The sequence below is a fragment of the Pezoporus occidentalis genome, unplaced genomic scaffold (genome assembly GCF_034315485.1).
Source record: "Pezoporus occidentalis ecotype Australia unplaced genomic scaffold, CSIRO_AGI_Poc_V1 ctg47, whole genome shotgun sequence".
NCBI classification, from domain to species: domain Eukaryota; kingdom Metazoa; phylum Chordata; class Aves; order Psittaciformes; family Psittacidae; genus Pezoporus; species Pezoporus occidentalis.
Window position 1 is genome coordinate 704080 of NW_026915802.1, and position 144179 is coordinate 848258.

The window sequence follows — 144179 nt, forward strand, 5'->3', positions numbered from 1 at the left end:
TTTTACATCTGGCCTGGTCCGGACAGGTCCAAGGGCTACTGCATGAACTATCTCGCGTTTAATTTGCTCAAAGGCTTGTTGTTGCTCAGGGCCCCATTTAAAATCATTCTTCTTCCGGGTCACATGATAGAGAGGGCTTACAATCGAACTGTAATTTGGGATGTGCATTCTCCAGAACCCCACTGCACCCAAGAAAGCTTGCGTTTCTTTCTTATTAGTTGGTGGAGACATTGCTGTTATCTTGTTGATCACATCTGTGGGGATCTGTCTACGTCCATCTCGCCATTTTATTCCCAAAAATTGAATCACCTGTGCAGGTCCCTTGACCTTACTCCATTTTATGGCAAAACCGGCTTTCAGCAGGATTTGGATTATTTTCCTCCCTTTCTCAAAGACTTCTTCCGCTGTATTGCCCCACACAATAATGTCATCAATTTATTGCAGGTGTCCTGGAGCTTGCCCCTGTTCCAGTGCAGTCTGGATCAGTCCATGGCAAATGGTAGGGCTGTGTTTCCACCCCTGGGGCAGTCGGTTCCAAGTGAACTGGACACCCCTCCAAGTAAAAGCAAACTGTGGTCTGCACTCTGCTGCCAAAGGAATTGAGAAAAATGCATTGGCAATATCAGTCGTGGCATACCACTTGGCTGCCTTTGACTCTAGTTCATACTGAAGTTCTAGCATGTCCGGTACGGCAGCACTCAATGGTGGTGTGACTTCATTCAGGCCATGAGAGTCTACTGTTAGTCTCCATTCTCCATTAGACTTTCGCACTGGCCATATGGGGCTATTAAAGGGCGAGCGGGTCAGGCTGATCACCCCCTGACTCTCCAGTCTATGGATCAGCTGATGGATGGGAATCAGGGAGTCTCGGTTGGTGCGATATTGCCGCCGGTGCACTGTTGTGGTCGCAATTGGCACTTGTTGTTCTTCGACGTTCAGCAACCCCACAGCAGAAGGACCTTCTGAGAGACCAGGCAAGGTGGACAGCTGCTCAATTTCCTCAGTCTCCAAAGCAGCAATACCAAAAGCCCACCGGTACCCTTTTGGGTCTTTGAAGTACCCTCTCTTGAGGTAGTCTATGCCGAGAATGCATGGAGCCTCTGGACCAGTCACAATAGGGTGCTTTTGCCATTCCCTCCCAGTCAGGCTGATTTCAGCCTCCAGCACAGTCAACTCTTGGGATCCTCCTGTTACTCCAGAAATATAGATGGGTTCCACCCCTTGACAGCTTGATGGCATCAGGGTACACTGTGCACCGGTATCTACTAGAGCCTTATACTTCTGTGGGACTGATGTGCCAGGCCATCTGATCCACACAGTCCAGTAAATCCGACTGTTCCCTACCTCCACCTGGCTGGAGGCAGGGCCCCTCTAATGGTCATCACAGCGTTGGACACTTAAGTCATGGTAAAAGGAATTATTCTTCCTTATCACAGGAGCTGGAATAAAATCAGCTCTTCCATTCCATCTGGGAAACTGCTCACCAGAGACTGAAGCCGTAGCTCTCATGGGACGATTGGTCTTGGCCCTTGCTCCCCTCTTCAGTTCACTCACCCGTTCCTCCAAAGCTGAAGTAGGTTTTCCATCCCACTTTGTCATGTCTTCTCCATGATCCCGCAGGTAAAACCATAGGGTAGCCCATGGCGTATACCTCCTGTATCTCCTCTCTCGAACAATAGGACGCCTTTTGTTAATAGCTGAGATGTGTGTTGGTACACGTGAGGAGCTGGATAAATCAGTTAGATCGTCCCTCAATTGTCTGAGGTCCTGAAACAGTTTTTCCACAGCTGAGATGATGGAAGGGGTGAGATTGTCTTCTAACTCTCGGAGTTTATGAACCATTTCATCCACTGTTAGTGGTACTATGTCATTCCAGGTCACTGTTGCCAATGAATGGGCATATGATGATGGTGCATTCCGTGTAAGTGTTCGCCACATGGGTTGTGTACATTCAACTTCATCTGGATTGGGTGTATGGGTGTATCCCTGTTATTTGGCTTGATGTGATAGATCATCTCTACGATGGCTGATTTCCCTCAGAGACTGGATGCCTTTGTCTGTAGTAGTCCACTTGGCCAAATGACTCATAACATCGTCCTTGTACGGAAACCTTTCTTTCACAGCTGCCAAGAGCCGCCTCCAAAGACTGAGGGACTTTTTCTCTCTTGCAATTGCTTTGTCAATTCCCCCTTCTCTAGCAAGTGATCCCAGCTGCTTGGCTTCTGTACCTTCTAGTTCGTGACCATCGGCCCCATTGTCCCAGCATCGGAGTAACCAGGTGATGATGTGCTGCCCTGGCTGACGGGTAAAATCTTTTCGCATATTCCACAGCTCGGTTGAGGTCCGAGGTCGAGAAGTTACCTCTTCTTCTTCTTCTTCATCATGTGATGATGACTCCTGATCAGATTCTGGACCGGGTGGTGAATTCATTGGTTCTTCATCTTGCTTCACCCTTCTTGCCTCTTTTTTGCTTTTTCTCTTGCGTACAGGGGCAACCGATATTGGTACGAATTGGTCCTCTGGTTTGGTTGCAGTGATTATCACTGTGGTTTGAGTAGCAACTGTACTTGTCGCTAGGGGTGGTGCAGCTGCTGTGCTTGGAGCTGGGGTAACCGCGCTGTCTGTTGCTGTCGAAGTTTGAGCAGCTGCTGCACTTGCCACTGGGGTAGCTGCGCTGTTCATTGCAGCCAAAGTTCGAGTAGCGACTGTACTTGTCGCTGGGGGTGGTGAAGCTGCTGTGCTTGGAGCTGGAGTAGCTGTACTGACTGTTGCTTTGCCCTCAGATCTGCCTTAGCATGCTTTCCAGGACAATCTGCTCCATGATCCTGCAAGGTACAGAGGTGAGACTGACTGGTCTGTAGTTCCCTGGGTCTTCCATTTTCCCCTTCTTGAAAATGGGGGTTATAATTCCCTTTTGCCAGCCTCCAAGAATTTCACCTGACTTTTCAAATCTGATAGACAGTAGCTTAGTAACTTCATTTGCCAGCTCCTCCAGGACCTGCAGATGGATTTCATCAGGTCCCATGGACTTGTGCACGTTCAGGTTCCTAAGATTATCTTAAACCTGATCCTCTCCTACGGTGGGGCTAAGGCCCCTACATCTGCCTTCTAAGACTTGAGCAGCATGGCTACAGCGAAGATTGAAGCAAAAAAGTCATGGCATATCCCAGTAGCTGTAGGTACGAAGTTTTTAACATTTTCTTTGCTGTACTCCCCTACATGCAGTTCCAGTCCACAACACTCCCCCACCTCCAGAGGGACCTGACAGCACTGAGCTATGTCCCTTTCATAGTATGGACTTCTCTGCAAAACTTCCATCCTAACAAGCTTACCTTATAGCTTCATAAAAAAGGTATGTAACAATGACAAGCCTGTCCTTTTCTCACAGTAAGAGTGCATTGAGTTTTAAAGGAAAAATCTGTCATTTTGTAGCATTCCTACACATGCTGACTTCCTCTGAGCATACGAGACTTCTCCTGTTTCCTTCCTTCTCTATTCAGACCCCACAGCTGTGACAGATACGTTACTAACACATATAGCACATGTGCCACACATCTTTTTATCTTCCCCTCTCCATTTCTGCACCCCTGAAGAGCTGAAAGGCAACAAAGCTGGCTAGAGTCACCAGGATGTATCCAAGGCCCAATCAAAGACTCATGAGACCTGACAGATTTACACAGCTACTGCTCCTCCTAGGTATTGTCACCTCTTTCCAGAATTTTCCATAGCTACATATGCATTTATATACTATAACATCCCAAAAGCCTTCTGGAGCACAGAATTTGCCATGTTAGTTTAATTACTGGCTCAGCTGCAGTGGTCGCTAGTCTAAACTTGATCCAACAACTTACCCAAGTTCATACTATAATATATGGGCAGGGGAACTTCAGACCTCCCAGGAAGCCAGATAACGGAGAGATTGATCTATTTTCATTGAAGCCCACTCCTTTCTCAAGTCAGAGGAAATATCTGTTTTCATTCTCTCTGAATCCTGCCAGGGGAGTGGGAAGGCACATTTTTCATTACTGAGATCTAAAAAATATGACCAATCTAGCTCATTTCTTGGCATACCAAATTTAACCTGTCAGAGTGCTGTATAACACAAGAAGCCAAGCACTGCCCTAGAGCAATAGATTTTTATCTAGTTCCTACTTCAATACGAACTGGATGGCTGGAATATATCCATAAACATTCCATAGCATGATTAGTTACACTTGCGCATTAGCCTAGAAAACAAGTCCTCAGACATTACAACAGGAAAGAATTTATTAAAACCACCCATTTCCTCCACACAGGTGGAACCTGCTCTGTACATTTAGACAGAATCCATTCAACAAGATTGCCTGAACTAGCAGAGATCTTGGCTGGGTGATGGAAGTCCAGTCCAGGACAAGAATCCCTCCCAGTAGTAGTGAACAGTGTCAGTTCTTCTAACCCCAAGAGCAATAAATACGAAAGGCTGTCAACATAAGAAAACAGTTGATCTTCACCAAGATCAGTTTCTTTTCAAATAATTTTTCCTCATAAACTAAGCTATTCAGGAGATGACCACCCTGCAATACCAAAAAAAAAAAAAACAAACCAACCAACCATATGATCCTAACATAATTCTGGTTATGGGAAAGGTATAGCCATGCAAAAATATTCCTAAAACAAACAAACAAAAAAAAAACAAAACCCCCCAAAAAAACAAAACACAAAACAATTGAATGGAAAACAGAAACAAAAAGACATTAGAATGTGTTGAGAGTAACCAGACTTGCATCAAACATCAAACCCACTCTTCGGCATCAAGACAGTTACTGCTTCCCAGAGGCTGACAGCATACAGTAGAAATTGCACTAATCAGAAATGATCCCTTAATTTCAAGTTTTATAAATTTTAAGTGAATCCCAGGCCACCTATTAGGAGCTGCTTCACTTTCCATTGTCCTGCAGGGGAAAAAAAAAAAAAGAAATAAATTCGAATGGCCCTTACTAACCACTAGATGTCACTCCTCACATGGTGTTCTCACGTTGTTGCGCCCTCTAACATTTTTACCCGGGGGAAAAAATCAATAATCACTCTATGGAGAAATAGACAAATGACCAAATATGTCACAAAGCTCTCACAAACACAGCCGCTTTGTAAGCCTGAAATAAACAAAAACAACTAGGTTTCAAATACGCACAGGTTAAGGTGTTTCAAAACTGAGGCTTAGATTCAACACCACTTCCAGTTGGAAGTGGTGAAAATACAGTCACCGTAGTTATAGGCACAGACTTAATTTCCAATCTAAACGCTAACAAAGTGAATAACCTGGGTGGAGAGCAACACCTCTCAAGCCTCTGCAGAGTCCATTACACTGCCAGAGTGGGAGCCTAAAGGCTAGTGGAAGCTGCAGTATATGCTTTCTACGATACCCCCTTGGAACAAATTCTCTCCTCTGTATGAATAGATGGCACTGTGTGGCATCAAGCACATTGAATAGGATACCTACAAAACAATGTGAACAATGTGTTCAGATTAGTGAACACAAAACTGTCATTACAAGGATATTAGCAGGTTTCAGCAAACCAGGGGAATAGTGAAGAACTGCACTGTACAATTTGTTAAGGATAGGGCTGGATTTGTTGTAATTTGGCTCTTCAGAATACTTCCTGTGCATTTTTTTCTGATCCTTGTTTGTGCCAGCTTTCCTCTAAGCAAGGAGACATATACAGGAAGGAAGCAAAGAGGAAAGTCCAGGACATTGGTGAAATAAAAGCAGAGCTGTATTCTAGAACACTTTCATATTGGGAAGTGCATTTTCTTTTTTGAAAGGCCTATATGTTTTATTTCTGGGAAATAGACTGGAGAAAGAAACCAACAATAAAGATCCCACTTATAAATCACTTTAATCAGATAATTCTGTGACTCTGCATCAACCTGGTTAAATTTAGCTCTTCAAAATTCAGTATCTTTTAAGAAACAGGAAGTGTATGAACACTCTTGAACTTAAAGCAAAGTGCAAATTAGGACACTACCGCAGCCCCTCTGGTACTTTTCTTATGCAATGTATAACTCGAGTTTGCAGAGACTTGGTCTGGAGAAGGAAATGCTGCCAATTCCTACAACACTTCTCAAAAAGTTTTGTTCTCTCCTCCACCTCTTCCACTTCTCAGTCAGAGAATTGCTCCCCTCTCATAAGAAATTTTTGGAGTTTTCAGCCATTCTCTACGTTTAGTGTTAATTTTGCTGATAAGGGAAAAGGTGGGATTTTGCCATCAGGAACACACAGCAGCGGCACCTCACACTTCCCATGCTTTCAAAGATGGGATAGAAGGCTAGTGACGTTGTACAAACAAGGAAATGCTTCAACACTGCAGAAAGTACACAAAAATGACACCACCTTCAAAATAAAAACACCTTCATGCTGTTATCAGTTAATAAGCTGGGCACAACAGGACTATGAATTTATTTGCATTCCCAACAGTGAAAAACAAACTAAGCACTTCCTTAGCATAACTAATCCCATTCTAATCAATTATCTCCAGTCCCCAAAACTCATCTTGCTGTGGGAATTAACCCACTTTCCAAAAAATATTGAAGTCTTTCCAGATGCACAGAATTTTTATTCACACATGGTTTATGCTGCCTAGAAACAAAATTAAAGAAGGCTGACTTGCTGCTTAGGAGGAAACTCACATTAAGCACCTGCTCTGCCAGCGTGATCTTGTCAAAGTCATTCAGGACAAGTTTATATCTCACAGCAGAGAAAGATGCCGAGCTTTTTAAGAAGCAGGCTACCAAGCCAGGAACCCCATGTGGCACCGCACTACTATACACATATGAAGCAGTCAGTGCTGGTACATTCAGATAGCATTGCATGCAGGTGGTTCCAATCCAGTTACCCGGATCACTCTACTGAACATACTGCGGTAAGTCAGTGATCATACAGCCTGACCAGGTGCCTTCACCTACAGTAAAAGCACATACTTAAGTTCTCTACCTCGTTTCTTCATTTGCAGAATGGGAAGAATAGCACTTTCACGTGTTGCAGGAATGCTGCAAGCACACAAAGAAGAAATTGGGGAAGCACAGATAAAACAGAGTATCACAGAGGAGGGAATGCAGCACAGATCTGCAAAAGGCACACTGCACTTTAAAGCTTCTTTAATGAAAAACTTTAGCCCAGGCTTCCAAAAATTAAATAAATAAATAAATAAACATTACCACCAAATGACAAAGTTAAAACTGGAAACATTATGGACCAAGCTGTGAACAGAAAATTGCTCAGGACCAATTTGACTGAGAAAAAAAACAATAAAATTTCTTGAGGAACTACTTTTGTACTTAAGAAATGCCAGTTTATTGAAATTCCATGAAGAAAAATAAATTTCTGCTAAGAAAGGTTACTCAGGTTCAAGGAGGTTTTTCTGACCAAACCAAAAGGGAGAGGTACAAATTCCTGAACTTACTGACCATCTGCAGAGGAATGATAAGTCAGACAAGTTCAAATTGCATGAGTGACAAGCCTTGGCACAGGCAACTGAACCTAAGGCTCCACATTAAGTTCCCGACCTGGCTAGTCTGGGAGTAGTGTTTTTAGTATGTATAACTGAGTGCTCACTCTGACCCATATAAGACATAGCCCTGAGTCAGCACACTTGTTTGGATGCTAGAAATGTACATTTAAGTTTCTATTTCACACAAAGCACTGCTGGGATTTGAAATCAGTTCTTCTAAAAACCCTAAATAAATACACTGTGTGTTGGTGTATTCATTATCCTGGTTCCACTTAAATCATTCAGAAGCATCTGCTTTACCAGTGTACAACAGGAAAAGGTTTTATGGGATAGAAGCCTATTACCTCTCCACCTCTAGGAAAAATACAGACAGACAGAAAGGAAATTAAGAATTTTATGATAAAAGAACCTTCCAACTTTATCCATAAGCACACTGGAGAAGTTAAGGAACTCTAAAATCAGGTACTTATTTTCAATTTGTTTTCCACATTTAGTTTGCTAGCGTAGCTTCAAGTTTTAACTCAGTTATGTCTGTTTCGCACTCACATAGAAGAAAGCTCTGTTAACTCATTTGTGACTCGTAAAAATGGAGTTTTCCACTCTTCAGATAACAAAGACCCTTGACCTTCCCAGCTAAGTCGAATGCTTTATGCCTGTTAGCTGTCAACTACCTTTCACTGAAGTTTGATGTGAAACCATATCAGTCTATAGTCCTTCTCCGAAGGAGCTAGCTGAAGTTCAGAAACCATTTCTACTTACAGTCCTTTCACTTGTCACACAGGTATCATGATGCTTTTTCTGTTCTTTATTTGGATGAATAAATCTTCAAATGTTTGTTCTGCACACAACCCAAAACTCAAGCTTTTGGTCTCACACCCTGCCTGCAAGCTGGGGTGGCACAGAGCATGCACAAGATGATGGGCTATTTGCTTCCTTTCACAACCCTGAAGCTCCACCCCATGCCCTCTAAAAGTCCCTTTCATCAAGCAGAGTTGTTAAGAAAAAATTAGAAACTCCAAATAAAACAGTCAAATTGTACAGTTCTGATCACCTTCTATAGTCCTCTCCATATTCCAGCAAGCGTTAACCTTTGAGCCTTCTTGAGTCCCAGTTTGTGAATCTCCACGTCAGGTGATGCATGACTAATTTATCGTCCATGTGACAGAACACAGAAGCCATGCCACAGAACACAGAAGCCATGCCACAATGCGCTGGGCTATGTGACCACTCAACAGAGCAATGATAGAGGAAGATAAATGCAGGAGCTTCACAAATGTTTACTGACATTTAATTATTTGATTGGATTTAAGTCTCCTCTCTCTCAGTTCTGATCTACACAGCAAAAGTAATCAGCATGACTGCATATGGACACCGAAAATGTGTGGAGTCAATACACCAGTCTTTGATGAAGTCATTTCTAGCTGCCCACAGAATAGGGCTACTCTGGTGCTGCTATGACAATCAATCTCCCAGAAAGGCTAAAGGTTACACTGGCTTTGTGATCAAATAACAGAAGCTTTGCTGTTACCTTCAGAGACAGTCCTGATTAGAACCAAGGCAAGATCAGAAACAGGGACAAAGGTAGAATTCATGCTCTAGGCAGAGATCTACTACAGCATATGCATAGTCCTCAGCAGTATACTGATCTCATCAGGGTTTTCTGCACAACAGAGAATTTCATCGCACATATTTGTATGAACAGGCTAAAGGCAGTACACTTGCGAGCTGGAGAAAACTAAACTCAAACAAAGGAATCAGCACACAAACAAAAAAACACCACTTAAAACATGAGCTTCAACCCTCTAACTGAAAGCAGCTTTAAAAACAAAAAACAAAAAACTTTAAAGAGGTACTTCACATAATACTCCAATAATACAATATATCTTGTAAAAAAGGATGATCAGGGGACTGGAGCACCTCCCGTATGAAGATAGGCTGGGAAAGTGGGGCTCTTCAGCCTGGAGAAGAGAAGGCTGCATGGAAACCTCATAGCAGCCTTCCAGTATCTGCAGGGGGGCTATAGGGATGCTGGGGAGGGACTCGTCATTAGGGACTGTAGTGACAGGACAAGGGGTAACGGGTTAAAACTTAAACAGGGGAAGTTTAGATTGGATATAAGGAGGAAATTCTTTAATGTTAGGGTGGTGAGGCACTGGAATGGGTTGCCCAGGGAGGTTGTGAATGCTCCATCCCTGGCAGTGCTCAAGACCAGGTTGGACGAAGCCCTGGGTGACATGGTTTAGTGGGAGGTGTCCCTGCCCATGGCAGGGGAGTTGGAACTAGATGATCTTAAGGTCCTTTCCAACCCTAACTATTCTATGATTCTATGATTCTATTACAACGAAACTTCCATTAACCCACTCCGCCCTGATGTTCCACCCTCATACACACTATTTCATTTAACTACAGTAACTGCAATCCATGAGGCTGTTTGTAGGAGCAATGGTCATTCATGGAAGCTTACTTTACCACCAAGAGAACCCTTCAAATCAGCAAAAACTCTCCCCACTTTCAGCGATCAATACATTTGGTCACTGATTTTCAAACCATAAGGGATTTCAACAGGTCATATACATTCTTCTCCCTCCTCTCAAAAGCAGGATCAACTCTAAATCACAGAATCATAGTATCATTTAGGTTGGAGAAGACCCTTAAGATTATCAAGTCCAAATGTAATAATTCCTGACTGATGGCTGATGAACAATGCTTGAAGCTTTTGAATGATATGGACTCCATATTTTCCTGAGACTATTTCTTCCAGTCTTTCATTGTCTTTATGGAAAGTTTTTTCTAATATAATTTAATCTCTCTCATTGTATTTTAAACACGTATTACTTCTTTTCCTATATACCCTAGAGAGTAAGACGCCTTTTTTCAGGGACCTTTTATATAAAGACTGTACCCTCTCAGGCTTCTCTTCCGCTAGACTTAAATTCAGCCCTCCCCCCAACCCCCACCATTCCATGCAAAAAAATGAGGTTCATGTAAACATGTTCATAAAACATAAGTGCTGTAAATCTAAATTAGAACCACATCTCACGTAACTATTTTGCATAGAGAATTTGTGACTAAAACGCTATACAGGTTTACTCCCCAAGCCTTCACTGAGCACAGCAGCTCTGCTAACCTGTCAAGTCAAGGCCATCCTGGACTCCACCACCACATCCCTCCCAGCCCATTCCTCTCTGCAATAGGACTTAGCTAGACAGTGCAGGGCCCAGAGAGAGTCAGGAGCTGTAAATTTCACTTTCTGCCCTTCATCTCCTCACTCTTTTTGTAACTGCTACCAGTAGCATCAAGCTGGATGAAAATACAAGAATGTGCAGGAAGTTTCCTAGAGATTTCCTAAAGGTGCAATGCAATCTGTAATACACAGGAATACAGCTCTCAGAAGAAGAGCCCTCCCAATGTACACACCAGCTACCCAGTGTGATACAGAGGCACTGGGTGACTCAGCTGCAAAGTTCTGAAAATCAGTTTAGACAAACTACAGGGACCTTTGAAAGAAGCATTCCAAACACTCATAGAATTAAACAGAATTAGTATGTAAAAAAACACTGAAGGAAATTCAATGGGTTTTGATAATAGCTTTAGAGCTAAATAAACTCTGAGAAATAAATTCAGAAAGGTGCCGATTTGTCACGTGAACCTTTTTGCTGAGCTATTTCAGGAATACAGAAAAGGGAACTCACTCCAAAACAGTTACAAAAAAGGAAATTAGCAGCACAGAAAAGCATAGACTACAGAGTTACGCCAAGATGGATACACATAACACAATCCCTGCTCATGCTCTAAGCAACATTCAGTGTTACACAGAATCATAGAATCATTTACATTGGAAAAGACCTTTAAGATCATCAAAATCTTAAATGAAGGGTTCCACTGAGAAAATGTATGATAGTGAAACTACTGAAATAGTGGCCTAAAATTGCTGTCAATAATTAGAAATCTCCAGTAAGTGTTTTAATTGCTCCAATGCAAGTTTACAAAGACATTGCCTAAAGAACAGTCAGGTGCTTTTGAAAATAATTAAAAAAAAAAAAAAAGCATAACAACAAATGCTGGGCAGAAGTTTAAAATATATGAATTAAAATGTTAAAGACATTACAAAACAGAAAGTCAACACTATCACTCACTCACTATGTTTACAGAAACAAACTTTGGATCCCTTCCAATAGCGGGAAACTCCCAATTCACCCAGAAGAGCAGAGGAGGTAATTTATTTTTCAAGTGCTATCTACACCACTTGAATACTTTTATTAGATCTTTTCTCTCTTATGAAACAACTTCTTCATTCAAAGAAGTTCTGACCTGATTACAATCCTTTATCAATGTTATTTTTTTCACAAAGAAAGTGTTAACTACCGTTCTTAGGTGTGATTCAGACAGCATCTGCAGTGCCTTCCTCTACAGAGCAACTAAATAAAGGATTTATACTGTTATTAATTAAAAAAAATGAATAGTTTTCTGGTTTGACATCATCTTAGCCGCAATAATCTGCTGCCAGAAATCAGAGGCAGACACAGCCTACGCCACAGGTAACAGCATCTGCAGACAAGGAAACAAACACCAGTTGCACAGCAAAGTGTCTGTCCTCTGCTGTCTCCTCAGTTACACTCAGTCCCCACTGCAGGGACTGCCTTATTTGGCATGGCTGTGCTGTTATTTCCCAGCTAAACAAAGCACAGTGACATATTACTACCTTAAAACACTGACCCCCTGTTGCTGCCAAATGATTTGAAGTGATGGCCAGAAGGGAGGAACACTGCCTAATGATTAACTAATATAAAATGAATCAATAAAACCCCTGACAAGCCTTATAGCACCTGGGTTGGAGCAATCCCAGGCACAGCTACAGGTTGGGCAGAGAAGAGATTCAGAGCAGCCCTGCGGAGAAGGACTTGGGGCTGTTGGTCGATGAGAAAATAAACATGAGCCAGCTTCAGAGTGTGCTCGCAGCCCAGAAAGCCAACCGTATCCTGGGCTGCATCAAAAGGAGAGTGACCAGCAGGTCGAAGGAGGTGATCCTGCCCCTCTACTCTGCTCTCATGAGACCTCACTTGGAGTATTATGTACAGTTCTGGTGTCCTCAACATAAAAAGGACATGGAACTGCTGGAACAAGTCCAGAGGAGGGCCACGAGGATGATCAGGGGACTGGAGCACCTCCCGTATGAAGACAAGCTGAGAAAGTTGGGGCTGTTCAGCCTGGAGAAGGCTGCATGGAGACCTCATAGCAGCCTTCCAGTATCTGAAGGGGGCCTATAGGGATGCTGGGGATGGACTCTTCATTAGGGACTGTAGTGACAGGACAAGGAGTAAAAAAAAAAAAACTTAAACAGGGGAAGTTTAGATTGGATATAAGGAAGAAGTTCTTTAAGTAAGTAAGAGTGGTGAGGCACTGGAATGGGTTGCCCAGGGAAGTTGTGAATGCTCCATCCCTGGCAGTGTTCAAGGTCAGGTTGGACAGAGCCTTGGGTGACATGGTTTAGTGGGAGGTGTCCCTGCCCATGGCAGGGAGTTGGAACTAGATGATGTTGAGGTCCTCTCCAACACTAACGATTCTATGATTCGAGGTATGATGATGTTTACCAGATACATTTCCTCCAACCAAGATTTGAGAATACACTTTAAGGTGTTAACAATACAGTGTTTGTGTTTCACTTCTACTAGAACATATTTTCATTTTTAGGAAAGAACAATTCTTAATGTGCCAAAGATGCCAACTAATCTTTACAAAAATCTCTGTCTGCAAGTCAAGCCTACTAGCATTTCCCTCTTACAGATAGAAAAGCTGAGGTACAGAAGGCAATGCAAACTACCAGCTATAAATTAGTGCTGGAGCTCAAAATCAAGCCCAGCATCGTTGCTTCTATGGACAGCTGTGCCTAGTTTCACCCAGGGGAGGCAATACAGCTCTAAATGAAGTATTTAAAGCCTTTGTACCCTGTCCTTTCCCCAGTACTGCTACTACCACTCAACCAAAAGCAGAGAATATCTCCCAGTATCTGCCTGTGCACTGCCAGTGCATGACTGGCACACCTCCAGTCCCGTTTCTCTAGAGGAACTGGGGACCACTGGGGAAGAAGGGATCAAGGACATGGGATGGTATGAACTATTCTTACAAAATGTATCTACTCGGGCTGCAGTGATTCCTGATACAAGCTTTGCTGCCTCTTTAGAGTCAACTTCTACCCATCTCCACTTGCTCAGAGGTAAAAGGCAAAGACAACCACAAAAGCACTAAAACCCGTTACTGGAATAATATATCAGCACTGGCTAAGGTCCCAATCCAAGAGAAAAAACTTATTCAGTAAAGTAATTTATAAGTATTACAAAAGTCAGTGTTGGCTGCATGAAGTGATGCCAGTGTTCTGTTTGGAAGGCAGAAGAGGGATACTCATTTAGCTTAATTTTCCTGAAATGAAATCAACTTTTCAGCAATTTGGGCAATGTTGAGTTCAACAGGAATGCTGTCTTCAACTATTTTGCCCTCAGAAATGACTTCATGTGAAAATCTGCCCACAGAGCATTACAGAAGAGACATTTCTCTGTGAAATTTTCTGCCAGACTCTGTAAAGGTTATCCCCAGTTATCAGGATGCATCAAATCCCATGGGAACCAGACACAGGATGTATTTCCCTCATTCCCTACAGTGATACTAAACAACAGCCCTTTGGAGTGCTAAATGCAAGCATTTCGAGATGCTCTCCAGAAGGTTCCTCAACAGCTGACCTGTTACTGCTTTGTATGCATTACTTTTACTTAAGTTATGGAACACTCCTCTTACACCAGAACTTTCAAAATGGATTCTTATTACAGGGTGGTGAGAAAACACAATCAGCAGACCTATCCACAGTAAGACATAGCCTGGTTCTTACAGAGGAGGACACAACTGCTGTGCCAGGAGCACAGTGAACAGGCTTCCACATGTCCTGCATTGTAGGGAGAACATCCCATCACAGCTGCACACTTCACAGTACCACAGGAGGGCTGCAATAGACAACCAGACCACAGTCTTTCACTTGCGGTGCACCTCCAGACTTGATATAAAGGTGCATTTTGTCTCTTCCCAGGCAAAAGAGCCTTGCTGGGCCCTCTCATGAAGGAGACCCACCCCAAGATCAGCAATGTGGCTCCCACTTGGGGAAAGACCATCCTCCGTGATTACTTTGCGGCACTCGGTAAATTAAAACAGGAACATCCCGAACACCGCCTCTGTCACTCACTGCTTTCTACCTGGCAACTTTATGGTAGTTCTTCTGCTCCTCAAAGAAGACTCTACACAGAAACCTGCCCCCGCTCCCAGCGGTGCTTTTACCTCCCAGGGCCCCCCAGCCCGGCCCTGCCCACCTCAAGCCGCAGCACAGACCACGGCCGGCAAACACCGCGCCCGTACACGCACTAACGGCTCCACGTACAGCCCCGCGCGGCCCCTCACGCCGACCGTTAAACGGCTGCGCCGTGGCCCCACCCCCATGCTCCCCAAAACAGCCCGCTCCCGCCTTCCCGCCCCGCCTCCCCTTATTGCCCGCGGGCCGCAGCACCCCTAGGCGCCCGCCCCGGCTCCCTGCCACCAGCAAGCCGGATCTGGGCACCGCGGTAGGCTCTCGCCGCGACCCGGGGTCTCCGAGACCCTACGCTGCCCGGCCCAGGGCGGAGCAGAGAGGCGGGGAGCGGTGCCTCGCCTGGCCCGGCCCATCGCGGCACCGCCCCGCGCGGGGGCTTTGTTACCCCGCATGCAGCATCCTCCGCGGCGGCTGCTATCCCCGCCCGGCCCCCCGCCCCGCGGAGCGCTCGGGAGGCGGCGCGGTGGGGACACCCCGGCGGCAGGCCCGCCCCGCGCGGTGCCCGCCGTCACTGCCGCGGGCGGTTGGGCCGCCGGCGCCTCCCCCGCCGCGGCGGCCTGATGCGGCACCCGGCGCCGCCCCGCCTGGCTTGCGCTCCCGTTTTCCCCGAAAGCCCTCCGCCTTGATATCCCCGGGGGCGCGGCAGGGGCGGTGACGCCCTGTGCCCGGTTGCCGGTCATGCGGGGCGCGGCCCCCAGCTGCCCGGCAGCGGGCGGGGGGCGTTGAGACCGGGCGGCAGCGATGCCGGGGGTTGGAGGGGCCGCGGCCGCCGCTAGGCACCCCCAGTCCGGCGAGGCGGCGGCAGCGCCGCGGGACGAGGAGCAGCAGGAGGAGGAGGGCGAGGAGGATCTCCGCGACGGCGGCGTCCCCTTCTTCGTCAACCGCGGCGGGCTGCCCGTGGACGAGCCCACCTGGGAGCGGATGTGGCGGCATGTGGGCAGGATCCACCCCGAGGGGGAGCGGGTGGCGCAGAGGATCCGGGGAGCTGCCGACCTGCCCAAGGTGAGATACCCCGTCCCCACCGAGCTAAGGCGGCATCCAGCTGGGAGGAGCCGGTCGCCTCCCCCTCTCTGAGGCCGGGCCCCCGAGCTCGGGAGCGATCCCTCGGGAAAAGGGCCTCGGGGTGTGCTTGCTGGAAGCAAAGCCTCGCTGTAACTGGGAGTGATGGAGGGTGCTGCGGGGCTCTGCCCTTCCGTGGCGGCCAGCAGTAGCCTCTTCTGAGGTCTCGCTGGAAAACAGATTTCAGGTGGCTCATGTGGTGGATTGTGCTTAAGAGGAAGACTGGGTAAATGATGAAAGGATGAGAGAATTAAATTTAGAAAAGTCCGAATACTTGTGGTGGGAGGGTGAGGGAGATAGGCAGAGGTGAGTCTTTAAACATGAAGAAATTAGATTTGGGTACGGTCTCCCACACTGAAAGCCATTCTTGCACAGAACGGTGTGTCAGAAAAGAGACTCTTGACGCCAGAGAGTTTAAAGGGGTGTTAGTAAACGCTAGCAGAGCTTGTTGCTGGTGTGTAGTCAGATGTGATTTTGAGCGTGTTATTGGCCTTGCAGGAGAACTCTGTGAAAAGAGGGACTGGTGATCATTTCACTTAACCTTGTTCCCTACTGAAAGAGTAGCATGTGAATTCTTGTGATTGTTGCTATCTATCTCTGTTGCACCTCAGCTGGAGAAAAATCTCCCCCTTTCCTTGGTATCCTGTGAACAAAAGACACTGCAAACATTCGGTTTGTCACTCCAGTGGTGGGTTAGGAGAGTATTCCCATCACACTATCAGAGGAAACTCAGATGTAAAACCGTAATTTTTTTATGCTCAGACTGTTTTAGTAAGGACTTTACCTCCCTGGGAAGGTAACTGAAAGTATACAAGAACATGCTTTTATATAGTGCACAGGCACTCTGCACTGCTTTCCAGCAGTAACTGGAGAAACATGTGATGCAACATCCTTTGTGGAGTGAAGAGTTATAGGCACCTGTGGCAGCAACCAGAATGAATCCTGAGTCCTGATTACAATCCCTGTTCTAACCCTACTGGACTTTTCCTTCCTTTTTAGATTTCCTTCCTCTTGACTTTGTCCTGAGCCTGTGTGAAGGCTGAAAACGTTTCAAATCAGTCAGAACGCACACTACTCAATTTCCTGACCAAATGGGCTGATTTGATGAGGAGAGGCAAAGGAAATGGCAGAAAAAGGTTCACAAACAAAAGCCCAGTACATGAGGAGAGGGAAATACAGTGTTCAGTCTCTGGTTTTGGTCTTAATGTTCTTCCACTGTTCTCACTTTGTAGTCTTGATGCCAAAGGGTTACAGTCAAGGGACATAGGTGGTATAAGCTCTTGCAATAACAGGTGAAATTGGGCTATCCGTTTATTTGGCATCCGCTAGCACCCTGGAACCCAGATATATAAACTACTCACTGCTCTGCAATTTGGGGTCCCATTCACATGCTTATTGGGCACACAGCTGAGAGGATGCTGGGATGCAGGAAGCAGCAAGGATGGATGGGCTTTGTTTCCCTAGCTCCTCTTCCCCTCTAGGGATGTGTTTTTATCTTTGAGGACTGCTTATATCACCACCTGCCTCCATCAAGTTTCTTTGAATGGCTGATGCAACAGATGAGAATTAGGGCAATGGGTGTACTCTGCAGGATTAGCAGGATTAGCTCCTTTGAAAAGGCAGGTATGCTCCATGTGCTGGAGGGTGAACAGGCCTTTTTTAGGTGTTGAAAACTGGACAGGGGTTCACCAACTGTGATATTTTTGGCTTTAAACGGTAGCCAGCATTGGGTTTGGGGGGAAATAACTTTCAAAAACAGTTGGCATTAATAAACTTAATACCATAAAATGACAACTGCAGGAGGCTGTGATCAGACTTCAGATGTTCACAGAGCAGCTGCAGGGGCCGTATCTTTCACTGGGGGGTGAGAGCTCAGAGATCTCTTCTGGTTTCTGTTTCCTTCCAGTAGATTTGGGGTGAGTGGGCATCGAGTGAGCCATGCCATGGTGGCAGGACATTGTTGATTGGCCATGCACACTGGGCTTAAGAGCCACCCTCCTGCAGGCTGTTCCTTTTCTAGCAACAGGATGGGGTATTGCTTTGCTTGGAGCTACTGGGACCATCAGATGGGTCCACAGTGAAAATACAAACTGATGTGTGCTTGCCTCATTAAGAAATTATGGATTTTAAATGAGGTGGTTATGAGGACAAAGACAGGAGGAGTTGCATCTAATGGATTCATGCTTGAAGAGGGGAGTAAAATCCAGTTTATTTAGTCAGGCTAACAATTGGGATTTGTATTGCTCTTATGTTGCTTGCAAAAGGATGATTAGGGAGGTGCTTGGATACATGTACACACCATAAAATAAAGTGTTGCTACACTAGGCTAGCCAAAAGATCACCTTTGTCATACAGATAAGGGTGGAGCTTTTTCTGTGCCTTGCTCCCATCTGCCTTGCCACATATATAGCATGGCCCTCTGTTGTTCTCAGGATCCCCTTTCTTAAAACGCAGTCCCAGTCCCACGCATATAGCCAGCCTCCTGGGGTGCATAAATCTAGGAGCGGCATGATGCAAGCCCTCCATACAAGTGATGAGGGACCACAGGGGCATGTTCAGTCAGTTTGCTAAGCCTGGCAGAGGTATGCACTCTGGGAAATCTGGGCTCTCTTCCTAGCTGTCCCTCCAGCTTCCTGAATAACTAAAAGGGAAACAAAATAGATCTGACTTCTTATCTTTTCTTCTACAAATAAATTCCTCTCTGCTTTCTGGAGGATTGTGAAGACTGCCTAGTATTTGTAGCCCTTCTGAAATGTGGATACTGCATAAGGACAAAATGTTAGGGTCTTCCATCCTGTCAGTGTGGGGATGGAGACCTTATTTCTCTCCTCCTGTTTCTATTGCCCCATTAAAATGCTATAGACCTGATGCAAAAGAAACTGTAGCCCAGTCTGGGCTGCAGGCCCAGATCCCAGAGAGAGGGAGCACACTGTACTTTCATCAATTTAATTACTTGAGGTGCAGGAGGCTCTTCTGCATTAACTAGTCCCCTGCTGAACTGGTTGCCATTCCACTGTCCAGTGTGGCACTGCCCTTTGAGGAAAAGGGGATATGGGGGTCTGCACAACTAGTAAAGGGAGAAGTATCTATCCAGTCATTAATCTGTGCCATCAATGTGCACTTAACCTGCCAGTCTCCACTCAGAAAGCATGGAAGTGTCTGTGCTGAAGAAATGGAGCCAAGTTAAATAGTGAGCCTCTCCTGCTTGTTACCTCTTTCATTGTTTCTGCTTGGAAATTATTTCCTGTGACTCTGTGTCAGCTCACAGCATCCAAACTGACTCAGCTCTTGTGGTTCCAGAGATGCCTCCATCCGTGATCTGCCCTCTGGAGCCTTCCCTGCTCCTGCTGTGGCTGAAGAAACCCAGTTTCACATCTGCTCCTGCCGTTCATGTGTTGTTTCCTGCAAGTGAGCCAGGAAGTGCCACTGCTTGCTCCAAGCAGGGTATATCAATGAGGCACTGGAGATGGTAACTGGCAGACCTCCAAGAGGTACTATGAAAATGGGTACCAGTGGCCAAATGATGCTACTTAGATTTAAAAAAAAAAAAAAAATTTAAAAAAAAAAAGAGAGACTGATGAAAAAACATGGAGAGAAAATGGGTGGAGATTGAGTTTAGTTCAGCATTTACTTGATGGTGGTGTTTGGAGCTAGGCTTAAAAACGCAGATTATGGTTTTCAGAGGCAGCAACAGCCCATCTCTCCAGGTTAAGAAGTCTCTGGCCTCTGTACTGTGCAGGCAAAAGCAGAGCGCAACCATGTGGCAAACCAGGAGAGGGAAGTGATCTGACTGAAAACTACCCATGCTTGCTAGCTCAGCTTTCAGCTGGTTGAGGTCTGGACCTGGTTCACCAGTCACCTATGCCAACCCAGAGCAGAAGGAGGTATGGAAATGAGTGGCCACAGAAATACAGGTGGAGGGTGAGAAGTGGCTACAAAGCCATGGTCAGCAGAGGCAGTTACAGCGAAGCAGAAAGCCCAAGGGAAGATCTGGTTCTGACTAGCTCTTTCCTAGTTGGGGATAGCCCATCTTTAGGGGGAAATCTGAAGAGGAACTGAAATGCTGAAAACCAAACTGCTGTGAAAACCTGCAGTCTGGTATCAGGGAGGTATGTCCAAGGCATAAGCTAACCTTCAGAGACAAAATGCTAGGCTGTTTCTCCAAGTCTGTCAATCAACACCAAATCTGTGTCTTCTCCATTGTATTTGTCCTGTGGACAGGACACTTCTCTTCCCCTAGACACATTTTCTCAGCTGCTGACAAGGCTGCAGTTGTCCCTGTGGAGCAAATGGTGAGGAAAATCTGACTGGACCCATAAGGCTGAGGCCTCAGAATGGCACAGCAGTCCAAATCGTGAGCTTTTGGAAGTCATTCTCTGACCACATAATTCAAAACAACAGACACTGCAGGGGGGATTCATGATGCTGTCAAGCCTGTGTCCTAGTCAGTGCCAACTCACCGGCAGTGAGGGACCTTTATATCCTTGCTTACAAGACTGCTCTATGATCCAGTGGCTTTGGGAAAACTCATTCTCCATTTTTACCTCCCTCTCTCATCTTACTTTTGTTTTGTGCCTTCCAGTTTGCATATTTGAATGAGGCCAAGCTCCTTCGGGTGATAACTTCCCTGTCTTGCATCTTGCCTTGTCAGTTAATTTTATCTCATTCTTCCAATGTAATGTTGCCTAAATGCAGGACTCTTTCATACAGTTTCTCTTGCAGCTCTGTGGTGGTGCTTCATTCTGAATCCCTTTCCAGTTGTCAATGTGGAAACAGTGGAATGTTCTGGTGCAATCACTTCGGACAGCAAAAAGAGGCTGGTTTCAGAGAACACACTCCCTGTAGTTATCTGCCACTGAGTTCAGCAAGAAGCTGGAGAGGTTAGGAAGCAGTGATTTACATTTTGCTCCCCATTTCAGATTCCCATACCAAGTGTGCCTACGTTCCAGCCATCCACCCCCATCCCTGAGCGCCTGGAAGCTGTACAGCGCTACATCAGGGAGCTTCAGTATCCTTTACTGTTATGTTAGTCACTGGTGTGATAACCCAGAAAGAGGGAGCAGAAGAGCTTGTTCTGATGTAGTTGGAGGAGAACTGAAACTTGCTCCCTGAAAACAGGAAGCTGGGCTTGGGATGGTGGTTTGTTTAACTGCTTTGGGTCTGCCCAAGTTATTTTCTAATCCTGTTCACTCCATGTGACAAACAGGCATGTTGTCAAGGGCCTTTTCCTACTCCCCATGCTTCTAGGTCAGTGGCCATTTTATTAGAAACACTCACACCTGCAACCCTGACAGCCAAGTCTTAGACTACAAACTGCGTCACCTCACTGGTAAGGTATAGGTGAGCTGTGGTGTTAAGAATAACTGCTTCTCAGGTCATCCCACTTGAACACTCTTCACTGTAGCTGTTTAAAAGTTAGACAGCTGCCCTGCTTTTGTGCATCTGTGGTATTCTGCCCCTTCATATGCAAAGCTGCTGGTGTCACTGTGTCCTGGGAATAAGATTTATCCATCCCTATTGTGCTGGACAGCAGGTATGTGTGATGCACGCACAGTCTAATCTCACTGATGAGATACAGAGCTAGCTCTGGCTTCAGCCCTAAAAAAAATAGTAAGGAGGCAGACCTTTTGACACCTCTCACCCATCTAAGGTGATTGTGTGCTGGATTGGGTCCTTGTCAGTCTTAGAATAAGGTAGACCAGAGCAGGCAGAGATCTATCTAACTATGTTCTGTCCTGGTAACTGGAAGGCTGAGCAGAGCATTTGCTGTCAGCACTGAACTTTGGGAAATGGAGTGGAAATGTGTGTGGGCAAGAGAAAGAGAAGAATTGACAAGAAGGAAATACAGTGGAAGTTAGGAAGGACTATAAATGGGAGAAATGCATGAGAGGGAGATGGGGTCTTTCTTGTGTTGCTCTTATATTTGTGGGATCATGACTTTGCTGTGAGAATAGTAAGTAACATGAAAGTTCTTCAGACAGGTTTTCTTCAAACTCTGTTTTCCAAGCTGTCAAGCCTTTAACTTCTTGCCTCCAGGTACAATCACACTGGGACACAATTCTTTGAGATTAAGAAGAGCAGACCTCTGACTGGGTGAGTGCTGGCAGTCCCTACAGCATTTAATCCTTGCTTTACAATATTGGGGCCCACTGCTTTTCCTTCCATTCCCTGATCAAGGTCAGGGTGGCTCTTAGGGCTTTCAGTACTGCAGCTCCATCCTGCTTTAGGTGACTGTATTGTCTGTTGCCTGGGGCATGGCTGGGCAGAACTGTGTCTGGCCTTTCTCAGGGACAAGAGTAGATTTTATTGTCGTGAGTCAGTAAATCAAATAACGTAAATGTATTTCCAGGTGTGCAGATTCTGCTTGTTTCTAACTATATGAACTATACATATAGAAGATATAACTATATAAACTTCTGATGGATTCTGAAATTAGGTCCTGCCCTAAACAAGCTTCATAAAAGCCAAGTATCTTTACAGGTCTAATTTCATAGCTCCTGTGAGTGCCTTTGCAGAATCTACTCTTACTAAGCTTTGATGTCTCATACTTTGAAGGAGAAGGGGGATTCTCCTGACAGCAAATTTTGGGAAGAGCTGCGCTCTGTAAGTTAAGGAGATAAGCACCTGATGTTAATTGACTCTCCTGCCCCGCATACTGAAAGCCTCCCAAGACTGGCTTCTTACCACTGGTCTCGTCCACAGACTTACATGACCCTAGATGTCCCGTGTTTTAACCAGTGCAATGGCTCCTCCACAGTATTTGTTGAATGGAGAGTAGAGTTGATGCCAGGGAATAGGGCTTTACTGTCCTTGAACCTTGTGAGGCAAACACTGCTGGCCTTTGGTCCTTTGAGGCTTTTGCTTGTGGCCACACAGGTGTCCATCCAGAACTCACTGAGCCAAGTGCTGTGGTCTCACTCAAACAGAGGTAGGCCAAGTAGGCAGCTTTGCTGTAACTTGTCAAGTTCCTTGTGAGCAGCAACAGCATGTGGTAGAGACCTGGTTTGGATTTAGTACCTTCTTAAAGAAGATACTTTCTTCTGTTCCCTGTCCTCAGTGGGCCTTCTCTGCTGGAAACCTACTTCACATATATTGTGCAAAAGGGCTAAACTAGCCACATTTGCATAGCACAAGCCCTCTGACTGTCCTTGTCTTTCCCCTGTTCCACTTTGCAGGCTGATGGACCTGGCCAAAGAAATGACCAAAGAGGCCCTGCCAATAAAATGCCTGGAAGCTGTGATCCTGGGAATGTATCCTTTCCTCGTGGAATTGTGCTTGTCTGTCCATCTTTGTGTTTTCTCCTCTGTTCCCTTATGCTTTCAGGCTGCTGACAATATTGCTGCCAAGCCCCACATCCCTCTGTTTTCCCTACCCAGTTCTCCCAGAAAACCACCAAAAAAATCCAAATCCAAGCAATTCTCTGAAATACCAGAACTAGTTCTTCGAAGTTGCTCTTCCTTCACCAAGAAGGCTGATGTTGCTCTGGACAATTCTGTATGTGAGAAAAAGATAAAGGAAGAAACATCTAAAGAGGGGCAAAAATACTAGCTAAAGTTAGGTCAGGAAGTCCTTTGTGGACTAACATTGTTCCCTTAATGCAATGTTGCCTGCATGTGTTCTACATTTAAAAAGTTAGCAATCCTCCACAACTTCTAATTATGATGTATGTCACTTTCCTATTATGTCGAACACTGCCTGCCAGCTTAGGCAATACCTTTATTAATTCTAGACATGTCATCTCTAAGTACACATCTTTCCTCGCTATCTTCCAGGCTTAGTCTATGTCACTCAGGCTGTAAGTTCTCGATGCACATTGACAGAGCCACCTGGAACGGCACAGGTGGCAAGCAAATGGTTCAGAAGGGTAGTCTGATGAGTATTTTGTCCTTAAGGTCCTTGGTTTGTGTGTGAAATAGCAGCTAGTGAAACAGATTAAAACAATCTGAGGAATAATGCTGTAATAACAATGCTGTAGCATTATTATTACAGTTTGGGAGCTATGGAATACATACGCTTGAGGTGTTAGCACTTTAACTTCTGCTTCACAAATATGCCTTGAAATTAACTTCCCTTTGTTGAAGGTTTTGTTGAGGAGGCCAAGTCTGATTTCCCCGTGACCCAGATGAAAGTGGGGCAGCTTGCAATAGGTTGGACCTTTGACCTGGAGAACAAATCTTGCCTATCCGATGCCTGAATCAGTGGCAAGTCTGCTGAGCAGGCTGGGAGGATCTGGAGGAGGAAGGAAGTATCTTGTCAAGAAAATGGTATCACTAGTTGTTTCCTCAATAGCAGCTGCTGTCAGTTACCTCACCAACAACATGACCACGCTGGACCGTTTCCCCATTAGCTTCAAAACCCACTTCTCAGGGAACTACTTCCGACACATTGTGCTGGGGGTGAACTTCGGAGGCCGCTACGGGGCACTGGGCATCAGCCGACGTGAGGAGCTCATGTACAAAGCACCTGTCTTCCGCACACTGAGTGAACTCATCTTTGACTTTGAGGAGGCATATCGCCGCTGCTGGCACACTCTCAAAAAGGTGAAACTGGGCCACTGTGTGTCCCATGACCCACACAGTGTGGAGCAGATTGAGTGGAAGCATTCCATCTTGGATCTAGACAAGCTAACCCGGGAAGACTTCCGCAAAGAGCTTGAGAGACATGCCCGTGATATGAGGCTGAAGGTAAGCAGCAAGGGTGGAGAAGCAGTTTGCTGCTGCATCTGCTGTCTTGCCTAGCTGATGGTGTACTGCAGGAATGAAGTAGTAACCATGACACTCTCCTAATGGTGCTCGAGGGTGAATTGGAGGCTGAGGACTCCGGTATACAGGCTGGTTCCCTAATGGATGATCATGCAGTACTGCAGTTGTAATTAGCTTGGACTGTATACAGTACTTGAAGACATAGCTGTCGCTATTAGTAATTTTTTTCTGGCTTTTGCATTTTTTTATGTGCTTGCCTTGCCTTTTTGTCTTTAATTCCCATATAATTAATCACTGTTAGGCTTTGTGTTTTCTGGTTACTACTCATATTGGTTGTCTGCTCACGTTGCTCTTACTTTAATTTTTCTGGCAGATTGGCAAAGGAACTGGGCCACCATCTCCCACCAAGGACAGAAAGAAAGATGTCTCCTCCCCACAAAGAGGTCAGGCTAGCCCCCATAGGCGCAACAGCCGTGGGGACCGTCGGTGAGTGCAGCTGCTGGGTAGGAAACCCATATAGAGCATCTCCATTTTAGTCACAGACCTACACATTGCTGTCAGGTTTTGGATCCTTCTAATGTCTTACTGGGGTTCTTCATAACAGGCGCTACTTATCTGACCTGCAATAGCATTCTTCCCTAGTCTGTGCCTTTATGAGTTTATCATTGACTGGGGAGTGGGGAAACAGCTAGGGTTTTTTTGTTTGTTTGTTTTGGCAGGGAGGAGGAAGGCAGCTGAAACAGACAGTGATCTTGATAGCAGTTATTTAACCTTATGCAGGGGTCTGAGCTCTGGCATTTCATAGACCTGTGCCCTAAGGAAAGAGATTCCAATAATTACACTGCTGTCAGTGAGACTGCTTTCCTGAAACTGATATGGGGCACCAGACTGGGCTTCCTCCTCTTCCTAACCTGAATTATCTTCTGTGGAGATCACTGGGAGAGTTACTGGAGGTTGTAGAATAATCCTGCCCTCAGTAGTGTAGGATAAGTCTGAAGCTTTCCTGTACCTTTTCATGTGCTGCCATGTCTATGTGCAGCACCTCCTGAACGGAAAAAAGTTTCAGAATAGCACTTACCCTCTCTGCTTACAGGCCATCTGGTGAGAAGAAGCCTGCTGATTCCAAAGCCATGCCAGACCTCAATGGGTACCAGATCCGGGTGTGAAAAGAGCTGTGCCTAGCTCCAGAGATTTCTTGCTGGCCAGAACTGAGACCTGGATATACCGGCAGTGATTCTGACAAAGGAGACAAGGGAGTGGGAGCAGAACAGAGTGCCGATCTTCCCACCTACTTCCTAGTGGGCCAGTCCCAGAGCTGGATCCCATGGGTCCCAGAGGATTCACCTGCCTGTTTCTGGGAGAGGTGTCCATCTTAATTCACTGAAACAAGTATTTTTACAAAAAAGGGGAAAAAAAAAAAAAAAGATGTGAATGTTGGTGGGAGTTTGCTGCAGGAAGACATGGAGTGAGTGGGGTCAGCAGATTCACTATCAATTTATTTCTGTTGACAGCAAGTAAGTGAAGCATTTTGTTGACAGCACTTCTTCCCTGTCTGCACAGAAGCCTTCAACCCATGCAAGACCTGCACAGCTGAGGCTGGATGTGATGCTGGAATGGGATGGCCGCCATCACATTCTGCATCTTGTGCAGAAACTCCTTGTTTTGCCATTATGAACACTTTGTTTAACATTGCTCTTGTAAGAGAGGGCTGAATTTGCTCAGTCTCATTTATTGATCATACAAAGACTTTTCATCTGCAGAAACCACATCCTGTGTGTTTAGTCCTGCCTATTTCAAAGTATTTCATTGTCTCTAAGGGAGTAAACAGTGGGATGATGATTTTCTTTACCCACTGTGATGCTGGTGAACTGTTGCTCTAAGTCTTTTTGTTGTTGAGTGGGTCATCAGCAATGATGATATGCCTACACCATTGCCATATGAAAACAGGCACAGAGACCTCATCTGACCAGGCAGGGGCTGGTGGGAAGCCTGAACTTTGAGACCGCCCTTCATGAGCCTTCTCTCTCTAGTGACTGCTACTGTGAAAGCTTGCAGAAGGCGCTTCAGTCACTGAGGTACAAGTTTTAAGAGTAAATAGTTAAAGAAGGGTTTAATGATGTGAACAGGTTTTACAAGCATTTTTCTTTTCCACAAGATCCTTGCTCCTTCCTCACTGTAGTGTTAGTGCTGGAGTTACAGACGCATTCTTGCTGATTGGAAGCCCTGCTCGAGGAGATTGCAGCTGCCTTCCTAACGGTTCAGCCCAGAGCCTCCTAGGAAAGTAGTTCCCCTCCCTAAGCCCAGAGCTTTGCTTCTGTTCTGGTTCTTTGGATAGCTGCAGTATTTAACAGCACCACCTAGGCCAGCATTCCCCAAAGGGCTTGGGCCTTTCTGCCTGCTTTCAGCTTTGACTTTTCCTACACTCCTTTCCAATAGAGTGTTGTACTACTGATTAAGCAGTGTATTGCTTGTCAGAAATCTGGAGTGTTGTCAGATATTGCTTTGAGGCCTAGAAACAGTGAAGTTGCCACAGATCAGAACAGCATAGCCTTGAAGTGATCTGGATGTGTGGATCTAGGGGAAGTAAAAACTGAGCTTGGAAGTGCGAGTATCCTCAAGAGAAGCTGAGTTTTGTTTTACGACAGCACTGACAAGGAGATAAACTTTCAGAAATACTACATGTTTAATTTAGTTAGAACTGGGTTTATTCTTTCATGTGAAGTTGTTAGAAACATGATGGAACTTAGCTCTACCGGGGTTTTTTTGTTGCAGTATTGCTGTGCTACACATTCGTATAAGCAGTGCTATTTTGGTGGCAGAGAATGGGTTCTTATCCCCAAACAAATCAGCTCTTCTGTCACATTAAAGCAGTGTTAATCCCTGAAGCACCACCCACAAGTGATTTAACTCAGGCCTCACAAGTTCCTAATTGTACATCCTTAACTGTGACGTAACGTGTAAGGTGCTATATCCATACCAGTGCAGTCTGTCCTTCCAAGCTCTCTTTGTAGCCTGTACTATTTGCTATGCTGTACAACCAGGAGGACGATCCACAGGGAGGTGGCAGAACTTGCTGATGACCCAAGACAAGATTAGTCCAGAAGCGGATGCCAATTTCCACAGTGCAGTGCAACACCTGTCCTCTCCCTTGCACTTCAGCTACGTGCAACAATCTGAAATTACACAACAGCAGTAGCAAGCCAAGCACCCACCTGATTGTGTCCTCTAGTCAATTTTGTATGGCTGTAAATTAACACATTTAGTGTCTGGATGCTAATGATGATGTTAGCTGTAAAGGTACCACTGTTACCTGTAAATATTATACATTACTTGAAAGCCACAAACTGCCTTTGCATAGTTTGCTATGCAGTGGACTGAAAGTTCAGGTGCCACTGTGAATCATATGATAAATACTTGCAGCAGTCATCAAGAGAGACTGACTGTCAGGTTTTATTAAAGTGGATTAAATCCAAGAAAAAGACATTATAAAACACATTTAGATAAAACTAGGATGCATCCTCACCATGACTTTGGTTGTTTGGTTGGTCAGTTAATTCAGGGTTAACTGTGAGCTCTTGAAAGTAATTAGTGGCTTCATACAGAGCACGTTCAATAGCTGGACAGAACTGAGCCTTTTTAGATGGAAAGGAGGGGAAATATGTTGAGGGGAAGAAGACCTCAAAATAGATGGGGCAAGTGAGAGGTCAGCTGCAAGCTAATGATGCATTCTCGAGAGCAGGGCAAAAGGGGTGCTCAGCAGTGTTATATCACCAGGGCAGAATGGCTTAAAACAAAATGTTTTGTTTGACCTGGTAATTAAGTGCTTTCCTGCAGGATGTAACTGAGGCCAATAGCTTAGAAAATCAAAGGAAGTGGATGTTTAAAGAATGAATGACAGGTGGAGTTCAAGGTCTCCTAATCCTCAGATGTAGCCAGAGGAGAATATACTCTTTCAAGATTTAGTTGCACAATTATGTACGTTAGGAGGCATTTAATTCTTCATTTGTATCTAATGTTGATGACTTCTCAAGATGGATGCAGTAGACATACGCTCTCTACTAGGATTGTTATTTCAAGCCTTCTACTATGTTTCTCTGAGTGGTAGAATTCCTGCCCCTTACTGTTTCTGTATCTCCAGTTTAGCAGATGGTGCTTAAAAAAATGGAGAACGACCAAACCATTCTCCCCTTCTTGCTCTTGCTACTCCCATCTTTGTAACAAGATGCATCACTTCAATAGAAAGCTTAGCTTTCTTGCTAACAACACGAGAGCATCTCCCTGTGACAGAAAGGATTAGTGCAATACAGTTTTATGCAGTAAGAAACCTAAGGGTATAATGAAAAATTAACTTCTGCACTTCCACTTCTTTCCTCCCTTATCCACCTGCTCTGGCTTCTGGTCTGTCTGCCTTTAACCATAAGGAAAAAGAGGCTGGAGATGAGTCTTTTTCACTTTTGCAGTCTTTAGAGATACAGAGAAGGAATGAAAACAAGGAACTAGACTGTAATTCAGGTCCTGCAGAACAAAAAAAAAGGATCTTGAGGAGTTCTCCTATTTAATGTTAAATATGATCGCACGTGTAGCTCTGGGGCATAGATTTCACTGAGCAGTAAGTAGGTCTCATTTGATGTCTGTTCTACAGTACAGGTCCTTCTGAACTCTGTGGAAAGCAACTGCATCCATATACTAGGAATGGACAGACACTGCCTATGTCATATGCCAAGTTGGGGTGAGCTTTGAAAGACTTGGAACAAATGCTGACCTACTACTAGCAAAACTATTTTTAATATAATGCAAACCTTGAAAGAAGAGTTTTTCTTTGTACTTTTATGTAGACAAGTCCCTTTACTCTTGGCCAACTGCAGTTTTTTAATGGACGAATGGGTTAGTGAGCGAAACTTTCTGCTACAGTGTCACTCTGATATAAACTTCATATACTAAAGAGTAGGGTTGAGTGTCCATCAGACTGCGACACTAGCCTTTTTTTTTTTTTTTAACTGTGATATGATAAACTAAATGAGTCTTTAGGAACTTAGGTATGTTAGTAAGTGTTTAGTGGAAGTGGAGTGCTTTTTTTTTCAGGTGACTGTTTTACTTGTATGGCACTGTATAGGTCAGTATAGTATCCTTGGATCTACCAGAATAAATGACTCCAAAACTGTGGTTGAAACATAGTTTCTATTCATGCAGTAGCTGTACCACTGTTACCAGATCTGTTTAACATGAAGAATTTTTGTTTTAGTATTTCAGGTGAAAGCCTTAATCAGATGCCTGCCCTTTAAGGTAGGCTCACATGTGGTGTTGTATAGATTGAAACATGACTGTCCTTAAAATTGCAGAGTTTAAGAAACCACAATGAACAGAAGAATGCTCCTGTTGCCAAAAGTCTGGATTAGATGGGCTTGACCTTGCACCAGAGGCTTGGGTGGTTGCTTTAGCCACTTCTCCTTCTAAGTGAAGTTCTTGACATGGTCCTGATGATCAGGCACTAGATAGAAGCAGAAGGTGCCCTGTGTCCTATGCGTACTGTGTGTGCAAGTCTAGCTGAAGTAACTCCATACATTCCAGTGGTCTCGCACTGTCATCATGTCAACATTAAGACCCACATTATGAATTTATAACTTAAATGTATCACAACCATTCTCCTTCAGTGATGCCCTGGCCCTGTCTGCTCAGGAGCAACTCAACTTTGGCCCAGAAGGCTACGGAATCCCCAATAATCTCTGCCAAGCAGAGTTTCCCTTCAGGTCAGGGTTGAGATGGTGCTAGTGGGACCAGAGTGGTCCACTTCCGTGCACATCAGTATTCTCCTCTAGCACTGATAGGGTGCTCCAAAAACATTTACATCTTTATCATTGGTACAGCTCAGAACTAAGAAATGGCAGGTTTCTTTCTTTAAGAACAATATCCTGTGTGTCTTTTTGTAATTAATCAGTGAGGTTCTGTGTTCCTACGTAGCCAACACAGAACTTGTACTTAGATTTAGTTCTTACTGCACTTCCCATAGCCCTCATGTTGATACTTCTACCTGCTTCCTTTGACACTTAGAAAATAAAATTCCCTCTGTACTGCTCTCAGCTTGTGCAGGGAAAACAATATGTCTGTACTGTCTTTATTTCTAATTTAAACTTTCCTGTTATAAGTCAGCTGAGAAGTCAAAGGCAAGCCTTGAGTGATGGTATCAGACAGATTATGTATAGATGCCCTGTACTTGCAACACTATGGACATGGAAGAACCCTCATTCTGTTATCTGAACAGGTATGTCTGTACACACAGAGGCAGCTGCCAGAGTGTTAAGAAGTATGTATGTGGCTGTGTACCAAAGGCTAAAACTCATCTTTTCCTTTTCAACTACCATCAGTCAGGTTGGACAGAAAATAAAAGCCAGTGGATGCAGCAATAGGAACTTCAGTGTTGAAATAATGCTGTAAGGATTAACACAAGCCTCTGCTTGCACGGCTGTACTCTTCAATATATGATTAGTTTCCCTCCCTGGCCTGAAAAGCAATTCTGCTTCAGGTCTCTAGTTTAGTGACCTTCCAGACTAATGACCCCACCAGGACTTCTCAAGACAAATGCTGGGTTAATAAAGGACAGTCAGCTGCAAGATTCAGTGCATTCCGGGCAAGGGGGATCCAACTTTATTCAGGCTATCATCTTTCAGCCCTTCTCTCTAGGGAAATGAGTAACAGCTGGGACCAGGGCCAGGATGTAGGCAAGCCTACAGCATGTAGGGGAAAGGAATAAAGATCCCCTACTCTGTTACTCCAAAAATAATGGCACATGCAATAGTCCCTCTTAGCTAAGTTAATTATATGAACAAATTCTGCCTTGAGGGGAATTAATTGCACAGCACCTCCTGGGTGGTGTGAAGACACAAAAGAAGAGAGGTGCCCTTTCATAAGCCGACATGGCCTGTGCTCAGAGCCAGGAGTTGACAGTAAGACTTCTGCAGCACTCAAAGGCTTCTTGCTCCCTTATTAAATACTTAATAACATTAGCAAAAAAGGACTAAAATGCTGTGACTTCTATAAACCTCTACTTCGGATGCTTGCCTGAAAATACCTTCTACCCCATGTCTTACAGATTTTGCTAAAAATCAGGTAACTCCTAAATCCCCTATAGATGTACAGATCACAGTGACTGCTAGACAGTGGTGTGAGAACAGCAAAACAATGACTTGCCCACAGCTCAGATTAAAAATAACACTTTCTGCTCCCTCTTAGATCAGGCTTTTTCCCTGCTACTGAGAGCCTGCAGTTCTAGGTTTTTAAGTCAGTCAGAGATTGCGCTACTTGGACCTTAGTGAGAAACCTTTATTGTGGAAAGGATACACAATTCAGTGAAGCAGTAAGAAAAAGAAAACAACCCAGCCAGCTACTACACTGAGAAGCCCACAGCTGCAAAACTTCACTCTCTCACACACCTAAAAGCATATAAAAATCCATTTACAAGAGAGCGAGACTGAGCCTTAAGAGCAGCATTCACGCAGGGACTGTAGAAGGCAAAGGCATATGATATGCTATGAAATGCAGACCATTACAGAATTCAGTTAATTCAGTTAAGCTGGCTTTCCTGGATTACATTTTTATTTTGGCAAAGAGTGACTGCCATCCTATCTCCAACCTCACTCTGTGGGAGGGAGGGAGGGAGGGAGGGAGGGAGGGAGGGAGGGGAGGGATAAGCTTTAGAATAACTACTGCACCCATCTACCTCCAGGTCAGGAGGACTCCTGAAAGTGGCCAATAAGTGAATAAACTTAAGATTGCTATAGAAAGCTTTCCACCCATCCTGAAAAGACTAAAAAACTAAATGACATTGCTAAAACTTGAAGTCTTTTTTTGTGTATAGAAGGAAAGACTGGATGGAATAAATACATCTTTTGTTGTTGCACATACCAGTGTCTAGTCCTTCTCCCATTTGCCACCTCAGCACCTTGAAAGCTGCTGTTTGTCTAACCAAAGTTAGGAAAAAAATTCCAGCTCTACTATACAGCATTCCTATCCCCTTAGAGCACAAGAATGTGCAGTCTGGATCTCAAATAAAAGGAAAAAGAGCTTCAACACTGATATTCAAGAATGAATGATATTTTCAGTGGAAGTTGGAGGATAACTTGCTTTGACAGAAGCTAAAGTTGTAAAACTGACGAAAGGAAAGAGCTTGAGGCATGCCAAATGTTAAATCAGACATCCTAGTTATCATAGCAGGTGAGTTCTTTACAGAAACTCAGATTTTTGAATACTTCATACTTTGAAACACAATGCAGTATATTCAGTTGCAGTGATTATGCAGCTTGTGCACTTCAGTGTGATGGTGCTATGGAAAGCACTATAAGCTGGGCAGCTGCAGTCTGGTAAGGCCCAGGTCTTAGCCAGCAAGTCTATTAACTTGCACAACAGGAAGCCTACTTGTAAGGCAATGGTATCCCACTAAGGCTTGCACACCCTTCTTTCAGGTAAGCACAAAAGTCTTTATCTACATTTGGATGAACTATGGATACAGCCCACAAACCCCCAACAGTGCTTTCAATACATGTTCATTAGTGAGTTGGCAACAGGAGGAGAAATTGCACTGCAGCAACAGCCTGATTTGCAAACTGTTTGCAAACACCACTTAAATATTATGAGGAGCAGGACACGTGCTTTAATCTGCTCTTAAAAGGGATTCTTTCTGAGATACTCAACTTAGAGCCGCCAGGAGACTTCTCAGTGAAAAGAAACTAATGTCAAGTATATTTCAGAGTTCTGTGCTTCACAAAGCAGGTGGTATACATGGCACTACCGAAACTGAAACTTTGTTTCGTGCAACAAGTTATTCTCATCCTAAGTGTTGGTTCAGAGCTCCCACCCCTCCCACTTAATGCTTCAGGGCTGAGGGAAACCACTATCTTACGATTTGACAGTGTTTAAATGTTAAACTTATAATAAGACTGATCTGTAAATAATCCCACTCATAGCTTTTAATTGAAGAAATATGGCTGCAGAAAAAAATAAACATCAGTAACTCGGCAAGATAACCGGGTACCGCAGTCATGGGAGAACAGCTGCTGGAGAGATACCTTGTAAGGAAAAGGATGGATAAGGAAGACCTTGAGGAGCAGTCAAGTTTAATTTAAGAAAAGGGCAGACACTAGAGCAATTATATTGTTTACCACTCCTCCCACCCCATGCAATTGGGAAAACTGATTATAAAGTGCAACATCCTGAAGTGATAAACTTAAAACTCTGAGAAAGTGAAGGAAGTCCAACTTCTATCTAAGTAGCATAACTAAATACAGCCTAGCAGTGCAGTGCAACCTAAGCTGTTATCTAGCAAAGATACTTTGTCAAATAAGTGTTTGCCTCCACAGCTGCATACCTGCAGCTTAGGAAACTGGTAACAGGGCATGTATACACACTGCTATACACTCTGGCATCCCTTCCGCTAAGTGCCAATCTCCCTGAGGTCTACATCACTACTACCTCTATGACACCTTCTCTTTCTGAGTATAGCAGGTATTCCTATCACAATCCCTATCATTTACAGATCCCTCTGTAATTCATCAGAAAGCTGTGCTAATGCCAACTAGTCGCACATTTAAGTCAGGAAACAGTATTAAGAGCTACATCTGAAATCTTAGTTATGTGTCCCACCACGAGTTACTCATTACCGCAGCCTCTTATTGTATCAGTGTGTGCTACTCTTAAAGCATTGCAGAACACTTTTTTCCCCTACAACTATATACTAGTTGCTGTTTTAGGGGTAGTGATCTTGCCACTCACCCCACCTCCCAACTTCTCCTATAGCTCCCCCACAGCTAGAGGCATTCACAGGCCTCCAGATCCATCTGATGTTAACTCCAGATTGCTCTAGAATACATTTTTCTTTCCTTTCCTGAAACAGGCCAACCCTGTAGGGGTCCATACCAGAGCTTCACAGACTGTGGTCAAAACCACCACAGTGATAAACTCTTGTGTGTCTGTATGCAGTCACTAGCAATGGTCCTGCATTTCTGTAATAGTTACACCTATGAATGCTCAAGGAAGCATTTGGGAGCTGCAGGGCTCTCCAGGAGCTTTCTAACCTTCAGAAAGAAGTCAGAGGACTTGCAGGCATTGTCCTGGGGTTTCTCAGCACATGACTCCATATCCAGTGTTCAGCAACTTAACCATTTCAAGTTGAGATCATACTATTTCATGTATCAAAAGTGAAAGCATTAGCTTGACCTCTGGAACACTAGATTTTCCAACAAAATACAGCTGGAACCTTAAAACCTCCCTGAGAGGGGAGGTTCCTTCATGCAAGTTACCAAAACAAAAGTCAAGTCTTTGGTTTAAATAAAATGGAAGAAGCACTTACGATGTTGAAGCACAGCTGCTATCATGTCCAGTTACATCACAGAACTGGCAGGGTGCTCTGGCCAGTGCAGTGACAACCAATTCATCTGATGGTGTACTCCTTATGGGTCTCAACAGGTGGGAGGCAGGAGGGCTGCTTTCACAAAACCCTTAATCAATTCACCATCAGGCCTAGCCAGCAATTACAGCTGAAGCAGATAGTCAAAATTGTAAGTGCCAATACTATGTGTAACAGTGGTTTTTGGTTTGCTTTTGGTTGGTTGGTTGGTTGGTTTTAAACCTTTAGGGTCTTCCAAGTTTCCTATTACAATGCTAACAGCTGCTGGGAGTTATCTGCAATCAGGCTTCTCTCTGGCAACCTCTTTTCAAGCCTGGCAGAAAATTAAGATCTCAGTTCACTGATTATCCTTTCCTCCCCTTCCTTTACAAATGCAATCAATTACAAATCAGAATAACAGCACTTGCAGAAATTAGTGCAGCTGTCAGATAAATAGAGCCATAGAAATACACAGCTCTGCATATCACCCCATGTACAAAACACCAGTGCCACACCAGAACCTTTACCTGTGAAATTAAGGGCAAACAAATCTTATTCACCCCCAGATTGTTGTTCACTAATACAGACTATGGGCTGGCAAAAGCTATCCACAAATCACCAAGCAAATCACCAACATCTGTCAGGAGCAAGAAGGGAATATGCAGTCCTCACACAGTCACATATGGGCACAGAACACGATCCCACACATACACACCTTGTTTCTGTGCAGTTTGCAGAACTGAGCTGCAAAAGGTGGGCAGTACTTGCTTTCTTTGGGAGGAGGGGAAGGGTTGCTGAGTGCAAACTATTTTGCAAGACAAGCCTGATGCCAAATAAACCAACTCTGGGGTTTGGGAATGTGCTGGGAGACAACAGTTAGGCCCACTTCTTCTCTCTCTTCAACCTTCATTACCACTGTCTTGTGCAGTGAATTTGTTCTCTTTCCCATCACAGCCAGCAAAGCTTTGTTAAGCAAGTCCTCAGAGGGTTCAGCTACCATAAACACAAGGTGCTACGGTTAGTTCATGTTTTTTTCTTAGATAAGATTTATTTTTCAATAAAGAAAGTGACATTTAAAATATAACCCAAATAAAGCCCAGGAAGAGAGAACAATATTTCAAGTCTCCTCGTACCTTCCCACAAAAACCTGAAGTGGGATCAGATTTCCCTGCCTCATTTGTGAACAACTGATACTGGTTTTGGCAATATTGCTCTCACATCTTATGGAAGAATTCAGCAGAAAGTGTCAGACTGATCTAGGGAATCTGCTCTAGGAACAGCTAAAGTTCGATTGGGTTTGTATTTGCCAAGCCACTGCTAGCAAAAGTACACTGGAATCCAAGTGACTGACAATCTAGCTCCAAGTTACACAGCCTTTCCCTTCATACTTCATAAGCTATCACTGAGAAACTAAACATTGTTTTGGCGCGACAGAATATTGGTGTATACATCCCCAGATCCTTGGTACCAATTAACTAACCAGATGTAGGCAGCGTTGTCCCTCTTGTTCCCAGCTCCTTGAAGATCTCACACGGGGTCAAATAAACATAGGAGTTATGGTGGTTCCAGCAGCACTAAGACATCTGCTAAACAAAGCAGTGTAACAAGGATCCCTTTAAGAGATGGCAGTGCCTGAATACAACTGGAAGACCACTGGGAACACAGCTCAAGTTTGAAGAGACACACAAAATACCAATGCAAAAAGCACTCAAACTATCCCATTCCTGTTTTTTTCTGAGGAAGTAAGGGAAGAAAGGAACTTTTAGGGCATGATCAGGAACACAGTTTTCTTGCAAGCAGGTTGTGCAATCCAGAGCCTCAATTGCTATATTCAAAACAGCTTCTCTTTAGGGAAAGTAACCAACACTAACCCTCTCTAAGGCTGGCGATCTCCAAGCCAAAGCTAGCCAGCAGGCAAAGATGATCAGATGAACAAAAAGGATTTGGTAAGCCATTCGCCATCAGCAGGACATCTTCAGAGAGAAGGGAGAGGCGGCCAAGCAGCTTCAGGGCTCCATCCTGGTACAGCCTGCGACCTGACAGAGAAAAAGGAAAGAAATATCAGCCAGAGACTGATTCTGTAGATTAACTCTACACACTTACAGAGGGACATCTGTAAATGCTTTCCTATTCTTTCCCTAATGAACAAAGACAGCCTGCACAAACACTGCATGCACCTTTGTGCCTAGATATGAAAGCAGTGAGCATCCTGTACTGCTGTTGTTCAATGTTTCATATACTTGTAGGCACAGGAATCGATCAAACTCAACTCACCAGGCAGCTGCTTATATGAAAAGTTCCTTTCATGGTACTAAGTTGTAGCTATAGGTTCATATTCTCCCCTAAGCACAAATTAATCTCTCCATTCCTAACCTCTTCCCCAAAGTTCCTTCTGACGTGATCCAAACCAGCTCAGAGACAGTTCCTGGATGCATTTACATGCAGTCTTTCATCACCATATCTCCTGTTTCAGGTTGCAGAGAGGTGGTGCCATTGTAATGTATCCAGTCACCACCTTCTAAGGCTAGTATGTGGTCTCAGACAAGCCATAAGTCCAAGCCTTGAACTTAGGACCCAGTACTGGAACACAAATGCTTATACAAAAGAACAGAATCCATTCTGTTCTAGCTTCCTCAAAAGCCTACATGAACATAAGCTAAGCAGCTTCAGGTTTCCACAGCAAAGATAAACAGTGTCTTCTTATGATACCTGAGCAAATGCTTTCACTCTGTGCATCACTTCAGTCAAAGTCACACCCTGTAGATGTACCCCAGCTTAGCAAAATGCACTGCCAAACACTGAGCTGCATTCTGGCATGTCTCGCAGCCCTCTCCCAACATCACAGGGATAAGCCCTGCTCTGCCACACTCACCCCCCCTGTTCCTATTCTCCACAGGCTCTGCTGAATAGAAGATATAATCAACAGTGGTTCCAAGTCCCATGGGCATCGTTGTGACCTCCGGGCGTCCCCTCTGTGGCAGGAAGTGGCTGTAGACAGAGGTCAGGTTGAGGCCATGCTGGATAATACCTGAAGACCTGCACATGAAAAGCCACCATTTATCAAGGAAAGAAAGAAAATGCTATAGGGTTCAGTACTGCAGCCACAGCTGAGATTGGTGTTCCCTTGCTGATGCAACTGTCCAAACTATTTCTACGTTGTGAATGTATAAAAGGCAGTCTTTCCGAATTATTCACTCCACTTACACCAAAGACAAAGCTGACTATGAACTTCCTTTGTCTCCAATACCCAGTCCTGTCTATGCTCTTCATTCTCGACCTCACCAACACAATGCTGACAGAACAGCGCCCAGCTGCTGGGACAACCCTGAGTGGATCTGGCTCTTCCAGACAGCCCTCCTTACTCTCTTCCACCCCCACATTTATTTCAGTCTTTACTTCAGCCAGACTTTCGGCTCTCAGGAAAACGAGACCAGGCTTGAAGAGTGAGGCCATTGAAGATGCACTTAATTACCTTGGGACAAATGGCTGAGGATCAGGGTCTTTCAGCATGGCAGTAGACTTGCACCAGTGTGGAGGGCGGTCTGCAAAGGAGCAAAGAGAGTCCAGCCAGACCTACACAGATTCTGGAACAGGCTGCTCATCCCAAGTCAGAAAAGCTTCTCCTGACATCAAATGAATCTTTTTGCCCAAGAAGAGCAGATAGCTTCCAGCCACAGGCACCTTGAAGAAAAATATTCAAAGGAAACCCCAGCTCTAAGACTAACAGGAACATCCTAGAGCAGATCAGTACAAACCACAGAGAAGTCATACTCTGTCCTGCCAAGAATATGTCCTTGAAGCATTTATTATTGAAGCTTAGGGTACCTTAACCTTTGCTCTCTAAGACAGTTCATTTCCCTTAGCCTACAGCTTACTCAAAGGGCAGAACAGAAATGGAGACAGCAGAACTAGATCTCACTTTGTAACAAACAGCCTCTAAAAGAGGCTGAATCTTAATGCATCTTAAGGAATATAGTCAGTGTGTATGAGGGTGGTAAGACTGTACTCCTCTGAACTTTCATAGTATCCATTAGTAATCACACAGCCACAGAAGGCACCCTTCTGCTTTCCTCTGTTCTCACCAGGCATTACCTCCACCCCATGTTTTTATCAAAATTAAGCTAGGAGAGACACAAGCTGGAAAGTCTCCCATTAGTACCTGGTTTAGCATCTGTCACACCTTCCAAAAGGACCAGATGTGCTGGTCGTTCACAGGCAAGATCGCAATAATGAAACTGGAGCAGGAAGTCCCGGCTGTACTTACGTCTGCCTGCAGAGAAAAATACAATTTAAAGAAGAAAATGACTGCAGCAAAGTCACATCTACAGGGGACACCTCTACACTCTTTATACCTCTTAAGCCTCTTTAGTTTGAGAGAGGTTTTTCTGACCAAGCACTCTGATACCATGAGAATGAGAATCACTTAACAACCTAAATGTAGAACAGAACAGATGCATAAACATAGAACAGAGCATAGTCATTGCTATCCCTTTAGCTAATGCAACAGTCTTAGCACCTTGGTGAAACAAATTAAGATACCCCCTCTGAGATACCACAAGTTCAAGGGACTTTCAAGCAGATGAGTTACTGTACAACTCAAGGAAATGTCTGCCAAAAATGAAAAAACAATTCCAGAGCTCAGGCTCAATAAAAGTTCTACATTCAAGATTCCAATAAAAGCTATTTAGTGTGGGCTCTTCCTTTTCTTTTAACCCTAAGGATAGTAGAGAATAGCCATGATTGTAAATGGGCCCTTTGGAATGATTTCCTAATAGTGGTGTGCAAATACTGCACAGAACCACTCCAACAAACACCTGCAGCTGAACATGGTTTGCAACTGCACAAAAGTGTAAGTCTGGGAATATGAAAGACATACACAGAGCAATGGTTACTGGTAGGAGAACATTCAGCTCTCGACTAGAGAAAGAAAATGGCAGAAACAGGGCTACAGAAACAGACCCCAGAAAAATTAAATTTAATTCATATACCAAGGAAATTGACAGGAGAATCTTTGCTCAGTGCCTCATGCAACATATGCCTAAGCTACTGAGACAGCAAGGCCCACAAACTGTCCATCCTCAGCAAACTTATGTACTCAGTGCACACCGGAGCTCACCTTGTTTCTTTGGCTGGCACAGGGTGACATACTGGCAGTTGTCTGTTACACCCAAGGAGCTCGGCCACAGTGGGGCCAGCATTTTCCGTGAGTACAACTGTTGGGAAAAGTCTTCCTGACCAGAAACCTGCATGGAAGCCAGAAACAGTCAGCAACACAGAGCAGAACTTTTGTGTGTTATAGACAACGTAAGTATATACACCTGCCAAGAGCAACGGGAGAATGCCTCATAGAAAGGCATGAACTAAGCTGTTCACAATATGGTGCAGATGTAATAAACCCTTCAGAAAGTCTTGGTGGATTTGTACTCCCCTAAACTTTCATGTACAGTCATGCAGGCATATTCTCCCATACCAAGGGAGAATCAGGACCTGAAATGGTCTATTATCCCCAGTCTGCCTCAAGAGAAGCCAAAAGTGGTGGAAACAATGCACATACATTTGTCCTCTTCTTTCCACAGCAGTGCTGGAGGAATTGGAGAAGACTTCTGAATAACTGAGTTCATTATTCAGACTATTTCCTCATGAGAGGAAGAATGCAGCCATGCATTCTTTACATTTACATGCATTTCTCTACAGCAGCATGCAATAACAAGCTACCCAACCCCAGTTCTGGCTGCCATCTACCTTCCAGGCTGGCATCCCATGGTAGGAAAGTTCCCCATTCCGGATGAACTTGTAGAGTGGAGAATCAGGTACAGAGTTCAGGTCTCCACACAAGATGACAGGATAGTAGCTTCCTTCAGTAGTTTTTGCAATCTTGTCAATCTCTGCTAGGAGCAAGGCCATTTGGGCCAGTTTGATATCTCCCCGCCGGGGATTGAACAACACATGAGTGTTAGCCACACACAAAGGACTGACTGCCTTCAGATCTAGGCCCTCTGGGAGCAGAGGCTGCAGCAGCAACACCAAGCCCACATTATCCCGATTGAGGACATCCAGGCCAGGCCGGAAGTATTCTACGGGGCTGAAGCTGATCAGCTGGAACCTGCTGTGCTTATAGCACACTGCACAGCCATCTGTCTTCTTCCCAGTTCTCCGCTTATAAAAGCATGTGAAGCCTGAAAAGAAACCATCACCTGTTAAAAAGTTTATCCAGTCACTACCTCAAGCTCCCCCCATTAGCTAGGGAGTTCAGCAAGTGTGCGTAGCAGAAGAGATTCCTACTGCATTTGGGTTCAGCATTACACCCAATTCTATCCCAGTAATCAGAGTTTATCATTGAGGATATCGCCTCTTTCCTTGTCCTTCTGGAAGTCTGTCAGCTTTGTTACTCTGTCAACTCTGAGAAAGATCAATTACAAAAGAAAGGGTAAAGGTCTAGGCAGACAGCTCAGTAAAGCCAGAATACCCGACAAATAGAAAGAGCTCTCTCAAGACCAAGTGGTTGAAGACATTAGGCAGGAAGCACTCCTTGGCCAGTTCCATGAGCTGGAGGTACAGACACACAAAAGCAGGACATACCCATCCTCTTGAATGTTGGTTCTAGCTGCTCCCAGTAATGGTTCTCTTGTACTTCTTGGAGACACAGAACCTAGAAGGAAGGCAGAGACCTCACTCACTCCACCAGTATTTGCTAGTTATCTTGTTCTGGGGAAGGAAGAAAGCGGAAAAGTGCACTCACATACCAACCCTACAACCAGAAAGGTGATCGCTGTAACTCTGTCCTGTACTTTCCAGATAGAGAGCAATAATTTTCTGGGTCACATTAGCTTATCATTCAGTTTTCCAGTGACGAGGCAGAAGATCTTCATTATACAAAGAGGACTCAAGGAACAGAGAAAGACATGAAGTCCCTTCTATGCAGGCTTCCCCTCTTGTGCTGCCTTATAAACCTGGTCCTTTCCTCCTGCAACACACATTATCTCTTCCTCTACTTCTGCTTTTTAAAGAAGTTAGGCCCTAATATCAAGTACAACTAGCTTCTACAGTAACACAATCAAAGCAGAATAAACATTAAAAAAAATGGATGCACAAGGCCTCTCAAAGAGTCTCAGAGGAACGGAGTAATCAGTGTTCAGTTATCAAGCAGGCTGTATTTTCCAAGGACTTTCACCCCATTCTTTTAATTTTTTAATGCTGTTAGACCACACAAAAAATTCAAAATCTGGTGACACTGATGTAGAAAAGGCTCAGTCATACTCACATCAGGATCCCAGTGCTGGATTTCCTGCAAAAGGTTTGGAAGGCGGTAGTTCCAGTTCAGGATGTCTGGATGACAGTGTTGATAGAGATCAAGGCTCTGCTCCACCAGGTCCTGGGCAAGGATGTTGTAAGACATAACTCGAAATTCAAAGAGAGGAGTGTTTTTTGAGACCTGCTCTAGCTCACACGGCTTGATAGAAAGATCTTCCCAGTCTCTCCATAAAACCTCTGTATGCAAGAGACAAAAAGCCAAGTTACAGCCATGCTGGGTACCCTACTGATACCTTTGTTACCCCGGGACCCAGAAAATAGCCATTCTTTTCCTCTAAACTAGGGTCCTCTAGCCTCTGTGCAAATCCTCACCCACTCTGTTTTTCAGGTGCTCTTTTAGGATGCCTTTGGATGGCTGTCAATGGGGGAAGCATAACAGAAGACCAGAGTCAAGCATACTGAAGCACTCAACCAGGTTTTGGGTGCTTTTTATATTACAAAACCAGCATTTTGGAACAGTTCCTAGAAAATTAACATATATTGATGTTCAGACCAGATGGTCTTATAGCACTGAGACTACTAGCTGTGACCAGCCCTCCCTCAGCAAAAACTCACTTTGCAGCTTTCACTAGCAGATCCTGTCAATTCTGCATGGACAGATACAATCAGTGTCTTACTGACAGCAAGCCCAGACACAATACCCTGACCGCATTCACTACAAACCTAAATCCCAACCCAAACATTAGATTCAGAGCTGTTACTACTGACCATGGTAGGGTACCTCTGTCGGGAGAGAAGAAAATTGTACCATATCCTGAATGGGCCAGGCATGGGGCTCCGCTGGCACGGTCTCTTCATCACACACTAAACTCCAAGCCAGCACAGCTGGGTCTTCATTCTGCAGTTCTACACTGACAGTGGCACAGCCAGCTGTCTGGTGATCCCTCTGTGGCACCACGGCTGCTGAAGGGGCATTGTCTGTTACAGCCACTGTTTCCTCCGTTGGTAATACTGCCAGTTCAGTCACTGCATGGTCTTGTGGTTCCAAAGAGGCCAAGGCATGTAGCTTTGTGAGATGCTCACCAGCACACTGGGTGACTTCTGGAGCTGAATTCAGATCACTGAGGCTAGTCATCAATAGTTCTGAACCTTCTAACCAGTCACTAGTGAGCGTAACTGATACTTTTGCCACTGATGGAGCGCTCTCACTGGCTGCCAAATTCCCTGCTCCTTCTTCCAGCCACTGCTGAAGAAGGGCTTCTTGCTCTTCTGGGACCAACCTTCCTCTGCTCGCAGTAAAGACCTCTTCTATCTGGGTGGACGTGCTCTTCGCCAGAAGCACATTCTTTCGACAGGTAAAGAAAGCATCTGCCATTTGAAAACAAACAAAACCATCATAAGACAGATGGAAATCCTTTCTCACTTTTGTCTTTTTCCTATGCATTTGCAGTAACTCTGTACAATTCAGCCATTCAGTACAGTAACCCAAACAACTTCTCCGAAGAAAAATGGCTACTGTCTGAATAACTTGTGCCGCCGCCTCCTCCTGAACCAGAATTGGACTGCATCTTGTTTGGCCACTAGTTATGCTAGTCAAAGTCACTGAAACTCTACAGGATGCCAATGGCTTTACCAATTCTATGGAATTATTAGGGTTCTGAAGCATCTCTCTTATGAGAGCGATTGCAGGAGCTGGACCTGCTCAGTCTAGAGAAGACTGAGAGGGGATCTCATAAATGCATATAAATATCTACAAGGCACGTGCCAGCAGGATAGTGCCAGACTCTTTTCAGTGGTGCCCAGCAACAGGATGAGGAGCAATGGCCATAAACTAAGATACGTAAAGTTTCACCTCAACATGAAGAACTTCTTTAGATTGAGAGTGCAGAGCACTGGAACAGGCTGCCCAGGAGGGTTGGTTGTGGAATCTACCCTTCTGGAGGAATTCAAAACCCACCTGGACATGCTCCTGTGTAACCTGCTCTAGGTGGCCCTGCCTTGGCAGGGGGGTCGAACTGGGCGATCTCCAGAGGTCCCTTCCAACCCCAGCGATTCTGGGATTCTGTGAATGCAGTTCTAACTTAGGCAGTGCCACAGATAGTCACCCAAGCTAAAAGGCCATGCGGAAACACTATCAGCTCTCAGCAACACATGCAAAGCACAGTCTGTAGAAGTTAGCTGACTGATAGGGTGCATGGGCCAAGAAGCCAAGCTCTTGTAGATCACCACTTGGAACAAGTTTCTTTCCACAGATTGAGTAACAAAATTGCACTCAGCTAAGAACAAACATATCAGAAGAACGTGTTGTGGAACAAAAACTGTAATAAAGAGATGAAAAATAAAGACACAGAGGACCCAGCAAGTGTGGTTAAAAGGCTTATTAGAAAGAATATATGCACTGAAGTAGCCCTGGTAAGAATTACAGATCACCCGATGACTGACATCTGTGGTAAAAAATTAAAGTAACTCCTGTTGTTAATGTAACATTTGAATGTACTAATATTGTGGGGTAAAGTAGAAGACGACAGGGACTCTCTTCACTTGCATATATACAACAGCTGACAGCATTAATGTTTTGCTACAAATTCTACAGAGACACTACTTCTCATTTGCAATTTCTCTTGTCTACAAATTACATTTTCTCTACCATATCCCTGTGACAAGTCAGTGAGCCAGAGCAGTGACATGCAGGTGTCAGCAACATCCATGTTTTATTCTCTCTTTCGTGCCAAAGCTTTTGGCGTCAGAAATGGAGCTTTAAGAACGAAACTCCTCCTATTTTGTAATTAAGTTCATGAACGTCCAAGCACCAAGGCAGTATTTTCACACATCATTAGCCAGTTACAAACGCCTGTGACTACAGGAGAGTAGATGAATTTGAGAGAAGTCAGCTGGCTGCTCACAATGATCAGCGTGCCACTGTCTGCTACAGGCCTGTGGACAGGTTCAAGCAGAGTCACCAGAGCCTGGAAAGTACCAGCAGAACCTAGGAAGCTAAGCGAAATACTGATGCACACAAAGCAAGAGTCCATGCATGAGTCAACAGCAGGTCCTTGGGGAGTCACAGACCGCAGAGCAGATCAGCTCCGAGGATCAACCCAGACCTGCAGCGCAGGTCCGGCTCAGGAGGCCCAAGCCTCCCCGCAGACCGCAGTGTGCCACTGCAGCACAACAGCTGGCTGCTGCTCCCTCCAACACCCAGCCCCCTGCGCTGCCCGGGGGTGAGCTGCTTCAGGCCCACACCAGCCCGCCCCTCCCGCTGCTCACGGCGAGGCCCTCGGGGAGCTGCGGGGCAGCAGGGACGCACCTGGCTCCCAGCCGCCGAGGCCCCTCCGGCCGCTCTGCCCTGAGGCCGGGTCTTGGGGAAACGAGGGGCGCCCGCACCCCGTCCCTCCGGGCCCCCGCCGCCGGCTCCCCTGGGCCCAACCGCCGCCCGCCCGGTGCCGGGTTACCTCGGAGGGCCCGGAGGAGCCGCGCCGCCGGCAGCAGCACATAGCAGAGAACAGTGCCGATCATACCGCCCGGCTCGTCACGTCACGGCACGGCACGGCACTGCACTGCACGGAACAGAACGGCACGGCCTCCACCGCCCCAGGCACGGCCCCAGCGAGGCAACGCACGCACCGGCTCCGCCTCAGCAGCCACCTCACGGCGCGTCCGCGGCCTCGGCCTGAGCCTAGTAGCCGCGCAAGGCACTCACCGCGCCGTGCCGGCACCGCGCTGAGCCAGGCCGCCGCGGTACACCGCGCCGCAGGGGCTGAAGACCGACCCAGGCCTAGCCCACCGGCTAGGTCGCACCCGGCCGCCCGCCTCAGGGAGGCCGCGGCCAGTGGGTGGGGCAGCCCCGGCCGGGGTGGGGTGGGGCCGGGCCGGGCCGGGCCGGGCCAGGCCCGCTGTGTGCCCAGGGAGCAGCCGGGGCCGGTCTCCGCAGACGGCCACTCCGTGCGGCGGGATCCTGCAGCCCCCAGGCCAGGAGCCGTGACCCTGGGCAGGATGACAGCGGCTTTCTAGCCCTGCCGCCCCGAAACTTCTGTTTTCAAACGAAAGTTTTCATCCCCAGATATCCAGAAATACAAACGGAAAGGAAAATTTCTGCTAGGTTTGGGTTTCGGTTTGGGGTTTTTATCCCTGGAAAGACATAGAGCAAATAAAATCCCATTTGCTCCAGATGAGTTAATAATTACAGCGGCTTTGCAAACACTGTTGGTGGTAGTCAATGGAGACAAACACCATGGGGTGGGTGAAATGCTGGTGCAGGACTGTGCTCTCTTTTCAGTAGGCTGCTCGCAGGTGATTCAGAGAAAAAGGTCACCACAGCTCTGCAAAATGACTCCCTCTCAGCTGGCAGTGAGCACATCACGGCCTTTGCAAGTTGAGACCTGTCACATTTTGAAACCAGACAGTTTCATGTGAAAGGAGAAGTCCTGGCTGAAGTCTGTATTCATGATGTGTACAACATCTACAGGCAAACAGATAGAACTGAGCACCTCTATGGCTTTTTACACCAAATACACACTTTTAATGTGATCTTGGTAGCCTTCTTCCAAAGTCTTTTCAAGATGGGCACTTGCAATGAAGTCAAGACTCATGTCATCTCTGCCTTTCGCTGATGAGTGCTGCCAAACTGCTCCCTTGATGGTGACCAGCTGGTGTCTCATGGATTATATTTAGATGCAACTGGTTCCAGACTTACTCAACGTGTTTATCAATGACCTGGATGAAGGGATACGAAGCTGGAAGGAGTGGCTGATATACCTGAAGGCTGTGCTGCCATTCACCGGGACCTTGGTACACTGAAGAATCGGGCAGAGAGAATTTCATGAGGTTCCACAAGGGCAAGTGTAGGGTATTGCACCTGGGGAGGAATAACTGGAGTATTGCATCCAGCTCTGCAGTCCTCGGAACAGGAAAGAGAGGTGTCCAGAGCAGGACCTTAAAAATGACCAGGGGGATGTAACAACTCTCTGAAAGGCTGAGGGAGTTGGCATTCAGCATGGAGAAGACTCCAGGGAGACCTTATTACAGCATTCCAATACTTAAAAGGGGCTTCTAAGAAAGATGGGAATAGATTTTTTAGCCGGGCCTGTTGTGATAGGACGAGGAGTGATGATTTTAAATTAAAAGAGGGGGGATTCAGGCTGGATGTGAGGAAGAAACTCTTTACAATGAGTGTGGTAAAATACTGGAACAAGTTGCACAGAGAGGTGGTAGATACCCCATCCCTGGAGACATTCAAGGCCAAGCTGGATGTAGTACTGGGTAACCTGATCCAGTTGAAGATGTCCTTGCTTACTGCAGGGAGGTTGAACTAGATAAGCTTTGATGGTCTTGTCCATCTCAAACTATTCTGTGATTCTGTGATAACCCCAAGTACCAGTACAGATTGGAAGCAATGGCCATAAACTAAACCACAAGAAGTTTCACCTCAACATGAGGAAGAACTTCTTTAGATTGAGGGTGCAGAGCACTGGAACAGGCTGCCCAGGAGGGTCCTGGAGTCTCCCCCTCTGAACACATTCAAAACCCACCTGGACACGTTGCTGTGTAACCTGCTCTAGGTGAGCCTGCCTTGGCAGCGGGTTGGACTGGGTGATCTCCAGAGTTCCCTTCCAACCCTGGCGATTCTGGGATTCTGTGGAACACTTTTCCAAGGGACAACCTGCCTCTTACCCTGTTTGTGTCCATGGCTAGGATCTGAGCTGATGCTGCAAGTACACAAAAAATTATCCCACCAGTCTCCTTTTCAAATCCCCAATTATAAAACACCATGGACCACAGACATGGTGATTTGTTTTAAATACCACAGATGTCTTTGGCAAAGCACAGAATTGGACTGTGGTTTCGCACCTCCTGCTGCAGTAAGCAAACTTCTGGTTTCTAGTCAGAAAATGGAGGGTGTTCTCCAGAGGAAGGATCTGCAATATTAAGGGCTGATGACCGCGGCATTTAAAACAAGGCTGTTCTTTACAAGGAAAGCCCTCAGAAAATATCTTCAGGCCCAACCCATATCAGGATAATCAGACTGAAATTGGAGAAAAATGTTAGCCACTGCCACAAACAAGTATCAGGACAGCCACAGTTGTTTGGCCTGCACTAGGAAAAATATTTACAAACTTTGGCAATGAAATCAAAGCTGACAATGGTCATCTGCTTCAGGGTCAAACCTTTCACTGGCTTTTGCGGTATTTTGTTCTATATTCAAATATAACCCCACTGTGTCTCTAATGACTGAACTGCTTGAGAGGTTTATGTAGAACCTAGCGGAATAAACCCACTAAAAATTCCCTATCCTTGGGGAAATGGACTTTTTCTTCCTCTCTGTATAGCCCATATTACACTGCATAGGCTACATGAACTTCAAAATCTGTAAGAGAGATTATGTTCACTGAGCATTGCTCATAATGGGAAGATTTCTAAGTGTATGTTTTAGTTCTGTTCAACCTTTATCAGAAAGCCTCTTCTGTTATTGTTTTGGTTTTAGCCCCTTAGGTAAGGTCACAAAGTCCTCAGTATGCATGATCTAAAATAATAACCACTGAACTATTTTGTCACCACCCATAGTTGGTGGGATGAATGAGTACTTGATTCAAAGCCCCATTAAGTGCTGACATGTTTACAACCCACGCTTTATTACTGATCGTAACATGAATTTGGCAGTAGGGAAGTCTGAATCTGTTCAAGACTGAATAGGAAAAATACACTCCTTCTATCCTCACCTCCTTTAAGACTGTAACTGCCACAGTCTGGCTTTCTCATGAAATTGTACAAACTGGAATATGAACGCAAAAGAAAGGAGAACTCTTACCAGCAGCCTGGTATGACTCTCTCCTATGTCTTGGGGGGTTCCGAGCCAAAACCACAGCTGTTCTTGGTTATCAGAGCTGATGGTATCCCAGAGCAATGGGGTTTCCAGCACAGAATGTCACCTCGGAGTCAGAGGGTGCAGGTGAGGTCACAGAAGTGTAGTAGTGGCACAACGGGGCAGGGCAGTGTGACTGCAGGCTCAATAGGGCTTTCTCATGACACCCGGCAAGCAGGGAATGGGATTTTCAGCACTATAAATCAAGAACACAGATCTTATAAGTGGCACTGTTCCTCCTGGAGATGTTTTAATCATAGCCAAGTGGCTATGCTTTTGTATGTAGGTGTAAAGAACTTACAGGTCTAGGAGATGGCTGTGAACTCTTCATTTACAGGAGAGGAAAAGCAAATGGAAAAGCAAATGGACCTGCCGCTCACTGGTGGTGACACGGAAAATGAGCCTGAGAAGAATGAAGGTATGGTGTTTAGTTACTAGAAAACTCACTTGAGAAATAGTCAGAAATGGACAAATTAAAATCACCAGCACCCACGAGGGGCTGCTGTTGCAGCAGGCTGATCACCAGGTGGGAAGCTTTCCCTTCTCCAGGCCAGGCAGCAATGAAGAGAAAGGTGGCAAACAGGGATCCAGGATGCCAGTGCCCAGAGATGGGAGCTGCCACCTGGGAGCAGCTTCAAGAAATCAAAATGCACCAGAAGAGGGCTTGCCAGCACCAGATTTCAGGCAATAAAGGAGTTTCCAGACCCATGACTTTCCATTGCATTGGTTTTAATACCAATAATTGCTTTTCAGATTTCTGCTTGAATGACAATATTATTATCTGTACCAGTGCCAATTTCTGCAGCATCACAGGTGTGCAGGGACCACTCCTGAATCTGCCTCAGAAGGCTCAGTCTGCACACTGCAGGAGGACTGGCTGACATACTGAACACAGGACAGCCATGTTATCAGGGGATTGATTCAGTCTGGATGGGTTTTGTTTAGCATAGGCAGTCTGTTCCCCAGAACAGGAAGTTTAAAAACTCTGTTGCACTAAAGTAATGCAAGTAAACCCATCATTTGAACAAATAAAGTCTGGCAGAAGGGAAAGGTCTTAATGAAGGATCTGCAGCTGCATGGCTGTACAAAATAGAGTGATGTGGATGCCAGATGACCAGCATTTCCCTCACATAGGACTGAATGAACAGCCAAACTGCAAGCTCCATGTCACACATCAATGCTAAGTTACACCGAAGAAGAGTACAAAATTACAGGTCCATAGCTTGGAGCTCTAAAGGGAAATAAGGAGTAAGGGAAAAAGGTAAAAGCAGTGATAGGGAATGAAAATTAAGACTTAGAGTAGGAAAAAAATATGTATTGTGCTATTAGCCAGAAATTATTTTGGCAAAATTACTTTTTTTTTTTTAATGCATTTATTCCTCTTAAAAAGGAATTTTCCAAATTCTCCTCTCTAGCTATAAAATAAATTATGACTTGTAGGCAAGAGAAGCTGTATCACTTCCAGTTAGTCTGGTTACATTCAGTCCCAGTATACAATTAGCATTCAAATGCTTTCTCTTCTGCCATGCTTGAAGAGTGCTACAAAGCATTCCCAGTCTGATCACAAAGTCAGCCAGCAATGTCCTGCCTGTTCTTGGGGAAGTGTGAGTCAGTTCAGGAGAGCAAGGAGGACCTGGCAAGGTTTGGCTTGTAGGCTTATGAGGAAATGGGATAGAGAGGGGAAATTTGCTTTGCTGGAAGGCTCAGAAATTGAGAAAGGGGAGAAAGGCAGCTCATGAGGGAAAGAAGACCTAGTGTGAGAGAGCTGTGAGTCCCCCACACATGGGCTGCAGAATCTGGGGAGGGCTCTGTCCAAAAGGTTCCAAGTCATGGCCAGTCTGCAGATCTGCAGCCCCAGAGTGAGCCCATCCCTACACTAGGGCCGGCACCACAGGCATACAATGCACAGGGAGCAGTGAGCACGAAGCAGGGCTGGGGAAGGAATGCATCCGCAGCGTGTTGAAGAGGGGCACAGGCTTCAGTGACAGCAGTGAAGTGGGAGATCTATCACATTCAGAGAGTCACACCTCTGGCAAAATGAATCTGTTTGGTTTCATGGCAGACCAGAATGAAGTGACATCTGAAATCAGTGAGTCTCCAGAGTCTGTGTCCCTGGGTGACGCCTCAGCAGAGAAGGCCACAGAAGGCTCTGACACCGACCTAGAGGTTGAAGGTGAATGTTTTCTGACCCTCTGCCTTCACTAACCGTTCTCTTTCCCTACAGTCAGAGCTGTACCTCCCTGCAGAACTGGTATGTGTCTGAAATGGAGACCAAGGACACAACCCTGCCAGGGTCCTGAAAACCACATGTAATCGGGCAACTGATAAAGACCAAAGGGAATGAATTTCCCTCTAAGAGCTCTCCCTTTGCTGTCAAGCATCTTCCTTCAGTTGCTTTTTATACACCAGGGCTATTCCTTTGTTCCTTTTTCTCTCCTCTGGTCCTTAACCGACATGACCAGCCTAGCCCACTCCTGGGCAGCAGGAGCAGCTAACTGAAACTAGGGATGGGACTGAAGCTCTGTGTGCTCCTGCTGGAACACTGCATAGCAATTGGGGTCTGTGTACCATAGGTTTGCCACAACTGGCCCAGACTTTCCTGGTGACTCTCCTTTTATCTTCTGCCTCACAAAGTCACTCCTTTAGCTAAACAAGTCTTGCACTCATTTTTGTAACAGTAAGATTTGCCCATAATTTAGGATGAGAACTTCTTAGCTTGTTATAAATGGAAGGAAAATCAAAACCTGTAAGAATGCAAGAACAATACCGTTTTGTTAGAGGCCTCAGACTGAACTGGAAAATGGCTTTGATGAGAGGGGAATTTGTCTTGAGGTCAGACTACTGAATGCACATAACAACATGGAGAAATATGAGCTCTAAGTATGGGGGTTGATGAAGGAATTCTAAATGACAGGTTTTTGTGGAAATACAGCTGCCAGCTGGACTGATATGTCTCACTGCAGCTGTGTCAACAACACCCAATGGCCAAGATGCAAATGCTAGGATTCTTTCTGCTGGTTGTAAGCCAAAATGTTCTGAGCTGCCCTGCCTCTGATGGCAACATCAGCTGTGTGCTTCAGTTAAGAGCAGGAAAAAAAAAAGATAAAAATGTTTTTGCCTGATGTCAAGGATTCTCAATTACACCAAGAAAGGTTTAGTCACATTGCAGACTGGTGAGAAGCTGCAGCAAGTCGCTGGATGCCAAGTGGAGAAGCAAGTAGGATACATTAACTCTTGGAGGTCTGGAATAAAGGGATTGGGAGAACCAGGGGAAAATGATCCTTTAAGAGTAAAACCCTACTGTTGTTGCATAGTCTTACTTAATTCTATTGAGTACTTAATTACTTAATAAGTAATTCAGTTACTTATTTTCTTTAAAAGAAGGCACCACTCATCAAATACTTTTTCTCCGTAGATCCTCAGAAAGCCTTTGTGGGCACTACAGGCACACAGCTGTACTTGGAAGCATGCAAGCTGATGGAGGTGGTGCCTGTCTCGTACTTTATTCAGAACATGGCCAAGTCTTATATAAACCTGAACCACTACGGTTTAGGACCCAAAGGTGTCAAAGCCATTGCTATTTCTCTCATGGTGAGTAGTCAGCAAGAGTGAGCCCACTGTTCTCAAGAACAATAGGCATTTTAGGCCTCTCTCAGGCCTGGAAGCCATCACTGAGTACACACTGTGGGAGAAAAAGTCATGTATCTTCCCCACAGGAGCTCTGAGCATCCCTAATATTTCTAATCCCCTGCACAGGAAAGTCTTGTGTGGCAACTGCTGGCCTTTGCTGGAGTTAGTTACTCCCGAAAGCAAACTACTGCTTTTCCATGGGACACAAGTCCCCAGTGCTCCTAACCCCTACAGGGCTAGAGGTAGGGCTGTAGGGACTGGTATCCCCCACTATGGGTTCTGCTACACTCACCAATGGACAAGTCCAAGATGCCTGAATTGGAGCTTGGATCTGAACCTGGGTCTTCAGGCTGGCAAAAAGCAATGGAAAGTCCTACCCACTCAAAACTTCTCCAGGAAAGCATCTTTTTTGTATGTCAATTCCTACTGCCATATCTCTGTCACATCCCCTCATCACTGTCCTGCCCAGGGCCTGCAATGCTTTCTGAGGTTTGGAGGAAATGTCCAGTGCCTGTTGAACTAAAAGAACTATCCCCTTCCTTAACTTTTCAGCAATTTTGTGTGTGTCTTTGTTTACTTTTGTGTTTTCCCAGTCCAGTGAAACTGTCACCCATCTAGAGTTGGAAGACAACTGCATGCTGGCAGAAGGAGCCATATGCATTGCAGAGATGCTATGAGAGAATTCCACTCTTCAAGAACTGGTACCCAATCTGACATAGTTTGAGTCCAAAATTATTGCTCACTAAGTTCAATCATCTGAAAGAAAACAGATTAATTTCTTTACAATTTTAACCAAATGACCTTTGTTCTCATGCAAAAACATTCACATTCTGAACGTTTTATGATATTTTATGCTGCTCTACTTTTAAAAAGTACAAGTTTCTGAAAAGCAGGAGTATGCATGTGATGACAGCCTAGTGAGTCTGGAACTGTTCTCTTCATTAGCAGACGTGACAATAATTACCATAATGACCATAGTTCAGGCTTAGCCAACAGAAAGTATGTTTTGGTCAGGAACTTTCATTCTCCAATATGACACGGGAAACTTTTCTAACTAGATTAAGGAAATAATGCAAAACTTTCAGATATGAACTGGTAGGAATGTTCCTTCGATCTGAAACAGGGGTATACAAAATGCATTTTGATAGACCATGGAATATGTGTTACACTGGAAGAAAAATTATCGGCCACACGCCTCTTGGTTCACTGAAGACAAAGATGCATGTGTAAACCGATGGCTCTAGGGCTTTATTCCTGTTAGGAAGCATGCAAGATTAAACACACCTATAACACACATGTTAATTACTGGCTGCCTGGCATTTCCCATATGCTTGTCTTCTTCACTTGATATCTTGGGCAATAAGACAATAAAGATCACTCATTCTTTGGACTCATCCTTCTTATCTTCCTTTCTTCCCTTCCAGAATATCTCAAATAACCACCTAGACACAGCAGGAGCTAAAGCCATTGCCAATTTGCTTTTGGACAATGTGTCCTTCTTCCACACTATTCTGCTCTCAGGTAGGCTGTATGTACCCAAAAAGTGATGGCAGGTAAAGTGAAATAACATCTTTTAATTCCAGTCTCTCATCTTACAAATATCAGTCAGACTATGGGCAAAATCAATATCTCAGCTATTACTCTGATGGAAACACAGAGTAATAATGGAAGTTTAGATTTATAGTGATGTGAATAAATGGCCTGCTCAACCTCCAGCACCTCTGAAAAGAAACTAAGATAATTGCTGGAATATCTCCCACAACTTGGGATTATTCTACTCTATGTAATGAAGTGGAATAGTGACAAACTTCTGTATTGGGTCTGGCTGCAATGGAGTTCATTTTTCCCATAGCATTCCTCATAGTGCTGTGCTTTGTACTGGTAGCTAGAAGGGTGTGGGTAACACACCAGTGTTTTGGCTACTGCTGAGCAATGCTTGCACAGCATCAAGGCTCTCTCCAGCATTCCACCCATCTCACCCCGTGGGCTGGGGGTGGGCAGATGTTGGGAGGGGACACAGCCAGGACATCTGACCCAAGCTGACCAAAGTTATATTCCATACCATATGATATCTGATCAACGATAAAAGCTAAGAGAATGGAGGAGGAAGGGGGGCATTTGTTATTATGATGTTTGTTTCTGGAACAACCATTACATGTACTGAAGCCCTAATTCCTGGGAAGTAGCCGGACATCACCTGCTAAATAGGAAGTAGAGAATAAATCTTTTGTTTTCCTTTGCTTCCACACGTGGCCTTTGCTTTTGCTTTATAAACTGCCTTTATCTTGACCTATGAGTTCTTTTCCATTTCACTTTCTCCCCCTTCCTCCCAATCCTGCTGAGGAGGGAAGTGATAGAACGACTTAGTGGGCACCTGGCGTTCAGACAAGGTCAACCCATTACAACTCCTTACAGTCTGACATGGGCTATGATTTAACTGGAGGGTCCACCTAAAAGCAAAGTTTCCTGCAGACCCTGGCACAGCACCAAGGGATAGATCAGAACAATGCTAACATACTTTTCTTCCCCAGGAAACAATTTTGGAGAGGAGAGTGCACTGTACTTTTGTGAGGCATTAATGGTGAGTTACCTGAAATCCAAGGTCATGTGCAGCCTTGGCTGTGTAACAGATTCTCCTCATCTTGAAGCTGCTACTTACCTGGCATGATTTCACTTGGCAGTGCCCACATGATTTCCTGGCATAATTCTGCTAAGTGCCTCATGCTTACTTCAGAAATGAGAGAAGCTGGGAGGACACAGAGCAGGATAAACTATGTTAACATTTTCTCAGGAGAGCTGTGTGAGTCCAGCTGAGAAACAAATCCTCAGGACTCTGTAACACAAGAACAAAACAACACCTGGGTGGCAAAAATAATTCAAGAAGCATAAGAAACACAACTTCATCTCAGTTTGCAATTCTCCAGTAGAAATAAGATGCTTGATTAGGTCCTGTCTGAAAGCCTCTGCATGATTTGGCACCACCATAAGATGCCCTGAAGCAAAGCCTTGACCTTGTATCAGAAAGTACTCTTGGTCAGGATCCAATGATGCAAGTGAAACAGGCAGAACAGAATTGCAGGGCGTGTTGCAGGCCAGACATGAGCTGTGTGAAGAAAGTTCGCACAACACAAAGTCCCATTGCTTTTGCTGCTTTGGGAAGAGAATCACTGTGATGTTATATGCCTGACAAAGGTTTGATTTGAGGCACAGTGCCGTGCTGATAATCTCCCATGCACTGAAGATTTCAGTGTGTCTGATATCCCTCTGTTTCATCCTTATGTGAACGTCTTGGGGTGGTATCTGGTTGCAGCTGGCTGGAAGATCTCACTGTCTCTGCACACTTGTCTCTCTGCAGAAAAATTTCCAAGTAAAGGAGCTGGACCTCAGCCACAATGAGTTCTCTGAGAAGGGAGGACAGCTCCTGGGACAGATGCTCGGTAATTTATTACTCCTGGAGTACAGGCACTGGGGCACTTGCTGGTGTCAGCACAGAGAACATTTATTTCTTTCTCCAGCAAACATGCCCCATGACATCTGGGTAGTACAAAAGACAGGGTGCCCAGATTTAAAGCTTCCTGCCTGCTCCAGAGTCTCACTCTCATCACCACAGGTGACTCTAGCAACTATGACTAATATATCAGAACACAAATGCAGCATGAGGAACTACTAACAGAAGAGTCTGTGTCTGAGAGAAGGGAGCTGAAAGAGAAGCCCCTCAGGGAGTACAAAGCAGAAAACTGCATTTTACTAAAATCAAATAGGATCAGAACTGTTGTTGTTTTAACCTTTTGATTACAAAGTTTAGGAGTTATTTCCATTTTTCTTAAATAGCCCAAACTCTAATGGTCTGAGCCATTGCACAGCAAACAGTAAGAGAAACAGATTAGTAAGAAATAAAATTAATCTGCCTAATTCATCTGTTCAGGCAAAGTGAGATACAGAGTGTGCTAGTAGCCCTAGAAAGTGAAAGCGAACAAAACAGTTACAGTCTTTCAGTAATCTCAGGTGATATTAGTGCACTGGGAAAGATTTGCATGAACATCTGATGCTCTTCTTCACTCAGTATGTCCAACACGTCTGCCATCATAACGGGCTCAAGAGTATACTATGAGCATCCATCTCATTCCTTGAGCATCTGGGTACAGATAACCTTCAGTTTAATTAAATAATTCCTTCTTCTGCTTCAGTATTTCCCCTGATATGTACTTCTTTCTAATTACAGTCCATGTCTTTAAAAGATGGATCAATTAAAACTGCAGTGAGGACAAGGCACTCTGTCCCCTGGCTTGGACAAGCCTGCAGGCGACACAGAGATCAGTACTAAAACTTGCAACTGTCCTAATCCAGAAAAAAGCCACTCCAAAATTAAAGGTGTTAAAGCTCTTCTCTCCTTCCTGCTCACTTGAGGCAGGAACAGCAGAGATTACTGCAGAATCTGCTACTTTTCTGTTTTGTTTCTCAAAAGAGTATTTTTAAGTCAGCTAAACTCACCATCTGCCTCCATACAACCTCCCATCCATGGAAAATCTGGATGAGAAATTCTCTTTGAGAAGAAAAAGCAAGTGTTGGTGGCAAGTCCTACCCTTCCCAGTGTCACAGTAGACACAAATGAATTCACACATACCCTTCTCTAAGTAGAACTTACATTGTGAGGTGTGCTATGCATGTGAATTTGCACTGGCACATACACAGCTGAGCATAGCTATCATATGAAGCTGAAGTCCCCTCTTCTGCTAATCAAACATATGCAGAGTGAGTCTTGATATTTTAGCTGTGGCAAGGAGAATCCAGCATTTTTCTTGAGTAGGAAAAACAGATAGTGTCTATTAATATAAGAAATCCTCCCTCTATCTTCCTCCTTCACAACTTATTCTTCGATTAAGCCAGAAAAAAAAAACGTGTTCCCTTTCTGCTGCTGATCAACAGCCCATTCTCTGTTCTTTGGGTGCTGTGGACAGCAAAGACTCTGTAGGTACATGTTCCTGCAGTCAGTGAAGGTGTGATTTAAACCCAGACGGTAACTCAGCACCACACAGCTGCTCACTCACATCCCTTCCTCCCCCACAGCATGGATAGGGAGGAGAATCGAAAGAATGTAAACCCCATGGGTTGAGATAAGAACAGTACAATAACTAAAGTACAATATAAAACTCATACTAGTACTACTAATAATAATAATGATGATGGAAATAGCAAGGGGAGAGAGTACGAAAACCAAAAGGGGAAAGGGAAAAAGCAAACAATAAACAACAGGGATGCACTATACAGAAAATTAACTCTATCCCAGATGAAACCAGGACAGAAAGCTGTTGCTGAGCCCCCAGCAAATTTTCTTTTAGTCCCTAAGTGATTCAGCAGCTGTGTCGAGACCACTCTTCACAAGCTAACATCTCAGTTTCTCTCTCTTCTAGGCAGCAACTCAAAACTGGAGATTCTGGACCTGAGCTGGAATTACTTGAGAAGGAAGGGGGCAGTAGCACTGGGAAAAGGTCTCAGGGTAGGAATGCCCCTTCACAGTGATTATTACCAGGAACTGGTTGAAACACTGGTTGGGCACTTGCATCCCTGAAGTCTGAGCAGGATTCAGTAGCTCTAGCAAGGCTCTTCCTACTGAACATGGCAGTCAGCTCCACAAGTAAGACTAAGCCAGTCAGTAGGGCTGGTGACTTACGTACTGGATGGACACCCTGCTGACATTGCAGAAACGCTGGATCCACTGGGAGCTGTCTGGGTGTGACTTGAGGGTGCTCATGTCTCAGCCAAGCAAGAAAGGATAGAGTGGTACAGAAGATGGGCATGCAGTACCTAAGATCCCTCTTCTCTCCTTGAAGGGCAATGGTGCACTGAAAATACTCAACCTCTCTTGGAATGGCATTGGCAACGAGGGAGCAAATGCCCTAGCAGATGTTCTCAAAGTCAGTGACGTGCTGGTTCACCTGGACATCAGCAACAATCAGATCAACAATGAGGGAGCCAAGAAGCTCTGCAGGACCCTTGAAGCCAATAAAAAACTCAGAATCCTGAAGGTAAAATAAAGCTCAGACAGAGCTCAAGGAATAAGCAGAGGGAGTAGAAAGATCTGAGACAGGAGGGACAGAAGACAGAGGTGACTGAGCTAGAACTGGAAGAAATGAGTATTGCTCTGGGTTGAATGTGAGCAGAGCAGAAGGAAATACTATCTCATTTATTTCTTCTCAGGCAACTAAACTGCACTGTTTCCTCAAAAAATCCCCCATAACCCCACACCCAGTATCACCCCTAAGTGTTTGACATGTCTAGTCTCAGTCAAGTGAGAACCTAGGCATTCAACATGTCTACCAGAAAACCTGATCTGCATTCAGATCATGCATCTGTACAGTAAATGTAGTTGTGAAAGTACATATGTACATGTAACATGAATTTCAACCTAAGGCAAAGGTTCACACTGAAGTTTGTAGGTGGGCAAGAGTGTGCCTTTCTCAGTGTGCTCTTTGCTAAAAATTTATTCAAACACAGGATAAACTGTCATTGCTATGTCAGAGCAATGCCATCGCACTACCTAAAGGAGAGGAGTACTATCAAGTCCTGGAAAAGCAAAGCCAAAACTGCCTTCTAGTAAGCTATGGATAAATGATCATCAAAAGGCAAAACTGAATGAGCACTCAAGATGGCTTCAGAGATTAAGGTCTTCTCAAGCTAAGGTAATTCTCCAGAAATTCAGTTTAGAAAAGTCAACTTGCTTATGATTCTCACCTAGATTTAATTCCACCATCTTGAGAGCATGCAAATGGCAGTATGCATGTTTAAAGCTGTAGGCCTGTCTTTGGACACCCCTGTCATTGTAATTCACTGCAAACACACCAGTCTTTGGGACTGCTGGTTTAGATTATGTAAATAAATGTGTCTGTCTGCTTTGCTCTTAACTTGGCTTGAGGCAGGGTCACTAGCTCGCACCAAGGCATTACTCTCTCTATGTAGCTGCACAGATTGGCTTAGGAGCTAACAACACAAAGGACATAAAGAAGGACATGTCCTCAGCTAGCCACTGTTACTCAAGAAGGTTTTCTTTCAAATAGCGGAATTGGGGACCGCACATGAAGTCCAAGGCAGGTGAGAGGTGATGTTCACACACCAAGAGATGCACATGGCAATGCCAACCCCATAACACCAGATAGCTAGACCTTATAGGCCAGATGCAGCTTATCAGCTTGGGTTTTGATCTGCTGTGCTGCCAAAAGGAGCCAAGGTATGGGAATGTCCTGAGAGGCATACCCTCATCCAGAGGGACCCTACTAGCAAGCACATATTCAAATGCAGCCCACTGCCTCAGCCTCTCCCCTCATACGACTAAACATCACATACCCCTGTGTGACAGAAGTAAGAGACCTGATATGTGGAACTTTGCGCAAGGAGACAGAAGCACGGGGAAGTTGCACTCCAAAGTTTTGTGGGACAGATATGAGTTGGTGAGATAACAGACAAACCCATCGAAGAGGACCACAGTTATGCTACAGCCCTGCTGAAGAATAGGAAGAAGGGGTCATCCTTGAGGTTACCGCATGCCTTCTGCCACGCAGAAGCTTTCATTAGTAATATGTCTGAATCTCTGTCCCTTCTTCCACAGATGGCTGGTAATACCCTGACCATGGAAGGTGCTACTGCGTTAGTCTTATTTATCAGAAAGAACTCCAAATCCATCATGGAGGAGATCAACATTTCAGTAAGAGCTTATGTGCTGGAAAGCCTCCAAGACTATACATTCTTAGGAACTGGGTGGATCACAGACCTGCCCCCTTCCAAAACTGTTTGGAGACTTGCTGTTCGTTTCATTTAGACACAGCTATTAAAAAAAAAGGGGCTAATATTTGACAGCCCTTCTAGGGAGCCATGTGGAAATTACAGGGCTTTGGTACAGCTCTGGAAAGAGGTGCTTATTGTATCACCACATTTCACTCCCTTCTGTTTTGCAATAGTAGAACAAGAACAAGGAATGAATTCCCACTGGAGGATGAGTTCTCTTCATCCCCTGATCTGTTTCCCCCCCAGGGTAGCCTAACATGCTAGATACTGTGAAGTGCTTTGATACCCTGTCAGTATGTATGAGGAATAGAAGAAAATGGATGCTTCAAGGCATTGAAAGCAAAGCAATTTTATTAAAAGAAATAAAGCAAACACCAAAAAAAAACCCGAATTGAAACAAAACAAAACAAACCCAAACACATTAAAAGGCAGGTGTGGAAAAAAAAAAAAGTAAAAAAATCAAAGAGGCCAAATCTTAATATACTATTCCATTGCAAGTCAGGAACACGACATGTACTGTTGTAACCTCAAGTGCTGCTTCTAAAATGGGATACCCAGAAATGCTTCTGAGCTCCTAAGTGAGAATGAGAGTTGCACTGCAGACCAACACTGGGGAGAGACCTGAGCACACATCAGGCCACTCCTGGCCCTCCCATCCATTCCTTGGTGCCTCATGGGAGCAGTTACAGAAGGTACTGGGGGCTTCAGGACCCTCCATCCACCTTTGAGAACACCGTGACTAAAGGAAAGAGCATTTGCACAAAGATTGGGTTTAGGACTCACAACATAAATAATACATTAACACTTGAAACAAGCTAAAAAAAAACAAGTTCATGGGCAGTTTTGATGACTCACATAATGGGTTGTTTCTTTGTCCTGTGGTAACTGCATTAAAGAAAGAAACCAAAGCAGAATCCATAATATTCATCTGTGATCCTTCCTGAGAGTATCGAGAGCCTTCAACAGAGATCATCTGAAGAACAGGCGTCCCTCTAGGGCAGACAATATTTCCTGCATAAATTAAGATCAAAGGGAATTACTTGCCAAGTCTGCAAGGAGGCAGGCCTCATTCTGCAAAGGAAAAATAAAACAGGCTGTGTGCGGGTATAGGACTTCATTGCAGTATACGTGGTTATGCTAGTTTTACTACTAATAACATCAACAGTTCATGAAGAGTAACAGATTTTAGCTAAATTCTGATAAATTAATTACTGAAATGCATTTATTTAAAAGGAAACAAATTTGAGAAATTTTGAGGCAAGGAGTTAATTAACATTAGGAATCTCCAATCCAAACTAAATCTCACTATGAATTTCAGCTTTTTAGGGTTAAAAGATACTCTCTTCACCATACCCTTCAAAAAGTCTAGATTACCTGGCATTTCACAAGATAAATGGTCAATGGCATAAATTTGCAATGACATTTCAGTATCCCAATCAAATGCTTCTAAGCAAATGCCTAATCTGTCTGACAGACTTCATTTCACCTCTAGTGTAGGCAGTCTTGCATTTCAATTCAGAGCATTTGCAAATATACAGCTCCAAAGATCTTATGATGTCTTAAACCTTTAAGAAATTAGTAAAGGTTTTAATATTTTATAGGAAACTTAAGTGAAGACAAACAAAAGCCTCTTCTGCACCTTTCCCAGTGCTAAATGCTTATTTTGACTTTTAAAGAATGAATAATTCTGTATTAGTACAGTGTGTCTGTAAGAGGAATTTGAAACAAGGATCATATCTAGAAAACCTTGCATGGGTTTGACAGCACTAGCAAAGGCAACACAATAGAAAGCCACATTTTTAACAGCAGTTTATTGCTTCTAACAACATTTCTAAGCATGACTGTCCCCCACATAATCTACTCTCTATAGGTTTCAACTTGCAGATGCTATCAAACATTTTATAGAAGCCAGAACAGCCAGCACATGCCCATCTTCACCGTCACAGTACAAAAGAGAAAGTTGTCTCTTTTCAGCTGCCCACAGGCTGTTTTTCTGGCCTGTGGCCTGGCTGTGTCAAACATGCTGGAATGCACAAGCTGGCTCCCCCCTGGTGCCACCCAACCCCAGCACGGGTTGTTAGGCCACAGTGCTTTGGCTGTGCTGCTTCTGAGGCCATGCTGGCAGTCCATTGGCTTTCTCATGGGGTCAAGCCCAGGCTGGCAAGCCTTGGGGAGAGCTGGCAGCTAGCAGGGCCATCTTGGGCTCTCTTAGGCTGTGTTCCCAGGACTAGGATACTCTGCTAGTGCGCACAGTGCAAGGATGTCTGAATGGCTCCTTCAGAGAGTCACTGCATAAAGCTGTTGGTGCTGAATGAAAGCTAGTAAAGCCAGCCAGACCCAGATTCATTTAAGACTGTCTTTGAGTAGTAACAATCAAGAGCTCACTGCACAGTAGATCATCAGCTTCTAGATAGATCTTAAGAACCGTGGATCTTTAGCTCCTAAAAAGAAGCTGTAAGAATGCATTGGGAGACTTTGTAAATAAACTTTGGGAAAAAAAATAACAGTGCTTGATGCCTTGAGAACCTCCTGCAATGACAGAAAACAGAAGCTTTCATGAATTTCCTGAGCTTGAAATTTCCACCAATTAAGTATATAACTAATACAATACAGGAAAAATTCCTCTGTCATAAGGAGTATGAACTGACCATAATCATGTTTTTAAAAGATAAGGCAAAGGCAAATTTATCAGAACTGAAATTTAGAAGAATAAATTACACTGACATCAATAATATTTGTGTTGATAGCTTACTTTGTAATATCCCGTAACCCTAAATCAGGACACTGTGCTGCTGCCCATTCTGGAAGTGCTAAACCAGAAAACTCACAGTGGAAGTTCTGAAATGCTGAGCTGTCACTACCCCGCTTGAAATTCTTTGGGAAAAAAACAAACTTCAGGTCTTGTACTGCTGATGGGAGCTTCCTATTAGGGTTACAAAATGGAACAGAGATTTACCAACAGTTCTTTTTATCTGGAGACACTCGGACCCTTTCCAGATAGGTGCACCTTTCTTCTCTGGACTATAAAGCTACATTGCTGGAGGTCCTAATCCTTCTAACGATTGGATGGTTGGGGTCATCTTAACCAAATGGAGAAGAGATCTATCTAGAACTGTCTCAGAGATAAACATGAATCACTTGAATCACCTAACATGTAGACATTTACCTGATCAACATCTACCTAACATTAAGCTAATTTCTACATAAATCGGTAGACACTTTTCTGTCTCAGACATGGGAAAAGAGAAAGAAGAACTCTAATTTATGGCCAGGCCTTCACAGTATCACAGTATCACAGTATGCTAGAGATTGGAAGGGACCTCAAAAGATCATCTAGTCCAATCCCCCTGCCGGAGCAGGAACACCTAGATAATGTTACACAGGAATGTGTCCAGGCGGGTTTTGAATGTCTCCAGGGAAGGAGACTCCACAACCTCCCTGGGCAGCCTGTTCCAGTGTTCCGTCACCCTCACTGAGAAGAAGTTTCTTCTCAAGTTTAAGTGGAACCTCTTGTGCTCCAGTTTGTACCCATTACCCCTTGTCCTATCATTGTTTGCCACTGAGTAGAGCCTGGCTCCATCCTCGTGACACTCCCCCTTTATATATTTATAGACACTTATAAGGTCACCCCTCAGTCTCCTCTAAACTATAGAGACCCAGCTCCCTCAGTCTTTCCTCATAAGGGAGATGCTCCACTCCCTTAATCATCTTCGTTGCCCTGCGCTGGACTCTCTCCAGCAGCTCCCTGTCCTTCTTGAACTGAGGGGCCCAGAACTGGACACAATATTCCAGATGCGGTCTCACCAGGGCAGAGTAGAGGGGAAGGAGGACCTCTCTCGACCTACTAACCACCCCCCTTCTAACACACCCCAGGATGCCATTGGCCTTCTTAGCCACAAGGGCACAGTGTTGGCTCATGGTCATCCTGTCGTCCACTAGGACCCCCAGGTCCCTCTCCCCTACACTGCTCTCTAAGAGGTCATTTCCCAACCTATACTGGAACCTGGGGTTGTTCCTGCCCAGATGCAGGACTCTACACTTTCCCTTGTTATATTTCATCAAGTTACTCCCTGCCCAACTCTCCAGCCTGTCCAGGTCTCGCTGGATGGCAGCACAGCCTTCTGGCGTGTCAGCCACTCCTCCCAGCTTAGTGTCATCAGCAAACTTGCTGATAGTACACTCAATTCCCTCATCTAAATCATTGATGAATACATTAAATAATACTGGTCCCAGTACTGACCCTTGAGGCACTCCACTAGTTACAGGCCTCCAACTAGACTCAGCCCCATAGACCACAACTCTCTGGCTTCTCTCCTTCAGCCAGTTCGCAGTCCACCTCACTACCTGATCATCCAGACCGCACTTCCTCAATTTAGCTGTGAGGATGCTGTGGGAGACTGTGTCAAATGCTTTGCTGAAGTCAAGGCAGACCACATCCACCGCTCTGCCATCATCCATCCACCGTGTTATTTCCTCATAAAAGGCTAAGAGACTGGTCAAGCATGATTTCCCCTTGGTGAAGCCATGTTGACTGCCCCTCATAACCCTCTTATCCTTGATATGCCTTAAGACGGCACCAAGGACAAGGTGTTCCATCACTTTCCCAGGGATGGAGGTGAGGCTGACCGGTCTATAGTTACCCGGGTCCTCCTTCTTGCCCTTTTTGAAGTCTGGAGTGACATTTGCTTTCCTCCAGTCCTCAGGCACCCCTCCGGTTTCCCAAGACTTGGTAAAGATGATGGAGAGTGGTCTAGCAATGACTTCCACCAGTTCCCTCAGCACCCGCGGGTGCATCCCATCTGGACCCATGGATTTATGGATGTCCAGATTGCTCAACCGGTCTCTAACCCATTCCTCATCGACTAAGGCAAACCGCTCCGTTGACCTGACTTCATCTAAGGTCTCAGGGGTACAGGGCTCTTCAGGGCTGCCTGCAGCAGAGTAGACAGAGACAAAGAAGGCATTCAGTAACTGCCATCTCTGTATCTTCTGTCACCAGGGCACCCATCCCGTTCATCAGTGGGCCTACATTGCCTCTGGTGTTAGTTTTGTCTGCCATGTATTTGAAAAAGCTCTTTTTGCTGTCCTTGACCCTTCTCGCCAGGTTTAATTCTAAGAAGGCCTTAGTCCTCCTAGCTGCCTTCCTACATCCTCTAGCAGCAGCCTTATATTCCTCCCAAGTGGCCAGCCCCTCCTTCCATGACCTGTAAACTCTCCTCTTCCACTTGAGCATACCCAGCAATTCCCTATTTAGCCACGCAGGTCTCCTGGCCCTCTTCCTTGACTTCCTACGTGTCGGGATGCTCTGATCTTGAGCTCGGAAAAAGCAATCCTTGAATGCCAACCAACTATCTTGGGCCCCTTTACCTTCAAACAGCCTTGCCCATGGGATTTCCCCTAGCCTTATTGGGATTCCTGCAAGTGAAGAGTGGAAATAGGATAAGGTACCACCCTTAGGAGAGAATGATTAACGTTGAGATTAGATGGATTTCCTGAATGCAAACAAGTCTTTGTTGTTCTTTGGGTGTCCACACTGACTGCACTTTCCTTCCTCCTATGTACCAGAATGTGTTGGTGAACAAAACTTTCATCAGATTGCTGGATTTGATGTATCAAATACGTCCTGAACTAAATGTCATCTATGGAGAGGTCGAAGGCTATATCATCACAGCAGCATCCAAATCCCGTGAAAATTATTCAGGTGGGCTACTGAATGTGGGTCCATAGCTCCTCTGTTCACAGTACACATGATCCAAGCACTTGGAGGGATAGAGGTTGCAAGTGGCAAGCTTTCTTCCAAGCGGGAAATTCAGCCAAGTTCACTCAAAAAAGTATATTCACAAAGACTGCCACAGTATCCACATATCCGGGTCCACACAAACCTATTAAGCAAACCCTTTGATTTTCAGGAGAATCTAATGCCTTGGGACTTGATACCACTGGGGGAAAAAAAAAGAATCTGAATAGATGTTTGCTTGCTCTGTAAAAAAACCTGATAGGTCCAAATGATCTAAATGAATGTCTACCCTCATCACAAGCTCACCATAATAGCTGACTTTCCTAGAACTCTTCACTGACAGTTGTGCTTTAGCATCAAAATTAATGTGCTTCATATAAGTAGGAAATGGCATTACAAGCAAATAGTGTCCTAAACAGAAATTAAGCTTTCCAAAGTCTGTAATTTCTATGGATAGCAGCAGATGGTGCTGTCCTCCTTGGTGGAAGGCAACACAAGCACTTGAGCGCTGCGGAGTCGAATAACACTTTTGCACTACCAGCTTCACTGTATTTCTTAGCAGCTGTGCAGATTTTCAGCTAATTGAATGAGACTTTGCTATAGATATGGATTTGGACGAGCTTAAGTAAAATCTTGGGCTACTGGCTCACATCAGACAGTACTGCTGTGCTTCACAGCTAGTGATGCTCACTGTAGCATGCTCTGCAGTTTTTAGCAGCCATTATGGCTGTGTCCTCATTCAAACAGACAGGAATTCAGAGAAGAGCAACTAAACTAAACTGATTGCCATGATTTCTCAAATATGATGGCCAGCGGCTTCGCAACTTCATTTGCCAGCTCCTTCAGGACCTACGGATGGATTTCATCAGGACCCATGGACTTGTGCATGTTCAGGTTCTTAAGATGGTCTCGAACCAGATCCTCTCCTACAGTGGGCCCAAGGTCTTCATTCTCACAGTCCCTGTGTCTGCCTTCCAAGACTTGGGTGGTGCAGTCAGAGCCTTTGCCAGTGAAGACCAAGGCAAAGAAGTCATTCAGAACCTCAGCCTTCTCCAAATCCTGTGTAGCTAGTTCTCCCAAGAGCTTCCTGAGGGGGCCTATGTTGTCCATAGTCTGTGTTTTTTATTTGCTACGTACCTGCAGAATCCCTTCCTGTTATCTTTAACATCCCTAGACAAGTTTAATTCTAACTGGGCCTTAGCTTTCCTAACCTGGTCCCTAGCTTCCCGGACAACATCCCTGTATTCTTCCAAGGTCGCCTGTCCTTGGTTTCACTTTTTATAAGCCTCCTTTTTCATTTGAATTTTCCTCAGGAGCTCCTTATCCATCCAAGGAGGTCTTCTGGCCCTCCTGCTGCACTTCCTTCTAGTTGGGATGCAACACTCCTGAGTGTGTAGCAGGTGATCCTTGAATATCAACCAACAGTCTTGGGCCCCCCTGCCCTCTAGGGCTGTATCCCATGCAACCTTACTAAGCAGGTTCCTGAAGAGGCCAAAGTTGCTCTTTTGAAGTCCAGGGCAGTGAGCTTGCTGCACGCTCTTCTCACTGTCCCGAGGATCTCAAATTCAACCATCTTTGTGATCACTGCATCAAGGCTGCCCTGGAGCTTCACATTTCCAACAAGCCCTTCCCTGTTGGTGAGCATGAGGTCAAGCATGGCACCTCTCCTTGTCAGCTCCTCTATTACTTGCAGAAGGAAGTTGTCTTCCACACAATCGAGGAACCTCCTGGATTGCTTGTGCTGGGCCATACCATCGTTCCAACAGATGTCAGGGTGGTTGAAGTCACCCATGAGAACAAGGGCCTGTGAGCGTGAGGCTTTTCCTATCTGTCTATAGAGTGCTTAAACAAACCTGAACAAAAGGATTTTGTTCTGACAATAGAGTGGCTGCACAAGGAGTGAAGGACTCATATATCTCAGTGGCAGGATGAGTAAAGGCAAGGTGACAGATGGAAGAATAAGGGGAGAGTGGAAGCAGGTATTTGCAGCTGCTTCTTGGTTATGCCCACGTTTTATCCTTGCTTCTCTTAGAACTACTTGAAAGAACACAACCTACCACTTTGGGACTTTTTTAGGAAGATTGAAGAGGAAGGAAACATGAAGATCCCTGTGGCTGCCTTCCGGAGAGCAATGATGCAGGTATGTCTCTGAAAGCACTGCCAGAATGCTCTTCTGGAACAGCATGACTCTAGGGACACCTCTCTGCTGCAGCCTTGCTGCTGACATTGTTCAGGCTAAAAGGCTAAATTCAACCACCATAAAAGTAGAATCCTGAATGAGAGCAACAGAAATGCTGTGACACCAAATAAATACTGCAGATGGCATCAGTGATACTGGATCAACTTCAGAATATCACAGAGCTCCACTGTTTTTACAGGACATACAGGATCTTGATAGATACTTAGTCTTACTGCTATGGGAAAGTGAAAAAGAGGCACCTAAACCCTTGAGTCTATGCACTGAGGAGATAGTTCTCTTCCTATTAAAACCACCAATGTACTTGGGGTGAGTAGCAATAGTCAGCCAGCCATGATGCTCTTTTACAAGAAATGGAGAACAAAAAAAAAATCCAGTTTTAATCCTAAAAGAGTGAAACTGCCTCACCACCACCACTCTGGAATTTTTCCATTCCTTCCTCCATGCATCAAGCTATCTGATCACTATTAAAAGATGGCCAGGCCCCATCCTGATATGGAGGATTTTTCTGCTTAGAAATACTCAGGTTTGCTAACATTTCTCCTCTTAGCATCCAAGCATCCCAATGGATTGCATCCAAATTGGGGAAATAGTGCACAAGCTAGACCGGAATCGGACAGGGGTTGTGGACTACAGGTGAGTGAGTGACTCCACTTACTGTCCTACTTGTCTTTCAATTTGGTTTAGCACCAAATAAACACAACCTTATTCACATTAGGAGGTGCAGGGATATATGTTTTGGGCCAGTAGATGGTAGATGAAAAAATACCCTGTGAGCTTAGAAGCTCTGTTGAGCCAAACTAGAAGTCAGTCTTATTCTGTTTGATAAACTTCCTGTGAGAGTTCAGGGATCTCAGAGCTAAATGGTGTTTTCATTCATTCTTATAACCCTTTGAGGGAAGAATCAGCTCAACTGTCCTCCCTGGAAGCCAGGGTTAAGATCTGCAAAGACAGCACATGTGCGTTCAGACTTTTTCCTCCATCCTCAGGGACTTCTGGGTTTTTTCCTTCTCTCTGATCCTTCTTCTTAGGAGACTAGTTTTCCCTGGAAACCCACCTTCAAACTACAGAACTTTTCATTCTCTTGAAAGTGCCTCTTCTTTAGTGCCTGTAGCAATCACGTCCAAGTTCTGAGAGCCTGAGCAGTCAGCAGCAAACTCCTCAGAGGTTGTCAGTTGCTGCAGGCTAAATTGCTTGTCATTGGACTGAAATTCCCCCTGGATTTTCAGTCAGTTCTGACATGTGACTCATCAGCTGAAAGTCCTATTCATTGTGCCCAAATATTCCTATCCCTCAGCACATACTGATGGGTTTAAATATACGCTGTAGTCTAGTTTTAACGCTAGAAGCAATAGGTCAGTTTTGTAAATCTCTCCCCCTCTTAGCCTCCTAATGTTTTCAAAAAGAAGCAAGTTACTTTGTTAGGTCCAATCTTTATTCCTTCACATATACTGGTGCCATACTAAAAGCATCCATGCTCAAATGCTAGAGCAGCCTTAGCCTGGTTAATCTTGAATCAGAGGTTACATGGAGTTCCCAAGTACTTTAGGCACAGATTACAGAACTGTGGTTAAGTAGTAAGCAGATTATGAACTGTTGAAACTGAATGGCTAGCAAATACTTCATTTGGTGCCATTAATAGGCTGAGTTGATACGTGAGGAAAAAAATAGAGATATCTACTCCATATCTAGCTTCATAATGCATTTTAGGACTGTAACATGTTTGGTAGTGGTAATACTCACCTTGTAGACAAAAATCAAAAGAGTTGTGACTTTTGCTGTCCTTACTGTTCCCACTTAGGCTGTTCCCTCAAGGGCCCCTCAGCAACTTAAGATACCTGACAGGGAAGGTTAATTTTACTAGCCTAACACTTGTTCACCTCCTTTTCAATCAGTCACTTCAAAGAGCAGAAGCTTGTGGAAGGGGAACAGAAGAAAGAGCCGTAAGAGTGAAACCAGGAGGCAGGTCAGGCAATGAAATATTGTATGAGAAACACTGGAAGAAAGCTCAGAGTCACCCTGTGCTTGGGGATGCCTAACACTGGGGAATTCTGATAGTCCAAGTTATTGCATGTAGAAATAAAGTTTAGGTTCTAATACATAGCAAGTGCCTAGTCAGTCTGGTCCTTTTGGTTAAGAGTGGTCCTTTGGACCTCGTTACCAAATATGTCTTGCTCTGTATGCTGACAATGCTGAATCTGTTGGCAAAGATGGAAACAAAACGTGGGAATTGGGAAATTAAGACATTCATGTATTGTTGTTATCCCCTTTTGAGGGAGAGCACATGGACAAAGACTGAAGCAAGTGCCCTGTAGACACCCCCTACCAGACTCAGCGTTCTGATACAGGGACCCTTGCAAGAGGAGAAAAAATTAATTAATTAATGGGAAACTACAGCTCATGTTGCTTGAAAAGTTATGGGTAAGAGGAATTTTATTTAATATCTCCATTGGAAAAAAATATGCTAGAAGGATGGAAGCCATAAAAGATTTTAAATAGCCTAGATACTGAACAGCTTTTTTAAAAACAGCATTAAAAATAAAGATCTCTATTTCAACAACTCCTAAGAAGGAATGAAAGTTTTGCATAAATTCATCGTTATAAATAAACAGAATTTAGAAAATTCAAATATGGACAAGCAGATCCACAGCTAGTACATTTTGCCGTGTGAGCAACTGCCAACATAGGCTATATACCAAGAACCTTTGAGAACTCGAAAACGTTGGCCACTTTGGGAAGACCAGCTATCTGTGGAAAGGAAAAGAAGAAGGTAGTTACCATTTGGTAAGTCTCTCTTTCCCAGTGGAATTCCCACATGGAAAAAAAAAGAAACCTTTGAATTAGAGTTCAGGTGACTCCAGTGGCCCATCAGAAAGTCAGCATGGCTGTTGACATGATAGCATTGGTATGGTTGCTCAGTAGTCATGTTAGTAGGCTTCAACTCATTAAGCCAGCAGGTCTACATCCTCTAACGCTTGGGCCTCTTCCAGACTTTACTTGTGACTGTGGTCAGTGCCCCTTCACCCATGGAATATGTAGGGTTTGAGATGAAGAATCAGAGCAGCAGAGAGCATTTGAGCTGTGGGTACTTTGCAAATGCAGGGGTATTTTGCTGTGGGGTTTTCTGTTCCTTTCTTAATCCTTACTCGTAATTTTAGGAATTTTAGCGTTTCTTGACTGTTCCTAAGGTATGCTTTCATAGAAGCGCATACCAAACCTTTTCTGCTGAGCACCATGCCCATCACCTTGAAATTCGAGCTCATTTACTCCTAGGAGGGACATACTTAACTCCAGCGCTACTCCGACCACCGTGCGGTGCCATGGCCGGCCGCTAGGTGTCAGGCCAGCACCGGTAGTGGCGGGAGAGCGCGCCGGCCCCGCCCCGCCCCGCCCCGCCCCTGAGGGGTCTGACCCCCGTTGACCAAGTGCTGGCCATGCGCCGGCAATGTCCGTCTCTCCCCGTCAGCCAAATAGATCCCGTTTTACATCTTCTTTCTCATCTTAACAGGCATACAGTGGAAATACCAACATGTGCAAGGCTGGGCACTGAGGCCGGGGAGATGGGAATAACGAATTACTTTATATTTACACCAAAAAAAAAAGAAAAAAAATAGAGGCTTTTGGAGTTTGGTTTTTTCTTTGCTTGACTGGCAACTAGTGTTACTGACAGAGAGAGATTTACAGCTCACATATGCTCCTCAAAAATGAGACTCTTGTCTTAGCAGCAGGCAGATGCTCTATGGTCAGTTAAGCTGGATCAGGGATGAGAAGTTTCTCACTTGTTTCCAGACTGGAAAACATGGAAGGGAGAACAGTGGGACCCCTGGGCACCTGACGGAAGAGCACGAAGGTCGTGCTTTGCTGTCATTGCACTGCTGTGTGTGTTCTGCAGGCAAGGGTGCACTTCTGAAGCGGAGAAGTAGCTCTGTTAAACATCTTTGTCATGTCTTCCCACAGTGCATTGGGTTTATGTTGCATATGTTACACATGCATCTTTATCTCATGCCGAGTGCTGTTGTGTATTAGTCATGCATTACTATTCCGCTTAGGTTTGCACAGAATCAGCTACCCAACTAAACTGATCTGTCCAATTTTCCCCCTTAAAATTCTAGATTAGCCACAGTTATCAAAAATCTTCTGAGAGAAAACAACATAATCAAATAGAGATGGGTACCAGCTGTGGCAGGTGAGGGTTTTATTTATTTGAGTGCACTGAAACCCCAGACTCACCAATGACATGGCAGCCAGATTGCACCTGCAAACCAGGCAAAAAAGTACAGGGAGATTGGATGGTTTCTTCCAGCTGAAGAGTTTGAGCCCAAATTTCCACTCCAGAAGGGCTTGATGAATAAAAATTATCTACTTTGCCAAATACGAAATGAAGGGACTGCATCTCTGGGAGGGAACCAGGTGCAGCCGTCTGTCCTACTGTGGAGCCTGGTGCAGCTAAAACACTAGCAAAAAGCTGGGGGTGTTAGTGAAAATTTGAGTTCTCCAAATTTACATGCAAGCAGCGTGGTGGAGGGGTGTAGCTGCAGTTTGTGTTGTTGCAGAGTTTCTCTTAGCACCACTCTCAGATCAATAAAGCTTTTTTAAGCTTGGTGGCAGCATTTGTCCCCTCGCTGGGAATTCAGGGATGAACTGTGGTAGATACTGAGCAGGGGCAGTCAGGGAGTGGAACATGAATTACTCTGCTGATCCTGCACCTGTGAAATGGTGCAGAAGGAAACAGTTTGGCCAGCATAAATTAAGGCAGCTCTGAGACTCATCTAACATACCTCAGGAATCCAGCCTGCCAGCACAAAATTAGACAGTGCAGAAAGCTGGTTAAACATAATCTCTGTATCTTCCACGGCTTGTGAGAGTGACACAGCCAAGTGACATTGTCAGATCTCAATATTACAAAGAAAATAACACTCTTTAAGTAACATGTTTTGCAAGCACAGCATGCACACCAGAGTATTTAATGTGTCAGCTAGTTCAGACAAACCTTTGGATCTCTTACAGGGGAAATCATCTTTCTGTTGTGGATCTCATCCAGCAGAATGAGACCCAATTCAGACTGATTTCCTAGGCACTACTGCAACACTTAGCACAACATACCATTACATAAAAAAGACATCATTAGTCAGAATCTCTGGAAATCTCAGAGCAAGTATAAAGACTAACATTATATGCCAAACCATCTCTGCTTGTTCATGTTGAAGATCTTTGATCTGTCTAGCTGAACTGGCCTAAAGGTTTTTGGCTTTACTTTCAAAGGAGAAATCTCATGGGCTGCCGAAGTGGGTACACTGATACTAATCTTCATCTTTCAAACTTACATCAGTAGTTCTTTGTTCCAGTGGCCTCCCATCCATATATAATGAGTATATCAAAAGGTGTTCAGTGTATATCAGTGGACATACACCTTATGCAAAGGGATACCCTGCAGCTATGCATGAAACCCAGCATCATGGGACTGGGAGCATGCCAAGCACAATGTATTGAGATGCTTAAGTCCCCTGTCCATTCATGCACTGAGTAAAACCTCACCTGGATCTGTCACAGCAAAGTTGAAAAATCTATAGAAATGACTGAAAGTTTGCAAGGACAAAATGTAACTTTTTTAGCATGATGCAGCAGATTTGGGTCAATTGACTGATGCTGATGGCTTTAACAAGATACTGGAAAGGTACGGACATCTCAGTTCTCAAACATGTTATAATTGTTTTCTTCTCATGTGGGTGACTCCTTATCTATCCACAATACTGAAGCTATTTCATAGTTTCTTAATCCAGAGAGCTCAGCTAAAGGACTGCATTTTGAATTCGGCTAGAAGAATACAATCAACACAGAGTTCATTCCTTGCCATCCTCTTTCTTGCAGGCTGCTGAGATGGCAGCCAGACACACACTACAGGCTGGATAGACTGCTTGGGTACCCTTCTCTGTTCCAGACACTTCATGAGGACCTTGTTTCCTCTACTGACATGCTATTAGCTGTCACAGGCTTACAGGAAGGGGGTATCAGGCTAGCTTTCACAGGCTTACGGGAAGGGGGTATCTGGTCATGCCACAGAAGGACCAGGAAATAATGTCCAGCCATATAACTTTATTCACAGGATCCTCCTTCCAGGAAACTAAGTATGTGCATTCCCTGATGGTCTATGTTTGCATTTGGGGTAGTAGGATAAAGCAGTTACATGATGGAGCAGGTGTCTAGGATATGGTCCTCCATAACAGACTGAGACCAGATCCTGTCATGATCTCCCAAGCCATTTCATAAGTCCTCTTTGCCAGTGGTTTCTCTGTAATCTTTGTGGAGTTGATATGGGAGCCAGTCACAGTGGGTACACGTGCTGAGGAGCCCAAGAAGGGCAGTTAGAATCCGCTGCACAACAGCCTTACCGCTGTTGTGCAACTCACAGCGTGGCTACCAGCCTCCCCTCGAGTCACCGCTCACTGGCTTACCTCAGCGTTCAAGTGTCTATGGAGGACCTACGCCTTAGCAGCAGCTGCAAGAAACTTGCTTCTCCGCCCTACAGCGACCCCTTTGCTTGCCCTTCCTCCCTTCCCACCGAGCAGAGGGCGCTCCGCTCTCACAAGTGGCTCCTCCCCACGTTCCTGGGATGGAGCTTGGCTAGTGGAAGGGAAAACTGCGCACACACACATACACACAGACAGGGAGACAAAAACCCCAAGCACAAAACTAAGAAGGGCCTGCGCGCTGGGAAGAGGCTAGTGGAGACCCCCGAGGACCCAGCCGGGCGCCGCACGGCCCCGGAGGGCACCGGCTCGCCCCGGGCCCGGTGCCACGGTATCGTGCGGCGCAGTGGAAAAGCCACAATGCGAGCTGCTCTCTAGGGGGGGTGGAGACAGACACAGGCGGAGCCAGGGCTCGAATTCTTGAACCTTTCACATCCTTTCTGTAATTTGAAACATACTTGTTCCCATTCCAGAACCCTTGTTGGTTTTTTTTTAATTCCTTCCTTGAGGCTGTGGAAATACGCTCAGAAGAAAAGGGGGGGGGGGGGGAGGGGAAGGAAAAAGCGAGCCCATTACTTTATCAGAGGCTCCAAAACAAAACAGAGAAACGTGAGAGCGCAGCCCTCCCCAGCACAACTGCTTGCGAACTCAGATTTCCCTTCAGAGGGGTCATGGCTGCTGCAGTCACGGGTTTGGAACGCAGCCGGTCCTGCCTGCAACAAGGCAAAAAAATCCTCCTCTTCTCCAAATGGCATTTACCTCCTTTCGCTTCACAAGCTCTTGGTGTTCAGTGCAGAGGAAGCCATCTGCAGAAAGCTCAGGATGCTGGTTTGTGCCGTTACAGACCCTGGGCAGAGGCCAGTTCCCACTCCCCATTCCTAAACTCTTCCAGCCACCCTTCCAGCTGGCCTGGAGGTGAACAGACACCTCTCCTGTACACTTGAAGTCCCACACCTACAAGCACTCCCAATTTACCTCCTTCCACAAGGCTGTCAGGTAGACAGTTCCCATGTTTAGTGTGGGATGTACTCACATGGGAGAGGAAAACTGGCTGATGTTCACTCTGAAAGATTCTGAATGTCCCTGACCACCCCAAAAAGCACACAGCAGCATGGATCCTGCTTGCATCAGCTAGGCCATCGCTGCCAGCTCCTTTCCCCCTGGGTAAACCACAGCAGGTGACTGTGCTGGTGCAGCAGGAATTTTTGTTTGCTGTGTAAGGAAGTAACAATTACCAGTGACACTAAATGCCACCGCGGGTCAGGAGTGACATGAAGCTCTTGGGTTGCATACAAGCAGTTGCACTGCAGCTGCCTTGCCAGTGCTGGAGCAGGGCTGCCAAGTTGTCAGGAGCAGCACCAATCCCTCTCCCATGCACTCAGGGACTCACACCCTGCTCTTTCAAACCAGAAAAACGAGGATGAGGAGAGAAGCTTTCATATTTCATTGCCATTATCATAGGTCTCAACTGTGTTAATGTGGTATCATGCTGTTTACATCTGTATGTATACAGATGGGTGTGAGCAACCCTTAACGAAGGCGTGTGGTTTTCCAGGAGAGAGTCAAGTGGGCACATGTTTATCACCTGAAGCAGTTGGATGACTGCCCCATCAGAGTCACCTCTGTGCATGGGGAAGAAGTCATCTAGAGGGAAGGGCACTCCACTGGCACAGGGTATATGCCTTACATGCTATACTCCTCCCATCACAGCCATTGCTCTGCACAGCTGGGTCAAGGTGTGGAGCTTGCAGAGATCTGTTTGCTCAGGTGTATAGCTAGAGGAGGAGCAGGAGCAGGACTCTCTGGAAGACAGAGATGGAGCGGATACAGTTGGAAGAGACAGTGTGACATTTCGGGTTTCCCCATAGAGAGTCATGTGGTTGAGGCTCGTGCCCTGTGTAGGCCGGCAGCTAGATTAAGCCCACCAGGGAACTCCTCTCCTTAACCCAGCTCCTGGCACTACAAGTCACCATGCTGATACTTTTCAGATTGGCAGCAAACACCACAAAGCCCATGTGTGCTTAAATATTTCATATCACACAGCACATGTTATTCTGGCTGCCTGCAACACTGCAGCATTTGGGCTCCCTCCCTCCAAGGAGATAAAGCTTCCTGATAGCTTAGCTGTGCTTAGCCAGACACCCTCAAGACAGTCTTTGTCTCTGAAGCTGGACATGTGGAGCTTACAGCACCTGAATGTTACCCCCAGGTGGGAGCCATCCTGCCCAGGGTAACCCCAGCACCTCTCTGTGCCCAACCTTTGCCCTCAGCCTGAATCCATGCTTTTCAACCAATACAACTCTAGCATGGTGTCATGCTTACCACATTTCTACTACTTTCTGCAAATAAGCCTTAGCTGCAAAGAACAAATCATGCTCTGCTGATTTTTTCTTAGGCAACTTAGTTCCTAAAGGGTTATTAGTGCTCTATTCAGGCCCATATTGGCATTCCCCACCCTTCTCTAGATTGTCATGCAAGCCTGGTTGGAGTTGCTATTAAATATGAGACAAGACCTCAGTTAAACATGTATTAAGTTAGTGACTTCTGGGGTGTTACCAACTTTCTAGAGATACTACATGTGACTCACTGAACTAGATGACAGACTGAGTAATAAGTTATTTCACCTGGTCCTATTTATCACAGCAGGTTTATCCTGCCTTTTTTACAGGGATCCCTGTCTCACAGGTACTGAGCAGGCCAAATGAAATCTATTCCTACGTGCATTGCTCTCTACACTTTTTTGTTTTTACTCTATTCCAGTCCCACATACTTAATTTATGCCCTGGTTAACTGAAACAAAGCAGTAAGGAACCCTCTGATTCAAAGATTTCTGGAGGAAGACACCTAGACTTTTGGGGGTCACTGTTCAATGGATAAACTCTGCAGATGGGACTCCCATCAGAATCCAAATGGTGTGTTAAAAAGTGATGGAGAAAAATCAGCACTTGCCAGTTTTCCAGAAAACAAGATGCCCTGGAGTATGCTCTTCCTCCCTGGCTCCTTCCCTGTACCCATCACAGCTCCTAGGCACCATCTGTGGACTTCTACAGAGCTCATGATCTAAAGCAAGCAGCATGCCAAAGGTAAGTGGGCCATAGCTTTAGCCAGCGGCTTGTCACTGTTGTAATATTGAGCACCTCTAAAGGGATATTAAGTCCTTCAAAGGCAGCTGAAAATTCTTGCAGAGGGAAATCTCTGAGATACTAGCCAAGGGAGGCATCCTACTCATGTGGCCATACTGCAGAGACAGGTGGCATTTGGGCCACAAGCCAAGAGGTACGTAGCTGTTCAAACTGGGGACCTTCCTATTTTCAAGACTGAAGGAAAGCAAGAGAAGCTCTTAGCTGTCTTTGCCCCTGCATCAGATTCTGGTCTTACGGGATGTGGTTGGGGTAGATATGCCAATAGCTGCAGGCAGATAGAAACCTGTTTTATGAATCCCAGCTTGTAACCCATTGCTCTTTACATACTAAGCTGGTTATTCATTGCTGAAGTGAGTTTGAGGAAGGGACTAGGACAGCAAGAGGGAACTGCTGAGGGAGAGAGGCAGCAAAGAAGAGAAGACTAACACAACTGGGAGAGAGCTGAGGCTCCCCCTGCTGACAGAACTTTGCAGGGGCTCAGAGCAGACGCATTGTAACAGGCTGGCTGGAGTCACAGCCGTGCTGGGAGATGGAGGGGTGCAAACGTGCAAACATGCTCTCCAATGACTTCACTCTGCAAAGGAGTATGTGCTGCTTCACAAGGGTGAGTGCATGGGACTGCTTCAGTAGACTCATCGTCTCTGCTAACTGCTAGAAATTAGTTCCTTTGTAAGAGATTAAGAGCATATAGGCAGACCTGAAATGAGGGGAAGAATCCTGAACTCAGCATGATTTCTAACCACTTGTCCCATGCACAGGCTGGGACTGCTCTAGGCTCTGGGAAGACCAAAGGAAAGTTTAGCTACACAGAAGGGATCCTCCCGCATCTCTGCACAGAACAGAAGTAAGGTAGTCTCTGGGACAGCAGGATGTAGGGAGGAAGGGATTCCTGAACATCAGTCTCCCCTTTGACACTGATTTCCAATGAAGCATTTTGTCTCGTAAGTCTATTTGTCCCTCTAATTTTGTCTTCCCTTTTAGAAAGTGGCGCAAATAAAGCTGAGCTGCCTCATAGCTGGTGGATGTCTGTACTACGCTAAACAGCTCTCCAAGGAGAGGAGTAAAAAAGGGTAAAGAACTAATGAGTCTCTGCAAGGAGCTGTTTCTGTGCCAGGAAAGAGTGTGATGCAGAGCCCTGCTCCAGTTCCATTCCTCAGCCTGTTCCAGTCGGCTCTGACTTTTGTTAATCCCTGTCCTGGGGCTAGAAGAAAGCAAGACCAACAGTTCAGTTTGCTCTGACAGGACTCAGCCCTGCTTGAAAATACTAGGAAACCTCCTGAGTCAGCAGCTCACTTGCTCCTACTCTTGGAATAGCTGAGATTCCCGGACACAGTAACTTGACTCTGCTCCTGGCTCAGAGCAGCCACTAGCTGAAAGGCAAAATAAAATCCCCTCCTGGCCCATTAACGAGGCCTGCTCTGGGTTCAGGAGAAACCAGTCTGACTGATGAACTCCCCTGGCTCAGGGGCTCTGGCTGGGGCTGAGAGAGTTATTCTTTCCTTATTCAGCAGACAGGAGGATGTTAATGGAGAGCATATGGGAGGGGAGGGTGTACTGTGGATATTGCTGGAGGACAGCCAGACTGAATCAAAGCCCCAAGAAGCCTATTCTCCATCCGGGTAATACTAAAACAGGCCGTGGAGAGACGAGAAGTCCAGCTGTGATATGGGGGAGTTGGGAAAAAAGCCCTCTGCCTTCTCCAGCGTTTTTACTCCCACTCCAGATGGGACAATGGGGCAGTATTGTCACATGGGCCTGTAGGCATGGTATTCACAGTGGAAGCCTTTCTGGGGAAGAGCGTGTCTCAGCCAGGCACCCCATCCTGAGAGTCCTGCTGTAGACTTCAGGGAAGCAAGAACTGCCTCTATGCCTGTGAAGTGCCATCTAATTTATGGTGCTATAGAAATGATGAATTGCAACAGGCCTACAGTCTAGAGATGGAAAAGCCCTGTTAAGTCCTCCAGCCCATCTCCCAGAACTGATGCAGTACTGCTGCTTCTCACACATTTCCTGTTTCTGTTTCTGTCTGAACATGTTTTGAACAAGCAAGCAGCTGAGGTTCATGTATTTTTCACTTTTTAATTCTACTTTAAAAACAAATCCTGATGTGATTAGTGTAGTATGGATTATGCAGCCACTTGGATAAGTTAAGTAGGATGGAATAGGTGCATCAAAGACACCCCACATCTGCATCACCTTAAAGATAAAATGGAGGACTGGCTAGTAAAGACACGATCAGAGCTTGAACTAAGAAGCTTCCAATTAAGTAAGAGAGCAGTTAGAATGAGCTCCGGTAAAAATTAGGTGTGTCCTTTTTGGCTCCTGATGATCTGTTAATGTAGCCCTGACTGAGGCAGATTTTGGGCATCCATGATGCTTGGCCTTGCATCATTCACCAAAGTTTAATTACCTAAGGAGCCTGGCTTGTTTAGCCTAGCAAAGGAGAATATAATTGCAGTCTATAAATAAATACTTCAGGGGGTGAACACATGGGGAGGTGGAAAGAGCTATTTAAAGATAAAGGACAATACTGGCACTAGAACAAATAGGTATAAACTAGCCATACATACATTTAGGCCAGGGATTGTCAGGTTTCTAATGTTGAGAGCGTTGGCTGTCTGTGAAGGCCTACCAATGGGTTTAGTAGGGCCAGGAAGCAAGCTGGTTTCAAGAGGCAGATACATTTACTCAACTGATTGTATGAAATGGCTGTGCAAGCAAGGAGCTGGACTTGAGAAGCCCAGAAGGAATGTCCTGAGGTTCTCTTGGCTGCAGTAAAAAATACAAGATGAATTTTGGCTAAGGAGCTGCAGGGCCCTGTGAGAGCAAGGTGGGGGAAAAGTGGAAGACTAATAAAACCTGAAAAATTTAAACTGCACCGTCACTGTACAGCAGGCAGATTATCAGTCCAGGTAAAACTGGAACCTGAAACTGGCTGCTCCCCAGTGACAAGGCTGGCTGGCTTAGTTTAGAGAGGTTTGTGGGGGCAGGAGGAAATTACCAACAACAGTCGGTAGTAACAAGTGTCTGTGATTAGTTTCTGTGAAAGCATAGGCAAGAGAAAAGAAGAAATAAGGATCGGTTTTCCTATGAGCAGGTTAAATTGGGAAGCCCAAAGTTCTGTTTTGCCATCTTCAGAGGCAGAAAGATCTCATGAACCAGAAAACCTTCAGCTACAAGAACATCTTGTGTTCTCCAGTGGGGTAACAGCTCAGCCTGACCTCAGGCTGAGACCAATACGTCGTGCCCCTGCATGCAGTAATCATTCTTTATGAAGTCATACGCCAAACAGACAGTGGGTGTCTTTCCCTGTGGCGATCCTGCAAGACAGGAGACTGTGACCCTTGACTAAGGCATGCTGGAGAGGCAAATGTCCAAATCTTAGCTGCCTTGTCCAACTGGAAGCTGTAACAATAAATCACATACTCCAGTTTACACCACCAGCACAAACAAGATAATGGCCCTTATACCAGAGAGAGATCTGTTGTAATATAGTACTTTGTTTCATCCTGTTCCTGCTGAGAGTAGAGGGGCAGCCAGCAGAGAAGAGACTGCTCTACAACTGGCACAGACCTCACTTGCATTGAGGGAATTTTCCTGTGGGAATCTCCTGCCTGTTTGAGTTCTCTCTATGCTCCATAACCAGTTCTAAGCAAATATAGCGGAGACCAGAGAATCCATCTTAAAATGCCTTAGGGGAGATAGAGAATATGGTATAAATGGAACTGCAGCAGTGTCTCTTCTAATTCTTGTAATCTGTCATGTAGCTGTGGTGGTGATAGGTGCTTTAGAAATCCACAGACTAAGCATGATTTGATCACATTAATGGTGCCCCCCTGCATCAAAAGATTCAGAGGTTTCAAAAATAAAGATGGTTGTGCTTCCAGATCTCTCTTGTCTGGGAAGAGGGTATCTCCTAAAGCCGGCTTTACTCCTGACATTTCTTATTCTTTGCTTTTTCTCACAGACTAGAAATGAAACATGAAATGCCTTGTCTCGCTATTTTCATCATTCTGCAGTCAGTCTCAGTGAGAATCTGAGGCAATGAAGGTGGGAGGTGATGAGCTGAGTCAAGTCTGAAATATGGTTCCTTGCACTAGAAGGATGTAGATGTGGCTTCTGTTTAAATCACCACTTCAGGTCTTGATGCTGAAAGGTGATGGCTCTTAACACGCTTTCTTGAAATGAGGTACACAGTTTCCATCCAATTACTAGCTAACTTTACTCAGTAGTCTAGGAAGTTGAGAACTGCATGAACGAAAGCACCAACACGTTGGCTAGGGAACAGCACACAGGGGAAGCTTGTCCTGTCACTACTTGTTATTTTCCTTGCTGTGTGAAGCTTAGACATTTTTCATCCTCCAGATCTAAAGTTCTTGGCCTGGTAACCTTCATCTAGTTGAATCAACTTTAAAAACAGGAGCGAAGATAAGAGAAGAAACTGATTTTCCTTTGAGGGGGGGTTTTATTTGAGATGCAACCCAACAGATTTTTTTCCTTCAACCTCACAAAACCAAAGAGAATTTATTGGTCATTTTCACATTTTTAGCTGACATTCTAATTTTCTTCACAAAAACACTTCAAACATCAAGAACCTCAATAAATCTCTAAAGCACACAGTTAAAAGTGTTCACACAGGCCATAAAGTTGTAAGTCTGGATTTGTACAATTCATGCTTATGGTCAGCCATGTCACGCTTTAAAGAATCTACCACTTCAGCCATCTTGAAATGGCAGTAAATCTAGATTACACATTGAAAGTGCTTAGGGAGTCCAGGTATTTATACCAATGAAATGCCAAAATATTTTACTGACATGCTCCATTTTTTACATTCTTTTACTACCAGTTAATTTTTTTATGGGTATATATATCTTTTAATGCTGACAGTTACATTTTGGCTATTCTTAGTTTTGCAACTGGCTAGGCATCCTCCAGTCAAAACAGGAGTCTGAACAATTTCACACACATGGCACCCTGGGCAGGAGACAGTGGAAACCTCACAGTTATGTGCACCGCCTGGGCTGAATATAGAGCTACATCTCTGGAAGCTCTGCAAATGTCACATGCAGAATTTCTGGCTGGTTTTGTAGGAGTGATTCATTGGGGTGCTGCTGCTCAAGAGTCTGTGTCAGTGTGTCTGTGTATATCCCCATAGGCATGGAACTGTGGCACTGTAGAAGTGAAATGGGTGACTCAGTAGGAAATATTTCTTCTGCATCAGAAGCATTTAAACTACCTGAGGGATGTACACAGCCAAAAGTGTAAAATGAAACCTCTAAGAGGTGTCCACCACAGAGTGCTGTTACAAGATGTCCTGGTCAACTCTAGTACCCAAAGCAATGCAGGCATCACGTTAACATAGCTCTCTCACTGGGTTCCTGACCCTCTCTTTTAAATGTATGCACCTAAGATGGCTAAATTTCTTTCCTAACCCAAATTACCTCTCCTATCTAATTTTGAGCACCTCTGTATGATACTGCTTGGTGCTGCACAGACACTCCCTACTGGAAGGGTCCAGGGAGCACATTTTATTTGCAGATGGAAATCACTTGTAAGCAGTCAAATTCCTTCTGGATTGACAATGAAGTCACACAAAACTGGTGCATAAAATATGTAAACATAGTTCCCCCATCCTGCCCATGGCCCAGCACCCCATTCACAGGGAGCCACCATCCCTTGCTGTCCCTTGGTGCCATTTCCTCTGCACTCAGTAGCTGCTGCCTGGCTCTTTCCTACAGGTCAGGATGTAAGAAGGAAGGACAAACTCCAAATATGACCAGCTAATGCCACTCCTACTACACTGTGAAGCAAAACCAATCTTAGGATGATAACCATGGTTTCCCTGCTCCTACCCAGAGTCCAGAGTATGTACTCAAAGCCATAACTGAATATAAGATATATACCTAATTCCTGGCAGAAACAGCTGGACTTGAAAGTCCACTTACCCGCTCACCCTATGAGAAAGGTTTGGGTTTATTGTACTGTCCATTCACTCCTCTGAACATCTTTCACTTCCGGCTTTGTGTCCTTCTAGCAAGTATCAATATGCTGCTTTCTTGCTATGATGAGAACACCATGAACCTGTCTTCCTTGAAACTGTTTCTTAGCTCACCTTTTGCTGTGATGACCCTGTGAATTAGGTGCCAACTCTAATGATTTAAAGATAGTGAACCCAGTATGTGTTGTTTTCCTTCCTATGTATTTACAAATAACTTGGCACAGCGAGACAAACAAATGACATTCCTAGATTTGTCTCTCTCCAGGTGTGATATGGTAGTTATGAATGACTTTATAGGTATCAGGCAGTTTTGGAAAACAAAAGAAAGAAAGAGAGAGAGAAAAAGAGAGAAAAGAAAGGAAGGGAGGGAGGGAGGAAAGAAAGGAAAGGGAAAGGGAAAGGGAAAGGAAAGGAAAGGAAAGGAAAGGAAAGGAAAGGAAAGGAAAGGAAAGGAAAGGAAAGGAAAGGAAAGGAAAGGAAAGGAAAGGAAAGGAAAGGAAAGGAAAGGAAAGGAAAGGAAAGGAAAGGAAAGGAAAGGAAAGGAAAGGAAAGGAAAGGAAAGGAAAGGAAAGGAAAGGAAAGGAAAGGAAAGGAGAAAGATGAAGGGAAAGGAAAGGAGAAAGATGAAGGGAAAGGAAGGGAAAGGAAAGGAAAGGGGAAAGGAAAAGGGAAAGGAAAAAGGAAAGGAAAAAGGAAAGGAAAAAGGAAAGGAAAAAGGAAAGGAAAGGAAGGGTTCAGAGGTTAGAAACCATTAGAAAAGCCCACTTCTGCCAGGTTATCACACTAGCGGTTATCATGCAGTCAACCATTCCCTGCTCTTCCTACCTACCTGCTCACATAAATCCAAGAAGCTGAAATGAATCAGCAGACAAAATGACAGATCATGACTGAGGTGCTTTCTCCAGGCAAAGGAGACCCAGGCCAAGGCAGAAGCTGTACTGGTAAGGTTTTAGGGGAGGATTCAGATTTGCCCTGAAGATCTTTCCATGCTGAGCTGTAAAAGATTATCTTATTTTCTCTTTGCCAGTCAAAAGATAGAGGGACATTATGCTCACCTAATGTTACATATCAAAACAGTGACACAGATGGGAGACAACCAACCTACAGTATTACAGAAATACACAGAAATGTTCAGTTAATGGAATCATGTGCTACTGACCCTGAGAAGAAGAAGGCTATTCTGGCAGCAGGAGAGCTACCAGCTCTCGGGTGCTGCAGTAACATCAACAGCAGCAGGCTCACCCTGTACGGAGGCAGCCTTGTGTGCTTTCTCATGGCACTGCTGGGTGGTATTATAAATAAATCCATATTGTAGCAATGGTATGGAATACAAAGGTGCTTGTAAGGGATCTGGCTTTATATTTGGGCAATACCCGTACAATCTGGGCAAATATGGATAGCACATATAGCCATGTAGAAGATTTCATTCTTTCCAGCTGCTCCTCATTACCATTTGCTTTCAGTAATTTCAAGGACTACTCTAGCTGCCTTTTCCAAGTCTCTGCCAGACTTTCTTCCAGACAGAGGGATTCAGGTGGCTTTAGTTGTTCCATTTTTTTCTCAAAGAAATCTGACTTCTTCTAATACAGTGTAATAAGGGCACTGTGTCCTCACAAGGGACTAACTCTCATTTCCTGGCCCTAAAGCTGGAGATAGGTAAGTTACAGAAATACTTCTGCAATCTGTGGCTACTGTTGCGCACTGGAGCTGGCACACTTAGGAGAAGGTTTAGAAATGAATTGCCTATTTACAAAGGAAACCCAGCGCAGTCAGGGCTGGCTTGTTCCATAAGGAGTACAGCAGGACTCCCACAGCACTACTAAAATAACAGGAAGAGTAACAGGGGCTGCTACAGGAATGAGTCGTAGGCACCCAGAAAACCCAAAGGAGGCACCAATTCTGCCGGCTGCAGGAAGGCAGCAGTCACCTCCTCCCGTCAGCCATTCGGGAGCGGGCGGCAGCGATGCATAGCCAGCCATCTTGCTTCCAGTCAGACACAAACCCCCATGTTTGCCAAGTAAGCAGGAACAAAAATGTGTTGAGCAAAAGATTTCATTTCCCAGCATCTACAGGGAAATCAACAGACAATGGGAAGCAACATAAAAAACATATACATGAAAGACTGTTATTTAAAACCAGTTGACATAGTCATTTTCAGTGGAATCTGGCTGGCTGTAGCCGGTATTTAATTCAAAAATTCCTCAGGAATGAAGGTCTTTTGCAGGCCAGCTTTATTTGGCTGGGGTTGGGCTTCGCTTTTTCCCACATCCCGCCTGTTGAAGTTAGAGGTTGATGGCAGGGAGCCTGATTCCTCTGCCTCTTCCTGTGCTGGACACAGGCAGCCAGCATCACCTCTTTTTTACATTGTTTGCTAAAACTGCTGCATGCAACAGAAGCTGGAGTGGGGCAGGGAAGGAGTAGGATCATCTGCTCTCCCTTCTGAGAACAAAGTAAAAGATTACCTGAAGAATGATCCATAAGGAGTCAGAGAAGTCAAAGAAACTACATACAGTCCAGAACGGGCCATGTATAATCCTATGGTAGTAACAGCTTTCCTGCCTCATACCCCATAAACTGTTACATGCTGCAAAAAAAAAGGCTTTCTCACACAGCAGACAACAGCAGCAACGTATTTGCTGTGAGCACTAGACATAGAAAATTAAAATAATGACATATCTAAATAACATTTCTAAAGCACTTACCAAAAAAATGTCACATGATTATTTTCTACCCCGAGACATGTGCAGTTGAACCAGGGGCACTTAGAAACTCTTGCATAGAAATGAGAGGTACAAAAATTAGTCCTACTCAAATGTCCAGCAACACCTGTAGCAAGTAGACAATACACAGCAGGCTGGTGTGTTTGAGCTGCTCCCACATAAAGCCCCTCATATGACGATAATAAGGTAACCAACCCAAACCCACCCTTAAATCAAGCATACACTGTACTACACTTCTCTGTCTTGCACACCTCACTCACTCTCATTCTGCCTCCTGGGATGTTCAGCCCTAACCCTGCTAAACCCAAGGTATTGTCTCTTGTTGACTCTGGCAGGCCGGGGTTGGGGGGGGCAGCCGGTACTGCAACTCCAGATGTGCTTTTCCTATTCTTTGAAACTGTTCATCAGAAAAACAAAAAGCCCTGCGTTGCTATGGAGACAGTATCTCTGGCACTGATGGACCCAGTGGGCGGCAGCAGCTTCCTGGCTGCAGAGACACCCAAGGCCTGGTACTTGTGCAAGCTACTTGCTGCTGGGCGTGCTCTGAAGCAGGGGGTTCAGATGGCATGAGGCAGGGCTTTCTCCAGGTGGCCAAGAAAATCATAAAGTGGATCTGGGGATTTTACACTTGAAAAAAATATCAAAGTGAGACTGAGATGAATCTGGAGGCAGGCAGAAGCTGTGCAAACCACTGAGGCAGTGCACAAAGAAAGCTGGTAGACTCTTTTGAGATGAAAACATTTTCAGCAGTTTGAATTATTGTATTTATAGAGACAATACTAGGAACAGTGGAGAAACTAAGCAAGATCTTTTTGTAGAAGGAGGGTTGTTTTTTTTTTCCAGGAAAGCAGTGGAAACTCCATCTTTTGAATCATTTAGAATTTCTATCGGCACTTGCTATAGGAAAAGATCCTGTTGATCCCCCGGAGACATGGGAAATGAGACCAATTAGGGCTTCTCCAGCTCTAAATATGGGGACTGTGCAAAGACATACTTTACCCTTATTATCTTTGAAAGTTAAAATGAATAGGGTGTGACCCAGCTGAATTAAAATCAGGGCTTGCATTATGTAAAAAGCCAGGGTAGATGATCTGTTCTGTCCTTAAAATCTCTGAAAACATGAGAAGAGAGTTACTGGATCGATTGGGAATATCTGTTTATGAAGGTCAGTCTTAACAGTTTCTACTTGATGAAGTCTCAGAGAACAATGAGAACAGCAGATAATCCATCTGGCCATGAGTATATTGTGGTACGCAGTGAAAGACATTTCCTTGAACCAGGGGAATGATCCCTAAAACCTGAAACATCTATCTTGTTCTAAGTGTATATTGTATTTACTATATCTGACTACCGCTCCTTTCCTAGACAGGTACTGCTAGTGATCAGAGATTACCTAGACCATTTTACACCCCAGATCTAATAAATGGGCCACTTTCATGCCTGCCATAAAATGGTGCATCCTAATTGAACTCACAGAAGTTACTTGGATTGTAACATTACTTTGACTCTTTGGCTCTGCAGTGGGCAGTAGGACAGAAATCAACAAAATGTATAGAGTAATCCCACTATAAAGATAAGGCCATGGAATTGCTAGAATTGTGTTGTGGGTTGTCCTATGGTGTAGACATAGATCTGACCTTTTGGATGTGCTCACAAGAACCCTGGGAAAGGCCTGGATTGTTGCCTGCTCTCGTCTATATATTTCCCCCCAAAGCAGTTTTGCTTCATTACTGTTCAAGAAACTGAGAACGGCTGTTGACAGGAAGAAGCCCTATTAGCACAGACACCCTCCTGGAGGTGGTAAGGAACAGACATTAGGCTGCTGTCTAAATCATGCAGCGGTCCAGCTGGCCAGAGCTTATTCCTCCTGACATCTGCTTTCAGAGGTACTGCCATCCGTATTAGATTCCGTCAAAAGCCATTTTGCCACCAAGCTGAGTAGCTTCCTGGGATATGTGTCGCTGCAGGGGGCCCACCATGCCCCATCCGTTGTCTTGGAGAGATGACACCCACCCCAACAGCAGAGACTTGGGGGGTTACAACGCATTTATTCAGAAGCATTGGAGATCTTCCCCCATGGAGATACTCTGCATTTGGCTGGATAAAATGGAACAAACTCCTAATTTGGTATTGCAGAATTAGAAACGTAGACATTTGTAACATTTGCTCTGAAACTATCTAACCCAGGGGAGTGGTCACATCGGGGCTCAGACACAGAGGTCTCTGCCCGGACGACACCTTCTCAGAGGAGTCCAAGGTAAATAGGTGCTATAAGATAGGATACCGAGAGTTCACAGGAGCTGATAAGTGATCCCACAAACCAGTTCTGTGTTGGGCATGTGGTATAGCTAGAAGACTCATCTTGTTTCAAAAATTTATATTCCCTTCCTGGCACTGAAATAACACATAGCTCTGCTGGAGAATCATGGTGTTAACTGGTATTTCAATTTGACCAATTTCATTTGCTTCCTAAATTTGCCATATCATAGATGGTTGGATGCAGTATCCTGCTACTTCAAATGTTGCATAGTGTTGCTATGCTCTGTTAAATAACTTCCTTGTTCCTTGCCAGGAATAGCTACATTTCAATAGCTAGTGAAGAGATCCTAGTATTTATAGTTTCTAGAGCTTCTAGTTAGGCTCACTGAGATGTATAAACATAAACCTATGGGTTGATTTTGCTGTCTGGAGAAGAAGCAGTTAGCAGGAGTATTGTCAGCTTAGCCACTCCATCAGAACCTGCCAGGTAAAGGACATTTCTCCTCAACCACTCTTTCCTCAACCCTTTCCACTGATGTTTGTATGCAAACGGCCTGAAGAACACAGGGTACTTCACTAGCACTGTTGTAAACTGTGGTTTAGACTTTGTGACAGAATATTGATTTGGTTTAGCCCTTCAGCCAGCTGATGATGCTCCCCTTCCTCAGGAGTCCACCCACTGGACAATAATGGAAGCAAAGGGACCAGTGAGAGTCGCTGTCAGGGCTACTGGGAGGGCAGTGCTGCTGGCAGGTGTCTGAGTGTGGGGGGATGGATGTACTCTGTTCACTCACCGGAGAGCTGAGCTAGCCCAGAGGAGGTACATGAGACCTTGGCCCCTCTCCAGCTCTATCCTTCCCCCCTCTCTCAGGAATACTGGCATAGGTTAAAAGCAGGAGGACTGAAGAAAGCACAGCCTTACTTAACCACACACGGAAATAAAGAAATGTCTACAGCAATATGGGGAATCAAGGGAGAGGAGGTGAAAGGAAGGAGGGAGATAGGAAAAGAGGGAGGGAAGGAGAGGATGGCAGGGGATCCTTTCCAGCCCCCCTTACAAGGTGCTGGATAATTCATGGCTCTTGTTTACACTGCTCCAGACCACATCACAGACATTCCTAGTTAATGGCTTCCATCTGGAGGAGACATGTGCTGCCCAGCCTCCCCCTCACCATGCTGCCAGCAGAGGAGTGTCTCCCTCCAGACCTTCCCACCCTCCTGCCTCTCACATGCTGCTGTCACCAGGAGGATTGGTGCATGAGCCCTTTCTCACTGCAACATTACTCTCAAGTTTCCATTACCCAAGATAAGGGGGCTGGGGTATACCTCAGACAGCAGAAAGCCCCATTAACGTGGGGCCCACAGGATGTGCTGGAAGTGTGATGCAGGGACACCCAGTCGTTCTGAACAAGCTCAGCCCAAGTCCAGCAGGGATTATTAGCTCTGGCTCAGCATCAGCCTTGCTGGACCTGGGCTGCTTCCCAACAGGGCCGCTCAAGTGCCTCCACACTGCTCTTCCCAACACTTTGGATTTGGGAGGGCTTATTTGCTTGGGCACGATGCCAAACATGAGCTGCCTTTATACATCTATGTAGTGCCTAAACCAAGAGAGCTTCACAGTGCTCAGAGCACAGTGGAAAGACACCTGCTTGGCTCTAGGGGAGCTCAGGTCTGGCCAGGTTGGTGCTAAGCCAGGCTTAACAGGCCCTGCTGGATCCCACAGGATTTGAGTGAACTCTCTCAGGTGCCTTTGCACTGTAGTTCCCAGCCCTGACAGCTCCAGCAGGGTGGTGCTGAGCCCCGCTGGGTCTGCTCAGGGTGGTTTATCAGGCTGGGCTCTGCACTCTGCAGGAGGGGCAGAGCTGCTCAGAGATCTGAGTCAGTTCTGGAGGCAGCACACCACAGTCACACCGTGCAGCACAAAGCCTCCATTTCCAAGTCCTGCCAGACCTGGCCTGGCTGAACTTTCTCTGCATCTGCAGCGAGGGCTGACATGCAGAGGCAGAGCTGCATGTGGGCTCCAGGACCACAACAGCGAGGATGCTGACGGACAAAGGTGCACAGTGGAAGTGGAATGGCCAGAGGAGACAGTAGCAAAGGGGGACTGCTGCAGATCCGAGTAAGCTGCATCCAGAAGATGCAGCCCTCCGCTGGCACAGAGCCTGAAAACTGAATTCAGATTGTCATAACATGCAGAAAATTCAGTAACGCTGGATTCAACCCCAGGCTACCAGGGTAGTTCCCCCCAATTTATTTACTGAGTGTCCTACAAGGTCTTGTAGGTGTGGTCGTGGGTTAAAGGGAGAGACACTGGGAAAGAGCTTCTCACTCTGCTTTGTTTCTGTCATGGTCTCTCTTGCACTCTCTCTCTCTGAGCTAAGCAATACATTCCCAGCATCTGTCAAGTCTGATCTGATCCAAGCTCCAATGAGAGGCAGGCGAGGAGCTAAGATGGGAATGAAACAGATTCCCGGTCCATGACGAGGCGCTGAGACTCCTCACCGCGCCCCATGCCGGTTGCCCTGTCATAAATCATCATTTGTCAGATTCAATAAGCATCTTTAACACAAAATGACGCTATCTCCTGGGAGCCCAAAGTGCCTGAAATTCTGCACAGATGTGGAGATACCAAAACATGAGGGAAGGGGGGAGGGGAGGGAGGGAGGGAGGAGGAAGTAGGACAGACTTTGCATGGCAGAAAGGGGATTCTTCTCTATCTTCCGCCCCCTTCCCTTCCCCGCACCCCCCACACCACCACCACACATGCAGCCATGTATGCTGTCTTCCCAGGAACGCTGCAGACCCAGCTCCCGCCACATGTTTTGCATCCTCTAAAAGGAAGAAGCAGGCTGTGTAGGGAATGTGGAAAACCCATCCACTTTGGGGGTCCCAAGCCTACCATAAAGAGCCCCCTGCTAGCCCAGGGACACAGGGACAACAGGAGGCCCTGGGGAATGGCTTCCTGCTTTGGACAGAACAGGTCATGGGGTACATTTCATGAGAAATCACGCCACTGCTGTTTCCACTCCCCCACCAGCAACATGAGAGCTAAAGTCTCAGTTAGACACCCCTTCCCTTATTGTGCAACAACAGGAGGCAGGAGAATAGGGTCACCTCAGGGGGTTCAGCTGTGAAATCTCACTCCTCGCTGGAATGCACTGCACTGCGGCCAGAGCCGGGAACGAGCACTGTTGTAAAGAAAAGGCTCAATGCCTGCTGCTGTGCGCACTGAAGCTGAAAGCAGGCTCCGTTTATGCATGTACAGGTTGCACTGCACTGTATATTATCTATGCCTAAAATGCCACATATAAATAGGGATATATGCAAATACCCACAACAACCATTTTGTCTCCCCCTCGGGACTACAGTGCCTGTCTCGAAATTGTAAAGTGCGAGCCTCTAGAGCTGCGTGAGCTGAAGCAGCTGACAGAGCAGAGAGACCAGTGTCCTCTGCAGATCAGGCACCCAGGAGACACAGATCATGACATGCTGTCATGGCCAGCCAAAGCTCAGCCCAGCTGCTCAAGATGCGTCCCAGATGAGGTCCTGCTTATGTGACACCCACCAGCCTGGCTGACACCTGGGATAGCGGGGATAAAGCAGGCTTGGACAGCCACGCTCTGGGGCTTTTGTAAGTGGGATCTGCACACAGGGGGAGAGTGCAGTTTGCCCTGGTTGATGGCAGGCTAACAGGCAGGCTGAGCTGCATGGCTTTCTCAGCACCCGCTCACACACAGCCCTGTTGTCAATGAATCATTCAGGTCACTGCAGACAAATCTCTAACCACCTATCACCATTTATTCCTTCAGAGATATGTGTGCTACAGAGCAGCCATTTTAGAAAGAGTGTGAAGCTTTATGAAACCTTTTACAGGGGCTATTTTAAATGCCTCTTCTTGCTGAGGCACACAGGTGCTCTGACACCACAAATGATTGCTGAAGCTGCAGAGGGGCAGTATAAAAACACATTAAAATTCCAAATAAGTATTAAGAAGATCTTTGGTAGACAAATATGCCTTGACTTTGAAGGTCAGAGTATTGATCCAACTGAAGGCTAGAAGCAAATACATTGTGCTGCACTTGTGATCCTCCCCTTGCTGTTATTATCATTATTGGCATTATTGTCACAGTAGCAACACCTCAAGGACCTATTCAGGATCCAGATGCCATTACACTGGGGACACTGAAATCAAATGAAGTAACATGTGATGAGCAGTCTGATTCAAAGCAAAACAAAACCAAACCTATGCAAGACAAAGCAGGCACAGCAAACCCTTGTGAGTTGAGCTTGGTGCCACTGCAGATGGACTGCTCCCAGCACCCAAGCCAAGCCATAACAGGGGCTCTGTAAGCTCTCAGTTGTATATTGCAGTCCCCCCTGCTGATACACGCAGGGACTGAGTCCATTCTGTAAACAGCACATATGAACATACCACAGATCTGTGCACTTGAACTACCTTTTGGGCTGCTCTTCAACACATTCCCGATCTTCACCCAGACATTTTGCACAAATGGAAGGAGAGGAACACGGCCACTTGTCTGGCGGCAGCCCCCTCCCTGTTCCCACCGCAGCTCTGAGAACATGCTGGATGCCAGGCGGTCCCAGGGGCAGGTGGAAGGCACATGCCTGAGTGCTCTCTGCCGGCACACACAGATGGAGGCCGTGCACCCCGAGCCATCACCCTGTGCACGTACAGACGGTGAGTGCAGGCCTCGTGTGAGCGCTCAGTGCCTGGAAGGTGGTGCGAGCCTGGCCGGGCCCCGCCGCAGCACCCTGCCTTCTGCCCCGGCAGCTGCAGGACTGGAACTGCAGCGCGGGAGAACATGTTTGTGCCTGAGAGAAGTGTGAGAGGCTTCATTTTAACCTAGTGCGCGTGGGTAGGAGCACCGGGGAGGCACAGCAGCGCGGGTTGCTGCACAGGCAGTGGGAATTCCTGGGAATGGGGTGGCTGTTGAGGCAGCTACCTACGGATCACATTTCTCCAGCAGCAGTGGGTTAACCTGAATTAACCCAAGGACAGCAAGCGTGGGTGTGCCTCTGTGCTCTGTAAATAAACTCCACAAACCCAGCTAGGAGAATGTGCCCAGAGAAAAAAAACCAGGAAAGACAGACTATGGTATTATATGGGTTATTATTTCAGACGTGGCAACTATTATCTGAAACAGGGATAGGGGGAGGTAATATTGGAGAAATAAGTCAGCTCTCCCCCACCATAATTTCTTGGCAATAGCTTTCCAGTAGGATAAAGCTGTCTTTTCTCGTTTGTTTGTTTCATCTTCTGCAGGGAGATTTCAGACTCAGACTGCTGGTGTTAGTGGTCTGGATCTTGCCTAACTTCAGTCTTAGGCCAGGTAATTGTGCTTGTTGAGAGAAGTCAGTATTCTTCTTTAGACTACCTTCCCAAGGGAAGAAAGCTTATGGGAGTGTGCTGCCAACACCCCTCTCTCCTTTGTTATCTTTCTAACACTGTGATGAGTTGCAGTCCAATTCAGAGAATTCTCAGGCAATTAAATCCCAGGAAAAATCTCATGCAATGAGTTTCATGAGAACGAATGGCTGGATAAAGTGCTGCAACCCAAATTAGTGTCTCCACGGGGAAGAAAGGGGACGGAATCGAACTTGGATCTGGCAGCAGCCAGCTGACCTGTCAGCCTGCCTGTACTGGTGCCCAGTCAGCACACAGGCAACTTGTGTTATGTACAGTTTCCTACTCAAAAGGAAAAGATGTAGAGATGACATGACTACTGCACAATTTAGGGAGAAGGGTGCGAGTCTACAGGAGATGAAGCATCACTTGCGTATGGAGGACTCTGTCAGCACTGCCACAGGCAATATCAGTGAAGACTAATCACTAAGCTCCTGAGTGTCCGTAACTCTGAAATTAATGCAGGAGGGGAAAGGAAAAGATGTATGTAAATATTTTTAGCATATGGCTCCGCAATTAATGAACAAGATAGTTTTATCATATATACACCCATATATCTGCTCATATCCTTCCTTTCTCCTAAACCCCCAGGGTACCGGTGGCAGGAGTTCACAAACACAAAGCAAAGGTCATGATGCTGACAAGATACCTTTATTGCTAGACAACTCCCCAACCCACCCATGATAAATCAAGGTCCTTATACCTGCTTAACCCATAACCTTTGCAGCAGACCTGAAGGTCCGCCATTGCAAGTTTTCCAGCCTGGGAACAGGGGCAGGTATGAGATCCGCATTCAAAGGTCCCTTCTCTTCCTATCTGATGCACAGATCAGTTCACACAGCCTCAGCAGGACATCCACAGCCCCACACACACCACACACACACAGAGAATACTTGCACAAATGCACTGCAGCGGAGATAAAGCTAATAGCTTACATGCAAACACACGCCTAGACATGTGTTTCTTCCTGGAGATGCCCCCTCCCCCTTGCGCTTTACACATTATATAAGAATTTTATTCTGTAGTATTCTCTGAGGAAGGCGGCGTTTTGCCAGATTTCAAAATGGCCTCATTTATCACCTAAATCCCCTATGAAAGCTAGGGAATAAGGTTTGTAAAACAGCCCAGATTAATGAGGCTGCATCTACATCTTAATAGCTTTTGTGTGCGCACAGTACTTCAGTCTGCACTTGTGAGTAGCGTGTATTTCTGTGGTTTATGGACTCTCTATCTTACCTGGTACATCTGCATGTGCTTGCATTTCTGTCTAATCCCTTGTCTGCACTGCCTGTACCCAGCACATAAAACCTCCTTCTGTGACTGTAGCTGGTTATGCCACATGCAGGGGAAATGCTGCCTGTGAGTATCCCCTGGTTTGCCAATATGATCTGTATAGGAAACCTATTTATGTCAGGATTTTTATATCCGTCGGTATACTTCTGTGCGTGTTAAAGTCACCAGTGCCGGTTCCTTAGGCAACAGAGGCCTATATTTCTTCCCTGTGTTGAGGGAATTTCATTTTGCTGCTATATATAAGAATTCTGGTGAAGTAATTAACAGAAGCCTCCAGAGGCCTGGTTATGAAAACAAGGCTCCACGTGCCAGCTTCAGAGGAACCTTGTACTCCTTGCAAACTCCTCCAGGCAAGGAAGATATTGCAGCTGCAAAGGGAACATAACCCAGGGCAGGGAACAGCAAGCACTGAGGAGGTCTGTTTCTCAGTCCTTGAAAACAGCTTTAGCAGAAAGCTGGAAAATGCAGTAAATTAAAAACGGGGGGTTCCAGATGGGATCACAAAAGGAAAGGGCACTGGTTCCATCAACAGTGAAGATTAGTTTTTAAATTACATACCAAAAAACCCATCCAAAGGCATTTGACCCATGTCAATCTAGCGGCTCTGATCATGTCTTATGTGGGACAGAGGGAATACTTGGAAATTCCCCTTACAGAGTTTCCCCTGCGGCTCTTTCTTAGCTTCTCCCTGGATTGCTTTTGCCTTTTCCTTATCCATTTCTCCTTCCACCTCTGATGAGGAACTGCTGCTGCTGCTCTTTTCCTCCCCTCTCCCTCCCCTGGTCTGCTGTCAGCCATTTCACTTGGCTTTTTCTGCTCTCACATTCACCAGAGCTGAATTCAGTGACAGCCCCTTGGCAATTTCCCTTTGCTGGTGACTCAGGTAATTGGATCTGGTGCCTTGGGGAGCTGCCAGGCATGATGTCACAGCTCTGCAGAAAAAAAACACCCCATGTAATTGCCTGATACACCAGCTAATGTCTCATCCCGTGGAGGGAGGAACCCTGCGTTTGGGGGCTGCCGGGATCTCAGAGGCTCAGGACTCTGTGGTGGAGGTGAATCAAGAATTATCTTTAGTTTTTGTTTACACAAGCTCCTACTTGTTTACTATGTGCTCACAAACTGTTCCCTGAGCAGGGAGCCCGAATGCTCATAATGCATACTGCAGCCCCTTCAAGAAAAGGGAAGGATTGTGAACTTTTCATTAAGCAAAAGAAAATGGGAACAAAATACCAATACAACATGAGAATGAACAGCTCTGCACAGAATGGTGTGACCCTGCATCAGGGCTTATTCTGCCCTTTAATATCATTTGCCTACAGCATTTAAATGCACTTGGATCCTTCAATTCTTCCAAGATTGAAGGAATACGTCTCTGTTTTCCTAGCTGCAAGCAATGGATCTGGAGGACAGCTGGGGATCAGAAGAGGTCAGCATTAGTCTCAGGGTAGACATTAAAATGTATCTGAAATCCATTAAGTGAGGCAGCAAGATGAGAATGAGCTAATGGGTGATTCTTGCTCACAGTAATAAAATGGAACTGAAGGTTTCTGGCTCTTCCCTGCACTGTCCCATCTTGTTTGGAAAAGAAACTCTAGGGAGTGTAGTGTTCAGAAGAATTTAACTGTTCCAAGTTCTGCTTTTCAGATGTTTTATGTTGATCTTCCTTCTTTTGTAGACTTAAGGAGTGCAGCCAGCAAGGATCTGGCAGGGTGAGATGTTTGGGCCTCAGCTCTCTTCCCACAGTTCATCTGCAAGGCTGAATCCATTGCTAGAGGTATTGAGTGCTTTGCCAAGAGAAGGGGATGAGAGTATGAGAATTCAGAAAGGAAATCTCTGATTGTCTTCACTGCAGGAAACATTTTCCCCAAGCAAAATGGGACCTGGATGTAAAAAAGAGCTTGTAAATGCCTCAGAAGACCTCACAAGAAAATTGAAGCCTCGTGTCAGATATGTCCTGCTCTGGAACTCCAAAGTGAACAGACAGGTTTGCTGCAAGTTCTGCTGAAGTAATGCTGAACAACCTAGAAAACTTAGCAAGTCCCAAGAAACAATCAATCATTATTCAATAGGTCACATTCTCCAGTGAGAAGAAATCCGTCCTGACTTTCCACCATGCTCTATCCAATTCAGCAGATGATAATAACCATTCCATTGGGCTGGTTCTCACACAAGCACAAATACCATATTTCTCAGCTCTCTGTCATAGCTGTTTGTTCAGGCAGGTCACCAAGAGCTGGATTAAGGCTTTTGCCATGTTCTATAGCACACTTGTATTTCTAATTCTATCAGCCCAGGCCATCTCCATGTGTCCTGTGGCTCTGATGAAGAGATGAAGTTTCCAACTTTGCTGCCTTAGTCCAACCCTCCTGGAGTTACTCACTAGTTTAGTTTCCTCTTCAGATGTTAGACCTGTGCAGCATTCAGGCTGTTCTGGTTGTCTTGGAAATGATTTTGACAAAGGCTGGAATCAAGGCAAGAAGGTTTCAGTTCCCATTTTTCCAGACTCTGACCTCCTCACACTCAGCCTCCTGATGGCACACTGGTATATGGGGATCTAGACAGTATCCCAGCTCCAGAAACCTTCCTAGCTGATGGCACCACCCCACTTCTGGAGAAAGTGTTAGAGGTCTTGCTGGAGAGAAGAAGCCACACCTGTCTCTGGCCTCTCTTTAGGACCTCAGATATCCACATTATTTTTAGGTGGCTTGTCCCAGTAACTGCACTCAGACCCTGGCAGCACAGCTGGTGTCAGCAGGATACAGTTCAGCTACCTAGCAGCACCCTCTTCGACTGTTGAGGGACCGGTAGTGGCCTTAGAATTATTTTAAAAAGTGAAAAAAAGGGGGAGGGAAAGGCAAATAATCTGCCCATTCTCGCCGTGGCCAGTGTTTTCATCACTTCTATTATTAGAAGAATTTAAGCACTAAGTGGAGAAGCAATTTGCTCTGGAGAAGTCATTTGCTCAGAGCATAAGGAATATCCCTCTCTCCCTCAAGGATGCTCAGGGAACTCATGCAATCTTCACTGACATTTCCAGGACTGCACATACAACTTTCCCTGGTACTGCATCCCCCTCAAAAATATGTGCAAGCATGTATGATTTGTGACATGAAACACAATCCATACTATTTTATCTTCTCAGATTTCCTCCTCGGATCACATGAGAGTTCAGGCTGGTCATCTGGAGATATTTATTGCTTCTGATTTTTCCCTTTGAAATCTCCCATCAACCAACAGAAGCTGTGTATGGATATAAGGACTTGGAAGTAACAAGTGACCCATGAATAATCCACATATTTATTATAAGTGTAGAAAACACTGCTGTATTATGACAAAGCATCAGCACAGCAGAGAAGTTTGAACATCCTATTTGGGAGCTGGTGTGAGCACTGAGAAAGGTGAGCAGTAGAGCATGCAAGGGAATACATGCTGTTCCCAATGGAAGGAGCAGATCCAAAGACAAGTCTGGCCAACTGCCCTCAAAACCATTTTAGGAGACTCCAGTCTGCCAGTCTGAAGGCAGGGTCAGCATATAGGAGGGGGCACCAAGATCAAACCACCAGACAGCCAAAAAAGCAACCTGACTACACAGTCAGCCCTAGGGCAGAGAACAATTGCAGCAGCTGACTGCCTCGGCAAGCCCAGAGATCAAAGAACAAAGCATTATTAATTACTGCCATTATAATCATTAGCATAGTAACCAGTAGTCCTGGTCATGGTCCAGTACCCCACTGTGTTAGCCAGTGTGCAAACAGAGAGGAGAAAAATGGGATCTGCCCAGGAAACACACAGTTTAAATATCAAATGTGAGACAGCTACAATGGGAATGGAGGGTACAGAGAAGCCACAGTGTCACATGCAGAGGAAAGCTGCTAGGAACCCAGACCAACATCTGCTGGCTGCCACCAGGGCAGCCTCTGAATTATCTGGCAACAAGCAGGTTTACTAAGGGTCTTTATGATATACTCTTTTAATTCAGTGAGATGGTTCACACAGGTGCCAGATACCCTGTTTGTCTCTTGAAATACAGCTACTGAAAGCATGTTTATTCAAAATAGGAAGGGAAGCACGGATCTCCACCTGGAGAAAGTCTGGTTGAACTCTGCAGGTGCTCTGCAACATCCTCACCACCTAACTCTGGAGGAGGCAGAGAGGGCAGAGATCACGGGCAACACCTCCCTGCCAAGCAGGGAGAATGCATTATCTGTTCTCAGTGTATTTCCCATGGTTCCCACCTTTCAAAAGCCACATCATACCTGGCACTTCTTCCTCTCAAAGGATAGGTCCAAAGCTAAATAAGCTACTCATATTCGTGTTGCTCCAGGATTTGTCTGAGGCACAGCTAGAGATGACAATTGTTTCTGTCCCTGCTTTATGGCAAAGAATACCAGATACCTCTCACGAATATTGAACTCTGCAGGGATCAGATGGGTGATATGGTCCTGCACCAGAACAACTGTCTGTGTAACTTCTCTGTCTTCCATCAATGAGAATATTTTGTTTTTAAAATAACAGTCTCCATGTCCTTCCAAATTAGTCAATGCATGACTAACAAATGGTAGTATTTTTGATCTTTACTATATACGTACCCATGAAGACCTTAAAATATTTCAGACATCAGTTAATGTAATCTCCCTATCTCTAATCTCACATATCTCTGTCAGGGTCCCTGTTACCCCTGTGTCACCAAAGGAGAGAGTTGGTGCCTCATGCACATTATGACTTATGGCACGTGGCCAGTCAGTGGTGACACGGGAATCTGAAATCAGAAAAGACATGACTGTTCACCCTGGGTCTTCCAGCTCTGGGCAGAATGCTCCCACTCCCATGCAGTTCCCTTATAACCACATCTGTGAAAACGTCCTGGTTAAAGCTTTCTTTTAATCTTTCTTCTGATGTCTCCACATTCTTATTTTGCAATGGTCATGCTCACATTTTGCTCATTTTCCCAGGGCTCTAACAACCTCCTCAGATAGTGATTTTTTTCCCCCCTTTAAGAAGCAATTCCAGCCACTTCCTGGAAATCTCTTTATTTTTTGTATCTCTAGGTCAGATTGTTGGATGGAGCCTATTCCTCAGTGCCTGAACATCTCATAATCTTTAAAATATTTATAATGACAAAGGAGGCCAATATTACTCTGCATTTTAAAGTTAAGAAGTGGAGGCACAGAGAGACTAACCATAGCCACTAGCTGGTGCCAAGCCTTCATACACCAAAAGTCAAGGGCTAAAATAACAAGACATTTTCGAATACTAACATTGCTGCTCATTTTCTAAGTCAGATTTCTGAAATTGTTAAGGGGTCAATCCTTCCATCTTTTATTTGTGGTCATAAGGATGTGCCCATGCAATGAATCTGGAAAGCACAGAATCTCATGACTCCAGGAACAACATCTTGAAGAACAACTGGACAAAAAGAGACTGTCCTGTGCTTTCCATATGTCCACAAGTAGATATCCAACACCAAGTAGGAGGGCAACTGCCTCAGGAGTTCCCTCACCAAGGTGGCCCACAAGATTTGGTTAATAAGGGTGATGCTGATTTGTATAACAACTCATTTTATCAAATACTCATGTGCTTTCCCTAAATACAGTGTCCAGTTGGCACTGCTGGAAGCAGAAAACTAAGCTAAGTGGACCATTAGTCTGAATAAGTAGAACATTTCCTATACTGTGATGTAGGTTTGGAAAGCTGTAAAACCCCTTTATGTTTTGCATCCACTGATACTGGGTTTGGTTAACATAGGGAAAATTAAACCCAAATAAAAGGACATGGTTTGGTTTTTTTTTTTTTTGATGTAGCATCCACGAAACCTCAACTTTTTTGTAAACATTCTTTATTCCTTTAGCTTTTGCTTTATACTGTACTGGAATAATTTTCACTGTGTCTCCTCCAACTTCCTTATGCTGCCTTAGGTAATGATGTAGAAACTTCATGTTGGCCCATGCCACGCAGTGTACATAGACACTGGTCTGCAGCCATTCTCTGTATGAATAATCCCAAGTGACAGGACATATAATCTCCTTCCTCAGTCAAAGGCTGCAGGCTCTGCCCCTGTGTGATCAATTGCCTTGCCTGGACATCAAAATACCTCAGCAGAGGTCTGTAATAAAGACATATCACTGTATCTGTGTTAGTTTATGGGATAAAAATGAAAAGCTAGTTGTCTAGCTAAGGAAGTATTTAGAGCCCACATGGTCTGGTCATATGAGTAAAATTGCATGTGTAAAAATGCGTGTCTGGGAACAAGGCTATTAAAAGAAGGAATGAGGAACTCTCTAAGGCTGGCAAGCATCTCAACTGAAGAGCTACTCAGAAGATGAAATAAACTGCTCACCTCTTGCATTTCATAGTCAAAGAAACAGAACGGCACCCCAAAGGACATTTCATCCTCTGGCATTCATCTCACCTACTCAGATATATGCCTTACCAACAGGCAAACTGCCCTCTTAGCACAGACTATGGAAAACGCCTTGGTGACTAATTTGCACAAGGTCCTAGGGTTTAGCAAGCTAATGTTAGGCGAAATGTATGCCATCCTGAATCTCTAATTATGATTCCTATTTAATAGACTTCAGAATACCAAGTCAGTTCTAGTGCATGGAGAAAATAACCTGATACATGCAATTTACAAAGCTAAATCGCATGCTGTGTGGCCTCTGGGCTCTTTAGCCTGGCATTAGATCTGTCAAACTGGGAAGCAGTCAGTGAAGTATAAAAAGAAGGTGGCATGATTGATACCAAACAACACGACAATATGGACAGTCCTGTCCCACCAAAAACCTTAACGTTGCTTTTGATGCATTTACACATTTGGTTGATAGAGTAACTAGTACTGATATATTTAGGTTTCTGTAAGGCAGCTGACTTTGTCTTTTCTGGTATTTGATAAAAAAATAGCACTACACATAGCAATGTTGCCCTTATTAAACAAAGTCAATTCCCACTCAACTGATATATCATAAAAAAACAACTGTAAATGGGGAGTCATCGTTATATGTGAGTTATTCTACTCAGCACCTAAGAAATCTGCTTTGGGCGCAAAACTACTCAGTATCTCCATCTGTTATCTAAAAGAAAAATAGAGAATCCATTTGTGTGACAGAAAAGTTGGCAGAGAAATAAATAATGCTGGGATGTGGTAATTATAAAGGTCCATCTGGAGAGCTTGGTAAGGTGGGCTTATCTGAACAACACGTGTCTGACTACGGTCAAGCACAAAGCCATGTATCTAGCAAAAGAGCCTCCAAATGGGAGTGATTCCAGGACAGCAGGGACCTGGAAAAATATTTAGACATGATGAGAGGAAACCAAATACACACATCTGAAGAAAGGATGCTGATCAGCTGGGAAGTTAGGAAGCAAGATACAGGAATAATACTGGAACTGCAAAACATGTCCCTCCATGACAGACTGGGATACTTAATCTGTTTATTTAAGGTAGTTTGTTTACATTCTCTAGGTGGATATATAGGAAAAAGTTCTGTCAGTAATTGACTGTATTGTTTTTAGGAAAAGGGCATATCAATACTTGGTGGTTTGAATGAGGTACAAGGTAGGTTCAGATAAACACCAAAAAAGTTTAACAGTGAGACCAATTATCTTGTCTAGGATGCAGGAGAATTTCTGCTGTATGCATTCTTTAACTCATGAGAGCTTAAAAATATGCTTCCACTCAGCCCTAGGTCATCCCTTACATGGCTGATCCAGAAACACTTGAGGAGGATCTATGGTTTGTGCTACATCCAGCACAAAATGACCTCCAGGATCCTTGTGTTCTTCCCCTGTCCCTTGTGGGACACGCACATCACCAGTCACTAAGCTGAACAAGAATTCTGAATGGAGGGGTACCAAAGTCAGGAGAACACAACAGAAAACAGATTGATCCCCTCTCCCCCCTTGGGCTTCATGGCATAGCCCAGCTCTAGCCTGATTAAGCCCTGCCTATCCTGAACCACCATCACAACCCAGCTGCCATGGATGTGATGGGGATGTGAAGCAGAGCCAGACCCAATCACTCCCTCACCTACCCTGGCTCATTGGAGTAGACAGTTATGTCCATCGGTAAAGTCATTTAGAGCAACCCTGTGTTCAGTAGCCAGAGAGAATTTTTACAAAGTATTTTTTTCTGAATCTTTTCATAGGAACCTCTGGAGTAAGAGAACAATGACTAAGGGCAGTGCATTAACCTCTTGTAGCCCTGTCCATGCCAAAGACAACTTCCCAGCTTTGTCAAGAAGCGTAAACACAAATTTAAGAACCTCATATCACAAATACTGATCATAGTTATCTGTGATATGGAATTTTCATACTTTAATAAATCAACAGCTATTTCAGTAGCAGAAGGCATGGCTCCCATCTACTTGAAGCATCTGTGTTAGAACCAGGCCCTGTGTGCCCATGACTGTGAACAATTTGGCTGGGGAAGAAGGCAGCAGAACTGCAAAGCAGACTTGTGGCTTTTTCACAGCCAGGACTTGTGCCCTTAATCACTGGAAGGATGACACAGTGACAGCTGCAGCCACGGAGGCACAGGGAAGATACCCAGGATGAAAAAGAATAGAATTGCTATATGGAAATGCATCAAACATTTGAAAGTAATGTGGGTGGGAGGTTTAAGGGTGTTAGCTGTTCTTTACTTGTATCCAGGGGATAACATTTGCATATACTTGGGTAAATCTCTTTCCTCTCTGAATACCTGATGAGTGTGTGACATGAAGTGTGTGTGCACTTGTGTGTACATGCAGAGATTTCTTCTCCTTCCTGCTTTATGGAACGTGACTGTGACAGTTGTGACTGCTGATTTGAAATGACCCCAAGTCAGACACTGTGCAGCCCGTTGAAATGAATTAATCTCTGCATCATTCTGATTCTGGGATTTGATATGGGCTTGGAGGTTTTTTTAGTTGTTTTTGCTGTTGCTGTCACAAGCTCCAGAGCACATACTTCAGTTTAGTATCCACTCTGTGTGGCACACGACACTCAAAGTGGTAAGTGTGTGGCTACAGGTTTTGCTGACGAGAATCTGGGACACACATCAAGGCAAGAATCAGTCTTTCATCGCTAAGATCGGCTGTGGAAGAAAACTCGATAGTTGCTCGTTCACGTGTACTGAATCCCTTCAGCCCTGAAAACATTCCTGACTCATCTTCCCTGCAACTGCCCAAACTCCCATCTCATGCTCGTGCTATACGCAAAGACATGATTAAAAATCTAATGCCACAGACTAAAATAAACACACTATTCCAGAGATGTTATACTTGCATACCAAAATCAGTTCACATATATAATTTATCAAACATTTTCTTGGGCTAGGGACATGGAATTGGAAAGGCAAAGCTTAAGGCATAAGTTTCACCATAGCAGCTGCACAGAAACAGGATGCTCAGGAGTCTGGAAACCTGCACAGGCTCCATCCTGCCTGCATGCATCCAAAAGCATGAGTTACCTCCTGGTCAAACCAGGAGAGGGGCTATATCATTTTGACAGACAAAACAACAACCTCAGCTTAACATGTTGATGTGCCCCTACTCTGAGGTTATGAGAAAAGTTATATAAGGCTGTTGAAAACAGCCTTACAAAACTGCTGTTTAAGAAAACCATCAATCAAAAAAGTCTAGTTTCAGTCAAATAGTTCAGTAAATAGGAAGTAAAGACATGCAGGACTGGAAGGTCTCTCAGAGATCATCCTTGTTCTAAGGCAGTATTTCTTAACACATGCCCACAGAGCTCTTTCTAATCTATGCTGACACCAAGAAAGAAATGGTACTTGACTTTACTGAAGCAGGTTTTGGCCATTTCTCTGTTAACCAGAACCTTACAAATTCTGATCTTTGACTAGAGCCAGCACAGACCTGTATGGAGGCTCCTTTTTAAATGCAGGCCACCTGTTTGACAGCAAATTGCTTACCAAAAACTCTTCCTTTGAAATGTATCTCCACAAATTGTGCTCCTATTTCATGATGAAATTTACATCACATTTCTGCCACATGCTTAGACAAAGGTCAGATGAGACGTCGTTGAAATCCTTACTGAAATCCAGGCATAAATACCTATTATTTTGCCCTTCACTGTTAGGCAGTTACACTGTCAAAAAAGGATTTAGATTGCTTTGACATTATTTGTTCTTAACAAATGAACCCAAGTTGTCCTAAATTACCTTGATATCCTCTAGGTTCTTATGAATTGATTATTTGATAACTTATTCTGGTATACCTTCAGATATTGAAGCTAGCTGACTTGCTTACAATGTCAAAGTCTGCTTTTGCCCCTTTTTATACTAGGTGCTTCCCTGCCCTCTATTCATTCTCTTTAACCTCTCCATACATGTATTAAAGCTGAACCAGTGATTAAGCACTCTGCTCAACAGTGATGCTGCAATCAACCAATATCTCACTCAGCTTGTTAATACATTCCTGACTTAGAGCCTTGTGGTGTATTACTGAGCCCTGTGAGTTGCCATGACTGCAGAAACATCTTTTGCTTATTTATTTCAGAACAACAGTTAAGGTTTAGTTTCAAATTTCTCTCTAAATGTAGTGCAATATGGCCTGTAAACCTAGATCTTGCTAACATTAAAATTCACCAGATCATTTTGCAATTGAATCCTTGCTGAGGAATGGGGATGTACCATGATTTTGCAAGTGAACTACTTTATATAGGGAAGAAGGAAAGAAGCTTTAGGTGGATTGTAATATAGTACAGCAAAAATAAAAACAGATGGTCCTTCCATAGGTGAAATAAAAACTGCTGATAGCTCATGCAAAGAAAATCTGGGAAAGTATTGTATCTGTTGGTAAGGCTAAAGTGCTACAAAAAGCACTGTCAGGCAGGCTTGCACTGTGTCAGAAGAAGGCTGGACAAGGGGATGTACCAGCCACTAAGCTACTATTAATTTAATGTTTGGCACTGTAAAATGCTGGTGGATATGTGTGTTTTATTTAGATTTTTATGTTTTAATCAATAGTGTGTTCTAGTATCACGAACCAATTAATGATTAACTACCCTTTTTAAAACCTTTATGACACTGATGCTAAAGCAGTGTCATGACACTTCCAAGAATTACAATCCAATTACAGTCCTATTAAATCTCTTGACTAAAGGTTTGTGGGCCTGAAGAAGGATGCACACAGGAGTGGAGACATCTCTCCCCATACCAGCCCCCTTACACTGGCATTAATATAGTCTCACAGTGGCCCTGAGGTCTGCCCAGTATCTGTAGATCATTGGAGTTGTTTAGTATCAGTACACTGACAGCTGCGGCATGACCTTGGAAAGAATGTATCACTACAGTGTACTGGAGAAAACATACTTTTAAAGCTGCAGTATGGAAACACGAGAAAGGCTAAAAATCACACAATATAAAAGTATTTTGATTTGGGGTGCAATACCACTGCTGCCATCTAGTCAAATGCTGTTGTGAATGACATAAGAAAACAGCTAGGAACCCTGTGGCAGAGGACTTTATTTTGTTTCTGTGTTGGACTGAAAGTCTGCACAGAGCTAGACTGGCCTTGGCTGCATAAGCAGGGACATCACCCATATAAGCATCTGTACTGCATGTAATTCCTTTCTCTATGTGCTCCTAAGCTCTCCCTCTAGAGTATCTGAGAGCAGAGCAATGCATGGCATCCCACTGGGCTGATTCTCTTTCCCATGTGTCGGGAAAACTAGAATCTTTTTTTTTTCCATTGTAACTGATTTGTCATTTTCAAGCTGCTTCTTTCCTCACTCCCTCTCTCTCACTGCGTTAGCTCTTTTCACTCATGTTTTCTTTTTGTCCCTTTTCTTTTCTTTCACCTTCTTGTTTTTTCTTTGCTGTTTTCAGACCTGTCTTCAGTAAAGCCAGAGAAAGGAGATTTATATCTTCAAACAGAGTGATCTGTAAAGCCATGACCCTTCTGTAGAGAATGCCTTGTCTTTCATTATGCCAGGGTTCAGAGGAACAGTGCTATCAACATGCAAAGAAAGAGGCTTTTCTAAGATATTCTTGGATAGTTTCACAGAAAGCCTTGGAAATAAATACCAAGACCTAGAATTGATGTAGAAAGTACTGGGGGAAAGCTGAAGCCTTCTGGAGCTCTTCACATGACTCCTCTGAAGACAGAGGAAGCAGCTATCCATGATGCTCTTATACAAACAAGCATTCTTACAAACAGAACGGATCCGTTTCACAGGCTCTCTAAATACCATTAGTGTCTGGGGTAAGAAGCCTTTGCTGAGGCTAGCCACAGCAAGCACTACAGGCAGACCCAGAAGGATGAATACAGAACTCCCCTCCTGTCTGTGGGTTTGAAGGGGGGTGTTTGTGCTGCCAGCACCCTCTGTCCCACAACCAAGCCTGAACCTCTGCTGAGAACTAAGATTTCAATGATGGATAGGTGCATGGGCAGCAACTCTTCACGGGCCGTTTGAGTATGGGAGGCTTTATGGGAAGTTTTGCACCAATTAGTAGCTTGGAAAATCTGACTACCCCTGAGATGGTATCGTTAGGAGTGACTGAAAAACAGTATGGCTCAAAGCAAAGCAGAGCTTGACCTCTTCTTCAAAGGCAGCACCAACACTTCCTGTCAGCTGCAGCCATAGCAGGCATGGGACTGAAATACAAATGGTGTCTCATGCTTCACAACACATCTAAGGGGTCTTGTGATACCAAAATGCCCTAAATTGAAGAATGGGGGATGTTGTGTAGCATCTTTAGTTCAGGGCGTACTTTTTTCATAGATTTTGTTGATGGTGAGCTTCTGCAAGCAATACCCAACAAAGTTCCCTGTACTGTAAAGAGCAAGTCACTCTAGGGGTGTAGAACCACTCCTGGTTAACAAAAAAGCAGCATTCAGATGTTGTAACTGCAGAACATTTTAAGGACAGCATGCCTGTAGCTGCATGGAGTAGAGGGGATGAGCCTAACCATACATGGCTCTCACCATCCATGCAAGCACAGTCAGAGCCTTAATACAAGCCAAATGAAGCTTCCAAGTCTATGTATGCAAGTAATTAGAAACTTTGTGTGTGTAATGCTTTTTTTTCTTCTGTTTTCTACAATAACTAAAACACTGTATAAATTTAACTTAGAAAATTGTATCTGATCCCATTTGATTTGTCCCTTTACGGTCAGTACAGAGCTGGCTGCTTCCAGTGAAGGCCCCAAGCACTAATCCTCTTGCTGTGTCCCTCAGGCTTTTCTTACATTTGGTGTGATGGAGATTATACACACCGACTTTGAGCAATTTGGAAATTACTTATTTCTATATTGGTATGTATACGATTTCTTATCAGCTTTCTCAAAACACTTAACATGTAAGTTTACCCATGTCTGCATTTGGCTAATACCTACATTTGTCTACATAAACAGATTTCATATGCCAAGAGACTATTTCTGTGCTATTTGGCCAGAAGTGGATTTAAATGCGCTACTGACCTTATGCAATACTTAAAGCTCCAAAAAGGAGCTACTGAGCTGAAAATTGTCATTTTGAGGATCTCAGAGAAACCCTCCTTCCTGACCCAAATCTGCCCTAAAATTCAGTTGGTTTGTTTGTCTGTGAAGACAACCTCCTGCCATGCTGGCCAAAGCCAGTTCCCTGCCTGCTGGGCCTCCCCTGTCTATCTCTGCCCATTGCTTGTCTCTTAGACTGTGAAACACTTTGGTGCAGAGACCCTTTTTCAGCATTATGCGATACGGTGGTCATGACCCCTGGTTAGGACTCTGAGGTGCTACAGGAAAACAGAACTGCAAAACTCAAGTGCTCTGAAACCTCATTTGTCACTTTCTAATTCCGAGCTCGGTGTCTCAACAGGCACTGGATAAAGAGGAACAGGGAGACTGGGCTCTGGAATTATTGGTTTTATTATTAAATGTTAGTATGATTAGTTATTCCTTTGCAATCAGTGATTTGTCTAATGTCAGAGAGAGAAAACAGATCCCATACCCTAAGGCTCTAATGACCCAGATGTGAGTGGAGAGATCTGAAAGCCTGAGTACATCTAGTTTGTTGAGTGTCAAATGTAGAGCAGGAAATAAGGGTAACTGCGGCATCTGAGGGAGGCAAGTACCTGAGGCAGATAAAAGGCAGGACAATAAAAAGATTTAAAAGATTAAACTGGGTGAAGGAAAATGCAAGATGCACACGATGCAGGGTGCCTTCCCTCCCTGCGCAATGTGTGAGGCTGCAGGATACTCTTAAACTTGACAGGGCTTCATGAGAAATGTCATTAATTTTAGTTCTAGGCCTCAGAAATGTAAAGTACACACTTTACTTGCCTGCTGCTTGACCCTATGTATTTACTGTGTGAAGGGAATGACCCAACACTGGCCCTGCAAGGAATGCAACGCAAATTTTAACCATGTTCCTCCTTCTTAACATCTCTGGCTCTCTGATCTGAAACAAATGTGATGAAATGTGCAAGTACAAACACAAAACAAACTTTATGTAGAACCGCTGCCCGGACTGTCTGCCTTTTGAAACAACTCCATGAGTGGGGGACAGGAGAAGGCGCCTGTAGCCCTGCAGAAGGAGACCGACTTCGCACAGCAGCAGGGAAGCCTGGCCGCCCGCAGCCAGCAGGCTGTGTTCTCGCTCCGAGCTGGCCCCAGCTGCTGCTCCTCGCTCCCTTGACGTGTCTGTGTGTGTTACATGACTATAGAAGGAGCAGTCAGTCAGCTCCCAGGAATCTTAGCAACAGCCGCGTCCCCAGAAAAAGCTTGTAGCAGCTGGAGCAGTGTTGACTCAGCAGCATGGTCTCTCTGGCCTCTTGTTGATCCCTGGCACGGACTGCAGTCCAAGTTCTGGCTCCCTTGTTTGGGTCAGTGCTTTCTTGCTGGCACCAGTAGATGAATTCCTGGATCCTGCTGGCCTTGGCATTAGAAAGCAACCAAAAATGAACTGATCGCTGCTGCCAAGAAAGTTTTTGTTCTCTTTTTTCTTTAACGACAAATTTAAAACAAAACAGAACCTACGGAATCCTGTTAGTACGTTGTAACAGAGGAGACAAATGGCAGGGTTCATGGGTGGCAGGTGTGTATGGGAAGACGGTCGCAAGGCAGGAGACCCACATCCCTGCTGTCCCTTGAAGATTGAAGCATATTAGTGGGGTTGCGGCTGGGCTGGAGACTATACAAAACATCACTAGAAGGCTTGTTTATTTTATGTACCAAGAGTTTGGGAATGTGATGTTGAGTAACTGTCGACATTTCACCTAGTTTAAGTCACTAGTGCAAAGAGTCTGTTCGGTCTCAAGTTGTTTTCACCTCCGAGGATATGTTTGTGTCACAGCCTCCCCCACCCTCCTGCAGTAATTCCACAGACGAGCAAGAGGAGAGAGTGGGATTAAGGAGTCACGGGTCAGCACTGCGGCGTGTCTGCGCACGGCGGGAGGAACCTCGCACTGGGGACAATGAGAGGACAGGGAGCGGGCTCCGGCGCGGGTGGGCAGACGGGCTGCAGCGTACAAGGTCAGCGCTGCAGCCGGGAGTGAGGCCCCTGAGGAGCGGGGAGGGGGAAGCAGGCAAGGAGGGGCCGCAGGGACCGCGGGAGGGGGAGCTGTAGGTCTGGGTTTTTTTGGCAAAAGGCTGTCGGGAAGCTCGCTGGTCCTGTGCCAGGCTCCAGCGAGCTCCGCTTAGTCCCTCCCTTTCACGAGCACTGAAAATTCACCCTGAAACAAAAACATCCGTGTGTGTGTGCGTGTAACAATCTGCCTTCTCAGCAGCCCCGCCGCCGCCCCGGCATCGCTGGCCTCATTACTGGGAGCAGGAAATGAGTAAAACATACATGACTCGGGAGGAGGCAGGCGGGGCTGCCCGGCCATGGCCGCCTCGCCTCGCCTCTCCTCTCCTCAGAGCAGCGGAGGGGGTTGCTGCCGGGCCTGGTGCAGATGCCGGGGACCTCAAATGTCTGCCGGAAATCTCAGCTCACGTCGGCGGGGGGAGCCGTGCGGTTCCCCGGCTGGGGAGCCCAGCGGGAGCCCCTCTCCCCCGTGACCCCCCTACCCCAAGCTGGGGCCGGCAGCCCCGGCCCTCGCCAGGCCCAGCTCGTTAATCAGCTAGACGGGAGAAAAATACACGTCGGAAAATGTTTCGGGGCAGGAAAAACCCAAACCCAAACACCGAGCCAGCTCTCACCCGGCGTCGTTGGCGGGACAGCCGGAGCCGGCTGGTGTGGGCCGGGCCCAGTGCGCGCAGGCGACGCGGCGGCGGCGGGGGCCCGGCGGGAAGAGGGAACGGGGCGCAGGTAAGCAGGGCCGGCCCGCCTGGGGTGTCATCCCGCCTCCCGGGACATCGTCTGGAGCGGTTCCAAAACAGATGCCGCACGGCCTGTGCATCGTCTGGATCTCAGCACCACGGTGTGGCCCTGGCCTGGCCTCCTGCTTGGACCCGAGGAACTGCGACCCAGTGCAGGGAATGTGAGAAAGGATCCGTGTGTGCAGCGAAACGGGTTACACGAGGGTGTTGTAAGTGTAGAAAAGCGCAGGAGCGCGCCGATGCCCTGGGGAACGCCTTCCTGAATAGCAAGAGCAACACCTCCAATGCCTGGAACAGCAAAGAGCAGGGTGCCACATGGTGCGATTCCAGCATTACTCACCCCAAGGATCAGGCGCTTCCCCACCCAGTTACATATGACCAGGAAATTATAGCCTGCTCTGCTCCTCGCCTGGCTGTAGCACTGCCATATCATATGATACACACCAGAGCGGCACGTCTGATGAAACAACAGAGCAATGTGTGTTTATTGAAACCTTAATGTTTTCCAGAATAGATGGGCTCAACTGGGTCAGGCTGTCCTTTGTTGTCCTGAATACATGCTCCCTCTTGCACATCTTGGCATTAATTAAGATTCTGGATAAAAATTAAATCCTAATCATCCTTTACACACGCTCGTCACTGCTCTCCTTTTACTTATAGTTGACTCCACAGCCAGCCTGTGTGGCTTAGACATTACAATTCCTCTCTCTTATTCTGTCCATCCCATCTATAGGTAGACTAATTTTTCTTCACAGTATTCACAAGATCTTTCTCTTACAGCTGTCATATTGAGGGCTCTGCATCTCTTATCTTTATCACTATAACATTCACATCTCAGGCCCAGTGTGAACCTCTACACTCCACAGTACACGGCAAATGAAGCTACAAAGGTCATCTCTGCGCCACACTGTATCTGCTTGTTCCTGTCTTGAATTTATCCACTACTGCCGGCTTAACATGGAGTGCAAGGAGCTTGTTATAACAAAAGTCACCTGCGCAATACTGCACATCCATCTTTTCCAGTATGTGTCTCCTCCACCAGTAATATGAGCTGTTGCCAGCCACGCCAGTCTCCTCACAGTCTTTCACACTCTCCAACACATATCTCTTCCTACTTCCACCTTTTGTAGCAGCATCTATACCTATGTCACCTCCCTGCAGCTAAGGTAATCTGATTTCCTGCAGGTTTGTGTGACTTCAAGCACCAATTAAAGCTTTTTCTTCTTACTGTTTTTAAGAGCTGCAGCAGCCCATGTGAATTTTCTGAAGCCTGACAAAATACAAACTCCTATTGCAGCTGTCTTCTGGGCTGAAGAAAAGGGTTGTCTCTTCTCTTGGCTTTTTATTTTAATGAAATTAAGTATGTCTGAGCCAGCTTCTCACCCATCCAAATTTTAGTTGACCAATGCATCAAAAATTATACATGCATCTGACAGACATATGATATCATACATGCTCCCCCTGCCAAATATTTTGTGATCACATAAACCATCTTTCTTTGCAAAACCAGACATACATTTTAACTGCAAAAACATGTGTTTCTTCTTATTACACCCCATCTATACTAATTGTTTTTCTTTCACCATTCCTCAGTGCTTGCCCTTTTAGAGCTTTTATTCCTGAGAGCAGGGACTGGGCTCTCTTCTGTGCCTGGAAAGTGTTAAGTGCCTTATGGGCATAACAACAAATTAATTAGTTAATAAGTAGTAACCATTTGCATTAGTATCATGCTTCCTGCCATTGCGCATCAGGCCACTGCTCTAGCCAGTCAAATATACCCTCTTGCTCTTGGTACGCTGAATTAATCATCCCCAAGTGAGGCCAGGGCCTCACATGGGGTGGTGGTTGGGCATCCAACCCAGCCTCATTTTGCAGAGTCTGTCCAAGACTTGCTTGTTCTGAAGGAATCTATCGCCCTGACAATTTCAGATCCGAGCTCCTATATAAAAGAGACACTCCTAGCTAATTGAGCTTGGTAACGTGTCTGACGGAGTAAGACTTGCCAAACTGTCCAGAGGAAGGGATGATAGCTCTGTAACACTCCCAGCATAGCACTGTTCTAGGATAAACAAAACAGAAGGATGAAGCAGGACTCGGCACTCACCCCACTCCTCTTGTGCCTCCCAGCACTGGGGGTCGAAACTTTCTTGCATCAAATTGCCAGTGCCTTTCTCTTCATTACAGATGTCTGTTTTCTCTTCAAAATACAGGTTTTGCTTCCCTAATATCACACAGTAGCAAATTCCACAGGTTATCCCGTGGCTTTCTGCTTCAAGGAAGGATAATCTGTACTTGATACCATCAAGTGATCTTTTACATCCTGGATCAATCATACTCAATTATAATGAAAACTGTGAGTCTCCTGAAAGGGTTTGATGGCTTTACTGTGGAAAGAATCAGGAATGTAAGGCCTAGGTGAAGAATTTCAATTAAATGGAATCCAGGAAGACCTTTGTGACAAAGTGGACACCTGTATTGTACTTTAAGAAGTATCTTTTTTTTTTTGTATATCTTATATTACATACCCCTGCACAAAGCTTTTTTGTTTTACAGTAGAGAATCCTACACTGAGACTCTGCAGATGGATGATTCAGCACACCAAATAAAACATTCAGGGGGGGGAAATGGGGTACTCCTTAAACATTGTCATTTATCTACTGTTTGATCTTTGTAGCATGTCTGTCATCCTCCTGAAGAGCATGAAGGTGATGTCAGGCAGTGAAAGCAGTATGAGGAAAGAGATGGAATAAGACTGTGCTGGCACTTGGGGAGATTGTGGGGATGATGGAAAGCATTGTAGAACAGGGCAAAGCCAGGAACGGAACTGCTCAGCATATGCAGCTGGAAGCTATGGTGAACATACTGCAAAGGCCTTCTACTGGGAGGTGACCCCGGGCCTGCTCCATGGCTCCTTCCACAGCAGCTGGCCCCCGCAGGACACAGTGCTCTCAACAGAAGTTACAAGTGTGACTGAAGATCTGAAAGGAAGTCTGGTGCACCCAATGGTTATGTTATACCATCCCAGGGGTTGTGTGAGATTAACAGCTGGTAAATGATGGCATACCTAGAATAAGTTCTCTGTTGCCACACTAGGGCGATATATAAGAAGAAGACGTGGGTCTTAATACAGGCATACTTAAACCATATGAAGGAGAACTTGGAATGCCAGGTCCTTCTCCGTCGTGGAGCATGACTTAGTTGGTGACCAAGATATTTCTTGTTTATAGGCAATGATTCTTCACAAACAAATCAACTAAATGGACAAACTGGGTGATAAAGTAGAGCCAAGAACTGCCTTGTCCTCAGAGTCATAAAAACTCACCCCTTTTACAACTGCTGAGTGCTTTGCCAAGATCATGACAAGGTGAGAATGGTGGGGGGAAGGGAAAGATACTGAAGAGGAAAATAAATGGGCCAGGTAAACAGTGCTGCTGCTGCTGCAGCAGCCGTAGTTGTCATGGCGACCGGGTGAAGAAGAGGAGGAGGAGGAGGAGGGAGGCGGATTGATCGATAGTCCTGTGCTGGCTCATCTGGCTTCCATCCACGTGCTGCTACAGAGGGAGAGAAAATCAAAGAACCACACACAGGGCAGCCAGGGCTCCAATTCAATACATGGCAGCAGCTTGATCAATAGCTTGTTGGAAGATGGGTAATTGACTCCCCTTCCACCCAGGAGAAAGCAGTGCAGCAACAGAGATGTGTTCGTTAGCTACCGATTCTCAGCTCTACTTTATCACCCAGTCTGTTCATTTAGTTGATTTGTTTGTTTGCTTGCTTGAGATCCCCATTTCTGTCTGATTTCTCCCTGTCCCTGTCAAAGATGACTTCCAGCTGCTGCAGCAGAGCCAGGGCTGCTCTCAGATTTCTGAGCTGCTTTCCTGCTCCTCTCCTTTCTTTGGTCATTACTGGGGGTTTTACCTCACACTGGCAGAGGTTTTGACAGGAGAAGTTGGAAACAAGGACAGCTTTTTCTTACGGGATTTCTAGAACTTCCTTTTCTGGCTGGGTCTGGAGGAACGTTAAGTATGGCTTACCTGAATACAAGGAGCACAGTAACACCACCACCCCCCACCCCCCCACCCCCCCACCCCCAAATAAAATTGAATAGTTAAAAGTATATTTGTGCACTCCACAAACCAAGAGAGTTAGAGGGAGAGATTTACAACTGTTACTTTTGTAAGTCTGCAGTTCTCCAGAGGAGTTATCTGCAGAGGGTGACCAGGTGATGCTATTAGAAAAGTAAAAAGAAGAGAGGTGGCAGAGGAAAGGGGGAAATCAGGGCATGGGGAGAACAAAAAAAAAGAGGAAGATGCAGAAAAAGAGACCTTTCCAAGGAAAGTACACACTCCTGAAGCACTGAGATACTGAGGGCTCATTCTCCATTTCTACCTAGACCTGGGCAGGGAGCCCTGGTACGCAGTGCCCACTTGACCTTCAGGCAGGCTATGCTGCATTTAGTAAACAAGCCTATACCATACAATCAGGTTCACCCTCATGCTGAATAAGCTTCTGCAGGCATTTTTCAACAAAACGTAGTGAAATCTGTGGCAAAACCAGAACTTATGTTTTACATCTTCTGTCAAAGCAAGCAGCACAAACCTCTGTGTCACCTCCCTGGGGCACTAAGAACCTAATTGACTTCAACAGGGAAAAAACAATGCCACTCTGTGTGGTGCAACACGCATCAGCAAACTCGGAGCAGAAGATGGTAAATCTGGTCTCTGAGATGCTGTGGAAGGCAAGGACCATCTGTTTGCTCTCTACTTGTCTATTGTCCAGCTTGCTGGAGTCCTGGTCTACAGTGAGCATTTAGGCATATAGCAATAAGAGCAGTAGCGTCCGTTGCTGGATAATTGATATTGCTTTGTGGAGCAACTAGCCCCTTAGGGTACAGCTAAGAAGATGCAAACACACCACAAGTATCACTTCCTTCAGTTCCCTGGATTTTTCTTGGAGCTATCCCATCCAAATGCACTGCAGTTCAATTTTATTTAGCTTTTGAATTAAAAATGAAAACTCATTTGCTTGGAATTCTGCTTCTCTTAAGTTAGTTGGCTGCAGTCCAGCTCTCGGGGCTTGTGCTTTTATGGTCTGATCCAAATCCCAGAGAAGTCACTGATTTTAATGAGTCAAATCACTGTGTGAGGAGCAAGCTATCATCTCTCAAGGCCTTTTTTTATTATTTCCTTTTCATGCTTTGAAGCACTAGCAGGTGTATCTCGCAGACGCTGGATGTAAATCACAGTAGGAAGAGGGGGCTGCGTGAGCACAATTACTCCCTGTTGCATAACCTAGAAGATACAGGTTATATCAGGCGATACTTAACAGGGTAGGGACTACAGCTCTTTTCACTCCCCAGTACGTCTGCCTCTGGAAATATTTACAAACCACCCAAAGATGCCTCTCTGCCCTGCAGAATATTTTCCTTCAGTTCCTCTGTGAGTGGGAAGATAAGAGCTTCCTAACCTCTGGGCATAATTTATGTCAGAAATAAATAGCAGGATGACAGAACAGCTCTAAGGTAAATTATTGAAAATAGTCACCTGCCACTTCTCCAGAGAAGGCAGGCAGGTGGGCGAGCCAGAACCAAGTCAGACTAAAAGCCTTAGAGGAATAGAGTAGTTTCTTCTAGTCATAAAGGAACAAAAAGTGTTTGCAGCACCTGCAGGCAGCTTCCTCTCTAAAAGGAAGCTGGAAGGTTGGACAAAATATCATATAGACAATGGAACAGCCTGTAGTCAAATTTGCACTCAGGCAAAATAAATAAAAGAACATACAATATTCAGTGCTGCTATCAAGCTAAATGCCTGGACTACCTGCCAACAATAAGCATATCTGTTTGCTGAATCATTCTGCCTGACACAGATGGGGAAAGTAATGGGGTACATGGAAGACAGGGAAAAAGCAGGATGTCTTATGCATCAGTAGGGCTCCAGAGAATCAGCTCAGTGAGTCTTGCTGTTTAATGTGCAAATTCAAGGGCCTGGCTACTGAAATGTAGTCTAAAATCTGGGAAGAATGATGTAATCCAGATAGTCTGTGAGCATATGTGCAAGGGGATGATGTAATGCACAAACACCCTATGTCTTTCTCAAAGGGGACCTTCCTTAAAGGTCTCTCTGAGGCTACATGGGAGCTCTGAAAGGGCATATCTCACCTGCTTCTGCATTAGTGCACTTTCTCAGCTGTATCAGGGGCCTTGAAGACAGTGTCAGGATAAAATTCTGGTCACTTACTCAAATTCCACTTTCTAGGAATTTGTGGAGGAGCCTTCCTGACAGGAGCCGACTGCTTCCCAAAGCAAGAGCTTAGGGCTAAGTCAGGCTTTGACAACTGTGAAGCACAGGATTATGATAACACGAAGGATCCAGTATCCTAAATAGTGAGAAAGACAACTGCAGTCTCACACTAGATGAAAGTTACCAGTGTGCTGTTCCATGATGCATGCATTAATGCTTACCTGAGGCCTCAAAACAAGATTCATAAAGCAAATCTGGGAGTGTCTAGCACTTAGTTATCTTACTGGGGGTCTGTGGGGGATCAGGCCTTGACATTTTCCTATGAATACCATCTTGGCAACCAAAGAACTAGGGAAGGGTGATTAAGGAAGCCCTTGAAGGCCATTTGTTAGTGCATTCCTGCAAACTGTAGCCACAGGCTCTGCAGTTGCTTTTGTGTCCAGCTAGGAGGGGGAGGATAGACTGGGAGGTTGCTTCTGACGGTGCCTGAAGGTCATTGCAGCATCCACAAGGCATGTGAGATAAAACAGTACTGACTTCGGGCCCTTCAGCACTGGAAAAACTGGACACCGTGGCAACAACCTGGCAAACTGTTCTAGGGAAAACACAGAGAACAAAGTGCACAGGAAGATAATCCGCTTTTGGAAGAGCAGCCAGCAGTATGAGAGACTGAAATCCTGGACTCAGTAAGGACCTGCCACAACTGATAGAGATGAGGACGCTTCTTGGGAGGACCATTGCAGCACGCAGATCCCCTTCAAATCCAGGAAGTGTGACAGTGGCTTAGTTCCCTTTGCCTCAGCCCCAGGAGTGACTCATGACCTGGAGCATTCAGCACACTCAGCTGAGTCTGTTCCTGTGCCTGAACAAGCTGCCTCAACCCTGGGTGTCCTGTATTATATATGGAATGCACACTGAGCCTGAAGTATCTGGCTTGACCTTAGAGCACCCTCAACCTGAGGAGCTGGGCCAACACCCATCAGTAATGTAACTTGGATTCTGAGCTGTGGTGCTGCAGAGTTGCATTGTTGTATGATTAATGAATGCCATTAAACCAGGGAGCCTCTTCAACCAGCACTGAAAACTCAGGAGAAATACCAGACAGTCAGCCACCGTCAAGGGGGCTGGACCAGAAAGAAGAAAGAAATGCTTGCGGTTAAGAACACTGACTTTCAGTCTCCTGTCAAGACTGCTCCATTCTAAATTGTTAATCTGCATTGATCCACTTTAAGAAAGTTGGTAGAGCTGCCTTGTGCCCGTGCAGCTTTCCAGGCAGGAGCAACAGTGTGAGTCCCAGAAAGGACACGGCATGACAGAGGAGCCAGTCAATCCTAGTGCTACCCAGACTCTTGCTCCTGGTGGGAAAACAAAGCCTGGATATTTTGCTGGCGCTACCTCAGGTTCTTTTAGATGTAACTGATCAAGCAGGAAGGTTGATACAAAGAAGAGGAAGGTAGCAGGCAGCCAGTACCAGCTTCAGCTAATTCAGTACTCCTGCTGCACTGCTGATAGGAACCCCACACGTGCAAGGGACTGCAGTGAGACAAGCAAAGTTAGCTTCTACTTGCAATCAAAATGCATTTCAGTTAGCTCACCTGAAGCAAACACTGGTGATTATTTGGGGTTTTGCAGTGCAGATAACCTCATCACTGGTCACAGAAGCTTGAGTCAAGACTATACATGAATATAAACAAGAACTACTATACACACCTTTTGGGCACAGCACAGAGCAGAGTAAAAATTTTCCTCACTAAGCAATTAAACATCCAGTTACTTGTGAATTTGGACCCTTTTTACTGAGTTTGATGATTTCTAATTCTATGTGACAGGCCAGCTGTTCACACCAGTGAGAATCCAGAGCCAGGCAGGATGTGGCAAACAGAAGACCCTGGGAGAGGGCAAAAATATGTCTCAAAGTGTTGGGAATCTGGAGAAAAGCAGGGAGCAGGATTGTGTGAGGAGGGTGCACCCCTAAGCTAAGGATTGCAGATGCCTCCATCCCTGCACTGCCACATAGATGGTTTTAAAGCAGAGCCAGTTCCCATAGCAACAGCACCTGCCAGAGCTGCAGGCCCTGGATGCAGCTCCTGAGGAAGGTAAAGAGCAAGGCTGACCTCCTGCTCTAAGCCAGCCACCAGCACGAAGCCCTATCCCAATCCCAGGCTTGCTGTCAGGTCCCAGGCCAGTGCTTTCCCTGTAAGCAGGAAGGCCAAGAGCTCTTCACCTGAGACCCCAGTGGAAGCTGGATAAGCTGAACAGCAGCTCCTGGTTTGAAGCAATACCCAGCCGAGTTTTGGATTGCCAGGAAATGACAAGACGCTGAGCTAAACTTCATGGTGTTGCAGGACAGGTCAGAGGACAGCAGAACATGCAGAAGCATCCTCAGGAGAAGGGAAGAGAGGGCTTTCCACTTTATGACCTATCACCAGACAAAATGCCTTTCCTTCCGCTTGCACCTGCCTTCTGGCATGTTTTTTACCTATGACTGCTTCTCTGCTCTTGATTTTTGTTCTTGCGCTCCTTCCAGTGCTCCAGAAAAATCTGCTTTGTAGGAATGATGCCAGTGAAAACTGATGTTTACAGCCTCTAGTAGGGTTCATTTTCTTGCTTGCATGGTTCACACTTTCTCCCAGAGAGAAAGAAGCTGTGGAAGCAGGAGGCTGCCATTAGCAAGATTGAATGTCAGACACCTGAGAAAGCTGACACTGAAGAAGTGATGGAGGCAGTTCCTCATGAGCAGGTGGCTACATCATAAAACCTCCTACACTCAGTCCTACTCGGCCCCAGGCTGGCAGCCTTGATAGAAAGGCCAGGGGCCAAATGGGTCAGAGACTGGCATCTCTCATGCCATAAGGGCTTCTAGGGCTGTGCTGAAGTGTGGTGCAGTGGCTGAGCACATACTCTCACCTATGCCTGCTTCTGCGCCTTCTCTGCTCTCTTATCTGGGCTGTGAATCCCACATCTTTCAGCAGAATAGAATTCATTTTACATTGCATACAAAGAATAAAAAACAGAGGGAAATTGTTAGGCTCTGATAAATAAACATTTTCAGGAGCAACTTCATCTTATTGACTGTGGAAATTTGTGACAGATCTGAGCTCAGGCAAATCAAGCGGACTGCTCATTCTGATATTGTGAGAGAAAGCAGCAGCAGCCAGAGAAATGGAAAGATCGACAGTTAATTGGAAATGTTACATCTGCTGTTTATGCAAAAGGCATAAATATTTATATCCTGAAGGCTGACTTTTGGGTTCGCTCCTCAGCAGGAAGAGATTTACATTTTGAATAAAGACTTTTTTCTTTCTCCTTCTCAGCAAACGTGAGCAGTTTATTATTTCTTTAAGCAGGAATCCTTAGCCAAGTCCTCCAGTCCCATTACTTACATGCATCCAGATTCCCTTGGCTTCAATAGAAATTACAGGTGAGTGCAGACTGCAGCACCCATCTCCCTTGTTTATAGACATAAAGAAAGGAGTGAGACTGAAGCAAAAGGGCAGGAACTGTGATCACAAAATGAGAAGGCAGAAAATGTATTGACAGTTCAGAGGCACCTGAGATGCTGAACTGCTTTTCTAAGTCTGCTTTTGTTAAGAAATGAATGACATTTTGCACCTTGAAAGCATCGAAAGATCTGATAACATTAGCTGTCGATACAGGGCAAGGAAATAAGTACTTGGAAAGTGTAAGTACAACACTGCATTGGATTAAGCAGTGCTCCCCATAGTGTGATGAGTGAACCAGGTAACAGAAGTTTAGACACATGCAGGGATTCTAGAAAAGCCAAGGAAATCTGCTGAAGTACAGGAATACTACAAACAGAAAGCATGTTACCCTACAGACCATCTTCTGCCCTATCTGGCCTCCATATCTCCTGCTTCTCTTCACTTTTCCTTGCCCCTGTACTTACTGAGCAAGGCTTCACCTCCCACCCTGTCCTGTCCCATACTGCTGTGCCAACTCTATTGCCCTCAGCTTGCCCACCCTCATATCCTGTGGTCTGCCATCCCACTACCCTCTGTTGTTTCATCTCTGCCTGCTTCCATCCTTGTTCTTTACCTCAGGCTTTACCTGCTCTCCTGATCACCTTCTCACTGCTTGTTATTTTTACCACACACATTCTGCTCTAGCATCCTCCTACATCCCTATCATTTCCCAGTTTGAGGCTCTCCTACCTCACCTTCCCCTATTACTCCATTTATTCCTGTCAGCTTCTCCCTCCATCTGCTCTCTTCTCTTCCCCCACTCCCAGTCTCAGCCCTTGTGTTTGCCCTATTACATTCTCAAGAGACACCAAATTCACACATCTCTGTGTGGATGCTGAAGCTGTTTGCCTTCCTCTCTTCTACAGCATCATTCATTTCTCATTTTAATAATTCTTCTGCTAAACTGTAATGTTAAAGTTAAAAAAAAAAAAGGAGTTACAGATAAACAGTAACAGAAGACCTCAGTGAGATGTAGGATGTTGTGGGTTGATCTGTTTGGTACCTATCAAACAGACTGGCCCATCCCTGAAGGCCAGAGTTCAGGTCACAGTGCTGCCAGGCATCCAGCCATTGCTTGAAATTCCCAGACTTAAGCCTTGGACATCTCAGACAGTGCATCTTTCTGCCTTTTTAATGATAAAAACTATGCCTCTTGCAGAGACTAAAGCGTCTCCAAAGATAGAATCTCACTATTTGAGAGCACTTGTATGGAGAATGGTTAGCTTTAGAGAAGGCAAGCCTGCTGTGAATGAGAGGAATACCTGACTGGCTTACTGATTTGTGCCTCTGTGGCGCAGAGCTATCAATGCAGAGCATTCGCATTCCCACAGGGTCAGCAGGACGGGCCAAAGGTATGGTGGAGTTTTCTTTCACCCCCTTTCTAGCAATCACTGGATCACTTCCAGTAACTTCTCCCTTGTCTCTCAAAAGCATAAAACCAGAAAGCAGCAAGCCCATGAGAGGGTGTTTGCATTCTCCTCTGGTTTGCTCCTTGTTTCTGAGGCCCTAGAATTTCAAAGCAAGATTTTATTTTAGTTTAAGGGAATTTTTGTGTGTGTTTTAAAATGGTTTGTCCTCTGGGACTATTTTTCCTGGCTCCCATCGTTTCTGTTTCCATGGCAACTACAGCTGGCTCAGATGTGCTGTTGCCATAGCAACTGTCTGGTCCTCCTTTAAAACGATGCAGTGAGACAAGAATGATATTTGCATCCCCAGTGCTGTATAGAACAAATCTTTTTCACCACTCATGGGGAAGACATAAGACAACTGTATAAAATCAGCACAAAATCCAATCTAAATCCTCTCAGAGAGGTTTTTAGACAGCTGGTGATATGAGAGAATTGCAAAGAAATTGGGCTTTTCAATTCATGGGCTTAGGGGGCCTGGCACTTGAATGGCATTTTCAAAGTCTGTCCTGGGCAAAGCAGTATGCTTGGAAATACCCACTTGGGAAGAACACAAGGTTTACCAGGAACAGCTAACTCACATACAAGCTATCACACCTTGTTTTCTGTAATTTATCTTAAGATACATTATAATATGTTAAGAAACACATGGTAAAATATACCTCTCTATTTCATCCTAAAGAAAAGATCAAAGCCTGCAGTACTCATGATTGTCTCATAGAATATGACCAGCATAAAATGCATAGGGTCCTTCTTGGATGTATACTGCTGCAGACCCACAGAGTAATTACACTTTCCTTTAATTGTCCATCTCTTCTTCCCTTCTCTGCATCTGTACTCCTGTATATCTTGGAGGAGGTGCCAGGTAGATGCATGACAACCAACTACAAGACACTGTAACTCTGCTGGCTCATCACACAACATGGTACCAGAGGTGCATTTCTTTCCTGCGACACTGGGCAAAAAAGTGACAATGATTTTTTTGTGCATGGATTTTTAAGGGATTTGTTCTTGACTCTAAGTGCCTCGTGTCACCTGCATGTGCCTGACTTCCAGTATCTGAAGGGGGTCTACAACAATGCTGGAGAGAGACTCTTCATCAGAAACTGTAGTGATAGGACAAGGGGTAATGGCTTCAAACCTAAGCAGGGGAAGTTCAGGTTAGATCTAAGGAAGTTCTTAACTGTGAGGGTGGTGAGGCACTGGAATGGGTTGCCCAGGGAAGTTGTGAATGCTCCATCCCTGGCGGTGTTCAGGTTGGACAGAGCCTTGGGTGACATGGTTTAGTGGGAAGTGTCCCTGCCCATGGCAGGTGGGTTGGAACTGGATGATCTTAAGGTCTGTTCCAACCCTAACTATTCTGTGATTCTATGACTTCACTTTGTTGGTTTTTTGTTTGTTTTTCTTTTCTTTATCTTGTTGCTACTGCTGGGACAAATTGGGAAGAAAGATGTAGTCAGGTCTCTCTGCAGGGCTCTGTTGGTTCTCTCGTCTTTACTTGTCTGCTGCAGCTTCCCCAAGGATTATGATATGCGTAATAGGTAACAAAAGACAACAAGTGTGCAATGGAGTACTGTGGGGAAAAATGAATATATTTCCTTGGAGAAGCAAGGAGTTGGCACCCCTCTTTATACCACCAGCAGCTGTCCCTGCGTGGTCCTGGGTTCTGTGATGTTGCTGGGCTGAGGGCTGATCATGATCTCCTGGAGGAGTGAAGCTGAATCTGAGTGTTTGGCTTTGCAGATGGGCACTGTCCCAGCTGCCTTGTTTCCAACAGTGACAGTCCAAAAGACTGAATTCCTGAACTAGTGCATGGCTTTGAGGTAATGTACCTTTGTAACTTTCCCATCAGCAAAGGCTATTTAAAACCAGTGCTGTTCATTGAAAAGAGCAGGAATAATTAAAGAGCAAAAATCACCACAGGCTCCAGGCAGCTGCTGCTAATTATTTCTCTGCAGTGTACAGGCCTGGCTTCTCTTAAGGCACACAGCATATATACTAAGCATATACACTATACCTTATTTTTTAACCATTCTGCCTTATACCATTCCATCCACTTTCACTGTTGTCTCCAGAACTCAGATAGTCCCATCAACCAACAGAACACTGTAGACTGTCATGAGCAAATTTATTCTACCACCTAATGTCAGAGGAAGATCATTACCCTTACTAGGTAGACCAGGCACAGAAAAGCCAGGAAGGCTGCCTAAATGCAGGTGGTCTACATGGACACAAGGACCAGAACTCAGGAGGCCTTCTGTTTAGCCATCACGTTCCTTTGCTGTAGCCTTGGTACTTTATCACTTCATTTTGTGCCAGAGTTTTTAAGCAGTAACATGTCTCTGTGTTACTGCCACCCAAATGCAGTAAAAGCCTCAATGTGTACCTAACAGTCAAATTTTTGAATGAGATGCTAAGTTCTGTGTGGCTTTCCTTCCTTATTTTGGGGATATTCTACAAAACTCACCTTTCACTTGAAGAATGATGGAATCAATATGCTTTGCCATCATTTATGTTGGAAGGAGGACCATAATACAGCGCTCCTTCAATTACAGAAGATGGAATCAATACATTTCACCTCCATTTATGTGGTTAAGGTCTAAGTCAGCATGGCCCACCCTTTATTTATGGGGGTGGCCTCAATGCAGCTCACTTTCATTTAATGGGGAGGAACTAATATGTCTTGCTTTCACTTATGGGGGGTGGGAAGGAGAGAATCAATACAGTCACCATCATTTACTGGGAGGGATCTATAGATCTCACCTTGATTTACTGGGGAGATCAATATCTCAACCTTCATTAAAGTGGGTGTATGTTGGACAGAATGAGGTTCATCTGCTTTTAGAGCAAACTGACAGAATATGGCTCTTCATGTATGTTGAGATGATTCAGCATGGCCTTCATATATGTAAGACTTGGAAACCATATGGTTCACTAGCTAACACAGGGATGCATACAGTTCAGTTCAACATTAGATCTGGGAAGACAAGGGCAGGCTCAATGCATAGGGATTGTGGACTCTGCATGGTAGACCTTCCTGACTCAAGTCTGTCTATGCTTTCCCATTTATGAGAGGTGCAGATTCAATGATCTTATGTGTGTGGAAGCCCCTGGATTCAGTGTAATACATCTTCATTTACAGGAGATGGTCTCAAGGCAGTTCTTCATTTATGCAGAAGTAGATTTGGTGATATTGTCCCTCCTTTACAAAAGCTGGATTCACTGTTCCTCAGCATGCTTTTATAGCCAACTAATATGAACTATAAAATAGTTGTAGGAGTAGAGAAAAGGGTATGATGTATCCAGGATCACGACATTGTGCCAGCGTATCTGAATGTTTGAGAAATGCTTCTTTACAACTCCTCAGAGCATAGAAAAGTAGGAGTATATTGCTATGAAGAAAGGGGAAGATGTCATGAAATCCCAAGCAATTTCTACACCAGGTCTGCTACTGGCATGATTTTTCTTTGCAGCATCACACAGTCAGCAGAAATAGCTGAGCTCATTGCATTTTAGAGCTGCTAATTCAGGCTTAAAGCTTGTTGTCTTTGTCTTCAAAAGACACTAATCACCATCCTTCAAATCGTCCTCCCTCAAAAGGGCTCAAAGCCCAACTGAGAAGAGTGTGACCTGTCCTCTAATCACCTATTAAACATCCACAGACAGTTTGCAGTGCCATGAACACCACAGCAGGGAACCTTTTCATATTTTGGCTACTGATTTGATAGGAGCTCAGATTACCAAGTGACCAGAAGTAAATGCTCATTGATGCAGCCAAGGGAGTTGCATGATATGAGTTAAGGGGCATCGGTACAATTCCGGGAGGAGGTACATCAGAACAACTTAGGGAAAAATAGCAAACCCAGTGCCCACCTTGCTGCGTTTCACAGCAGGGAGCCTGTGGACTGAAAGGACCCCAGAGATTGAACTGCCTTGTCACTTTTCATTATGTGCAGTAGTTAAACGGCATACAAGCACCTGCAGCTCCCATTTCAAGGTGAAAAGATAAAAAGCGAATAGAGGGCACTTTAATACCATAGAAATGCAGTGTATTGAAAACATGACAATCTCTGCCGGCCTTTCCTTTTTCCCTGGCACTAAGGGGAAATGGGTAAGCATGAGGTGAGGAACCAAAAGCAGCCTGGTTTTAACTCAGGTCCACTGCTTCTTTTGGCTGATGAAAGGCTGCAGCAGATTTCTAGGAGGCAGAAGGTGGAATGTGCCTTTTCCATTGCTGAAGTAGCAAGTATGTTTATTTTCATCACTGCATTGCATCAACATCACTACTTCTCCTGCATGCTGGCTGCTTGTAGTGCTGTATTTAAAACTGTGTGTGTCTCTGTATGCAGTAGGGCTTTTCACAGGCTGCTCCATGTGATCCTGGGTCAGCTAGGTAGACAAGGCTGGATATGAGAATGCCTATTTGCACCCAAAGAGTATTCCTGTTACAAACAGGATAATTCCACAAAGAGTTTCTTTCTTTTTCAAGGCTCTCACATCTCTTATACTCTTGTCCTCAAAGACTCTGCCTCTTCCCCCTTTCTGTTTCTTTTCAATCCAGAATTTTTTCTTAATCTCCCTTGGTTTATGCCCTTAGTGCCCTTGCTTTGCACCCTACATTCCTTCTATTTCTCCCTAGGGTCTTTCTTTAAGTTGCCTTTCTTCAAGTTGCCTTTCTTCAGACTGCCAGGTAAGCATATGAACATCCTCCAGTCACCTCCATAAACCCATGTAATGTTGTTTTATATCTCTTGCTAGTCTAACATAGCAGTGTCATTCACTACATCAGCCTCTTAAAGCTTTCTGAGAAATCTTCAGCAGCTATGGATGACTGTGTGAGTTCTGCTGCTACTGAATTCTTGAGGCACACAACACACCCAGAGTCCCCCATCACTACTCAGATGAACTCATGGGCTGTGATTTGGAAAAGGACCAGACATGTGGAGGGGATCCAACAGGCTACCTCGGAAATTACTGCAAATTCCATCCAGAAGTGGTATAAAGCAAAGGAAGGAATAAGAATACCCTCCTTAGGGCAGAAGTGTGCCTTAATTACAGAATGTAAGAGACCACACGGTATGATGATGGTCTTCTTAGAATAATCAGAATGAATATCCAGCTCTTACATGATGCTTTTTGTTAGAAGAATTCAAAGTGCTTCACCAGTGGCACAAAAATTATGATGCTTGGCCAAAACCAGCCAGTGGCAGGACCACAAATGGAAACCAGCTGTCCCAAGCGCCCTGGGAGAGTTTGCTAGTTCCTAGCCATACTTTCTCCCATAAAAGGAATAAGAAATGAGTTCAGCTTCTTGCACACACCAGCTGTAAACAAGGAGAGGGGCAGGTAGGAATTCTGTCAGGGATCACCTTCATAAAATAATCTCTTTTCTGTAGTTTCCTCCTCCCAGGCACACGTGAAAAAGGCTACATGGCAGAGCTGATCAGGGAATGTTATCCCCCTCTGTTTCTGCCTTAATCTACCATAGCAGACACTGTGGCTTGAGCGCAGCACAGATCAAGCCTAACCTGCACAGAAGTAATTCCACTTACTTCTAACTTAAAGCAACATCGACTCTTCTTTGTCTTGGTGTGAGCAGATGAGCAAATTTGGTGCAGTGATTGAGAGGTGTTATTTTGTGATCTGCAATGTATTTTAACACCTTTTCAACATAAGATGACCATGCAGGCTTTTTGCACTCTTCTCATATCTATTTGATTGTGCTTTCAGAAGCTGTAAACAGTCTTCCGTCTGCACAGAGCCTTGCTCTGCATTATTCATACATTTCCTTCCTGTTTCACACACTTAGGTCAGTCCTCATTCAGGCAAAATTCACGTTAAATGATTCACGCTCTCTTTCTCTATGTCTTTCTCTTTTTTGCCTGTCTTTGAAATGGGAATGAGAGAAAAAAAAAATGTAAAAGAAGAACCTGTGATTAGGCTTCTCTCCCCCTTTTTCCTTCTTCCCTCCTCAGTCAGACCCCAGTGCTCAGTGACATCTGCATCTGGTCTCTTGATTCCAGTGTATCTGATGCAGAGGAAAATGGAGCAGAGGAGCCATCCCTGATAAAAATCCCATCAGTATTGTCCTGATTTTGATTAATTTGATTGATTTGATTAACCCTAATTTCTGAGATTAAAAAAAGACACACACCCCCATCTGTGTATCCTCTTTGTCCCTGCCAGGGATCTGTATTATCTTCTCTTTCTCCTTTCCCTGCCCTGCCCTTAGGATGTTTGCTCTGAGAAGCTACCACACCTATCTTAGAAGCATCCAGAAGATATTAGTGACAAATGCTCCAGGGGTTTTCACTTGCTGTGTGCTGTACCATTCTGTCTTGGTACCTTCCTTACTTGATACTCATATGGGTTTAATAGAAGGGCCAGCAAGAAGGCATGACTTGTGGCATTCTGTATACAGGGATGAATCCCAGCTTTGTGGTTAGTCTTTTTTGACTTGTGCATGATGCAGCTGAATGCCTTAACCCACAGTTGCCTGGCTGCAACTCCCCAACGTAACATCAAGCGACAATTGAGGTGCCGATGATAGGTTGAAGGGAGCAACCAAGGAGAATGGCAGGGCTGGCCCGAGTTTCTGATAGCTGCAGCCTGTTTCTAGTGGCACATCAGGTTGCCCCACAGGGATGCTATCAAAACCCAAGATGGTTTTAGATTATCTTATATGCCAGTACCCAAGACTGCGTTTTTCTGTCTTAATGTGGATAAAAGGTTGCAACCATTCCTTTTGGAGCAGAAATCCCTACTATCATCTGTGAATTATGTTATGCTCAGCGCATTCTAAAGCACTGCATCAGGCAATGTACTCTAACTGCACTAAGAAACTGAAACTGCTGCAGAATGCAGATGAGTGCCAGCTAAATGGACTTTTTCAGTGGGAATTACCAGTGCTCGCCAAACTGCAGTGGGTGGCCACTGCTTTTCTTGGGGAATGTGAAATGTTTGTGTGGTTCCATACGGCCCTGAGTGAGACCTGTGTAACTGAGACACCTACCTCCCACCGAGATGCTGCAATACCACAGCCAGCAGAGAGCTTCTGCTCATGCCCTGCCTGTACAGGGCAATCCCTGTAGAAGCCTTAGTCTCAGGATATTTTTTGTCCTTTCAGTCCTGGAATATATTTGTATTTTAGTTTTCATCTGCTGTGTTTTAAACTCTGCTGCGTAAGACACATACTTTATTGGACTTCAGGAGCAGGAACTCTCCAGTTACCTTTTCTATGGAATTGGTCCATGTCAGAGCCTTATGGGGGAGGTGGAGACACACCATTGAAGACAGATGGCTTCAGTACAAGACTGCTTTCAGTAATACAGACAGTAGTTTTCAATTACAGAATACTGTTTTGTGGATACCTTGCAGTGTTCTGGGAAATTATCCTTTGTAGATTTTCAGCATATGTACTTGTTACCCTGAAATAGAGGAGGTGTGGCTTTTTGCATCAAGAAAATTAGGGAATAAAGCAAGCAAAAACAGATTGATTTGAGTGGTTTTTTGTTATGATATCGATAGTAAATGCTCTTTCATCTTTCTCATATTCTTCTTAGTTAAAGCCTTTTGAAACAATGTGAACATTTTCTTCTGGTCTTCACAGTTCAGACACCTGTGAACACATCACGGTGCTCTTTTCCACATGAGCCAATTTTTCTAGCAGCATCAGCCAAAGGAAGCTGCCTGGTGCCAAGGAAGCTGTGTAATTGCAAAACTGTGAAGCAAGACGCACCAAGTGGAGTGGGAATTATTTTATCCCCTCCCAATCCTGAGCCATTCTGTGCAACTTCATTTCAGAGCAATGATTATCCTGATGGCTGGGTAAGATCACTTGGACATGCTGTTGCTGGACCATATCAATTAGTCCTAATCTCTGTTGCTCATAATGCACATTTCTGAGGGGCTTCTTGGCTCAGTTCAGGTGGGGGATCCTCTTTTATCAGGTTTGGAAAACCTCATGCTGGCCTCCAGCAGTGGGTGGAGTAGTTTCCTGGCCCTGCCTGTCTCTGTGATCCCTACACCTTGTTATTTCTTTGGGGTGAGGGGGCAACGCTGACATTAGTGACACTTTGTCTTTCCCCCATCCCGTTTTTGCATTGAGAAGCCCTCCGGGGACCCAAATCCATCTTTCAGACTGCGCATCGGTGGTGGGGAAGGGGAGGGGAGGGACTGCAGCCTGATTTCCACGGGGACTGCGCTACTCATCAAAGGAACTGTATCCAGGCAACTTGCTTCCCCTGCCTGAGACAAGGACACACAGCTGGGACTTTGGAAAACTAAGAAGCAGCTACAGTAAAGAGCGGGCTACAGGGAAGAGGGGGTGGGGTATGGTGCAGGGGGGGAGCTGTTATTTTGAGCAGGCTATTTCTGCCCTGGCATCTGCTGACACCGGGCCCGGCAACAGTAGCGAACGGAGCCACCCAGCTGCTCCTTTCCTGGTCCCCACAGAGAAAAGGAAAAGGGAGCAGGACCAGGATGGGGGAAAGGCGTGCCCGGCCTCTTGCAGGAGCTGTTGCCCAGCTTTTGCGGCAGGAGGAAGAAAGTACACTGTAACCTTGCCTCCCGGGCATGGTGAGGAGACATCCTGTGGTGTCTGGAAAGCTCAAATCCTGCCCGTGTTAAGGGCCAAACCCATAAATGGATGGACAGACACACCAGCACACGCAGGCAAAATGCCTTGTGCCCTTGGAGTGCCCCATGCTCAGGCTCTCTACAGCTGGGCACCTCAGGAGTCAGTACTTTATTGTCTGGGTGGCAATGCATCAGTTTCTATCAGCACCAGTGCAGGTAAGTTTTAGATCCTGCACTCCTGCTGTGACCAAGACCCTAGAATTTGGGCCCAGCTTCAGACCTCACCTCATGTTTTATAGCCAGGAGCCAGGGCAGACTGGCAGCAGCTCTTGCAAAACACTGGGAGAGCCTCTCTGCAGTGGTGGTCTCAATTCTCTCCCTACAGCCTTAAGACCTGCCTTTCGCCAGGACACAGCACTCTTTTTGGCCAGCTGTTCACCCATCACCGGCAGCTCCACTCCCATCCCAAGTGTGTCTTCTCCTGGTACCTGTAGAACACGGGCCTGGCTTTGATGAGGAGGGACCTCCCAGGGGAAGAGGAAGCCCTTTGATGAGAGATCTCCCAGGCTTGCAATCTGAGGGAAGTAAAACTGCTCTACATTCCTGTTTCCTCTTTTTCTCAGTCATGCTCCAACAGTGCACAACCTCCTTCACTTCATTTAGTCCCCTTTGTATGCCACAGCTCTCCTTCTCCTATCTCCTCATCTTTTATCCTGCTTTTCCTTTACCTTCTCCTCTTTCCTTCTCTGCCTCTTTCACGTGCTTTTTCAGATCTGAGCCCCATCACCCTGTCTGCATGGGCTGGCAAGCATGCTTCATAAACAGAGCTAGGCTAGGAGGGCTCCTGCCCATGGCCCAGGCATTTCCTGGCCTTTCAAGTGCCTCTCTCGGAGGAGTGCCGCGGTTGCTTGCCCTTTGACTTTTTTCAGTGCTTTCTAACCTGTGACCGAGTAGCTCACGAAGTACATTTTTGCCAAGAGGAGAGAAATAAGCTCCAGGGAGGGCTGCGGGGAGAGGGTAGGCAGGGGCTTGGAAAGAGCATTAAGGAGCTAAAAATAACCATGGGTCAACTCTGAATGAGCCTGAGGCACTTCTCCTCCCCAGCCCCCAGCTGATGCCGCAGTCAAAGGGAGGACAAGCAGCCATGAGGAATTCTCTGTCTTCAGCAGCAGCTCCTCTCCCTTCCCTCAGGGCATCCCTGCTGCCAGGACTGGGATTGCCACACTGCTATAGAAAGAGGAAAACAAAACAAATGAAAAGGAATCTGCCCCAAAATAACCCCTCTGGCTCCTGGCACCATGTCAGCCACAGAAAGTTTTGTGAATCAAAGATGTTAGGCAGGAAAAGACCTATTAGTTCCCATGGACTCTCCAACCAGGGGGGTGCGAGAAGGAGAGGTTAGTGCCAGATTATCCCCTCCAGCCTATTTCAGTCAAGTATATTCAGACAGAAAATTCTCCTTAGTCCCAATAGACAGAGACACAGCTTTCAACAGCCAATGCTTAGAACGCTGGTAGCGAGCTCTGTCACCCCTTCTGGGATCCATCCAGGTCTGACTCGGAAAAAGCATATAGGGATGAAGTGACGAAGGTTACAAAGCACCATGACATAACAGCTGATGTTTGGTAAGATCTAAGGAAGTAGAAAGAGAGAGAAAGACTGGATGTATTTTGATTGTCCTAACCCCTGTCTTGCATTAGTAACAGTTTCATCAGCTTCCATGAGCATAAAGAACCTGATCCAGTGGAAGATGTGCCTGCACATTGCAGGGAGGCTGAACTAGATGACCTTTGAAGGTCCTTTCCAACCTAAACTGTTCTACGATTCGATTCTATGATAAGAAGAAGTAAGAAACACAAAGCAAAGGCAGGTGTTTCTAACACGGCTGGGGAAATGACAGTACTGCCAAGTTAAACTTGTTACAAATAATATTTTAAAAACCCAACCCTGTAAAGATTGCAGAGACCAGCACAAAAAATACAGAGGTGAGAAATGCATGTGCAGCAATCCAGTCTTGTACTGTCATTTCCCTTCCCTCAGCCCCCTGCCTATTCAGTATACCAGGTGTCCTGAAGTGTTCAGCGAATGAGGACATCATCAACTTCCCTTCCAGCCCAGTGAACTGAACCAAACTCAGATTTTAATGTCTAGTTTCCCCTTTCCAGTCTTCCTACAGCCCGAGTTCATGGACAAGGGATATAGTACCATTAGAAGGCTTGATGATTTTTCAAATGCATGGGCTACTAGAGACAGTGATGCAAACCTTGCCAGTGGATTTCCCAGCTGTAAGCCAACAGATGAGAAATGTCAGCATGCAGTCATAGCGAATTCTGATCCAGATTCCACAGGACAGTGTTTTTGTGGTTACATATGCTTTTCCCAGCTTCACTGGTGTTCCTGTACCCTTATGCTGTCACTCACCTACTTCCCCATACTTCCTGCTATCTTCTACACCATTTTCTTGCCTGTCCCTGCCATCCCCTTGTTGCTCATCTCATGCTCTGAAACCTTGTAGAGAGAGCTTAAGACAGGAACCAAAGGATACTAGCCAAGTGGGGAGGATGGAGGCAGTAATGATGAGCAGCATGATCACGTAGATTTGCCATGTATGGTGCTACATGCTGGGACTCACTTCAGCATTTGTGGAGCTTTGTTTCTGTAACTATTTACATTATGAAATGAAAATGTATCAGCAGCTCTGCAGCAAGGAAAGGAAGTGGGTGCGATCCTCACAATTTTCCTGAATTCCCCTCCCCTTGACAGTAAAATGAGAAAGAATAAAACTGGCTACAGAATTGGCTACTTCCCATGTGTTGCCAGCCTGCTGTGCACTGTGCAGTCACGGAGGAAAACAGGAAGTTCAGACAAGATGAGACTTCCCACTTCTCTGAGCGAGGACATTACCACTGTGTTCCCTGAACTCTTCCCTAATGGACCTGCTGAAGCCTGTGCACATCCACTGATAAAAGTGCAGGAAACTGGAAAAGTGCAGGAAACTGGACCAAATACATTCAGGGACTTGTGGACAGATAATGCACCTAGTACACCTCTTCAGGCAGGGCTACTTCATACAAAGCATTAAGGGACAAAATGGCCCGATAATCACGGCAAGGGAGACAATGAGCTGCTCCACTGAGCAGGCTTAGGGGGAACCCAAGAGAAGAATGTGGCATCTGTCATCAGAAAGCCTCAGGAACAGTTCAGCTAACATTTGCTAGAAACACTATCCTGCTGGGAATAAAGGGATTTATGGAATGATCTTCTAATCCTACCTTCCAGTCCTGTGACCAACCTAACTAAACTCAGGCACTGATTTAAAAGGTAGTCTGCAGGATGCTCTTAAAAGATGCTTCCTGAATTTATTTTCTCTTGTGTTTTAAAGGGAGTCTTCCAGCTTGAAGGAGGTATTGTTTGACATGGCTGGGGAAGTGCAGAGCTGAAGCCAAGTCTGTAAGAAAACCCTACTCAGCAGTAAATTTATTTTCAATTCCCAGCACCTGAAAGCGAAAGGCTGCCATTATCCTCTAATCCCAGAGCACAAACCAGACCAGCCTTTTCCTACTACAAACTCCATTAAGATACCATCCTTGCCTTTTTTCAGAAGGGCAGCCTGAACTGTATCAATGAGGAGTCTGGTATCCAGCAGAGAAGTGTGACTCATTCTTTCTTTGTCACAGTCACAAAAGCCAGGATAGAATGTATTTCCCTGATGGCATGAGACAGGAGAGGATGACCCAAGTCATCCTAGAGAAGCCTGTCTTCCAGTCCTGTATTCCTTGACCAGTGAAACAGAGAGAGGAATAATGTTTTCAGTGTTTTGAGAGAGGATCAAGAGACTTCAATTTGTGCCTGCCTTGCCGCTGACTGTGAATGCCTTCTATTACTTCACCTGTAAAACACAGGCAGTAAAATGCACTAAACACAAGGAAACTGTAGAATTCAATGAATGGATAATTGTGTATCTCAGGAACAAAGAATATATTTCTAATTAACTGAAAGGAGCACTCTTTATTACCACCAGCCTTTGTAAAGCCCTTTGATTGCTCAGAAAGAAACATATGATACACAGTCAGCAGTACACATTATTGAATTATTTACTCATTCTATTATTCTATTCTATATGACAACGTATTTATAATGTGTCAGTTGCTTTGGTTTCTAGGCGAGGAATGCACAGTATTGAACGCAAATTAATGAAATCAAGTACTTTACACTACGTACTTCTAATTAGAAATGCTACAGATTATTTCCAAAATGATATTGTCAACAAAACAACATATGGCTTGCCTTGTTCACAAGCTTTTCAATGCTGCAGTTGGTGATACAGTTTGGGATCCCCAAGACAAAAGATATTACATAAATATCAATGCAAAAGTATTTCAACAGTTTCTCTTGCCAACAAAAGCCCCAAGGCTTGCTGCACACTTAGCATAGTTGTTTGTTTATTACTTTTATTATTTTATTATCACTTGTTTTTAAAAAGTCAAGAAATACAACATATTAATGATGATTACAGATTCTCTGATAAATTTTCTTTAAGATGGGAACTGAATCCCAATTACTACCTCCCAGTTTGGGTAGTTAATTTCTACCTTCTCCCACTTCCTCTCCAGTTTCAGCTGGATATAATCTGATTCCTCCCTTCCTTAAAAGTCAGTGCAAGTGCTGCTCTGTACTGTTAAATAATTGTCACATTTAGCTGTAAGAATGACTGGATTTCAGCAATGGGATAACAAATTTCTGTATTATATTCTCAAACACTTGGCATATTTCAAATTAAAATGGTTACCTAAAGAGCTGCTTTTCAAGTATTTGCGCTTAGTGATCCTTTTTTGTTCCCTTTTCATTCCTTTCTGGTACAGATCCCCTGGTCTATCTGGGAGGGAGGGTTATGGAACCCAAAGGTAGCTTTAAGCTGCTTAACCACATCAGTAACTCTGGGGCTAGTGGAGGGTCATTGTGCCAGTGGTATCACTCACCCGGGACAGGGTAGAGCTAGGAGATGGCACCTGCAGTTCTGAGCGTGCATGGGCCAGAAGAAGAGGAATCATCCACCAAAGTAGGACTGGGAAGCACAGCTGCAGGATGAAAGGGCAGCAGTTGTAAGTGCTGCAGATTTCCAGAGGCAGTTTTAACCACTGGTTTGAGGATCAGCTGTGATTTCCACAGCCACATCTACCAAACTGGACTGAACCACCTCCAGCACAGAAAAAGCCTCAGGGAGGAGATGAGAAGTTTAATTAATTAATACTTGCAAAATGCTTTGAGACCCTCAGATGGAACACACTAGAGAAGTAAAAAGACTTAATTATTTTTACCATTGATATTGGGGGGGAGGGGGGAGGAACTGCTTCTTCTTGAACTATTATAGTCCTTTCATTCTTTTTGAGTTGGATCTGCTTTGCATATGGTATCTGAGACTGAAGAACAGCTGGAGAGAAATCCTGAAATTATAATCTCAAAGATTTGGTTTGTAAAAACATCTTTTCAGGGATATTTGCTCAATGCACTTGGACAACATTATGTCAGACCTGCTGTTAGACAGGAATTGGGCTATGACACAAGCACACCTTAAACCAGCCACTGAATTGTGCCTTTGTCTCCTGCCACAGCAGTTCTTTTTCCCTTATTTCCTTTTACATGATTTTGCAACAGAAAACATAGCTGTTAGCTAGCTGGCTGCAAAATATCCGTACTGACATTATCAGGGCTAACCCCCTGAATAAGCACAAGAAGACTGGCTAGCATAGCAGGGCAGGAAAACAGATTCCAGATCCTTTCACCTCCATGTCACCAGTTCCAACCCAGTCTAGATAGATAATTGCGAAAATGCCCTTTGACAGCTTTTTGGCACTGTGGACAAAATAAACTGGGCAAGGGAAGGATGGAAAAATCTCAGCCCAAGTCCCACTGGGACAAGTATCAATGCTACAAATGGCACTGCTTGCCAGCTCAGAAAATAGGCCATTGCATTCGTCAGAAGCATTACTTCCAGGAGGGCAGGAGGAGTAATGTCAGGGCCATGTTAAGGAAACTTAGCCTGTCCTGCATGTACCTTTTAGACACCAAAATTAACTGAGTACCTTCCATCAGATAAATACCCACTTTAAAGAGCAGAGGAGAGACAGTGGGTATCAGCCAGACAAGGAAGTGTTATTTGCAGGTAGTTTACTGAAAGTAGCTGCTTTTAGGGGCGTGCCTCAGGAAAGGAATAGAAATTACTGTTAGTAACAATGTGTCATAACTCAGCCTTAACTAAAATACTTCTGCAACCTAGCACTGTATCCATCCCTAGTTTGTCTGCTGCATGAAGCATAGCTCATTTGGAATAAAACATGGCTAGACAGTGGAAGGTGACTCTCAGAGACATCCTTGAGTCCTCCCTATGACATCTGGGCACCCCCTTGTCCTTGACATATTTTTCCTTATGATACTCTCATGAAATGCCCCTATAGGTGTTCTTTCAAATGCTGCAGTTAGCATGGATCTTGCCTCAGTTGCATATGTACCCCATGTGAAAAGTCTAGATTTTTTAAACAACTCTGGCACGGCCGTGCGTGAACCGTGTGGTTCTGGCACTCTGAGGTACAGGAAAAAAAGCAGAGCAGCTGAAACTTTCTGTTCTCTTGTAGTCCGACAGCTGTGTTAGCTTGCTGTTGTGTCAGTGCAGTCACAAGGCCCATGTAAAGTATAATATCTCAAAGAATAACAGTTATCATAGCATACATCACTTCTTCCACGGATATTGTCCATCATATTTGTAAAATCGTGGCGAAGTGAAGTTCCCGAAGACTGGAAAAAGGGAAATATAACCCCCATTTTCAAGAAGGGGAAAATGGATGACCCGGGGAATTACAGACCAGTCAGTCTCACCTCTGCGCCTGGCAAAATCTTGGAGCAGATTCTCCTGGAAGGCATGCTAAGGCACATGAAAAACAACAAGGTGCTTGGTGACAGCCAGCATGGCTTCACTAAGGGGAAATCCTGCCTGACCAATTTGGTGGCCTTCTATGATGGGGCTACAGAACTGATGGACAGGGCTAGAGAAGCTGATGTCATCTACCTGGAATTGTGCAAAGTGTTCAACACTGTCCCACACGACATCCTTGTCTCTAAATTGGAGAGACATCAATTTGATGGATGGTCCACGTGGTGGATAAAGAACTGGCTGGATGGCCGCACACAAAGAGTTGTGGTCAATGGCTCAATGTCCAGCTGGAGACCAGTAACGAGTGGTGTCCCTCAGGGATCGGTGTTGGAACCGGTCTTGTTCACCATCTTCGTCGCTGACATGGACAGTGGGATTGAGTGCGCCCTCAGCAAGTTTGCTGACGACACCAAGCTGTGTGGTTTGGTTGATACCCTGGAGGGAAGGAATGCCATCCAGAGGGACCTTGACACACTTGTGAGGTGGGCTGATGTCAACCTCATGAAGTTTAACCATAACAAGTGCAAGGTCCTACACCTGGATCAGAGCAATCCCAGGCACAGCTACAGGTTGGGCAGAGAAGAAATTCAGAGCAGCCCTGCAGAGAAAGACTTGGGGGTGTTGGTCGATGAGAAGCTTAACAGGAGCTGGCTTCAGTGTGCACTCACAGCCCAGAAAGACAACCGTATCCTGGGCTGCATCAAAAGGAGAGTGACCAGGAGGTTGAAAGAGGTGATCCTGACCCTCTGCTCTGCTCTTGTGAGACCTCACCTGGAGTATTGTGTGCACTTCTGGTGTCCTCAACATAAAAAGGACATGGAACTGTTGGAACAAGTCCAGAGGAGGGCCACGAGGATGATCAGGAGACTGGAGCACCTCCCGTATGAAGACAGGCTGAGAAAGTTGGGGCTGTTCAGCCTGGAGAAGAGAAGGCTGCGTGGAGACCTCATAGCAGCCTTCCAGTATCTGAAGGGGGCCTATAGGGATGCTGGGAATGGACTATTCATTAGGGACTGTAGTGACAGGACAAGGGGTAACGGGTTAAAACTTAAACATGGGAAGTTTAGACTGGATATAAGAAGGAAATTCTTTCCTGTTAGGGTGGTGAGGCACTGGAATGGGTTGCTCAGGGAAGTTGTGAATGCTCCATCCCTGGCAGTGTTCAAGGCCAGGTTGGACAGAGCCTTGGGTGGCATGGTTTAGTGTGAGGTGTCCCTGCCCATGGCAGGGGCATTGGAAGCAGATGATCTTAAGGTCCTTTCCAATCCTAACTATTCTATGATTCTATGATTTCATTTCTGATGGGAATGCAGGACCAGTTCAGAACAATGCAAAGAAACAGTATTGCTGGTTTCACTCAGAGATTGGGATGCTTCTCTCCCAAAGGTAGAATGGGCTCTGGAAGACAGATCCAAAGCATAAGGCTGAGAAAAGGTGAGCAGATTTCCCATGAACTCAAATAGTGGCATGTCCTAAAAGCATATGGTCTGGCCTCTTTCTCCTCCTCTTCCAACCTGCCATTAGACAAGGGGATCACTGAGACCTGTTACTGAAAGAAGACAGAGGTAAGTGTTGCAAACTGATGGAACTGAAGGCCTGAATTTGCATTGAAGCTGCCCTGAACTTTATCACTTGTAATAAGGTCACAATCCACTTTCTGACATTCACTAGGAAGTGTACATGAGTGAAGAGAGAGAACACGGTTCCTTATGGGATCATATCCAACAAAGTATTTGTATGTATGTGGATTAGGCAGCCCTGTTTTCTTTCTGCAAGGTGTAACACCACAGCAGCAAGACATCTCTGAAGTTTCTTGGTACTGCAGAAGTCCAAACCCAAGCAATCCAGGACTCAGTATTTCCTTTCATCTGTATTGGTTTGAGTCCTGGAAGAAATGGATTTACTCCTTGCAGGGTGACAGAAGGGCAAAATTCACAGGTTAAAGTTTTGACACTCAGGCAGAGCAGCAATAGTTAAACATAATCAAAGTTTAAATACCTCCATGCCAGAAGGGCAGGAGGAAGCCCCTAGCCACATTCCAGGAGCCACATTCCAAAAACCTGGATGGCCACAGCTTCTCCACAGCTACATTCACATGCAGTCTTACAACCCTGACCCAAGCCAAACTACAGCTAGACCCTTTTATTAGATAAAGAATTGAAGCACACAGGAAGAGAAACCCAGATTCAAAAGCTATTTAGACACCTAATGATGCAGATAGATGCCAGATGGTATTTTCAGAAGACACTATTCAGCAGCTAGATCAGTGAAAATCTGTCCTAAATCAGCCTACAACCAAGCATAAAATCACAGGGATCGAAGACGGGAGAGGTCACTGCAGGAACAGCAAGCTGCTGGGTGTCAGCTGCTCCACAGGAAGCATGCTTGGTGCATGCTCCTCTCCCTTGGTAAACGTGAAGTACTGTGAGGCAGTTTGTCCATCAATGGAAGGGGGATGAACTGTCTCAAGTTTAGTGTGGCAGAAAGGAGTGTAAATGGATATGGTCTCTGGATACAAAGACAATTTACAAGTGGAGTATTACAGTTCCTAGAAAGAAACCCAACAAACTCAGAAAATAAAACATTCTGACCTACTTTTACCTCCATTAAGCTACTCCTTCCATAAAAGCTTACGTAGATACATTCACTTGCTGCTAGGCTCTCAGCAGCAGGATTTGAAGTCCAGGGATTCCAGTTATGCTCAGCAAAGGAGAATGTTGTGGTGCCCTGGATACAAAGCCCGTGTTTCTCACCCCCACCCTTGCAAACAGGAGGACTGATAGCTTGAATGCTTCTGCTGCTCTCAGTTGAGCTCAACTTTTGTGAAAGTCTGTAAGCAGAGAGACAGGCCTCCAAGCACCCAGAACAAAGTCCCCTAAACCTTCATGGGTTACAGCTAGACGTTTCAGAGCTGGGGCACCACTGAACTTTGGCTAAATGAGACTGACCAGCTCATCGTGAATAAGGATCAGAATATGGTAGTGACTGACTTACCAGGGAGACAGATATGCAATGGATGAAGGTGAGGCTATAAAAGCAGATGTACTTGACCTCTCTTCCAGCATACTCTGAGGACTTTCAGCTCTCACCCTGCCTGAGAGCACTGCTGACCTGGCCTCGAAGATGGGAAGGCAAGAAATGATGCACAGGATTTTAACAACAAAGTGTGTTTGTAGTTCCACTAGAGCTGAATCCAGGAAATGTCATTGTTCACAGCATGGGCCATGACCCCCACAGCCTGCTTTGGAGGCAGTGACCTCTGCCAAATGGTGACAGAACTCAACTCTTAGGTTCAGCCTAATCCTGACCTGCAGCTCCACCTTTTAGCCCCTGGCTTCCCAAATCGCTTTGACAAGACACTGAACTCCTGACCTACAGAATCCTCTTTTATCCCAGTCCTTATCCCCCTCTGTCTCCATCTATCATTTCATCACCCTGAGCTCTGCCAAAGTCTCTCACTCTGGATCTGTGACACCCTTCTTATTCCAGTACTGAATATTAGTATTAGCAATACCATTCACACAAATAAACCCCTCTGTCTGACTACTGCCAGCACTCCTTCACCCTGACAATACATGGCTTTGTTAGCCACGCTGATCAGTTAAACTACACCCCTCCCAATCTAAAGAGCCTCTGCTACTACAATTCAGGACTTGCCTTTCCTCCAGCTGTGTTGATGCACCTCTCTCCTAAGAGTCTCTCAGCATACTTTATTCATAACGGCTACAGCCTGCAAAGATGCTGAAACAGGAAGCCAAATGACTGCTGCACAACCTTGGGAATGCAAATTCCATGTGTTTGCGAAGTCAAAGCAAGCCATTTCCTTCCCCGGTCCCTCCTCCCTCCCCAGGCGTGCAAGTCACAGCTAATGGGAAAACACACAGGCGCACACAAAGCTTTGTCGGTGCTAATTGCCAGAAGCTGAGGGCCAGTCATCCTGTTGACTAATTTGTCAGCCGCTGCTGACTCAGCAGTTGGGGACGGACACACACACACACACACACACACATACACACACACATACACACACACACACACATACACATACACACACACACACACATACACACACACACACACACACACACACACACACACACACACACACACACACGACACGACGACAGTTTCTCTCAAGCCTCAAGTGCGTTGGGAAGTAAATGGCTCTTATTGTTCTTTCCTTCCCTTCGCTCCTGTGTCTGTGGACAATTCCTGCCCCGGGCTTGACCTTGGCTGCAGCAGTGACTGGAGGGCTGGGATTGCCATGCCTGGTGGGCTTTTCATTAAACCCTAATGGAAAGAACAGGCTCAATGGTGGCAGGAGAGAGAAGGGGGAATGCGTGACCTGATCTGGAAATAGCATGTGCACAAGCAGGTCAGGGATGAGAGGAGAAGGCTGACCTGAATTACATGTGTTGCGTGGGATAAAGACAAGTGAGATCAACAAACTAGGCGCTGTCTGGAACAAACATCCCTAAGATCGCCTGACATATGCAGGACTTCCTCACTGAGCACTGCCTCTGCCCTTTGCTTCAGCAGCAGATCTGTGCGTGAGCCCAGGCAAAAATCCTCTGGCAAAAGGGAGAAACTGCCTGCTGGTGAGCTGCAGATGACATGGGAAGAGGCACTGGCGCCCTTGGGCTGATGCTGCAGGCAGGAGGACAGGCACCTGCAACCACATCCTGAAGCAACATTCTGTTCTATACAGTCATGCAACAGGCATCCCTCCCCCTGGCAATGTAAGGGCCTTCTTGTGGGAAAGGTTACCTGAAAATGAGGCATAGAGGAAGTAGAGGAAGAGCAGAAGACAGAACCACGTGGAATTCCCTTTTCCCCAGGTGGTTCATGGAGAATGGTGCGCCAAAGGGCAGAGATGGGACAGCCCATACGGCACACACTGCATCTACCTCAATGTGCAGATGCCGAAAATGCGTGTCGCCTCACTGCTGCATGAGCCCATGCACACATCTATAGAGCACACATCTACATGGAGGGAGAGGCACTGCCACGAGCTAACAGATACCCCGTATGCACCCATTGACTTGTACATGGGCCTTCTGTTTGGGCATACCTGTGTGGTGCATCTCTGTCCCAAGCACACGCATTAGCGTGCCCAGCTTTGTCCACAGGCCTGACTCACTCTGGCCCTCACTGAGCAGTTCTGTCAGTGCGGTGAAACTTTGACTCAGCTGAGAGCAGCAGAGTCAAATCCCTTCCTGGAGACTGGGAAGCATTTATGCAGTCACTGCGGATGGAGTGCTGTGCAGGCATAATATTTGTTGAACAGTACAGCCAGGGATTCTGTTGTAGTTTCATCTGGAGCTAATTATATAATTCATTATCAATAATATTGTGAATTTTGGCAATATTTTCACTGAATAAATATTCACAAATACGTTTCCATTATTTAGCCAGCTTTGGCTCTGTCCCATTCCATTTAATGTGCAGCTCTATCAGACTTCGCTCACAGGTAGGAAAATAAGCTGGATTCTGTAAGATACGTAGATCCCAGTAAGTTTTAGCCTGTTTTGCAATCAGCAGGTGGCATTTATCTGATTGCCTCTGTGTAAGAAAG

The 144179-nt window shown here is 45.2% G+C and overlaps 3 protein-coding genes and 1 long non-coding RNA gene across 9 annotated transcripts; 2 read left to right on the plus strand and 2 right to left on the minus strand.

Moving 5' to 3' along the window:
* The first annotated feature begins 15350 nt into the window (after positions 1-15350).
* Positions 15351-30692, plus strand: VASH1 (vasohibin 1). The gene is made up of 7 exons (XM_062636128.1): positions 15351-15837; positions 20814-20902; positions 21931-21987; positions 23070-23144; positions 24197-24578; positions 24970-25082; positions 25690-30692. The coding sequence occupies exons 1-7, from the start codon at positions 15577-15579 to the stop codon at positions 25760-25762; spliced, it is 1050 nt and encodes a 349-aa protein (XP_062492112.1). The 5' UTR covers positions 15351-15576; the 3' UTR covers positions 25763-30692.
* LOC134172747 (uncharacterized) lies at positions 19440-24284 on the minus strand. The gene is made up of 2 exons (XR_009967993.1): positions 23907-24284; positions 19440-23386 (listed from the first exon to the last, which is right to left on the minus strand). It is a non-coding gene; the product is annotated as an uncharacterized LOC134172747 (long non-coding RNA).
* Positions 25347-46076, minus strand: ANGEL1 (angel homolog 1). 6 transcript variants are annotated; one of them, XM_062636099.1, is made up of 11 exons: positions 45923-46076; positions 42991-43590; positions 42233-42459; positions 41551-41620; positions 40714-41147; positions 40088-40214; positions 39131-39241; positions 38444-38513; positions 37844-38007; positions 36843-37007; positions 25347-25641 (listed from the first exon to the last, which is right to left on the minus strand). In XM_062636099.1, the coding sequence occupies exons 2-11, from the start codon at positions 43355-43357 to the stop codon at positions 25610-25612; spliced, it is 1767 nt and encodes a 588-aa protein (XP_062492083.1). In that variant the 5' UTR covers positions 43358-43590; positions 45923-46076; the 3' UTR covers positions 25347-25609. The 6 variants fall into 6 exon arrangements, 5 of the variants coding, with proteins under 5 accessions (XP_062492083.1, XP_062492084.1, XP_062492081.1 ...); XM_062636100.1 differs by having other exon boundaries at positions 45847-45972; XM_062636097.1 differs by lacking the exon at positions 45923-46076 and adding an exon at positions 45675-45840.
* A 2161-nt stretch (positions 46077-48237) lies between these two features.
* Positions 48238-70525, plus strand: LRRC74A (leucine rich repeat containing 74A). The gene is given in 16 exon segments (XM_062636110.1): positions 48238-48404; positions 49419-49499; positions 51144-51254; positions 52497-52672; positions 53305-53412; positions 54136-54232; positions 55243-55292; positions 56067-56148; positions 58123-58208; positions 58543-58737; positions 60315-60410; positions 66056-66153; positions 66155-66191; positions 68260-68367; positions 68975-69060; positions 70320-70525. Coding segments are annotated over 16 exon segments (1524 nt in total). The 5' UTR covers positions 48238-48343; the 3' UTR covers positions 70372-70525.
* Positions 70526-144179: the final 73654 nt, after the last annotated feature.

Coding starts and splice junctions, on each gene's coding strand:
- VASH1 (XM_062636128.1), top strand. CDS start 15,577: ATGCCGGGGGTTGGAGGGGCCGCGGCCGCCGCTAGGCACCCCCAGTCC. Junction 23,145..24,196: donor GAAGCTGTGATCCTGGGAAT/GTATCCTTTCCT, acceptor AGCTGCTGTCAG/TTACCTCACCAACAACATGA. Junction 25,083..25,689: donor AACAGCCGTGGGGACCGTCG/GTGAGTGCAGCT, acceptor CTCTGCTTACAG/GCCATCTGGTGAGAAGAAGC.
- ANGEL1 (XM_062636097.1), bottom strand. CDS start 45,738: ATGATCGGCACTGTTCTCTGCTATGTGCTGCTGCCGGCGGCGCGGCTC. Junction 42,460..42,990: donor GACAGAGGTACCCTACCATG/GTCAGTAGTAAC, acceptor TCTTGCATACAG/AGGTTTTATGGAGAGACTGG. Junction 41,148..41,550: donor ACCAACATTCAAGAGGATGG/GTATGTCCTGCT, acceptor GTTTCTTTTCAG/GCTTCACATGCTTTTATAAG.